Raw genomic sequence first — 126,869 nt, 5'->3', positions numbered from 1 at the left:
AAACCAGACTCCCCCCCCCCCAAACCCACAGTGCAAATTATCAGTAATGTACTGGACTAATCAGAAATCAGGGATGGAGGGCAAGGTTGACAAAGTAATATATTTGGGGCTGGAGAAAGATGGTTTAGTGGTTAAGAGCAGCTCTTTCAGAGGACTTGGCTAGATTCCCAGTGCCCCCATGGTGGCTCACAAATACCTGTAACTTCAGTTCCAGGGCATCCAGTTTTCTTTCCTAGCTTCTTCAGGCACTGGGCATGCATGCATTGCCCTCACACACATGCAAACAAAACACTAATACACATAAAATAAGAATATAAAAATACTGTATTTAAATATCAGTAAAGAATGAGCATGGCCTGCACTTGTCATAACTTTAAGATATTTAATACTCAGCATACTAAACCTGAGTGTTCAAGGATACAGAAAGAAGTTGAGATAAAGTTAAAAGTATAGAAATTCTATCAATAAAAAATACAAATAAATTTCCCAATGTTTCAAAAAATCAGAAACATTTGCAATTCCAACAGACATGTTGGAGAAGAAACTGTCTACAACATACTATGGTTAAGATGTCAAAAGTACAAAACAACAACAAAAAACAATATTAAAAATTGTAAGGATGAAACTCCAGTTGACCTACAAAGGTGAATACATCAGAATGTAATAACTCCAGCTTTCTCATGAACAGCCTTAAAATCCAGGAGGCATGAAATGAAAGCAAATAACTGCCCAATTGGATTTTTATACCCATCAATACTGTCACTTAAAATTAGGGAGAACTAAAGACACATGAAAACAAATGCCAAGTCAGCATTACAGAAGATATTTAAAGGAATATCTCACATGGATAAGGAAGAAAACTTCAACCATAAGAGCCAGGACAGAATACATTTCATGAGAGGATAGATGAACAAAGCAAGCCATTATGTTCAACATGGTACTGATAAGGAAGTGAAACTAACAAAATTACAAAAATCAGCAAATGCCTCTCAATAATAATCTTAAATATAAGTTACCTCCCATTTCTTTCTGTCACCCTCAACATATCCATCAACTTGAATGAAGAAAAATTATAATAATTAGAAAAAGAAAGAAAGAAAAAGAAGGCGCATTGGCAGAGGAGGTACTGCAGTGGAATTTGAAGCAAAATGGTCTCAAATCACCAACAAAAAGATAATGTTTTTCTGATGGGATTAAAAGGAACATACAACACACCTACATTTGCTTCCAAATAGCCAAGATATGAGGTCAGCCACCAGCAGATGAATGTATAAAGAAAAAGGGGTACACTCACACCGCAGAATATTATTTAAGAGTAAACAAAAAAATAAAATTATGACATTCACAGGATGTAAAGAGAACTGAGATCATTATGTTAAAGAAAGTAACGAAAAATCAAGTTTTCTGTTATTGTTATGTGTTCAATCTGGATTTAAATGTGTGTGTGTGTGTCTGGGAAAGGGACTGTGGGAGAGGAGAAAGATCCAAAGGAAGTGGGGAGTTTGAGAAAGAAGCAATAGATTTTGTGTGAGAGTAGGAGGGAGAACAGTCTGGAATACGTATGTGTGTGAAGGTCATGAAGCTAGGAGAGGGGGAGCCATGACAGAGGAGGGAGACAGCAGAAGGCGCTCCATCTAGCCCATCAGTGAAAGTTCATGAGATGCACACTAGCATACCACTCTCCTACACAGCTCATGTCCTTTGTCACGCCCTAGCTGTCGGACCTCAGGGGTATCTGAAGGCCTCCTCTATTCCCGTGGGCTACACAGACTAATCTGGGGCTTTGTAGGGTTGAGTGATTCATGAGTGTGTTGGCTGATTTTCTTCACAACTTGACCCAAGCTCGAGGCACTAGAGAGGAGAGAGTCTCAACTGAGAAAATGCCTCCATAAGATCAGTCTGTAGGCAGGCCTGTGGAGCATTTTCTTAATTAGCGATTGATGGGGGAGGGCCCAGCCCCAGCCCATGGTGGGTGGGGCCATTGCTGGGCTGGTGGTCCTGGGGTCTATAAGAAAGCAGGCTGAGCAAGCCATGGGGAGGGAGTCAGTGAGCAGCATCCCTCCATTGTCTCGGTATCAGCTCCTGCCTCCAGGCTCCTGCCCTGTTTGAGTTCCTGTCCTGTCTTCCTTTGATGGTGAACTGTGGTGTGGAAATGTGAGCCAAATCAACCCTTTCTTCCTCAAGTTGCTTTGGTTGTGGTGTTTCTTATAGTAATAGTTCCCCTAACTAAGACGATGAGTACTAGCTGTTACTGGCCTAGCTCCTCAGTGGAGGAGCTGTTTGGAAATAGGATATAGTTAAAAAGAGAGCAGTCTGGAGTAGGATGTGTGTTCTTATGAGAAAGTGCACTTGAGGGGGCTAAGGAGCTGGCTCAGTGGATACAGCATTTGCTCTGTAAGCAGGTGGACCCAGGGTCACATCTCCAGCACCCACATCAAAGTCAGGTTGGCCCAGTGGCGGAGACAGAGGATCTCCTGGGCAGTATGGCCAGCTAGACTGTGAGCTTTGGGGTCAGCAGGAGATACTGCCTCACTAAGCAAAGTGGAGAGTGACCAAGGAAGACATCCGGTGTCAACCTCTGGCTTCCACACACATGAACATGCATGTGCAGAAGTGCCCACATTTAACACATGAACACATGTATGCACATATAAGACAACAATAGAGTGCGCATATGAAGACACACAAATGCTGAGAATGTCATGTCATCATTAGGCAGAAGAAGCTGGGGCGATGGCCAGGTACTGTGGACATCACAGTCATTAAAAATGGGGAAGAGGAGAGGCAAGGAAGGGTTCCCACATGTGTTCCAGATGTTAGGGTTCTGCTGAGCCTTGATTCTGAACTTCCAGCTTCCAGAACTAAGTCAAGTGTCCTCTGCTCCGCCCACTCTAGGGAAGGACTACATGGGAAGAAGGCAGTGGCTGGTACACACAAGATATTCCACCTCCTCTTGCCTGGGCTTAGTCTGGAAAGAACGAGTGTGTGTGCGCGCGCGCGTGTGTGTGTATCTGTGGTATGTGTGTATGTGTAGTATGTGTGCATGTGTATGTATGTGTACACATGTGTATTTGTAGTATGTATGTATATGTGCATATGTATATTTGTGTATGTGTTTATGACTTATGTGTGTATGAACACATGTGTATGTGGATCTGTATGTTTGTATGTATATGTATGTGTGTATGTGTGTGCACTCACACGTGATCTTGTTTTAGGGAGCGCTGACTGGAAGACGAGGCTGGTGAGTATGTAACTCCCTGGAGCATCGCCTGTACCCCTTCTCCCCACTGAGGTGAGGTCACCTCGTTCTCGAGCATTCCTGCACCATGCTATGATCCAGTGTCACTTTCCTCCCACAGGGAAGAACGGAAATGAGGAGTGAGGTAGCAAAGAGGCTCAGGAAGGCCCCAGACATGGCAGTAAGCTGGTGCAGTACTGCGGTGCTCCCGTCAGAGCCGAGTCTCCTGTCTGCACAAGGTTGGACTAGGTACTGGGGCTTGTGATGTTATCTCTCATCAGCTCTGGGGGCATCTTAATGGAGTTACCTGTCTCTAAGGGACTTATCGTGGCGATAGTCGTCAGTCACGTTGAAGCAGGTCTCACTGTGCAGAGCAGGCTGGCCTGGAACTCACAGATCTCCACTTGCCTTTGCCCCGAGTGCTGGTCTTACAGGCCTGCACCACCACGTTGCTTGTATTATCGTGTATAATTTCTATGTGCAGATGTGTCTGGGAGGGGTATGTGCAAGTGACTGTGTGCAGGAGCTTAAGGACACCGGAGGACACTGGTCCTCAGAGCTGGAGCTGCATGCGGTTGTGGGCTGCCCACCGGAGGACACTGGTCCTCAGAGCTGGAGCTGCATGCGGTTGTGGGCTGCCCACCGGAGGACACTGGTCCTCAGAGCTGGAGCTGCATGCGGTTGTGGGCTGCCCACCAGAGGACACTGGTCCTCAGAGCTGGAGCTGCATGCGGTTGTGGGCTGCCCACCGGAGGACACTGGTCCTCAGAGCTGGAGCTGCATGCGGTTGTGGGCTGCCCACCGGAGGACACTGGTCCTCAGAGCTGGAGCTGCATGCGGTTGTGGGCTGCCCACCTTAGGTGCTGGCAACTGAACGGGTCCTCCGTAAGATCAACCCACGCTCTTAACCTGTGTGTTAGCTCGTCAGTCCCACTTTCCCCATTTCTAGAGGAAGTTTTGAGGAACGATTTTTTTGCCCTCTTCCTCTCCATCTTAGAAGATAAAGGCTCTACCCCACCCCACCCCACCCCAATCCTGGCCTCAGGCCTCTCCAGTTTCTCCTTTGACCATTGAGTGTACAGTGTTCTGGTACTCTTGGAAATGGAGGTACGCCCACCTGTGGTCTTTAAGACTACGCTAGCCGTCTTCACCTGACCACATCCCGCCACCATTGGGGCTGCCACCCCGCAGTTTCTTTAGGCCCAGCTGGGCTATTGTACCCCCTTTTGCCCTCTTCTCCCACCTTCATTTTGGAGCTTCCTGTAAATTCCAAAACTCCTTTAGGTCCTCTTGTCTTTTGTGACTCCATTCCTCAACCCTTTCCTGTGGATGAGACCCTGCTTCTAGAGCTCAGTTTTTGTCCCCACCTTCTGGCCTCTTCAAAAGCCCTGGCTTAGCCAGGCTAAGCTCCTGACCCTCATTAGGTGTGGTGATGAACCACTGAACAGGTTGGACCTTGTTCAGTCCTCCCTGAATCCTGAGGATTCCCATGACTACCAGCTGCAGGAACTTTTTCCTTCCTCTTTCTCATCCACAGGAACGACATCTTTCACACCCCTGTTCTATCTCCAGATGCCTCTTAGAAAACCTCCATCCTCCACAGCTGGCATCTGATCAGAAGCACCCTAGAGCCATTTGCCTTTGCAATCAAATTTGGCCTCAATATCCCTTAGATAATCAATCCAAATGGCCATGCAAAGGCACGCTAGACCCCGCTATTATTGGGGACCCTTACAACTACTGTGAACAATTAGGGAAATGGAAAGTGATTTTTTACTCTTGTTTTCTCTCCTCTGCTCTGAGGTTTCTCTCTGTACTTCCTGTTCCTCCGCTCAGCTCCTTCCAGCTATGAAGGTGGAATAAGATGATCTTCACACTACTTCGCATTCCGTTAGTGAGCCCCCTTCCCTACCAACCGAAACCCCCAGCTTCGTCTTTTCCTGGGCCTCTGTGTTTTCCCTTCCTCCCTCTTCAGCAACAGGTCCCGTGACTCAACTCTCACTTTTAGCTCCCAGCCTAATGTTCTTGCTACTTGTTCTTGCTCCGCTATGGGAGCCTCCCCCTATCTGGCTTAAACCAGTCACAGTTCTGTGGGAGGTTGCCAGGGTGGATGGCTTAGTCAGGGTACATGTCCGCTTCTCATTAACTAAAAACTCTTAAAGAGAAAAGAGATTGGAGACCTACACAGCCAATTCTTCCACCTTTATAGGAGAATTCCGGTATATTACCCAGTCTTACAGTCTTACCTTCCATGATGTTTACACGACTCTCCTGGAGATGTGCAGGCAGGCTGGGGCTTGTGTGATGAAGACCACCAGACTGAAGACACCTACCTGGATGGAAATAAGGAAGTCTCCAACCAGGACCCCAAATGGGATTACAACATCTCAGGGGGCATCTTGTAGGGAACAATTTATAATTTGCCTCCTGGCTGGTCTCCGTAAGGCTGACCTCAAAGAGGTAAACTATGAAAAAAATCCAAGAGGTCATCCAGGATAAACACAAAACCTGTCTCAATTCCTAGACTACCTTACAAAGGCCCTCCTACCATACAGCAGTCTGAATCCTGAGACCCCAGACAGAAAACAGCTCTTCGTGACCTGCTTCTTCTCCCTGCCTTTTCCTGATATTAGGGCCAAACTTAAACATCTAGAGAAACAAGCCCTGACTCCACAGGCAGGAGTCTTAGCCACGGCCTTCAAGGTGTACCATGGGAATGATGAAAAAGCCCCCCAAAAAATTATATGATGATGGCTAAGCCCTTTCAGCATGCCAAAATAAAAGCCCAGGCTCCCTGGCCTCCCCAAGCCCCCAAACCTTCACACTCCGCTTTCAATTATGGTCAGGAAGGTAACTGGGCCTGGCACTGTATAATTTTTGCAAACCATCCAAGGTGCTATTAAGAAGGGCATTGGGGTGTTGACTATCCCCATGCCACAGTGTGAGGACATCAAGCCCAGATCACATTTCAGCTGACCTCCTGGGTCTGGCCAAGGCTAACTGAGGGGGCTCAGGCTCTCTTGACCTGACCACAGTCACCTCTGACAGGGAGCCCTGGGTGGTCATCACAGCGTTAGGGTGACCTATCTCCTTCCTTCTAGATACTGTGTCTACTTTTTATTTATTTATTTATTTTTTTGGTTCTGACGAAGTTTTGGAGACCCACCTCTCCTTCTCATGCTTCTTTTGTTGGAGTAGGGGGACAGCTTTACCAGGACCACCCCACCCCATCACTTAGCTGCATCTTTAGGGATATCCCCTTTACCCATTCATTCCTAGTGGTACCAATGGGTCCCATCACATTCCTGGAAGGGAGCCTCATAGACAAAGTGGGAGCCTCTATTTCTTTTGCTCCCCACATCTGCCTGACCCCAGGCTCACCAGCCATTCCCCTCATTGTTGAAGGTGGTGATTAATACTACTGGTTTATCTCTTGGTAATGTTTTGTTAATCCTAAGCAGCTGTATAACCAAATCACCACACAGAGACTGGGTTTATTTAATTAACCTAGAACACAATGTTGGGCAAGAGTTACTCCCTCCTAAATCTCCAAGCCTTCCTAGTTTCCTAACATTTAGATTTCACCCATTATACTTGCTTTTAGTGATATATTAGGTCCAGTCTATCTCTCCACATTGTTCCTAGATCTCTCCTCCAGCTTTGCTCTCCAAGCTCTCCTCCCCCTTTCTCCTCCCACTCATTTCCTGCCCTCTAGCTCCTTCCATCTTTCCTGTCCTCTGGCTCCTCCCAGCTCAACATTGTGTCTAGTTGCTTTATTTTAGCCTGTTTACACAAGAGTTGAGACAGGATGCTTAGAATGAGTATCACAATGCAATATCCAGATTGAAACCAGAGGGCGGGGGGAGAATCAGCATTTGAATGAACAAGGGTAAGGTGCATGCATTTCAAAAGAACATTATACAAACAGCTCATCCTTCCCTAAATCACACAATCTGACACACTTTTCCCTTACAGCCTCTAAGGTAGATCCCCAGGTATGGGACACCCCAAACCCCTCTACAGCCAAACATCAGCCTCCTCTCATCATTCAGTTACAAAATATCACCCATGCTCAGTACCCACTTTCTCTCCAAAGCCTCAGGGGACTTAAGCCCCTCACCTCTGACCTCTTAGGGAAGAATCTTCTGTGCCCTACCTTCCCCCCATAGTACCCCCATACTTGAGGTTAAAGACCCAATGGAAATTAGGAGTTTTGTTCAGGATCTCTGACCAATTCAGAGCAGTCATTTCCCTGCTCATAATACCCAACCTCATACTCTCTTCTCCACCGTCCCCTCAGAGACCTCTCATTTCTCTGTCCCAGACCTCAAGGATGCCTTCTTTTCTTTTTTTATTTAATTTTTCTTTCTTATATTAATTACTCTTTATTCACTTTGTATCCCACCTGTAGCTCCTCCCTCATTCCCTCCCAACCCCACCTTTTCTCCCTCATTTCCTCCCATGCCCCTTCTCTAGTCCACTGATAGGGGAGGTCCTCCTCTCCTTCCATCTGACCCTAGTCTATTAGGTCTCATAAGGACTGGCTACATTGTCTTCCTTTGTGGCCTTGTAAGGATGCTCCCCCATCAGGGAGAGGTGATCAAAGAGCCAGCCACTGAGTTCGTGTCAGAGACAGTCCCTGTCCCTCTTGGAGACTAAGCTGCCATGGGCTACATCTGTGCAGAGGTACTAGGTTATCTCCATGCATGGTTCTTGGTTGGAGTATCAGTCTGAGAAAAGATCCCTGGGCCCAGATATTTTGGTTCTGTTGCTCTCCTTGTGGAGCTCCTGTCCCCTCCTGGTCTTTCTATCTCCTTGGATGTCTTCTTTTCTATTCTTCTGGATCACCAGTCACAAAATATCTTTGGCTTTCCTTGGACCAACTGGGATACTCTCATTACTACACAACTTACTTGGACAGTCCTACCCCAGGGGTTTGGGGACAGACTACATTTGTTTGTCCAGGCTCTGGCCTCTGACCTCTTCATTCTGTTCCTTCCTAAATCCAAGCTTATGCAATACATAGATAATGTTCTCCTTTGTAGTCCACCTCTGCAGTTAGCCATGCAGACGCCTCTACCTTATTAAACTTTCTGTCCAGACAGGGATATAGGATCTCACTCGCTAAGGTCCAGCTGTCCACCCCTCAGGTTCCTCATCTGAGATTAGCGATTACTTCAACTTACAAAGCCATTACCCTAGAGAGAAAACACTTAATCTGAGTCACTGCACCAAATATAAGTATTGCCGCTCTGAATTTCTAGGACTCCCCTTTCCTGTTCCAGAGTGTGGGCCTCCCCAGCAAAGGGCCACTAGGGCTCACAGCCTAGGGCAGCTTCTGCTAAAGTAACTATGGAAGTAGTTGGGTCAAGAGTGTTTGACCTGACATTGGAAAGTCGGCTGAGAGACGGACAACCAATGGCAGGCTCACAGATGGCATGGAGGAACCCGATTGGTCGCCCAAAGCTCTAGCCTATGCTCTCTCTTCTGGGATAAATGAGTCTGCAGCTGCTCGCTTTCAGCTTGCATTCACCAGACTCCCAGTATCTGTGTGCTGACTCCTGCCTTTCACCCCCTCAGCCTGGACCCTTGGGAGGAGAGCCAACACCAGAGCAGAGCTCTGGAACGACTTCCTCAGCAGCTGGAGCAGAACTAGGGGAAGCCTTTCAGGAAAGGGGGCTATCCCGGCTTCAGTCCAGTGGTGACATCATCCCCCCAACTCTCGTTGCTAAAGTGCTTATTCCAGAAGGATCTTTTAATAGTTTTGGTCCGGTGCATCCTCTACCCTGTGAGATCCTCATTGGTTACATCCCCCTGCCCCTTGCACCTCATGCCTTTGGTTGAGAGAGGCTATTTCTTAGCCTCTCGGCCTACCAAAGGTCTCTAGAACCTGGAAGTTACTGCCCTTCCAGTGACCAAGGGTTCATGAGATCCAGGACCAAGGTCTCCAAGTGAACAAAGAAGAGACTGGGAGGACATTCAGGCCAGGGAAGGACCCCTGGGGAGAAGAGCTGGTGGGGGCGTGACGACCCCATTAGAGACTGCATCCAAAGCCTCCATGGATACAGAGGTGGTCTCCAAGAAGAAAGACCCTGAAGGGATTCTGAGGCACTGGAATTGGTCTCCTGATAAATAGACAGACTGGGAATTTAAAACGGGAGTGCATAACTTCTGAATGGATATGTGAATGCTTGTAATTGTCTCCTAGTCCAGTGGCTATGGGATCTGACTGGACCCCATTCTGTGTGGTTCACTCACTTCTGGTAATAGGAGGTGACCATTACAGGCAGTGTGTAGTGCTTGTTTTTATACTCATTTATTTGTGGTTCCTTGAAGCCTCTGCCTTCCAACCCTAGGTAGGAGAGAGAAGGTTAGTGGGGAGAGGAGGCCCAGGCTCCTTTACTTCTGGGTGTTTGGGGTCAAGGGGTTCTTTTAGGGCTCTATACCAATCTTTGTCAACAGCAAATGCAGCCAGCAGTCTCCTTCATGCCTGTGCACCCTGAAGCATTTCTCTCTATCTGTCTGCTCCAAACTGTCACACCATCCGTCTCTGGTCTCTTCAAACTGCTCCTTGCCACGCACCACAACAGTCTCTCTGGGCTCTCATATTTATATGCTCAGAGCCCTAGACCACGCCCCTCTCCATGCTGCATGAGGCAGGCCATTACCAGCTGGCAAAGACCACACACAAGACAATTATCAGCTGTGGACAAACTAAAGCCCAAGCTAAAATCTCACTTTTGGGATTAAAACAAAAGCATATTTACATGACATAACTCAGTCTTTAAAGACACCCAAACTTCCTTTACAGCGGTGACTTATCGAGGGGTTTATATATGAGGCTCCGAGGTAAGATCTGTTAAGTTGTCCCAAGGGAGCCGGTCAGGTGGGCAGCTGCTAGAGGAGAAAGCTGCCCATCACCACACCCTATGCACCACACTGGGCTAGATGCACAGAAGCACCCCAGCTCCTTGTTAGAGAACTCTTCTCATTGTGGGGTCTTCATAGGCTGGATGTGGGACCCACACAGTCTTTCACAGACTGTTAAGACTGAAGAAGGAAGCCTCCCTATTAGCTTCTCGCAGATGAAATCTTGTCCAGGCCACTTCTCTCCGGCTCTAGTTGCCAGCCTTATACAGGCAGTTGTAAGACCAGCTGATTTTGTCCCTCCAGAAGCCTCCACCTGCTGCTGAGGGAAACACCAGGCACACCTCTTATCCAAGAAGTGGTGGCTATGTTATCAGGCCACAACTTGGAGAGGAGGGAGGCCCTCTCTGTGGACTCACTGACATTCAGCCTGGTAGAGGGGACCAACACTTGCTGGTTATATCTGCTGTGGCTGCTATCTCCTTGGATGAGGGGTGGGCCTGGCATTTTCCTCAGTGGCAGGTGAGTGCCATTGTAGGGATAAGAGTCAGTGTTCTTACAACTGCCTCCATGCCCTATGGTGCTGGCAAGTGGATCCACAGAGAGGTGTCATGGACAAGATTTCATCTCCTGAGGAAGATGATGGGGACACTTCCTTGCTCTCTTCCAGGCTTAACAGTGCAGGTAGGGAATGGTTCTGACCTGGGTTAAGCATGCATGGCAAGCTCCACATCCTGGAAAGCTACAGTGGTAGCTGGGAAACCAGGGTGGGAACCAGATCTCCCTCTATATACAACCCAACACACACAATTGCTCTCTGTACACATGCATCTCCCACTGTGAAGATCAGAACTCTCGCCTGCACACCTTCCTGGAACCTGTCTGGACATGCAGAGCCCTTGCTCGCGCCACTTTCATTGACCAATATTTCAATATTGTCACTATAATAAAGGGACTAGCAAGAGCCCAGGCAGGCATAGAGGCCATTCCGTGTATGGGCAGAAGATTGGGAGAGGAGGGGTTGTACCTGCTATCACAGTCATAAAATCTCCTCTTCAAATCTTCCATCTTTAAAACCAACAACTGTCTTCACACCTATTCATTCCTAGAATACTGATCTTGCCTCCTTCAACAATTTCAGAGTCCAGAAATCTACAACAACAAGAGACCAGTCTTGAGAGGAATTTTGCCCTCATAAACTACCTGAGTTAGAGGATCAAAGGCTAGGGCAGCCCAAAATGGTCCCACTCTCACAGGTTTCCCAGGAACCCACAGAGTCCTGGCTGGAAACAAGCTGAGGGCAATCTCGGCTCATAACTAATGCTGTGTACAAACCTGTCAAGACCACCCTCAGGCTCCACTGGTGCCATCCTTATGATTTTATGAAAGCAACCACAGTGACCACTGGACACAGTCTCAGAGTCCCTTTGGTACCAGAGGTAGAAAAATAATTATCACTCATCCAATGCCAATTTCTTTCCTACCATGGTGCCCACCTATGTCACTGATTTCCTGGGTCCGTCTGGTATCACAACTGCCAGGCTAATTTCTCTGCCCACTTCTGATGCTGTCCTCAGCACTCATCAGTTGCTAACCTTGGTCCTCATGTATCCCCCAGGGAAGTCAGGGCCAGACAACAGAGGGACCATAATGAGGCTACTGTTGAAAAAGCCCATTTGGCACTAAGACCCAAATGACCAGGCACATATTACCCATATCTTCCCAGAATACACGTTCACCAAAAGGTTGTTTGTCCTTATTGTGACTTCAATAACTTTGGATTTGGTGGAACAGCTCACCAACCCTGATGCTCTGAGTTCGAACCCTGAAGTCCACATGATGGGAGAAGAGAATCGACTGCTACAAGTTGTATTCTGACCTCCACTGTACACTGTGGTACATGCCCATGTAATACACACACACACATATACACACACACACGCACAAATACATGTTGGATTTTTTTTTTGAAAGAAGGTCAATAAGGTAAGATCAGCATGGCCATTCATCCTTCCTTTGCTCATAGCCTCAGTATCCTAGGGTCAGCCTATGCTCTCCACACTGGGGTTAACCTAAATCTCTGCCATTAAACTTTCCTCTGACTGCTAAGAGCAGGCCCTAAGGGAAAAAAAAATCAAGAAATGCCACTTAAAAACATCGAACACACCTTCAAATGGGACTGTCACTTTACAAGCACCACCATGCATGGCCTGCTTGCCAGCTAAGATGCACAGAGAGGGAAAGTGAGAAGACGGAGGCCCAGACTGGCATTCAAGAGTTTGATCTAAAGGTCTTTCACACATGTGCTCATGCCTGCCCTGCGTTCTGTGCCTCATACACAGGTATGTAACCTGAAAAACATACTCATGTCAGAAGCACTCCTTACCCCATTGGGCTTCCCAGGGGGATTCTTTGTAAGTTAGAAACTTTGTGAGGACCAGGGTTTTTCGCCATATTGGTCGTTCTGCCTGCTGTTTGGCAGAGCTTCTGCAATCCCTTCCCACCAGCTGAAATTCTGAGCAATTCTCCTCTGTCCCATGAAAAGAGCACTGAACTGTGGCTGTGGGTTTCTACCCCTTTTCCAAGCCATACACAGACAGGGAGAAGGTTGCCTGTCCTAATCTCAAGGTAAGGCTCCTTTAAGAATTTTGAGCATGAAGACACAGCACAGGACCAATGCCAAACCAAACATGTGGTCTCCTACAGGGAATTCTATCCACTTCTACCAGGAACTCCACACCCACAGAGCCCTCCTGTCAGGTGAACGCCAATCCACAGCTTTGGAATCCTTCCCGAGTTCCTTACTAATGTTTTTCTCCTAATGAAACAGGTGCAAAGATTTAGGACTCAGAGACAGCATAGGGGGCTCTTGCTGCTCTTACAGAAGACGTAGGTTTTATTCCCAGGACACACATGGGGGGGCTCACAACCACGTGTAACTCCATTTCCAAGGGATCTGTCTGTATCTTCTGGCATTCCCGGACACGGTGCACACGCGTCACACAGACAGAAGTGCAAGGAAAACATTCAAATACATAAAATTTTAACAAGATATGATCCTAAAAGAAAGAAAGTAAAATAATTCCCCCCGCAAAGATTCAACATCTGTAGCCATGCCCCCTGTACCATTCCAGTAATAACGGAATGTATCTAAGGAACATCGGAGAATCTGAATTCAATCACAGAGCACAAATATCCACCAGGGCTCTCTTCATGTGTTCAGCCATACAGATATAGGTTTGTAGTTCTGGATTTGATCTGTGCGACCCAGACGTGGGCAGTCTGTGGATAACACCTCTTTAAGTGTTCCGGATTAAGTCTGACAGTCAGTGGTCTCCCCCCTCATCCATGTTGTGGGTGTTGCAACACAGACAACGTCAATGTTAGGAGATAAGATTGGGAGGTAAAAGACTCACCTAGATAAATAGGAGCAAAGGGCACCCTCTCTCCCTGGGAGTATAAAGGCGGGCATCTCAGCCTTGGCCATCAGCCTGTCACCCTCACTGGCCACCATGCTGGTGTTGGGGCTCCTTGTGGTCATACTGGCCTACCTGAGTGTCACGGTCTTGATGTCTGTCTGGCAGAAGAAATCCAGGGAAAAACTCCCTCCAGGACCCACTCCTCTGCCTTTCATTGGGAACTACCTGCAACTGAATACAAAAGACATTTATAGTTCCATCACAGAGGTAAGGATGGATGGGACCCGGGAGTATAGCTGTATGTGTGCTGTTTCATGTTCATTGTGACAGAGAACTCATGGAGTGAGCTAGAGTCTTATGATAGTGGAGTTTAGAAGGCTACGGAGCTATTCCAGGTCTTCGGGTTTTTTTTTTTTCCAGTCGTTTGTTTATTCCAAGCAGAATATCATATTAACTGGCCACTATGTACTGGTTCAGGTGGGCGAATAACTCATTTAACGGTCCCTTGTGCCCCATGCCAGCTCAGTGAGCGTTATGGCCCTGTGTTCACCATCCACCTTGGGCCTCGTCGTGTGGTGGTGCTGTACGGATACGAGGCCGTCAAAGAGGCTCTGGTGGACCAAGCTGAGGAATTCAGCGGACGAGGCGAGCAGGCCACCTATAACACACTCTTCAAAGGCTATGGTGAGGAGGGTACCACGCCGGGGAGTGTGGTCAGGGACAGTTGTTAGCCTCATTTAAGGAGCCTGCTTCCTAACCCACCTCCCCCTTCAAGGCTCTACAGAGTCCTCTTTCCTGCTCTCCACACTCTGCTGCTTGTTGCTTCTCGATGTGTCGCTCCCTGGCCTATTTCAGAATCTGTGGTCATTGCTCCCAGATGCTTCCTACCCCTACTGCTTATTCTGTTTCATTAAGTGTTCTCCTTCCATGCTCTATCTCTTAGAGCCTCTTGACATTCTCCTAGATTGAATCCTCCTTTTAAATTTAGTCGATATTCTCATCTTCTTTAAACATTTTAGGTTTATTTACTTTGTTTTTTTCTATGTATGAGTATTTGTCTGTGTGGATGTATGTGCACTGTGTGTGTGTGTGCCTGGTGCCAGCGGAAGTCAGAGAGATGATCAGACTTTATACAGTGGGGGTCTCAGATGGTTGAGAGATGCTGTGTGGATGCCTGGACCAGAACCCTGCTCATCTGTAGAACGAGTGCTCTTAACCAATGAGCCTTCAGCCCAGCCCTTGATAGTTTTATCTTTTGTTGTCATAAAGAAGGTAAACATCTACATTCTACCATAATTCTTTCTCTTTCTCTCCCTTTCTTTCTCTGATTTGAGACAAAAAACATCTCTCCTTCCTCCCCAACAGCTTCTTCAGACGGCCTCAGCGTCTTTCTCTCCCTGTTTTTATCTGTTTCTAGCCCAACCTGGAATCATCCACAACCTTTGTTTTCAGCTCAGATTTTGGCCTCCTTATTTCTGTCTCTGCCACTTGAGGGCCTCTGTGTTATGCAATTTTGGGGTGGGGGTGGTGCCCAAATCCAGATGGTACTGAGAGTCCAAAGAATGACCCATACAGTTCACGCTGGGGAGTAAAGTGAGGTCATCAGGGGTCAGCTCTGCCGCGTTGGCAACTGTCAACACAAACGCTGAAGTCACAGCACCTTCTAAGCCCCTAGTTCATGTGGCGCTCAGTCCACAGCAGAGCTAGTGGCAGGCCTTGATGAAGGTGCAACTGTGCCTACCTGCCTACAGGCACATCGGCCCTCCCTAGGTTTTTGAAGATTTATTTTATTTTAAATTATGTACATATGGGGGTGTGAGTTGAATCCAAAATAAAATGACAGAATGAAATGAAGAGGATGTGCCCACACACAGAACACTTACTTGTCAGCTGCAGGGCTCAGGCAGGCTCCACAGTGCTCAGATTGGCTCCTAGGATTATATATTCTTACTTCTCTGTGTGTGGGCATTTGGCCTGTATGTGTCCCCCTACAGCGTGTGCATGCCTGGTGCGCATGGAAGCCAAAAGAGGGAGTCAGATCTCCTGGAGTTACAGAGGCCGTGAGCTGCTGTGGGGGTGCCTGGCTTCAAACATGTCTTCTGCGAGGTCAGCCAGAACCAGCTCTTTCCCATGCTGCCTGTTTGTTTAAATGCTGCTTTACACAATTCATGGCTCCTCTAAGCTGAGTATAGTGCTTATGGAACATTATACTCCAGCAAAGGCCGGCCAAGGTTACAAAATGGCCTTGAGCAGCCTGTGGTTACAGTTTAACACAGAGGAGAAATCTGTTTCCCTGAAAAACTGAGGGAGACACTGACGGCTACTACAACCTAGTGTCAAAATATAGACGTGACTATAGCTCAGGTCACATAAACAGAACCAGAGCCAGGGCCACCGGCATGTTTGCATGTAGTCTGTCCTTGCTTTTATGGGTATCTTCTAATTTCAGAAAATAATGTCTGACCGTGACTATATTGGTTGCTTTAGCTACTTCAGGAACCCAGAGCAGCTAGCCAGTATCTTGGGGCATGATGGAACTGGTCCAGCTAAGATACTCTTTGACTGGCTGACTCATCCCAGCTTTCCTATTCTGCATGTGTCTGACGCAGGGTCTGTAGGCCCTGTGTTCTCTCCAACTCTTTACCTCCTTCCTCAGCTCATTTTACCTCTCTCCACCCCCATGATCATACCTTTACAGGGGTGACGTTCAGCAGCGGGGAGCGAGCCAGACAACTCAGGCGCTTCACCCTGGCTACACTGAGAGACTTCGGCGTGGGCAAGCGTGGTGTGGAGGAGCGCATCCAGGAGGAGGCGGGCTGTTTAATCCAGAGGCTGCAGGCCACGTGCGGTGAGCAAGAGAAGCAACAGCCTTGACCCTGAGAACCTGTGGGTTGTGGAGAAGAACGGGGCGGGGGAAGAATGCCCGCCAGACAGTCCCCTGATTCTAGTGCTGTGAGCTTGGTCCCTCACTCAATGCCCATACCATCCGCTTGACTCTTCTCTCCCTCCTAATCCCTGTATCTTCCCAATCATGCCACACCCCACAGGAGCCCCCATTGACCCCACCTTCTACCTGAGCAAAACTGCCTCCAACATCATTAGCTCCATCATCTTCGGGGACCGCTTCGACTACGAGGACAAGGAATTCTTGTCACTGCTGCGGATGATGAATCAGATGAACAGATTCGCAGCTTCCCGCACGGGACAGGTATTGGACTGCAGCTCTGCCTAATGCCCTTCTAGAGCTCCACAGCGGCTGAACTCACACAGGGAAAGGGTCGCCTCAACTCTCCTAAACTCCTCCAAAACCTCACCCTTTGGCAATTGGGCCTTTACATCGGAGTACCGCAGGAGCTCTGCGGTACTCAGAATCTAACAACATCCAGGTATCACAAAAGACAGCCTGAGAGCGAAGCCCTCTGCATGTCTCTCTCTCCTGGACAGGTTTCCCCAGTTTATGCTCTAACAAAGCCTGTATGTGGTCCTTCTGAAAGTCAAGACACCTGCCCATGGGAGACAAGTAACACCTGAGGCCCCTCCTCCATTCCTGAACACCTGGTTCTGCAAACTCAAGGGCAGTGAAACTGTCCTGCCTGTGCACACCACTCTTCCAAAATATCCCACTGGAACAAGTGGGCATGAGTCAGTCATTTGTGCCACATAAATTCAGGAATGGGTAGACAGGCACTTCAACCAAGACAGTCAAACATAAATCTCTGGATAGGATGTTTTCCCAAACTCCCAAATAAGGGTCTTCCAGCTGCACGAAGCTCACGTCAAAACAATGTCTGACAGGCGTACCCCATACCTATAACCTGTACCTTCCCAGGATGAAGACCTGACTATCTAGAAAACCAGTTATAATCTCAAACAAGTATGGAGACAACTAACCTTAGACTTCTGGATGCCCAAACATCTAGATATGTGGTTCTCCATGACACTCTGCTGGAATAATGCTTTGATCCACAGTCACTTAAGTGGCTGAATGTCTGCTAGTGCCCCACTTTGAGCCACCCCAACTAAGCTGTAGGACGATAACCCTCAAGCTTAACTCAGCTATGAACATGCTGTCTCTGGTCAGCAGCGACAGCTGCAGTAGTTAACAGCCTGCACTGCTCTCCCTGAGGACTGGAGCTCAGAACCTGTGGCGGGCATTTCACAACCACCTGCAACTTCAGCTCTAGGGGACCACAGGTCTCAGGTTTAGGGGATCTCAGGTCTAGGGAATCTCAGGTCTAGGGGATCTCAGGTCTAGGGCATCTGACTTCAGGCACTTGTACTCATGCATATGCACATCATTAAAAGTAAAAACAACAAAACGAATATTAGGAGTTTTTTAAAGAATAAAGTAGAGCCCTGTGATTCTGTTGCTGGCCTTTGGATCCCTTTCCCCTAACTGGGTTGCCATGTCTAGCCTCAATAGGAGAAGATGCACCTAATCCTTCTGCAACTTGATATGCCAAGGCGGGTTGATATCCGTGGAAGACATCCCCTTCTCTGAGGAGAAAAAGAGGGGTAATGGAGAGAGGGGAGGTTTGAGGAAGGAACTGAGAGGAGAGGAAGGAAGGAAAGCTCTGATTGGGATGTAAAGTAAATAAATAAATCAATTAATGGAAGGGATAAAGAAAGAATGCATACCTGAAAAGGTGAAAGAAAAAGTAGAGTTGATGTGTGTTGCGATCCAGCCAAGTAACACTCTTTCCCTGAGACAAGTCCCATGCTCATTGGATATTGCCACTGACAGCTCTCTTTCCATCCTTTCTCCCTCACCCACAGCTCTACGACATGTTCCATTCAGTGATGAGGTACATGCCAGGACCACAGCAACAGATCATCAAGTACACTCAGGAACTGGAAGAGTTCATGATAAGGAAAGTGAAGCAGAACCAGAGTACCCTGGACCTCAATTCCCCACGGAACTTCATTGACTCCTTTCTCATCCACATGCAGGAGGTGATCCCAGCACTGGGGGATGGAGGTCTGCAACCAGGTAGCTGGGAATCACTTTAGAAAAGAAGGAAGAGCCCATCCAGCCCTGTGATGAGCCTCACAGTCCAGTCATGGCTAACCACACCAGTTAGCTGTTGAGCCTGGGAGCCCTCTCCATGGGGACTGTTGGCTCCTGACCCCGGAGGACAAAGGGAGCAGATGTGATGAATGGGGAAGGGGAAGAGGGAGAAGAAGGGTTTAGACAGTGAGTACACAGAATAGCTTTCTGAGACCAGTCTCAGCAAGATTCTTCAACTTTATTCCAGGTGAACAAAGGCTACATAGTTCTTGGGAAATGGGTGGAGGGTTCCCAGGGCAGATGTGCACCATTGGTGGGAGTTTGAAGTGCCAGGAGAGCTTTATTTGCATTTGGCAGCACAGTCCTATCATATGAACAGGAACACAGTACCTAATTATCCTGTGGGTAAGCAGGGGGAAACTGTGCCAAAGGCCAGGATCCAGATATGGTTAGAGGCGTCTGTCCCTACAGACACTCCAGATGAGGTCAGGCGGAGACAAAGAAGCCCCTGCTGAGAAAGGGAGTCCTCCACTCTGCACCAAGCTTGGGAGAGGTGTCCAAACAATATGGACTGCAACCTCAACAAGCCAACATTGAGCCTTATCCAAGCCAGGACATGGGCAAGCAAATCATTATGCCAACTGATATTCCAACATTCCCCTGTCAGACACTGTCCTCATTCTGCTAGATGCCTGTTTGGAACCCCTTGAAGCTACTGAAGAAGATTCTGTGGAGACTAAATCTCACAAATGAGGAGACTTTGCCCAGAGTTTCTAAGTGACCAGCCGGACATCATGCAGCCAGGAAACTGTACACACCCCACACATACGGGTTGACTCTAAGGCTTTTGCTATTAGCCACCACATTGTCCAGCATTTCACATCCCAGTTATGAAATGCACATAGACATATATGAGTGCTGCGGGCAACAAGAGTTTATTACATGGCATAAAAGTGCTCCACAGCAGCCGTGCATGTTGGCACACTCCTGTAATTCTAGCAGTTGAGGACGTAGAGGTAGGTGGATCTCTGTGAGTTTGAGGCCAGCCTGGTCTACAAAATGAGTCTAGGGCAGCAGAGCTACACAGAGAGACCCTGTCTCAAAAAAACCAAACTAAAAAACAACAACAGCAACAGAAGAGTGCTTCACATCTGGAAGAAAGGACTTGGAATTCTGTAGAGCTTGAAGATCTATAGACCCCTCACATTCTAACTGTCCAACCATGAAGAGTGAAATCAGAATGATAGCTACAGGACAGACAGTTGACATGACAGAGAAACAAGCAAAACTCATGTAAACCCAAGACTCTGCACATGACCTCGAGATTAGGCTTTCCACCTCTGGTCTGGACCCTTCGAGAGCTGGGTCCAAAGAAAACTCTAGAAGTGGTGCCCATGGGGTCCCCCTCCTCCTTGAGAAACTTAGTCTGCAGTTGACAGCTGAGAGGAAAGAGGAAATCCTATTCCTTGGTGGTGGGGTTACCATGAAATTTCTCTTTCTCAAGTAAACAAACAAACAAAAAAACCAAAACCAAAACCAAAACAAAACTGTATTCACCTGTACTCATGCAGCCAACCCTAATTATAAGCAGTTGGCCACACAAAAGAAGAGGTCATAATCGGAGGGAGGCTCATGAGGAATAAGAAAGGGTTCAATGGAGGACAAAAGGAAAAAGGGAAGTTAACAGGGGAATATGTTCAAAGTACATATCACATATATGTCTAAAAAATGAGGACCCAAGGTTCAGTGGGTGTGGAAAGAGGTTCATCTGGGAGGGTTTGGGGAAGGGTGTGAATGTGCTCACAATACAATAAAGGAAGTCCTCAAAGAATTAATAACATATTTATAAAAGAACAACTAAAGGTTTTTAGAAAGTTAAAACCTTAACATCCCCAAGGGGGTGAGAGCTGATGAATGGATTTGTGTTCCCTCTCTCTGTAGGAGAAGAAGGACCTCAGTTCAGAGTTTCACATGAAGAACCTGGTGATGACATCACTAAGCCTGTTCTTTGCCGGGTCTGAGACCGTCAGCTCCACGCTGCGCTATGGCTTCCTGCTGCTCATGAAGCACCCGGATGTGGAGGGTGAGGCTGGTGTGGGGCAGGGAAAGTTGGGAACCCCAGATGTTCCAACCTCTTCCAAGTTGACCACAATGACTCCTACCTCTCCCAGGTCCCTGAATGCTCAGACATGCCCTGTTATGCAGAGACAGGGGCATCTTAAACGCATAAACAGAGATCTCACTAGCAATTAAAATATGATACATCTCTGCACTGATTTCCCACTGGCTGCCAGATTCCTGCTCTCTGGTCCATGCCCTGATACTCTTCCCTCCCCCACCATGGTTCTGTTGTGAAAAGGATAGAGAGGTATGGAGATATGTTTCAAATGGACTATATGCATGCCATTTACAGAGACATGCAGCAATACAGTTTTACACATTTAAACCATTGCACCTGTTCTGAGGCCCCTGGGATCTTAACCACATCCCCTCTCCCCTTGTACTCCAGCCAAGGTCCACGAGGAGATTGAGCGGGTGATTGGCAGGAACCGACAGCCCCAGTATGAGGACCGCCTGAAGATGCCCTACACCGAGGCTGTGATCAATGAGATCCAGAGATTTTCTAACTTTGCTCCCTTGGGCATTCCTCGAAGGATTACCAAGAACACCACATTCCGTGGCTTCTTCCTCCCCAAGGTGCAGCCGTACCCTCCAGTTCTCTTCCTGGGCCTCAGTGCCCCTTTCCAGCTATTGCTGTACAACCCACTCTGATTCCTCCAATCAAAGATTTCCCCGACTACCACCTCAGTCTTGCCAGGACCCTCTCAGTAGATCACTGTCACCTCTCCTAGACTTGGAGGCCTGGGAGATTCATCCACATATCCCCCACTTCTTGTCTCACTGCTGGAACTCCAAGTTCTACCTGCTCTTCTGCCTTGATAGCCTCCAGTCCCTCAACCCCTGGGCTGGAGGCAAAGATCTTGTGTCACTCTGACAGCCTGCCTCAGGGCATGAACCCCCTTGATCTCAGTATCCTACCACAGGCAACACATATCTCATCCCTTCAAAACTGAAATTCCCTAATGCCCCTCCTTCAGAGGACCCCCAACTCTGCACCTTCCAGTTCTCCTCACCTGGCGCCTTTGCACTCCTGGGAGGTGCTATCTCCATCACTCCACTTCTCGAATCTCCTTCCTTCTCTCTTCCAGGGCACTGAAGTGTTCCCTATACTAGGTTCTCTGATGACAGACCCAGAGTTCTTCCCTGGTCCCAAAGATTTCAACCCCCAGCACTTCCTGGATGACAAGGGGCAGCTGAAGAAGAACGCTGCTTTTTTGCCCTTTTCCACAGGTAAGGAAACACTGGGTCACTAGTGCTCACACCAAAGGGAACTCATGTCAGCTTCCCTCGCTGTGATGCAGCCTAGCCTCATTCTCCTGCACCAAGTCCTTTTGGAACCTAACTTCCAGTCAACCATGTGCAACCCCTGATCCTCCCAAGCACAAGCATCCGGACACAGGTCAAAGTATCAATGGGATCAAGGATAACTTTCAGAGATGAGGAAAAACCAAAGCGCAGACCGAGTCTGCCAGCTTCCCCAGCTCATGCTCATACAAGGAATTCTTCAGACTCTTGGAAAAAGGGGACAACATCCAGGTGGTGGTGGTTCATGCCTTTAATCTCAGCAGAGGCAGGTGGATCTCTCAGTTCAAAGCTACCCTTGTCTACAAAGTGGGACTAGGACAGCCAGGGCTACACAGAGAAACGCTGCCTGGAAAAAATTAGAGTACACAGACAGACAGATAGACACATACAAACGTACATACATACATGAGGCAACAGCTAAGCATCCACATTTGGGAGCATAATTGGTACAAGAAGCACCTGGACTTCCCTTTGCAACAACCCACGTCCTGTATAGGGAAACTGGGAAGGGGGAGGTTTAAATCTTCCCTGTTCATTTTTTATGCTCCAGGGCTGCAGCCCCCTTCTCCCTACGAGAATGCAGCTGTGCACCAGGTACTGAGGTGTGGTGGCAGTGAGAACTACCTTCACTTCTGAGCTCCTTCTTTCTCTCCTCTTCAGGAAAGCGGATCTGTTTGGGAGATGGCCTGGCTAAGATGGAGCTCTTCCTCTTCCTCACCACCATCTTGCAGAACTTCCATTTCAAGTTCCCAAAGAGGCTTGAAGACATCGATGAATCTCCCAAACCCTTGGGATTTACAAGGATCATACCAACTTACACCATGAGCTTCCTCCCCATCTGATTCTGGGTTGAAGCATGGTGGGGCAAGAGGGAGGGGGACACTGGAGTAGAGCCAGAGTGAAGGGAGAAGGGGAAAAACTGCACGTTAAGAAGAGATCACATGCAGAGAAGAGGCAGAAAAGACTACTCACTTTGCTAAAATTGTGACGGTAATAAAAACATGCAGTGGACAGTGGTAACAGCAGCTGCCACTCACTGAGCAAGGATTTGGGTTGTTTGTCAGCTCTTGGAATGTTGCCCCATCACCCAGCATTCAGTACTTTAAACAAGAGCAGTCCCCAAGCCCAGTGTGTAGCTCACAAAGGAGGAGCTTAGAAATCTGAGTCTAAGCTGAGGTTTAAAAGACTCCGGTTAGCTCGGCTCAGGGCACTGGGACTTTATCCTCAGCATTCAGGAGGGAGAGGAAGGTGAGTCTCTAGGAGGCCAGCCATAATTATATACCTTGTCTCAAAAAAGCAATATGCCAACCAGAAGGGACATAGTTTAAACTGAGTTCTCACAGACCATAAGAGTCCAGCAGGTACTTAAACACAGATCTGGAGCCACAGTCTTTTGCTCAGGTTTTTGTTATAGTTGTTTTGTTGTTTATTTTTGTTTTGTACATCTGTCTGTCTGTTTGGGGTATTTTACTTACATTTATTTATGAGTGTGGGTAGTAGAACATGCCAAGGCTCATGTTTGGAGACCAAAGGACACCTTCTTGAAGTGTTTTCTCTTCTTACAATATGTGGGTCTCAGGACTTGAACTCGGATTGTCATTCTTGACAGCGAGCACTTTTACCTACTGAGCCATCTAACTGGCCCCTGTGGGCAATTTCTTAATGTCATCCTTTCCTCAACTGAAACATCAGGGACTTGGGATATTATAGCACATCCTGAATAATCCCGTCTGAGGTGTTTTATTCCCACAGCCCTGGCAGGCAACTGATTAAGCTCCAGCACACACTTTCCAACAGTCTAGCTTTCTCATATACACCTTGATCACTGGGGCACGTGTGCCCTACCCCCTGAGGCAGGTGAGGCTACTGTGTCTGGCTCAGTGACTCTGAGAGATGGGAATAGAAACACCTTGACAGAAATCCAGGAGAACAATGAATTATCACAGATCAGCGAGGACGTGCCCATCCATGGATGAAGTGGCCCATTCTTCTCAGCCACATGCCCATATTCTCTGCATGGGTTTCTGAAGGAGGGGTCTCTGGAGCTCAGCTAAAGGGCTTGGATAAAAAGCCATAGAATCTCTTGCCTGCTCCCTCATGAATCAGTGTAAAACTATAAGAGACAAGATACATGGCACCATCTGAACAGCTGGATACATCTGCCTGGGACCCATTTGCTTCATAAAGCATATGCTGCATACAGGGATGAAGAGATATCTAAGAACATTAGATTGTCAGTTGTGATGCTTACTCTTGGTTGTCAAGTTGACCACATCATCAATTTACTAAAACTCAAGGGCTGGGCATACCTCTGAGGGGTTTTTCTTGATTGAATCATTTGAAGTGGGAAGACCCATTCTAAATCCAGGTCTTTGGAGGTAGAAAGATTCACCTTAAATATGAGCCATGCCTTCTATGGAAGCCTATCTGAGAAACAGGGAATAAGGAAGCTCTTGCTCTTTGCCTTCTTGTCCTCACTCTCTCTGACAAGTCTATCCCTTCACTGGCATGAAAGCCTACTTCTTTGGGATTCCATCACATACTGAAGACCTGCTAGGGACATCCAGACTCTTGAAATAAACAAGTACTGGATTCACCGGCCCTTTGATAGTAGACAGACATTGTTGGATTAGCTGTACCACAGCCTGTAAGCCATACAGGCTTACATATATATACATAAACATGTATTTATTAGATATCTAATTCATATGTATTTATATAATATAGAGGTATAGATAGATAGAGAGAAAGAGAGATTTATTCTATCAGTTCTGTTTCTTTAGAGCAGTGGTTCTCAAACTCCCTAATGCTGAGAAACTTTAATATGATTCCTTGTGTTATGGTGACCATAAGATTACTTTGTTGCGAATTCATAATTGTAATTTTGCACTGTTGTGAAATGTAATGTAAATATCTGATATGCTGGACATCTGATATGTGACTCCTGTAAGGGTTGTGACCTACAGGTTGAAAATAACTGGTCTAGAGACCCCTGACTAATATATAAGAGATTCTGGAGCAAAAGAAGTGTAAGTGTTGGGATCCGTAAATAGGCATCTCTACGGCCATCCCCAAGGGACCTGACAAACCGGATATCAGGCATCTGTGAAGCCACCTACGGACCACCTGAAGTCACCGCATGCTCAGCGTACCCTTCTATGAGAACTCAAAGCCCCTCCTCTCACTCTCTTTCTCTCCTGCCTGCCCAGAGGCAATCTCTGTGACCCCTTGCCCCTTCCCTTCTCTTTTCCCTTCTCCCTGCCCTTTACCCTTCCTTTTGCCCTTTCCTTAATAAATCTAGCACGTGGAACCAGTTACACGCATGATTTGTGAACCCGCCGTGTAACTCTGTTGCACAATCCTAAAGTAAAGATGGATTTCAAAAAAATGTCTGGAACAGGCTTTCAATTTTTCAACACCTATCTATAGTCACTGAAGTCTCTTGGAAACTAAAGAAAGCCCATAGTGAGTGCTATTTAACAAACTCATGAAGACAAATGCACTTAATTACCCTGACTCACTTATTGTGAGAAGAAAGGACTTTAGTTATTCTATTCATAAGACTTTTGAAATTTTGTGGGAAAATAAGAAAATGATGATGTGAGTTGGTTGCTCCTAGTATCTCTAGATAAGTTGACGAAGGGAAAAATGAGCTCTGTGATAAAATTAACCAATTTCTAGCATCTCAGAACAAGCTGATGAAACAGTGAACTAAGCCGTAACATTGACCGGCTCTAGATGCACACAAACTGTTGCAGAAAGCCAAATCAAAGCTCTCATTATAATGTTGGTGTTTTAAAAATTAAATGTGTAAACAGAAAATTTATCAAACCAAGGAAAGACAACTACATTGAATCATGACAAGAGGGAATCCTAGCCTGTGAACCAATAAACAGACTTCAGCCAGTTTTCAGACTCACAACCCCTTGAGTGCAGGGATGGCCAGGTCCCCAGAAGGGACGACCTTGATAAAATACCTAAGTTTTACTGTTTGCTTTCCTCCACTCCTTTCCCAGAAGGCCCTAAGGCCGTTCACAAGAGTTACTGCACACCATGGGAAAAGAAATAATGAGGCTTCTGGAAGTCTATCTGATACTGGCTCAGAACGGACACTGATTCCAGCAGAGCCCACCAAAGACTGTGGCCCTCCAGTTGAAGAGGGACTTATGGAGGTCAGGTAATTAACATAGTTTTTGATGAAGTCTGGCTCACAGTAGGTCCTGTGAGTCCCTGAACTGGGGGAGTCATCTGGGGGTATTTCCTCAGTCCTAGAATGTATGAGTGGGATGGACAGGCTTTCAAGCTGCATAATGCCCACATTGGTTCCCTGACCTGTGAGATGAAGGCTATTCTGGTAGGAAAAGCCTAATGCAAGGCAGCCGCTGGGTTTGTCATCACCTGGGGAAATAGTCAATTGAAGACAAGATCACATCTCAGGAGGAGCTGAATAGGTTAGTGCCACCATCAAGGACGTGAAATATGCAGGGTGGTGGCTCCCAACACGCCTCTCTTTCGCTATCTTTTCTGGCCAGTGCAGCAGACAGATAGAGCCTGGAGAATGACAGTTGAGTACTGAAAACTCAGCCAGGTGGCGACTCCTATGACAGCTGCCATGCCAGATGTCCTTACCTGAGCAGATTAACCAGTCCTGGTACATGGTTTGCTGCTATTGATCTAGCAAATGTCATTTTTCTTGGTCTCTGTCCATGAGGAGCACCAGAAGCAATTGCTTTCAGTTGGCAAGGCCAGCAATATACCTTTCCAGATGCACCTCAAGGGTATATTAACTCCCTAGCCCTGTGTCATAACTTCATTAGAATGGATCTTGATTGTCTGTCTCTTCCTTATCTATAGATTACATATATTAACTGTATAGATGCCATTATGCTACTTGAGCCACGTGAGGAGAAGATAACCACTTTAGACTTGTTAGTAGCACATACACACATCAGAAGATGGGCAAGAAACCCAAAATCGACATTACTGAAAATTTCAAAGTACAGAGGTGTGAGGCATGCAGAGACATTCCTCCTGTGGTGGAGGATAAGCTGGCCCCTCCCACCACCAAGAAAGAAGCACGGTGTTTAGTGGGCCAGTTTGGATTCTGCAGACAGCACATTCCTCACTTGCTTGTATAACTCTGGATAATATACCAAGTAACTCAGAAAACTGTTATTCTTGTGTGGGTCCTAGAACAGGAGAAGGCTCTTTAATATGTCCAGCCTGCCATGCAGGGTGCTCTACCACATGGACAGTATGCTCCAGAAGACCTCGTGATACTTGTGGTTTCAGTGGCAAATGAGAATGCTGTTTGGATCCTTTGGCAGGATGCTCTATGTGAATCACAGAGGGGAACTCTGGGATTTTAGAACAAGGCTCTTCAAGGCTCTACTATTGTCAGCAGACAACTGTTCGTCCCTTGAAAGATAGCTCTTGCTCTGTTATTGGGCCTTAGTGGAAGTTGAACATTTGACAGTGGCATACCAAGTTACCATGTGATGTGAGCTTCCATCATGAAACAGTATCTGACACACCCAGCCATAAAGCAGTATGTGCACAGCAGCAAGCCATTCTAAAATGGAAGCTGTATATATGAGACTGGGCACCAGAAGGTCTTGAAGGTTCAGCAAGTTACATGAAATTCAGGTCATACATGCTGTTTGGAGGGAGAAATGGCCAGATGTGAGATTGTTTCCTGAGTCATGGCTGTAGCCAATGGGTTTTCTAGATGGCCAGGGACTTGGTAAGAACATGGTTGGAAAATTGATGAAGACACCTGGGGAAGAAGTATGGGGCTAGACATCTCCAAATGGACGAAGGATGTGAAAATCCTTATGTCCCACGTAAATACTTACCAAATAGTGAACTCAGCTGAGGAGGAGTTCAACAGTCAAGTAGATAGGATGATGACCCATTCTGTGGACAGTCATTTCTTTCCTCAGCCATTCCTGGGCAAAGCAGCCATGGTGGCAGAGATGGGGGTTATGTATAGGCTCAGCAATATGGACTTCCACTCACCAAGACTGACATGGCTACCGCTGCCACCAAATGCCAGCTTTGTCAACAGCAGAGACCAAGACTGAGCCCCAGATTTGGCACTATATTTATAGTTGATTAGAGCCAAGTAATATGCAGCCAAGTAATATGTGTTTGAGCTATGAAGTTAAACATTATTTAATACAAATATAGAAAAGTAGATGAGGGGTCTGCAGAGACGGCTGAGAGGCTGGGCATGCTCACTGGTCTTGCAAAATATCTGGGTTCAATACCCAGCACCCACAGGGCAGCCTCCTCAAAGTCCAGTTCCAGGTAATTCAATGCTCTGTTCTGGCTTTGTGGGTTCCTGCATACATGTGGTGTTTACATGTATACTAAAAACACACAATGCAACCACACACATACATGAACACACATACCCACGTACACACTTACACATGCACACATGCACTCACAATACAACCACAGGCAAATACATAACATAAAGTAAGTAACAAAAAATTAAAGCAAAATGGTTAAAGTTGAAACTAGAAAAAAAGAAATAGTAAATAAGTGAAGTGTTTATCATTGTAGAGGGCAGGAAAAGGAAAAGTGGGAAAGGAGAAAAGATTTTAAAAAGAAAAGAAAGAGCTGAGAAAATGTTTTGAAGTGGTAGAGAAAAGATAAAATATTAGAAAAAATGTACAAACAAAACTTGATGAATGGAGGAAAGAAAAAAAACAAATACATATAATAAAAAATGAACATAAAAATACAGTTAAAAAGGGAAAAGGGAATGATGAGGAAAAAAGACATAGAATAAAGACTTCCGGGTGACAAGGTATTTTGGAGTCTGTGTCTGTAAGTTGTATTTAAATATAAGAAACAGAACAGTAGGTAGACCTTATACCCATAGGAGAAATAGCTAACGAGAAGCAAGCTCATGTGGGAATTTAGCTACAAAGGTGCAGCCAAGCTACTGTATCCAGCTAAACTAAACAGTGCATGCCGCCACGTGGGGTGATCCATGGGTAAGTGTTTTTACGGGTGGGCCCTACACGATCTGGACAGGGGTGGGCTGAAGAAATGCAACCAGAGGCTGGTGAGACATGCATGGATATCGGTAGAGCAGGGGAGGAAGTGGAGAGAGAAACATAACTGTAGTGTGAGAGCCTGAAGCTGAGACCAGGAGATAATTCATCCTAGACCACCGCCCACTCTCCTCCACCATTGCTTGATCAAGCCGCATTGGATTGTGGGAAGTGAGGCCTGGACTATAGCACAGTATCTTGATGGTGCAGCAGAAGTCAGCCCGGGCAGCACGGCCTTCCACAAGCCCTCAGAGCATCAACCACAGAGGTGCTCTGTGTGGGAAGAGTGATTCCCCAACACCAGAGATGAGGCTGGAGCTTGCATGCAGGAAGCCTCAGAGCAGATAATTCTGGCAGGAAGTGGACTGCAGCCACAGGAATTCATCCCGTCTGGAAGGAAACACTGATTTGTGTGATACTGCCTGCCTGCTCTTGGTCCATTTGTGGAGTCTGCTGAGAGGATGATTTAAGGGGAGGAAGACATGGTACATTTCAATAAGGAAGAAGTTCTAAGGGCACAACTAAAATGGAAGTTTCTTGCTTCTTTGAAAACTCAGTTTTGTCATGTGATGTTTTGCTTCGAGCTGTCTCATGAGAGTGGCGTGACATTGGTCAGCTAAGAACATCCATGAGTGGACTCTGAGGAGAAAAGATATATAGAAGCCCACGGACAGTGAGAGATGGGTTTGGGAGCAACATTGCTGCTCTGATCTTCTTGCTTCAGTACTTGACTTTGCTGAGAGAAATGTTCCAGAGAACTTCTCAGGGCAATCCAATTGAGTCTTGCAGCTTTCGCTGACTTGTCTGAATCTTCTGAATCATGCCAATTCGTTTGGTGCTTGGTGTTAGTCTTGGTGTTAGCAGTGGACTGGACTGCTGGTGTTCTGAGGACTGAGTTTGGTAATCCTCTAAGGACCCATCGACCCTAATCAGCAGGAAGTAAATAAAAGAGAACTAAAGCCCTTTTCCCTACTAATCTCCTACCTAAGGTTGGAGGTTGGAAGGGTGGTAAAGGTGTCTGAGTAAAGTAGGTTTGGTGAAAAATCTAAGCCTACACACAACCCTTTTGGTATCATGTTACACCTATTTATCATTTACATTTTGTACTTTACTTGCAAGGCTGTTGTATCTCACCTTTTCTTTCCCCCTAAGAAGTCATTTATGACTATTCTTCCTTCATCTTCACCTGTCACATTGTCTAATCCTACAACAAGGTAACCTGGCCTTAGCAGATGACAGTAGAATGAGCAAAGGCTCCAGGCAGGCTGGCCTCTGGGGTGACCAGAGCCTCTGTGAAGTGAGTGTGCTGACCTCTGGAGTAATAGTGGGAGTAGCCGAAGTCTCTGTGGTATAGTTCACTGACGGCAGGGATAACAAATAGGTGACCAAAGCCAGTTTTATCTAATAGACGGATTATATACATTCTTCTCAGGAGCTCTTGGAACCTTCTGTAAAATCAATCATATTATTGGCCACAAAAAAGCTGTAACAGGAACAAAAAAAACCCAAACAATTTTTGAAACCTATCAGATCATAATGTTATAAGACAGGAAAGCAACAGCAAGAGAAACTACAGAATTACATAAATGCTTGGAGACAGAACAATGTACACTTTGCATCCTTTCTTACACAGACAAAAAGTGGGGATCATTGCAACAGGTCGGGATGAAGTCTGGAAGGTTACTAGGGAATGCTTCAAAAACTCACATTACAAAAGTTGGAAAATCTAAAAGGTATGGATGAATTCCTAATCCGTAAAACCTACCAAAATTGAATAAAGATTCATATAAGCAATCAAAAGAGACCTTCTGAATGAAGTTTTAGCATCTTCCCTAGGGTCCTCCTTGTAGTTTAGCTTCTTTAAGACTTTAGATTTTATGTTTATCCTATATTATATGGCTAATATTCACTTATAAGTGAGTATATACCATATGTATCTTTCTGCTTTTGGGTTACCTCATGTAGGATGATTTTTTTCTAGTTCTCACCATTTGCCTATAAATCACATGATTTCCTTATGTTTAATTGCTGAGTAGTATTCCATTATGTAAATATTCCACAATTTCTGTATCCATTCCTCAGTTGAGTGACATCTGGGTTGTTCCCAGATGCTGGCTTTTACAAATAAAGCTGCTATGAACATGGTTGAGCAAATGTCCTTGTTGTATACTTGAGCATCTTTCGGATGTATGCCCAGGAGTGGTATAGCTGGATCTTGAGGTAGCAGTATTCCTAATTGTCTGAGAAACAGTCAGATCGATTTCCAAGGTAGTTGTACAAGTTTGCATTCCCACCAGTAGTAGAGGAGGGTTCCCCTTTCTCCACATCCTCTCTAGCATGTGTTGTCACTTGAGTTTTTGATCTTAGTCATTCTGCTGGATCTAAAGTGAAATCTCAGGGTCATTTTGATTTGCATTACCCTGATGACTAAGGATGTTGAACATTTCTTTCAGTGTTTCTCTGCCATTCAATATTCCTCTTCTGAGAATTCTCTGTTTAGCTCTCTACCTCATTTTTTAATTGGATTACTTGTTTGTTGGTGTTTACCTTTTTGAGTTCTTTATATATTCAGGATATCAGCCCTCTGTCAGATAGAGGGTTGGTGAAGATCCTTTCCCAGTCTGTAGGCTGTCGTTTTGTTCTGACGACAGTGTCCTTTGCTTTACAGAAGCTTTTCAGTTCCATGAGGTTCGATTTATTGATTGTTTTTCTTAGAGCCTGAGCTGTTGGTGTTCTAGAACTCCAGCTGCATGGAATCCAACATCCTCTTCTGGAATCTGCCGACACCTACACACATGCTGTGTACACAAACACAGATGCACATGCACACACATTTAAAAAATAATTAAGTCTTTGTAAAATATCAGGTGCCATGAGAATTTCACTCCACCAGTAGCCGCCATCTTCTGTCTCCTTCTGAGGATGTGCACTGAGCCTGCTCGCTCCTCAGGTCTCCCTTGACAACGACCACCAAATAAAGAGCAGTCAATGAAAATTAGTCCATTTGCACAATGGAATTCTATTAGCACTACAAGAAAGTAAAATTGTGGCATCTGCAGAAAAATAAATGGAACTGGAGAATAGACTGAGGTTCAGAATGACAAACACTATATGGTCTCTCTGATGTATGGATCACAGATTTGAAGTCTGGAATTTCTGTGTTTAAACCGGTGTACACAACTGTGACATTTAAGAAGAAAGAAAAGAAAAATCACTGAGGGAGTTGCTGTCTCGGTAGGGAACAGTGTATGGATTTAGAGACAGATGTAACACCTTTCACAATAGCCACAAGTAACTTAAAGTACCTTGGTGTGACTCTAACCAAGCAAGCGAAAGACCTGAAAAAAAAATCTCTAAAGAAAGGAATTGAAGAAGATATCAGAAGATGGAAAGATTCCCATGCTCGTTGATCAGTAGGATTAACATACTGAAAAAAATGGCCATCTTGCCAAAAGCAGTTTTACAGATTCAATGCAATTCCCATCAAAATACCAACATAATTCTTTACAGAACTTGAAAGAACAATTCTCAATATCATATGGAAAAACAAAACAAAACAAAACAAAACAAAAACCCAGAATCACTGAAACAATCATGTGCAATAAGAGATCTTCTGGAGGCATGTCCATCCCTGATCTCAAGCTTTACTATAGAGCAACAGTAATAAAAACTTCATGGTCCTGGCATAGAAACAGAATGGTGGATCAATGGAATCGAATCGAGGACCCAGAAATAAACCCACACACCTATGAAACTTTATTTTTGACAAAAAGCCAAACACGAAAAATGGAAAAAAAAAAAAAGACAGCATCTTCAACAAATGGTGCTGGTCTGACTGGATGTCTACATGCAGAAAAATGCAAATACATCCATATCTATCACCCTGCACAAAACTAAAATTCAAGTGGATCAAAGACCTCAACATAAAACCAGACACACTAAACCTATTAGAGAAAAAAGGGGGGAAGAGCCTGGAACTCATTGGCAAGGGAGACAACTTCCTGAACTTCTCCACATGGGTCTTTTGGAGAGCAGTAAGTGCTCTAACCTGTGAACCATCTTCAGAGCCCAAGCATCTGATTTTTTTTTTTTGTTTTTTAATACAGACATTTAGGACTATAAACTTCCCTCTTAGTTTTTCCTTTATCATGCACAACCAATAGCTTTTGGTGTGTTCTCTTTTCATTTCATTTAATTACAGAAATCAAAAAATTTCCTTCTTGGTCTCTTCAGTGGACTCCTACGTGCACCCCTCACCACTATTCAATGCCGTGTTGTTAAACATCTGTGAGTTTTTGTATTTTCCGTTGTTCCTTTTGTTTTTTATTACTGTATTTACTTTCCTGTGGTCAGATAGTTATGTTATCCCCACTTTCCTGTATTTGTTGAGACCTGCTTTCTGCCCCAAGATGTGGTCTAGCAGTTCTGTGAGTGCTAGGAGGAGTACACAATCTGCAGTGTTTGAGCAGAGTATCCTGGGATGTGGTGGTCTATGAGGCTGTTTAACTCTGATATGTCTATTTCATTTTTCTCTGGATGTTTTGTCCATTACTGGCAATGGGCTATGGAAGTCACCTACCATTACTATGTTGGGGTTCATATCTGTAACTATGTTCGTATATGTGGCTATCTGAAGTACCCTACTTTCACTTACACATGTTTAGAATTTCAGTGCCTTCTTGTTTTCTTGGTCAGCACGAGGGCCTTCTGATTAGTTTGGTTTGGTCTAGTTTGTCTGTGAAGTCTATCAGCCATGACTGATTATTTCCCAGTTGCATTTGCTTGGACTACCTTTTCCCCAGCTTTCACTCTGAGATACTCCTGTTTTTGATAGTGCTTTGTTTCTTATAGACAGCAAAATTACAGGTCCTTTTGCGTTATGCAGGCTTCTTGTCTATTACTTTAGATTGGGGTATCAAGACCATTATATGGACAGTTATTATTAAAAAACATGTACCAATTCTTGTCATTTTGTTGCTTTTGTGTGTTGCTTTCTGTTGAGGGCGAGGATGACCCGAGGCTTTTCATGAGGCCGTGAGGTATGGAGAAGAAACAGTTCCTTCTTGAAACCAGAACTTGTTTGGCAGAGCCAGTGATGGCCTGGGGGCCAGGTCTTTGAGGGGAGCTGTGGCTTTGCATCCTGGCAACCCAGTTCTTCTTCCCTAAGGAGTGATGGTTGTCAGTCCCAAGGCCACCATCTGCTCAGTCTATTAAGCCTTGAGATAATGTGTGTTCCCCTTGTTCAGCAGGGCCTGGTTAGCTTCCAATGACTCTGTCTCATTTTATGAGAGCTTTTTGTTGACTCTGCCCCATTTTATCAGGAAAGACTGCATTTAAGACTGCACTCTTCTTCTTTAAAAAGATTTGTTTATTTATTACATATAACAGTGTTCTGCCTGAATGCCAGAAGAGGGCATCAGATTCCATTATAGATAGTCATAAGCCACCATGAGGTTGCTGGGAATTGAACTCAGGACCCGTGGGAGATCAGCCAGTGCTCTTAACCTCTGAGCCATCTCTCCAGCCCACAATGCTTTTCTTCTTAATAAGACATCAGACATAGTTTGGCATAAGACATAGTTTGTACAAGATCTCCTGACCCCAGCTTTGTAAACATTTTTAATCTTCTTTATCTTCTTATTTCCTGCCTCCTCCCTCTTAGGTCCCTGTCATTGAAGAATGAATGATCTTATAGTCCAGGTCATTTTCATAAAACCTTTTTATTAACCCTCATGATTTTGTTTCTTTCCCCCTGTGGACTCGGGTGTGTTTAATCTTCTTTTTAGTGCAAAGTATTTCCTCTATTATCTTCTGTAAAGCTGGGTTAGTGGCCATAAATCCCTTTAGTCTGTTTTGATTTCAGAAAATTTTTATTTGTCCCTCAGTTATGATAGATAGTTTATTGAGTGTAAAAGTCTGGGTAGCAGCTGTGACCTTTCAGAACTTGGAATGCATCTTTCCCAGCCCTTCTGGCCTTAGAAGTTTCTATTGAATAATCATCTGTTATCTTGATCGGCCTGTTTCCGTGTCAGACTTGGCCCTTCTCTCCTGCAGTTGCCAATGCCCTTCTACCCTAGGACTTTGCGTTCTGATCTACAATAAGGAAGGTCCTGTCCATCTGCTGCTCTAGCTGCCTCTTATAGCCTGGTGAACATGTCCTTCTCCACATGTGGAGACTTTTCTTGTATGATTTTATCAGACACACCTTCTGTGCCTTTGGCATGAAATTCTTCTTGCATGCCAACAATGTCTAGATTCGTTCTTTTCATTTGGTTCCAAAGCTCTCCCAGGTTCCATTCACTGGCCTTGACAGAATGATTCGATTCCTTCACATCTTCTCTAACCCTTGATATCCAGCCCTCCACACTCTTAGGATATATTTAAAAATGCCAGGCACACAGATATCTGATATGAAAGAGATTTATTTGGGGGTAATAAAGGGTAAAAGTGTTAGAGGAGAAGAGAAAGAGGTGCATGTTTGTGGGAAGTGAGAGAGAAAAGTCAGAGAGGAGGGAAGGGGAAAGAAACCAAAGCGCATGCATGCACACACAGGCAGACAGAGAGAGAGAGAGAGAGAGAGAGAGAGAGAGAGAGAGAGAGAGAGTACAAGAGTGAGCAAGAACCACAGAGAGAGGGAGAGAGAGAGCGGGTAGGAGGAGCAGATGGATTGTATCTGGGGCACCTGGCCCAGGTGATGGCATAGGATGCAGGTGGTGACAAGAATGTTGTCAGGACCCTAAGCCTCCCCACCCCAGGGCCAGTTGAATTGCCTGCATAACGTAACACACACATTCATTCCGTTGGTGAGGCTTTCCGCTGAGTTTTCATCTCTCACATCAGCGCAGTTTTTTCTTTTTCTCCAGTAGCTCTGACTGAATTCTCTTTTCCTGCCTCACACTGGCTTCTTTACTTTCTTTGGTTTCTTACTGTTTTTTTTGGAGTACGTTCAATTCTTCTCTGAGCTGCTTGAACATACTTGTAATTGTTCTTTTGCATTCTCGGGAATTTCTTCTTAGTCACTCTCATTGGAGACCATTATGACGGGATTGGACTTTTGGAGGAAACAAAACATTGTTTTGAGGGCTTGGGTTTTCATGCTGTTTTTGTTTCTGTAGCGGGATTTAGCATTTGGAATTAATTTGCTGTTTGGGTCCCTTTATTTCTGCCTTCCTTCCCATCCCCCTCCACCTTTCCATGGAGGTGTTTGCAATGTTCACGAGAGGCCAGTCAGTCAGTCTGTCTGTCTTACACACACACACACACACACACACACACACACACACACACCATTGAGCTACCCTAGGGACTGAAGAAAAGGACTAGCCACAAGTCACGGAGCTTCAGTTGAACTGTGTAGCCCCTGGTAAAAGGAGGCTCTTAACCACTGAGCCGTGTCTCCAGGCCAAAGAAAAACTTGTATGTTATTTTAAAATTTGTTTTCAAATATTTATCTAATTTTAATTTTATTATTAATGGAAGTCTGGTTTTTTTTTTCCTTTTTACTGATTTCTAATTTTCTGACTTATCGTCTTCCTCTCTAAAGCATTCTTTTTCACTATTTTTGCTTTATTTATTTAATGTTGCTTTCTATGTCTCTATTTCCCCAGCCCCACGTATCCTGAGTAATTTGTAGCTCCACAGTACCTTCTATGGTGGTCTTTCGGTTTTCAGGTTTGTCCTCATTGGTGATGTGCAATGAACCTTGCATGGCTCTGGATGTTGCTGCTGTACTGAGGACTGAGTCTTCAGAGCGCTTGTTCCACAAGAATATCTTCAAATGCGGAGCAGGGTGAAGCAGCAGCCACGAGCGATGCCACCCATGGACCAAACCCACGTACTGCTGTATCCTGGCGTTTCCCGCCTATGTCCCCACTGCTGCCATGCCTCAAAGAGAGGCAAAAGGGGTTGCTGATGGAGATAAAGCCAACGTGAAGGACCAGCCACAGAGATCCGCAAGGTTGTCTGTTGGCTCCTCCAAAGCGAGAGCCCAAGCCTAAAAAGGCCCCTATGAAGAAGGGAGAGAAGGTAGCCAACAGGAAGAAAGGGACGGCTGAAATCCTGAGGAAATCGGAGCTGCCCAAACCAGACAGAAAGCTGAAGTTGTGGAGATGGCAAGTGACGTGTGTGCGTTTTCGATAACTGTGTGCTTCTGGGGACTGTACAGTTTGAAATACTATTTTTTTCTTTTTTTATTTTTAATTATACTTTATTTACTTTGTATCCCCTCTCTAGTTCCCTCCCTCTCTCCTCCCCTCCCAACCCCTTTCTTCCTCCCTCTTCTCCACTCACTCCTCTCCCCAAGTCCACTGGTAGGGAAGGGTTTCTTTTTCCTCCTTCTGATCCTAGTCTGTTAGGTCTCACCAGGACTGGCTGCATTGTCTTCCTCTGTAGCCTGGTAATGCTGCTCCCCCCTCAGGGGGAGGTGATCAAACAGCAGGCCAATCAGTTCATGTCAGAAGCAATCCCTGTTCTCATTACTATGGAACCCACTGGGACACTGAACTGCCATGGGCTACATCTGTGCAGGGGTTCTAGGTTATCTCCATGCATGGTCCTTGGTTGGAGTATGAGTCTCAGGAAAGACCCCTGTGCTCAAATTTTTTGGTTCTGTTGCTCTCCTTGTGGATCTCCTGTCCTCTCTAGCTCTTACTATCATTTTCTACTTCTTTCATAAGATTCCCTGCATTCTGCCCAAAGTTTGGCCATAAGTCTCAACATCTGCCTTTCAGAGGCCCTTTGTGGGAGGCTCCTAACTTGTTTCCTGTTTTCTTCTTCTTCTGGTGTCCCATCCTCTTTGCCTTTCCCAGTGGGGATTGAGCATTTTAGCCAGAGTCCTCCCTCTTGATTAGTTTCTTTAGGTGTACAGATTTTAGTAGGTTTATCCTATAGTATATGTCTATATGAGTGAGTATATGCCATGTGCTGCTTCTGGGATAGCTCACTCAGGATGATCCTTTCCAGATCCCACTATTTACCTGCAAATTTCATGATTTCCTTATTTTTAATTGCTGAGTAGTATTCCATTGTGTAGATGTACCACAATTTCTGTATCCATTCTTCAGTTGAGGGGCATCTGGGTTGTTTCCAGCTTCTGGCTATTACAAATAAAGCTGCTACAAACATGGTTGAGCAAATGTCCTTATTGTGTACTTGAACCTCTTTTGGATATATGCCTAGGAGTGGTATAGCTGGATCTTGAGGAAGTGCTATTCCTTGTTGTCTGAGAAAGCACCAGATTGACTTCCAAAGTGGTTGTACCAGTTTACATTCCCACCAGCAGTGGAGGAGGGTTCCCCTTTCTCCACAACCTCTCCAGCATGTGTTGTCACTTGAGTTTTTCATCTTGGCCATTCTGATGGGTGTAAGGTAAAATCTCAGGGTCGTTTTGACTTGCATTTCCCTGATAACTAATGATGTTGAGCATTTCTTTAAGTGTTTTTCTGTCATTTAATATTCCTCTATCCAAAATTCTCTGTTTATCTCTGTTCACCATTTTTTAATTGGATTACTTGATTTGTTGCTTTTCAACTTCTTTAGTTCTTTATATATACTGGATATTAGCCCTCTGTCAGATAGAGGGTTGGTGAAGATTCTTTCCCAATCTGTAGGCAGTCGTTTTGTTCTGTGGATGGTGTCCTTTGCTTTGCACAAGCTTTTCAGTTTCATGAAGTTCCATTTATTAATTGTTGCTCTTAGAGCCTGTGCTGTTGGTGTTCTGTTCAGGAAGTTGTCTCCTGTACCAATGAGTTCTAGGGTCTTCCCCACTTTTTCTTCTAACCGATTTAATGGGTCTTGTTTTATGTTGAGGTCTTTGATCCACTTGGACTTTAGTTTTGTGCAGGGTGATAAGTATGGATCTATTTTCATTTTTCTACATCTAGACATCCAGTTAGACCAGCACCATTTGTTGAAGATGTTATCTTTTTTCCATTGTATGGTTTTGGCATCTTTGTCAAAGATCAGGTGTCCATAAGTGTGTGGGTTTATTTCTGGGTCTTCTATTTGGTTCCATTGATCCACCATTCTGTTTCTATGCCAGATCCTCACACATTAGTAGTGCGAGACTTCAAGACCCCACTCTCAACAAAGGACAGGTCAACAAAGCAGAAGTTAAGCAAAGAAACAATGACTCTAACAGAGGTCATGAATCAAATGGACTTAACAGGTCTACAGAACCAAACACAAAAGAATTCACCTTCTTCTCAGCACCTCATGGAACCTTATCCAAAATAGAACATATGGATGTTCACAAAACAAGTCTTAATAGATAAAAAAGAGATAGAAATAATCCCATGTATCCTATCTGACCACCATGGACTAAAAGTGGATCTCAACGACAACAGAAATAACAAAAAGCCTACACACACATGGAAACTAAACAACTTGCTACTCAATGACAGTCAAGTCAGGGAAGAAATAAAGAAAGAAATCAAAGTATTCCTAGAATTCAAATGAAAATGAAGGCACAACATACCCAAACTTGTGGGACACAATGAAAGCAGTGCTAAGAGGATAGTTTATAGCACTAAGTGCCTACAAGAAGAAATTCGAAACCTCTCATGCCAGTGACTTAATGACTCACCTAAAAGCCCTAGAAAAAAAAGAAGCAGACACACCAGAGAGGAGTAGATGGCTGGAAATAATCAAACTCAGGGCTGAAATCAATAAATTAGAAACAAATAAAACAATTCAAAGAATCAATGAAACCAAGAGCTGGTTCTTTAAGAAAATCAACAAGATAGACAAACCCTTGGCCAAACTAACTAAACAGCAAAAAGACACTATCCAAATCAACAAAATCAGAAATGAAAAGGGGGACATAACAACAGACACTGAGGAAATCCAAACAATCATTAGGACTTACTTCAAAAGTCTATATGCCACAAAATTTGAAAATCTAAATGAAATGGACAATTTTCTTGATCAATTCCACTTACCAAAGTGGAATCAAGAACAGGTAAATCAATTAAATAGTCCTATATCCCTTAAGGAAATAGAAACGGTCATCAAAAGTCTCCCATCCAAGACCAGATGGTTTCAAATTCTACCGGACTTTCAAAGAAGAGCTAACTCTAATTCTCTTCAAACTATTCCACAAAATAGAAATGGAAGGAACATTACCAAACTTCTATGAAGCCACCTTGGTACCTAAACCTCACAAAGACCCAACAAAGAAAGAGAATTTCAGGCCAATCTCCCTTATGAACATTGATGTGTAAGACCTGGGGTTCAAGATCGCGCCCTTCCCAGAAACTCCCACAGACCATGACTCATTGCAAAAGCAAGAGGTTTATTTACCATTGCGCAATGCGGTCACCCCTGCCAGTCAGCAAAGAGTGGTACCGGGAGACAAAGGCCTTAGGTTTTTTTAATAAAAATTGCAGGAAATTTGAAATTGCAGTTTTGGCAATTTAGGATTGGACGAGGAAGCTATGAAGTAAGATAATTGGTTAGTCTTAGGTGCTCAAGCTTGGCCAGTCCTGCCAAGTGTGGATGTAGCTGCAATTGAAGGTGGGGGTGGTTAGCTCATCCTTGAAGATTAGGGCTGGCTTTTGGCTAGAGGTCAGGAGCTACTCAGAAGGATTGAGGCTGTCTGGGTTCATTGCTAGGAAACACTATCTTGAAGACAAGGGTCTGGTCGTTCTTTTTGCTGAGTGAAGGTCATTGCTTGCTTGCTTTTTTTATATCTGTCATCACAGATAGGGTCACATTCCTCCATTTTCTGGAAAGGTACTAAGAGGCTTTAGCTTAACCTGGACCTAAAACTCCAAACTATAGGCTTTAGAAGACATATAGGTTACAAAGTTAGTCTAACCCTTTCAGATGCAAAAATACTCAACAAAATACTTGCAAACTGAATACAAGAACACATTAAAAGGGCTGGAGAGATGGCTCAGAGGTTAAGAGCACTTGGCTGTTCTTTCAAAGGTCCTGAGTTCAATTCCCAGCAGCCACATGGTGGCTCACAACCATCTATTATGAGATCTTGTGTCCTCTTCTGTTTAAAAAAAAATTAAAAAAAAATAAAAAAAAAATAAAAAATAATAAAAAAAAGATAAAAAAAAAGAACACATTAAAGATATCATCCGTTATGACCAAGTAGGCTTCATCCCAGGTATGCAGGGGTGGTTCAATATATGGAAATTCATCAATGTAATCCACCATACTAACAAACTGAAAGAAAAAAACCATATGATAATCTCCTTAGATACTGAAAAAGCATTTGACAATATCCAACAACCATTCATGTTTAAAGTCTTGGAGAGATCAGGGATACAAAGCACATATCTAAACATAGTAAAGGCAATATACAGCAAGCCTATAGCCAACATCAAATTAAATGGAGAGAAACTTAAAGCAATCCCACTGAAGTCAGGGACAAGGCAAGGCTTCCCACTTTTTCCATATCACCTCAACACAGTTCTGGAAGTCCTTGCTAGAGCAAGACTTATAGAAGACAATAGAAGGAGATCAAGGGGATACAAATCAGAAAGGAAGAAGTCAAAGTATCACTATTTGCAGATGATATGATAGTATAACTGAGTGACCCCAAAAATTCTACCAGGGAATTCCTGCAGCTGATAAACACCTTCAGCAAAGTGGCCGGATACAAAATTAACTCAAAAAAATCAGTAGCCCTCCTGTATACAAAAGACAAAAGGGCTGAGAAAGAAATTGAGGAAACAACACCCTTAACAATAGCCAGAAAAGACATAAAGTACCTTGGTGTAACCCTAACCAAGCAAGTCAAAGACTTGTATGAAAAAAATTTCAAGTCTTTAGGAGACAATATCGGAAGATGGAAAGATCTCCCATGCTCATGGCTTGGCAGGACTGACATAGTAAAAATGGCCATCTTACCAAAAGCAATCTACAGATTCAATGCAATTCCCATCAAATTACCAACACAATTATTTACAGACCTTGAAAGAAAAATTCTCAGCTTCATATGAAATAACAAGAAATCCAGAATTGCCAAAACAATCCTCTACAATAAAAGATCTTCTGGAGGTATCTCCATCCCTGATCTCAAGCTATAATATAGAGCAACAGTAATAAAAACTGCATGGTACTGGCATGAAATACTATTTTTTTAATAAAGTTTTACAAAAATGCAGAATTTTGTTTTACTTTTTTTTTTAAGCTATGATAGCATTCAGAATGCTTCATTGCTTTGGGTTGAAAGGAATGTGTGTCATTAACAAAATATCTCCCAAGCTGTACTGATTTTGAAAACATTTTTCCTTGATAATTTTGAAAGACTCCTGTTGGGTCCCAGAAAGGATGCCACAGTGTTGACATATGTGGCCACCATGGTACAAAATGCCTTGTGGTGTGGGAAAACTCTAAATTCATTTTTATATCCACCTGCCTCTGTACCATCATCGACTTAACTCCCTTAAAAACAGAGACCTGTGTTGTTGGTAATTAATATTTAAAATTGACTTATCTTTTAGTTAAACAGTGATTATTCCTAAATCAGTTGTATACCCAAATCACCACACAGAGACTAGGCTTTATTTAATTAACCTAGAGCACAATGCTGGGCAATAGTCACTCCATCCTAAACCTCCAGGCCCTCATGGTTTCTTCCCATTCAGATTTTCCACATTATACCTGCTTTTAGTCGTATCCTAGGTCCAGTTTATATCTCCTGGTAGTTCCAAGTCCTCTCCTCCCTGATCTCTCTCCTCTGATTCCCCTCCCACTTGCTTCTTTCTCTTCCCCTCCAGACCAGGATGTCCCACCCTATGCTCTCCATTGCTCAGCATTGGCTAGTTGTTTTATTGACAAATGTGCAGATCTCAATGCAGAAACACAAGAACTATGGAAAAGCAAGGTTGCATGGCTCCTCCAGAGAAATTACAAGCTTTCAACTTCAGAGTTCCAAGACTCTGGAATGGACCCCAGAAGTAAATGCAGGGTTCAGTTGTTGTGACCTGCTAGGCTTTTAGTGAGTCAGGGATGGACACTATGGAACAGAGAACCCCCATGGCTCTTGTGGAGTCCTGGGAAGGGTGGAAGACTAGAGTGGTGGCTCAGTAGGACTTTTGATGTACTGGACATTGTAACTCAGGATCACACCTGTCAGAACGAAGGGACTTTCAAATATACTAAACAGCCACTAATATGGCTTAAAGAGCACAGCTAGCCAAGACTTCTGACTTGCAGATAATGGATAGACTAATGCCCAGACCCTTAGCGAAGCTTGCAAGGTCGGTAAGTTGGTTGTATCCTACCTCTCATTCTCATTCTTGATGGATGCTTCGTGTGTGTGTGTGTGTGTGTGTGTGTGTGTGTGTGTGTGTGTCTGTATAGTAAGGACACAGCACAGCTCAGATTTTATGAGAAGGATAAATTATTATGATTATTATTCACAACATGGTATAATTTTCCCAACTTCTCTTGCTCTACCTGTGAAATATCTACCTTTAGCAAGGCAGTCTATCTTCAGTAAGTCTATTTTGTGTCCTCTGTCTTTCCTGTCCATCTGGCCCTTTCTAAGACACCTGCCCCCACCAATAGTCTGGTCTCAATCCTTCTCTTTACCCTCATCTATCCCTGGATCAGCAGGGCAAGAAACTCATTGTGTAGTTTGGTGGGATCATAACTAAGCCCATGAGTCTAGGAGACACGTCAATGTCCTGCAGTGCCTGTGGGGATCTGAAGCAGAAGTTTTGCATGATGTTGGTAAGGAAGAGAAAGCTCCATTCTAGCCAGTCCTTCTCCAAAACAGTACTGTTTTCCTAGAGAGGAGAAAGGGGAAGGTAAAGTCTGTTCTTGCTGTCACCCCAATAGCAAATCCCTGGCTGCATTCTTCATGGGGGGGCTGAGACACTTAAAAAAAGCACTACTATCTTTGCCTCAGTTTCCCCCTTATTAATGTGGGTTGATTTATGTCAGGCTATAACAATGAGAAGTGTGGATTCCTTTCCGTACAGAGATGGAGAATGGTACATTGCCATGCAGCCTCAACCTTTCTAAGAACTGATTGTGTGATCCAAGAAAGACCTCTGCCTTAGTTTGAGCTTTCACTTCCCCTTCATCTGTCACTAAAGTTTGACCATCACATCTCCAGGGTTCAGATACATTGTGCTTGGGAATTCTGGCAGCTGCAGCTGGTTGGCTGAGGGTTAGATCCAAGAGAATATTCTAAGATGGGCAGAGATGCTTGGTTGCACCAGAGGGCAGTTATGGATGAGCTATCTTTGTTGGTTTGGGCAGTAGCCTGGCATAAACAGTGGCTTCTTACCAATGGAAAAGGGCACAAATACATCACTCTTCTTAAACTGCCCCTTGTCATCCAGGAAGTGATTTGGGTTGAAGTCTCTGGGGTTGGAGAAAAACTTGGGGTCTTTAAGCACTGAGCCCAGCATGGGAAACACTTCAGTTCCCTGTCAATGAGGAAAAAGATTTGGTATGTTATATTTGAATGAGTGTCCTCCTGGCCTACAGGGGACAGAAGGGTATTAGGGTATCTCAGGTGAAGATAAAGGTAACATGTGAGTTGGGGTGCCTCTGAGAGAGGAGCTTTGAGGTATGTGAGGTTATCTTGGAGACAGGAGATACAGGGGATGTGGGGCTCATGTTCTAGGAGTCAGGATGAATGAGTAACATAGGGTCAATGTTCTGGGGTGGAAGGTTCAGAGTTATGTACTTCATGTCTCTCAAGTCAGGATTTGGGTGGTACCGAATTTATGCTTATGGGTAGACTTGTGACTCCTGTCCCTTACAGAGGAGATCTCTGTAAATTAAGTTTGTATTCCTTGAGACTTAATGATTGAGAGGTGTGGAGTTGAAAGGCTTGAGTCAGAAACTCTGGGGGAAAAGCCAAGATATAAGAGTCTCTACGTAGGAGACAGAGGGGTGTGGTGGCAGCCAAAGCCAGTCACTGAGAAAGGGAGAGAGGGGCTAGGAGGAGGTTCCAGAGGTCCAAGAAGAGCACTGGGTGAATCAGCACCTTGGGGAGGAGGAAATCCCGAAACTTGGTGTCCTTTGTGACCCTGCAAGCCAGGCCCATGGGGATCATGTCTCCAAATCTCTGGAACTCATGAATCACAGCCTCAGTGTAGGGCATCTTCAGGCGGTCTTCATACTTGGGCTGCCTGTTCCTGTCAATCACTCGATCAATCTCCTCATGGACCATGGCTGAGAAGAGGGATGTATTTAGAGGTGTACAAGAACCTCATAGTAGGGGTGAGATTTCAAAAATGTGAAGGCAGGTGGAGGCTATGAAACAGTGTGTGACATTGTCAATCATTTTCACTACATACAAGTCATAGGCTTTTTTGGAGGAGCTTCCTGTTAACAGGGTCATACCAGAATTACATGGAAGTTGCAAGCAAGTAGATTTAAGCAAGCAACAGGGGGGCCAGGGAAGTGGGTTCTATGAAGGTCAGCTAGCAACACAACAGTTGGTTCATCAACTAGAGACTGGTGCCCACCAGCCATGTCTCTGCCTCTGTAGAGCGAGTATCTAAGAGTCTGGTGTCTTGAGAGAAGTAGGAAACACGGTGGCAGATCAGAGTTGAGAATCTACCCCACTGGCCATTTCCTGTCCATTGCAGCCTTACCCTCAACATCCGGGTGTTTCATGAGCAACAGAAGGCCGTATCACAGGATGATGTTGACTGTCTCTGTGCTCGTGAAGAAGATGTTCAGTGTGGTCATTACCAAGTTTTTCATGTGGAACTCTATATTGGGGTTCTTCTTCTCCTGCAGGGGAGGAAATATTCAAGGCTAATCCACTCCTTACACTCTTGGTGCCCTTGTAGCTCTGCACCCACCTTGAGTTCACTTCTCATTGGCCCAGAGCTAAGATAGGAAGGTGAATCCCGGTTTTTCAAGTTCTGTCCAGTTCCAGACCTTTGGATGAGCTAAATACCCTCTGCCATTCATGATTCAGTTGACCGATCTTCAATGACCAGCTTAGCTGCTAGTTTTTAAAAGGTAGAAACACTTAGGAAAGGAAGGCTGGAGAAAAGCTCTAGAAACAATGACAGAGACGTCATGCTAGAGGAAGTCAGTGAAAACTAGACAGAGGTTTTTTAGACAGTCACAGCTTTTTAAGAATTATTTTTATGTGTGTAAGTGTTTTCTCTGCATGTATGTCAGAGCACTATGCGTGTTCAGTAGCTACAGAGGCCAGAAGAGGGAGTCACATCTACTGAGACTAGAATTGCATGGTTGTGAGATGCTGTGTGGGTGTTTGGATTGAACCCCTATACTCTCCCTATACAGGGAGTGCATCCCTGTACTATTAACTAGTGAGCCATCTCTCCAGCCTGTAGACTATGAATTTTAGACAACAGGATTCTATTTCTTAATTATAAACCTTAATATTTCTTAGAGGAATCTCATCCCGCAATTCTTTGTATGTCAGAATATGTAAAGTTCTGTCTCAGCCTCCAGAAGCAGACTCAGGAGGACCACCAGAAGCTTCAGACCAGCCTGGCTTACACAGCAAGTTTCAGGTCAGCACAGAGTGCAAGGAATCTTATGAAAGAAGGGGGAGATAGGAAGACCTGGAGGTCATAGGAGCTCCACAAGGAGAACAACAGAACCGAAATATCTGGGGACAGGGTTCTTTTCTGAGACTGATACTCCAACCAAGGACCATTCATAGAGATAACCTAGAATCCCTGCAGAGATGTAGCCCATGGCAGCTCAGTCTCTATGTGGGTTTCTTAGTAATGGGAACAGGGACTATCTGTGACATGAACTCAGTGGCCTGATCTTTGATTACCTCCCCTTTGGTGGGGCAGCCTTATCGGGCCACAGAGGAAGCAATGCAGCCAGTTCTGATGAGGCCTGATAGGCTGAGGAAGAGGACCTCCCCTGTCAGTGGACTGGGGGAGGGACATAGGAGGAGAAGAGGGAGGGAGAGTAAGATTGGGAGGTGATGAAGGATGGGGCTACAGCTGGGTTGCTTGTTTTGTAAAAGCTCCTTGTTTGTAAAACGGAAGCCATAATGGGTATCACTGAGCTGTTAACACAGTGCCTGGCACACAGCAGCCCCATATACTTCCTAGTACCCCAGTTTGTCTATGCATCTTGAGAATGAGGGCGGAGCAGCTGGAACAGTGAGGCTGAATGGTATGTGAGCATTGTAATGGAGGGGGCTGGGTGGTACTCTGTACCCCCCCCATGCCTGAGTCCATACTACCTGGCTTTGCACCTCTCCCTGTGCTCCCTAGCTCCTGGGTTCACCTCTAGCATGTGGATAAGGAAGGAGTTGGTCAATGAAGTTCCGGGGTGGGGGGAACTGAGATCCAGGGTGTGCTGGTTCTGCTCCACCTTCTTGGTAATGAAGTCCTCCAGCCTCTGCAGTTCCTTGAAGGCCTGCTGCTGTGACCCTGGCAGGTGCTTCATCACAGAAGAAAACATCTCATAGAGCTGAGGGTGGGAAGGGAAAAAAGAACCCAAGACGGCTCTCACTGGATAAAACAGAATAGATGTGGTGTCTGTCTTAAGGCAAGGGGCATTTGTGTCAGCTGTCCAGGCGCTTAGACATAGCTCTCTTATAGATTAAGTGTGAGGGCTTGCTCTTGAAGACTTGAAGTGACATGAACTTGGGGACACATGCAGGTTTGGGGTCTCTGATTGACATCTAGGTTGGAGTTACATCTGTAGATGTTTCAGCTTTTGGGTGATGTCAGCTGGAAGCAGCTGTTCATTATTAATGGACTTTGGACTGGTGAGTTGTAAGAGGCTTTCCTACATTAAGACAGTGCTGGGTAGTCACAATAGCTAAATTATGCAATCCAACTAGGTGTCCAAAACTGGGTGTCATATATATATATATGTCATCTATATAGATAGATAGATATATAGATATAGATATATAGATATAGATATACTGAATTGTTTTTTATCACTTAAAAACCCAGTTATGGCATTTTCAGAAAAATGGGTACAACTGGAGAGCACCATATTTAGCGAATTTAACCAGTTCAGAAAGAACTCACACATGTGTTCTTTCAACTGCGGTGCTGATGTGGTAAACCACGTGTGTACGTATGAATATATATATATATATATATATATATATATATATATATATATATGTGTGTGTGTGTGTGTGTGTGTCGATTGGAAGTAGAAGTAAAACTGTCTTGGGGACGAACAGGACTAACAGGCAGAGGAGGCAAGAGAAAAGGGAAGGTAGGAGGAATGGGGTTCATAGGCTCAATACTGCACACTATATGCTTGTCCGAGACATTAAAATAAATGCTGTTTTAAGTAGTGCTGATATTCGCAGGGTTGGCTGCCTTGTTATTCAAACGGCTTCACAGATGGACATACTTAGGTGTGTGAATGAGCTGTGTAGGAAGACCCTTACTTGAGTGTTTGGGGGGGGCATTCTATGTAAACAGTTTGGTTAGAGGTGCAGGTGTTTGGGTATTTCTGTGGCTGAGTTTCATTCATTTGCATTCTCCAGTGGGTCGTGAGAGCTGAGTGGAGAGAGAGAGAGAGAGAGAGAGAGAGAGAGAGAGAGAGAGATGGATAGAGACAGAGAGAGAAGGAGACAGAGAAACAGACAGATATACACAGAGAGAGACACTCACAGAGATAGAGAGAGAGACACAGAGAGAAGCAGACAAACAGGCATACAGGTAGACAAACAGACTGCTGCCAGCTGATTTCAGGCACAGCTGTTGACTGTGCATTCACATCTGTTCTGTCGTTAACTGCCAGGCCAGCTTGAAGGTACCGCTGAAAGCACGCTGGGAGTTTGGGAGTGAGCTGGCAGCAGTGCTAAGGGGCGAGGTGGGGCATGGCTGAGGCAGGGTACCTGCCCCATGGAGGTGGCCGGGAACTGGAAGATCCTCAGCATCATCCGCAGCAGTGACAAGAACACTTTGTCCTCATAGTCGAATCAGTCCCCGAAGATAACGGAGCTAATGACATTGGAGACTGTTCGGCTTAGACAGAAGGTGGGGTTAATGGTAGCACCTGCAGGTGAGGGCAAGGAAGGAGAGGGAGACATTGGAAATGGGGGAAATGGGCAAAACCATCACTGTGTGATAGCATCAGATGCTCTGAATCACAGAATTCAAAAAGGGCACTGACTGCAGTGCTGAGCCAAATCCCAGACCCCACGAAACAGCGGGGGTCCAGGATGCTTGTTCCCCAGCTGGTTCCCATCCTGGGACATAATGCTGCTTTCCCGAGGCTGTCTTCCCCTTGGTGAGTGTTGGGAGCCGCGTGATCGTCTCGCCGGCAGAAACCCACGCGGACACAGAATCCTCCTGCAATGATATCTTTATTACAGTCACGCGATGGAAAACGGAGAGGAGAGGGCCGCCCGCCCCGGGCGGGGAGAGAGGGAGGAGGAGGAGAGGAGAGGAGAGGAGAGGGGAGGGGAGGAGAGGAGGAGAGCACGGGGCCCGAAGTGGCACTGTTTATATAAGCCTGGGTCGCACATGAGTGACGTGTGAATACCCTGATTGGCTGCTCACGTTTACCCCGCCTGATGACTCAGGCCCAGCATGCTTAGCGTGCTTACGCATCCGCGCATGCGCACTGGAGGTTTACAGTTTTGAGGGCGGGATGTCAGCGCCACCTAGTGGCGTCTGCGTCTCGGCTCTCCACAGGTGAGAACTTGTAGTGTTCAGCTTAGCGTTTGTCTCCCGGAATGCCTCGAGGAGAAAGCCTGCCTCCTCTTGGATGCGTTCCTCGATGCCACGCTTGCCCATGCTGTAGTCGCGAGGGGTAGCAATGGAGAAGCGCCTCAGCTGCTTGGCTCGCTCCCCACTGCTGTAGGCTTCTTCTGGGCAAGTGAGAAGGGAGCCAGGAGACATCAGAGAAGAAAAGCATGGCTGTTCACTGACCACCCTAGCACTGGCTCGCAACAGGAGAGCCAGAGGGAGCAAGATGCACAGGGATGGCTGGAAATGCACATGCAGAATACAAGAAGGCGCCATGAAACTATGTTATGGGACATTAAGAAGTGGGAAGACAGATGCAAGAGAGAGACAGAGAAACAGGGCAGACCTGGAGAATGTGGAGACCTGGGGGTGGAAGATGTGAAAGTTGTGAAAGATGCATGCCTGAGCTAGAAGAGAGTGGGAAATAAGGAGAGTCTGGGGAGAGGAGTGGATGTTGCCGGGAGACAGGACATGGGAACACATGTTCTATGATGTCTGGTAGTGGAAGTGGGAAGCAGCTGAGAGGACAGAAAGCATCCTGCCTGTTCACAGTAGCTGAGAATGACCAGGCTTGGTTCAGGGGAAGTTTCGGCTCAGGTTACAGGAGCAGGATTCAGACAGAGGAATCCCAAGGAGCAAGAGGAGGCCTGGGGGGTGCTGTGGGAATCAGGAAACAGGCAGAGAGACAAGTCTGAGACCTGACCCAGCAGGAGGCAGTGATGACCTGGAGATGATAGCCTGGAGGAGGTGGAAGAGAGAAGGCTTGGATATGGATGCCCTCAAATGTCCCTGGCTACAGTTCCCGTCTGAGTCCCCTCACCATAGCCTTTGAAGAGACAGTGGAAGGTGGCCTGCTTGCCCTGCCCACTGAATTCCTTAACTTGGTCCAACAGAGCCTCCTTGACTGCCTCCTGCCCACAGAGCACCATGATTCTGCAAGGCCCCAGGTGGATGGTGAACACAGGACCATAGCGTTTGCTGATCTGATGGAGGTAGGTGAGAGGGTTAGAGGGGGTAGCCAAAACCTTGATGCTGCCTGGGATTCATTCCTCTAGAGTTCAAACAACTATCAGACCCAGTGTCCCAAGATGTGATGCTACATGTCTGGGATCTGGTTGATTCTTTACAATTCCCCTGGCCTAAAATTACACTCCCTCCTCGTCAATACCCTACCACAAAGCCGCAATGAAAATTGGGTGTCACTCCAAAGACTGCATGCGTTCTACCCCTCTGCATGCCCAGCATAGTACCTTCATGAGGGAGTCGCACATCTGCTCTGTGTTCAGCTGAAGGTAGTTTCCGATTTCGGGCAATGGTGTGGGTCCCGGAGGCAGTTTCCCTGCCAGCTTTCTCTGCTTCCAGACAGACATTAAAATCATGACAATGAGGAAGGCTACCACAGTCACGAGGAGCATTTGGTTGGCCAGCATGGTTGCAATGAGGGTGACAGACAGGCAGTGGTGGCTGAACTAGCTTGCTTTTATTCATCCTGAGTTAGAAGGCTGGCCTTTGGTGCTGTTTATGCAATTGTCTCATTTCATCTTCAGACTGGCCCCCTTACCCCCATCATGAACCTAGGTTGGGATGTAGCCAACAATAAAAGAAGAGGAGGGCCTGTAAGAGATTAACAGGGAGTAGATTGAATTTGAGACCTTTAAGGAGGAACTGCTCCAGGGCTATTTGTTACAGAGGACAGTAGAAAGAAGTCAGATCTGAATCTCCATAACATTTATATTGCGGACCCATCTGAGCCTTGGGTGTGTGTTGTAAGTGGTGATTAATATTTACTATTGATTTATCTTCTGGTAAAGCTTGTTGTTAATCTTAAACAGCTATAAACCCAAATCACCACACAGAGACTGGGTTTATTTAGTTAACCTAGGACACAATGCTGGGCAATAGTTACTCCATCCTAAACCTCCAAGCCCTAATAGTTTCCTAACATTTAGATTTCTCACATTATACTTGCTTTTTTGTGAAATCTTAAGTCTGGTTCATGCTCTACACCCTCCAAGATCTCTCCTCCAGCTCAGTCTCCAAGCACTCCTCTTGTCCCTTCTCCCACTCATTTCCTGCCCTCTACCTCTTCCCCTCTTTCCTATCCTTTGGCTCCTCCCAGCTCAACTTTGTGTCTAGTTGCTTTATTTGGAAGTTTACACCAAGTTGAGACAGGATGCTTAGAATGAGTATCACAATGCAATATCCAGATTGAAACCAGAGAGTGGGGGGTAGAAATCAGCATTTGAATGAACAAGGACAAGGTGTATACATTTTAAAAGAACATTATACCAACATTTCCCCCTTTAAGTCCAATAAAAGGCTTTTTTTCTTTCAATACAATAATAATTATGAAACTATGAAAACAGGTAAAATCTACATGTGCAATGTCTAGTCCATGTGTATTTAGCAACTTAGTAGAAAGTATCTGATCATCCTATATATCTTGACAAGTTAAAAGTCGTATACCTAAATTAACTTTTATCTTTATTGTTAGTACCTATATGAAAGGATTTCTTAACTTCTAAACAACTCAAGTTTAAATGTGGCACTATGACTATTTGGTTTTCAACCCCATTGAAGACGTGAGAAGGAATAATATTACTTGAGTAAATAGGAAGTGCATGTTAGCAGTTTCCAAAAAAAATAAAAAATTGACAGAAACAGTTTTCTGCCTGAATAGTCACCCATAAGTCTCTATAATGTTGGAGCATCATCTTCAGCCTTCTGGCTCAGAATATTGGACAGACATATATGTCAAGCAGGAGCTATTTAGGACTTGCTTTCTCTGTCTTGGCAGAGTTCGGCAGTGGACTTGTTCTGCATTTAAGTTTGCCCATTTTTGGCAGAATTTGTCTGTTGTGAAGCAAGGGTATTTTTTTTTTTTTACCCAAGTGGCTTGTTGGCCACATTCAAAGCCATCTCCATATGGAGGTTCTTCAATGCTCATTATCTTCTTTCAGGTAGGCGGGGTGCTGCCAGGAAATGACTTGTCTCATTGTCAAAGAATCTTTAAAATAATAATAATAAAAAACATTTTAAGTGCCATATTCTGTATTTCTCTGAAGTTTTTGAAGACTACCTATCTTTATGTAATCGATTTGTATACAAAATCATATCTATCTGTTAACCTAGGATGTATCCTCCTGTGATAAATTAGACTAGTGTCTGTCATGACTATGAATTGAATAACTAGCAATTAACTTACATTACCTAATACCTTAACCCATTTTTAATAGCTGTTTAAAAGTATTGGAGGCAACCTTGACTTTCTATCAATATACTAAAGCTTATACAAATGTATAAAAAAATACTTATTTTTGCATCAATATGAAAATCCTATACCAGAGTTAAAATTAACCTTATTTGGGAATAACAAATAAAACCCTAAGTTGAGTAGATTCAATAATCTATTTTTTTCTATTCCGATAAGATATCCCTGTATATTCTTTGTTTCACTTTGCATAAGACCATTAATAATAAAGATCTTCCAATGACAGTAAAATTTCATAGCCATAAAAAAACAACCAAAAACATACTCAACCCCCTTTAAAGAAAATTGGACACTGTTCTCTTGGATTTCTTCTAGCTGACATTTTGGACATGTAGAAATCCTGTAGGGGGGGGGCCAAATAAAAATGGTTAATTAAGCAAGCAATAATATTTGTGGTTCAGTCTTTGAATGTTGAGAAATTTCAGGCTTAACAAAAGTCCTCTTTGGAACAGTCTAAATTGCTGGACCAATTAAAATTAGTAGCTTTTTTCATAGTTCTTTTGGGAGCAAGCTTTCATGAGAAACAGCTGTTGAAGCATTTGAGGCAGGACTAAGCAGAATGTTGGAACATGCAAGATGCTGGAACAGATGTGTCAATGTCTCAGCATGCTGAAGAATGATTCTCTTAGGTTTGATCCAGTATCTCTGGTGTCCAGTTCTTTTGTTCTGCAAACATGTAATTTCTCACAAGCATTATAGAGTTCTAAAATTAAAAATGTATGAGATGTGCAGGATGAAACTAAACTGTAAGCCAATTTTATCTATATCAATTAAAAGGTTAGCATGATACAATTTGAGGATATGATAGCCAAGGATTTACTAGCCAAGTATTGTTGAAGTTTTGGCTGAAGACATATTTTTATGTTTCAGTCAGTTTCAGAGTTGTTCCCATGAAAAAGGATTAAGTTACCATTATTATTGAACATACAATCATTATCATCAAAACAAGGTTGGATAGATTAAAATATCTTGTTGGGTCTAATTCTGTTTTCATGTCTTGCACCATTTCCTTCATCTGTTTGAATGTGGAGTCCTGCTTTTCAATGACGGCTTCTATTTTATTTTGTCTGTTTCCTCTCTCTATATAGCTAATTGTGCCTCTACTTGTTTGGCTGTATTTGCCTGTATTTCTATGAGAGCTTTGTTTATTTCTTCTTTATTTGCCTCCATTTGCATGGATATTTCTTTGAGAGCTTTATTTATTTCCTCTTTGTTCGTTTTGATTTCTGTGGCTATTTCTCTGAGGGCTTTGTTCATTTTGTCGTTATGGGCCTCTAATAGCTGGAAAAACATAGTTTTGAAGTCATTTTCTTGTGTATCTAGTGAATTGAAGTGTCCATTGATTTGTGGGGTGACACAATTAAAGGAGATCAAGGGAATACAAATTGGAAAGGAAGAGGTCAAAGTGTTACTATTCGCAGATGATATGATAGTATACATGAGCGACCCCAAAAATTCAACCAGAGAACTCCTTCAGCAAAGTGGCAGGATACAAAATTAACTCAAAAAATATCAGAAGCCCTCCTGTACACCAAAGACAAAAGGGCTGAGAAAGAAATTAGGGAAACAACACCTTTCACAATAGTCACTAATAACATAAAGTACTTTGGGGTGACACTAACCAAACAAGTGAAAGACCTGTTTGAGAAAAACTTCAAGTCTCTGAAGAAAGAAATTGAAGAAGATATCAGAAGATGGAAAGATCTCCGTGTGGGTTAGTAGGATTAGCATTGTGAAAATGGCCATCCTGCCAAAAGCAATCTTACAGATTCAACGCAATTCCCATCAAAATACCAACTCAATTCTTTACAGACCTTGAAAAAAAGATTCTCAGCTTCATATAAAGAAATAAAAAACCCAGAATCTCCAAAATGATTCTGTACAACAACAAATCATCTGGAGGTATCTCCATCCCTGATCTCAAGCTGTACTACAGAGCAATAGTAATAAAAACTGCATGGCATTGGCATAGAAACAGAAAGGAGGATCAATGAAACCAAATAAAAGACCCAGAAATAAACCCACACACCTATGAATACTCAATTTTTGACAAAGAAGCCAAAACTATTCAATGGAAAAAAGACAGCATCTTCAACAAATGGTGCTGGCCCAACTGGATGTCTACATGCAGAAAAATGAAAATAGATCCATATTCATCACCCTGCACAAAACTAAAGTCCAAGTGGATCAAAGACCTCAACATAAAACTAGATACTCTAAATCAGTTAGAAGAAAAAGTGGGGAACAGCCTGGAACTCATTGGCACAGGAGACAACTTCCTGAACAGAACACCAACAGCACAGGCTCTAAGAGCAACAATCAATAAATGGGTCCTCATGAAACTGAAATGCTTTTGTAAAGCAAAGGACACCATCATCAAAACAAAATGACTGCCTACAGATTGGGAAAGAATCTTCACCAACCCTCTATCTGACAGAGGGCTAATATCCAGTATATATAAAGAACTAAAGAAGTTGAAAAGCAACAAATCAAGTAATCCAATTAAAAAATGGGGAACAGAGCTAAACAGAGAATTCTCGATAAAGGAATATTGAATGGCAGAAAAACACTTAAAGAAATGCTCAACGTCATTAGCCATCAGGGAAATGCAAATCAAAACGACCTTGAGATTTTACCCTACACCCATCAGAATGGCCAAGATGAAAAACTCAAGTGACAACACATGCTGGAGAGGTTGTGGAGAAAGGGGAACCCTCCTCCACTGCTGGTGGGAATGTAAACTGGTACAACCACTTTGGAAGTCAATCTGGTGCTTTCTCAGACAACAAGGAATAGCACTTCCTCAAGATCCAGCTATACCACTCCTAGGCATATATCCAAAAGAGGTTCAAGTACACAATAAGGACATTTGCTCAACCATGTTTGTAGCAGCTTTATTTGTAATAGCCAGAAGCTGGAAACAACCCAGATGCCCCTCAACTGAAGAATGGATACAGAAATTGTGGTACATCTACACAATGGAATACTACTCAGCAATTAAAAATAAGGAAATCATGAAATTTGCAGGTAAATAGTGGGATCTGGAAAGGATCATCCTGAGTGAGCTATCCCAGAAGCAGCAAGACACACATGGTATATACTCACTCATATAGACATATACTATAGGATAAACCTACTAAAATCTGTACACCTAAAGAAACTAATCAAGAAAGTGGACACGGGGTAAGATGATCAATCTCTCACTTAGAAAGACAAATGGGGTGTGCATTGAACGTATGACCAGAGTCTACCACAAAAGGCATCTGAAAGACTCTACCTAGCAGTGTTTCAAAGCAGATACTAAGACTCATAGCCAACCCTTCGGCAGAGTGCAGGGAACCATATGAAAGAAAGGGAAGTTTGTATGATGTGGAAAGGATAGGAGCTCCACAAGGACCAAATATATCTGGGCACGGGGTCTTTTCTGAGACTGACACTCAACCAAGGACCATGTATGGATATAACCTAGAGCCTCTGCTCGGATGTAGCCTGTGGTAGCTCAGTAACCAATTAGTTTCCCATAATAAGGGGAACAGGGACTATTTCTGACAGGAACTCAATGGCAGGCTTTTTGGCCTCCCCAACCCCCAAGGGAGGAATAGTCCTGTTAGGCCACAGAGGACGACTTTGAAGCCAGTCCTGAAGATACCTGATAAAACAGGGTCAGATGAAAGGGGAGGAGGTCCTCCCCAATCAGTGGACTTGGAAAGGGGCAGGGAGGAGAGGAGGGAGGGAGGGATTGGGAGGGAATGAGGGAGTGGGATGCAGCTGGGATACAGAGTTAACAAAATGTAACTAATAATAAAAAGAAAAAAAAAAACAAGGAAATCATGAAATTTGCAGGTAAATAGTGGGAACTGGAAAAAGGTTTTGTTTTTTTACAAGTTTTTATCTTTTGTATTAATTACAGTTTATTCACTTTGTATCTCAGATGTAGCCCTCTCCCTCACTCCCTGCCAATCCCATTCTCCCTCCTTCATCTTCTCCCATGCCCCTCTCCAAGTCCACTGAGAGGGGAGGTCCTCCTCCCCTTCCATCAGACCCTAGCCTATCAGGTATCATCAGGACTGGCTGCATTGTCTTCCTCTTTGGCCTAGTAAAGCTGCTCCTACATCAAGGGGAGGTGATCAAAGAGCCAGCCACTGAGTTCAGGTCAGAGATAGTCCCTGTTCTCCAGACTAGGGAACCCTCTTGAACCCTGAGTTGCCATGGACTACATATGTGCAGGGGTTCTAGGTTATCTCCATGCATGGTCCTTGGTTGGAGTATCAGTCTCAAAAAATACCCCTGTGCCCAGATTTTTTGGTTCTGTTGCTCTCCTTGTGGAGCTCTTGTTCTCTCCAGGTCTATCTATCTCCCCATTCTTTCATAGGATTCCCTGTACTCTGCCCAAAGTTTGGCTATGAGTCTCAGCACCTACTTTGATACCCTATTGGTTGGAGTCTTTCAGAGGTCCTGTTTCCTGTTTTCAGCCTCTTCTGATGTCCATACTCTTTGCCTTTCTGAGTGAGGATTGATCATCTTACTCAGGGTCCTCCTTCTAGCTTAGTTTCTTTGGCTGTACAGATTTTAGTATGATTATCCTATATTACATGTTTTTTTTTTTTTGTATATTAGTGAAGATTACATGATTTGCTAGGTAGTTTTTTTTTTTCTTTTCAAGTGACACAAACTAGAGCCACTTGGGTAAAAGGAATATCAATTAAGGAATTGTCTTTATCAGAATTGTCTTTATTGGTCTTTAGGCAAGACTTTGGAGGGGCATTTTCTTAATGATTGATGTGAAAGGGCTCAGCTGATGGTGGGTGATGCCACACCTGGGCAGGTGGCCCTGTATTATATATGAAAGCAGTGAGTGTGAGCATGCCATAAAGACCAAGCCCGTACAAACCACCCCTGTGTGACCGCAGCTACAGTTCTTTTCTGCCCTTGCTTTCCCTCAGTGGTGGAATGGCCTGTGAGTTGAATAAACCCTTTCATCTTCTAATATATATATATCTTTTCGGGCTCTTGCGTGTCTGTTGTATTAGGCCAAGCTGCTACCTATTTCCCTAGAGAAGCCTCCCATTAGAGAGACAAGCTAGTTGCTTTGAGCAATAGAAAACACGTTTTAAGTAAACTTTATATTAACTCCTTTTTAATTTAGAATATAAGCATACAGTAGGTATCTTGTACCTGTTTAGAGGTTTAGCCCTAGATTTTCATATATGTTGTAGCTATTTGACCTATTCTCTTGTTTATATAGAACGGGCAGTTATGCCTTTATAGCCAAACTTTATCTAAACTCCCTCTTACTTTTAGCATTTATTTAAACTCTCTTAGCATTAGCATATAAACTGTCTTACCCTTAGCATTTAAGTTTATCCTAGGCATCTTGTACCTGGGTTTTTACATTGGTTTTGGCTATTCTTTGGCTTGCCCTCTTTTTGATATGGGATGGACAGTTTTGTTATTTTTTTAAACATATGAATATAATTTTTTAATTTTTAGGACTAAACTAGGTTGGCATGTACTTTGCCATCTGTAAACCTTTTGTGTCTTTTTTACATAGGCATAACCAACATTTTTCCCCGTGAAAATGTCTCACATTTAAAAGGATAAGGCAGTTTTCAGAGCAGTGTGACATTATCTCTCTTTACATAAACCTAAAATATATATGAATCCAACCTTTAGAGCAGTAAGGATATAATATTTATTATTAAGAAAAAATAATTTACATGGTAACCTTAAGGAAATTTTTGTCATTTTGAATCTTAGAGTATCTCTGCAAGTGACTAAACAGCAGGAGTTGCCATCCTGGCTTTTATTATGTAAATAAGCTTGATCCAGAACTCAGAGATTTGCCTGTTTTTTTTTTTTTTTTTTTTTTTTTTTTTTTTTTTTTTTTTTTTTTTTTTTACTTTGTGCAGGGGTGGGGGGGAAGGCATGTGCCTTCACCAACTTTTTAAAATATTTTTTTTCTCAAATTAACATCGATATAACTCAAAGCCTATAAATGAAAAGACAAGAAAATTTTAAGTTTGGGGTCAGTTGTGCCTGTTTACACCGTAACAAACAAAGCCCAGTCAGTTATTTTAGTTGATGTTTCAGTAAATTGGCGGACCCTTACCAGAAAGAGCTGACAAATACCTTGCAGCCAAAGAGCTGTGAATTTTAGCTGTTATTAACCTAATTATTTGGATGAGTGCTAAGGTCTGTAACTTCGTACCCCAATCCTTGCCTTTTATACCATTTTCTCCTTGAATTTTCTTGGAGAAGGCATGGAGAAGAACCAACACCATTAAACATATTGCAACCAGATCCATGAATATGACAGCCAAAACGAAGCCAAAGGGATTAAAATACCCTCTGCCATGGCAATTTTTTATTTTAGATGCAGTTTAGGCCAAACTCTGTCTAGAGGTCTGTCTGCCTCCAGTTTCTTTCTTTCCCACCATGGAAAGTAGCCATGCTTGTTTACTCCTCAGTTAAACTGCAGCAGCAGCCAGTTTTGTTATGGAAGTCTCAGGTCTGCCCACAGGAGGCTGTCTTTGCTCCTGGGCATGTTTAGGAGTCTCTCTTGACAGTAATTGACCTGGGAGTTTTTAGGTTTTAAGTTTGGGTTTATCACTGGGAGCTTATTCACCCCTCCAAATTTTGATAAAGTATGATTAAAAGGGTGTGGATTCTTAGATTAGTTGGGTGCCATTTGTTGTAAGCAGCGATTAATATTTACTATTGATATATCTTCTGGTAAAGCTTGTTGTTAATCTTAAACAGCTATAAACCCAAATCACCACACAGAGACTGGGTTTATTTAGTTAACCTAGAACACAATGCTGGGCAGTAGTTACTCCATCCTAAACCTCCAAGCCCTAATAGTTTCCTAACATTTAGATTTCCCACATTATACTTGCTTTTTTGTGAAATCTTAAGTCTGGTTCATGCTCCACACCCTCCAAGATCTCTTCTCCAGCTCTGTCTCCAAGCTTTCCTCTTGCCCCTTCTCGCATTAATTTCCTGCCCTCTAGCTCCACCCATCTTTCCTGTCCTTGGCTCCTCCCAGATCAACATTGTGTCTAGATTGCTTTATTTGGAAGTTTACACCAAGTTGAGACAGGATGCTTAGAATGAATATCACAATGCAATATCCAGATTGAAACCAGAAAGTGGGGGGTAGAAATCAGCATTGGAATGAACAACACTAAGAACATTATACCAACAGGTGTGGGTTGCATTGAGAGAAGAATCCTGTGACTCATTGGCTTGAAGCAGGATGAACTGCTATGAAGTTGAAGGTCCATTTTTCTTTCTTGTTTAAGATAAGCTCTCACTATGTAGTCCTGGCTGGCCTGGATCTTAGAATGTAGACCATGGAGATCCAGCTGTCTCTGGCTCCTGAGTCCTGCACCACTACCCTGGACCCTGGAGGTCTTGCAATGAGAAGGGTCCTGAACCTAAGGAACTGGGAAGGAGAGACGCCAGAGGCAATGGGTGGTGGCTTTTGGGGCGAGAATGACTGGGGAGTACCCGGGAGAAGCACACTGAAATCCCATGAGGGTCTTGGAGTCAGCACCTGTCCCCAGGTGTGGATATGCCTTGGGTTTGGCCCATGCTATCTCCTGATGCTCAGAACCCATAGAGAAGTCTAGGATGGAGGGCATGTCTAGGTCTTGAGAAATGATGACAACTGCAATAGGTAGAAAAGTTCTAATTTACCCAAGTCCCACTGTATTCCTTTCCAGATCTGTAGAAAGGCCCACAGGATCACTGGCTTCATTGCTGTTGTTACTGACAAATGTCTCCTATTTACATATGAACTCCCTGAGAATGGCACACAGAGAGTGGCGTGGGGCCACATATGTGAAAATCCTGCAAGCCAGAAGCTATCACATTCTACCCTTTCAGCTTTCCCTCTCTAGACTTCTTTCCCCACCAGAGGAAAGAAAGCACTGAGGAAAATAAAGGTCATATTTGGGGGCATGGTAAGTGAGCTGATGCCTGGATTGCAGGATTAGCAAATCAAGGTGAAGAGATTTAGGTACACTTTCAGCACATGTAACCTTGGGATGCTACGGGTGGGCATGGAGAAGCGAAGAGGAAGCCTAGTGTTCTCTCACACTGAAATTCTTCTTTAACAACCAGGACAGGTGCCTTTTGATGAAGCTGTGTTCCAGGAAGGTTACCTTTATATCATCTGTGTAATTTCAGTAATTATGAAGTTGGTGCATCATTGCCCTCACTGAGCTTACCACAGTTATAAAGGAGCCAGGATTTGACTCTCTTTCCTCTTCATGGCCTGGCCCAGATTATTGTGAGAGTCACCTGGGTGTTGAGATTGGGATCAGTATCAAGTAGACTCAGGAGGGAGGAAGAAGAAGTTAGCACTGAGATTGCCTCTAGGCAAGCACTAAGGTGAGAAAGAAGTTAGCATGGAACTTGACACCGGGAGGATATTAATAGACTCATTACTCACAATAAGAGGGACCTTGAGAGTGGAAACAGATGATTCTTAGATTTGCCTGTGGATTTGGTTCCAGCAGATTCTGACATGAACACTAGGTACTCACTGAGGTTGGACTCAGCTAGACCCTCAGAGGTGCGGGAGGTGGACACTGGCAAGCTTTGATGGATGGAGATTTCATGATGGTGCCCTAGCTTTAGACAGGTGGTGATGGGTGAGCTTGGAACAGCCATGACTGGCATTTTGCTCATCTCTTTCTATGCTGGATTTGGAGACCTGCTGGGGCAGGAACAAAGGGCAGAGAAAGAAGCAGAAAGACAAGTTGTTTGTTGATTTTGGAGGAGGAAGAGGCAGGGAATGAGATTAGCCTGGGCTTGGCAGGTAGCAACTCTTCTAATTTCCAACCTGCACCTGTGCTAGCCCTGGTCCTCCACTTCTCCTCTCCTCTTGTTTCTATGGGAAAAAGACTAATTTGGAGACTCTGTTTCTCAGTGAAGTTGGCACTAAGGAGGACCCTGAGTACTCAGGCAGGCTCTCATGATCTGTACAGGGGGTGAGAGTGGGAGTGTCAGAAGGAGAACAGAGCTTGGAGAGGTCAAAAGAGATCAAATATATTTGTCCTTATTGATTTCTGCAGGTACATGAATGACGGGGCAGAAACTGGAGTCACGTGTAAGAGACACAGGAACAGGAATGAGGGACCAGTGCTCACAGTCACCTGGAAGAGACATGTGCAAGGGCAGTGTCTCAGGACAGGCTTCCAGAGTGAGTTAGTGGGGGACTCAGAAACTTTGTTTGATAGCTTCTGTTTCCCCTTCTGGTTGCGTGACTAAGAGCAAGGTCAAGGCATAGAATGTAACCATAACTTGGTCAGACTCCAATCCTGGGGACAATTCTACCAGGCTCCCTGAGAGCCTCTCTGTTGGCTGCCCTCAAGGAGCTGACCTCATCAATAAACTGAGTGTCAAGGACCCAAGGATTGACTGCATCTACCTCTTGGTTGTGATGTATGAGTTAATGCATAAAGCCAATAAATATCAAGTATTTTTTCATTTCTTGTTATCACATCTTATTCTTCTATAAGAAAAAAGGAGATGGGTTGATGGTACCTAAACATCAATCTGCCTTTTGCATCCTCTGGTTTTCATTGTAGCAAAGAGGGTCCAGCACGGGGTAAGACCAGAGATGTGTGTTCTCCCAGAAACCTTCCAACACTACAAAGGTAGTCGGTAAGGAGACAACTTCCTGGTTGGTTCAAGATTGGTCTCTCTATGTCCTGCAGCCGAAGTATGTGATGTCTTCAACAGTAGGGTCCTAACCATCTAGTTATTGTACAGAGCAATGGCAATTGCAATGGCTGTCTCATTGGGAGTACCTCTAGGACAGCCCCAAAGAAGAAGGTATCTGAGAAAGTTCTCTCCCCCATGCTTCTTTAGCAGAGCTAAGCATTAGTGCTCTTGCACCCTCATAGCTGTGAATAGGGAGTTTAGCCTAGGGGCCTGGTGCTCTCTTGGGCAATCCTTGAGGAAGCATGGATTTGCATTAGATGTTCAGATTGCTCTGGATGGAGCTGAAGTCTGCATAGGACTTTGCCTTGCTGTCTATAGTCCCTCGTCTTAGACTACCTACTCTAGTTTTCTGTAGTTGCCCAAAACCACCAATAGTAACTGCCTGCACAAGGGGCTGGAAATTTATAAAGACAGAGAACACGAAGAGGGACACCAAGACAGTGCTCTGATCAAGCCTTGGGGGTACTGTGGGAATCAGTAAACAGGCAGAGAGACAAGCCTGAGTCCTGACCCAGCAGGAGGCAGTGATACCCTGGAGAAGACAGCTTGGAGGAGGTGGAAGAGACAAGGTTGGGAAATAGATGCCCTCAAATGTCCCCTGCTTCATTCCCATCTGGGTCCCCTCACCAAAGCCTTTGAAGAGCCTGTTGAAGGTGGCCTGCTTGCCCCAACCACTGAATTCCTCAGCTTGGTCCACCAGAGCTTCCTTGACTACCTCCTGCCCACAGAGTACTACGATTTTGTGAGGCCCCAGGTGGATGTTGAACACAGGACCATAGCGTTCACTGATCTGATGGAGGTAGGTGAGAGGGTTAGAGGGGGTGGCCAAAACCTTGATGCTGCCTGGGATTCATTCCTCTAGAGTTCAAACAACTAAAGACAAACAATTAAAGGCATGGTAGCACATGCCTTTAATCCCAATATTCTGAGAGGCAGAGGCAATTAGATCTCTGTGAGGCCTGGACTACAAAGTGAGTCTAGAACACACAAAGCTATAGAGAGAAACCATATCATAAAAAAGAGAGAGAGAGAAAGAGAGAGAGAAAGGAAGGAAGGAAGGAAGGAAGGAAGAAAGAAAGAAACAAGGAAACAAAGAAAGAAAGACGGAAGAGAGTAAGGAAGGAAGCAGGGAAAGAAAGAAAGAAAATGTTGACTGGCTTAAAGATGTTGGAGGCAATATCCTAGGAAAGAATCTTTGAGAAAAATATTTGAATATATGCAGTGAAAGTAAAGAGTCTTGGAATGTTCTAGGACAGACCTGTCCCATGGAAGCATTTCAACTATTGACAATCAAAGAAGGTAAACACAATAAAAATTTGTAAGTACTATTTGTTTATTAAAGAACAGAAATGAAATGGATCCAAGGTCATGTTTAAGTCTAAACACAGGCAAGCATGTGTAAGTAACAACTCTTCACTTACATGATATGGCTTCATGTGCCTGCAAACATACACCATAATAGATACAAAAATAACCACCTAGTTGTAAGCAGTCACCTACTTGAACATATATCAACACTGAACACAACATTCAAATGGTGGCCATGCCACAGTGGGCGCATGTGAAAGTGTGAGTGTACTTAAGATGTTTACATGCAGAGACCAATGGGCATGGACACACACAGATGTGAGGATGTAGACACAAACTGATTATCCCCCCAGAAAATTACAACTAAGACTTGTAGAGACCCAAGTTAGTCAATCAGCACGGCATTGTAGTAGTTGGAATGAGAGCTGTCCTCCATAGTCTCAGGCAGGTGAATGCTTAGCCTATGCTTGGTGGCACTGTTTGAAGAGGTTTATGTGGTCCAGCCTCGCTAGAGGAAGTACGTGAGATTAAAAGACCTCACACCTCTCAAACTTTGTTCTCTCTGCTTTGTGCCCATTCTAGAGCAAGAGCCCAGCTTCCCGATTACCATGTCCTCCACCACAACAGAGTATTATTCCCGGAACAGTCAACCTGATAAAGTCTTCTCTATGCTGTCTTGGCCTTGGTGCTTTATCAAAGTAAAAGAAAAGTAAATAACACAGACATGTGGCAACATGCATTTCCACAGAGAAATCAAACGTGTACCCAGAGTGACCCATGCAGAAGGATGTCCAAACAAAGCTAAGATAGACAGAGGTAGCTGTCATAACTGGCTAACCAAAATGAAGCAACATGAAGACACCCATAAATACAAAGGACTCTTGGGGACAACAGTGACTCTCTGGGAAGGAAAAAGAAAACTATGAGTAGAGAGTCTAAGATGAGGGACTATAGACAGCAAGGCAAAGTCCTGTGCAGACTTCAGTTCCATCCAGAGCAATCTGAACATCTAATGCAAATCCATGCTTCCTCAGGAATTGCCTAAGAGAGCACCAGGCCCCTAGGCTAAACTCCCTATTCACAGCTATGAGGGTGCAAGAGCACTAATGCTCATTTCTGCTAAAGAAGTATGGGGGAGAGATGTTTCTCAGATGCCTTCTTCTTTGGGGCTGTCCTAGAGGCGCTGCCAACGATACAGGCCATTGCATTTGCCATTACTCTCCAGCATAAATAGATGGTTAGGATCCTACTGCTGAATACACCACCTGCTAAGGCTTCAGGACATAGAGAGACCAATCTTGAACTGACCAGGAAGTTGTCTCCTTACCGACTACCTTTGTAGTGTTGGAAGGTTTCTGGGAGAACACACATCTCTGGTCTTAACCCTGTGCTCCAACCTCTTTGCTACAATGAAAACAAGAGGATGCAAAAGGCAGATTGAAGTTTAGGTACCATCAACCCGTCTCCTTTTTTCTTATAGAAGAATAGATGTGATAACAACAAATGAACAAAATACTTGATATTTATTGGCTTTATGCATTAACTCACACATCACAACCAAGAGGTAGATGAAGTCAGTACTTGGATCCTTGACACTCAGTTTGTTGATGAGGTCAGCTCCTTGAGGGCAGCCAACAGAGAGGCTCTCAGGGAGCCTGGTAGAATTGCCCCCAGGATTGAAGTCTGCCAATGTTAGGGTTACATTCTATGCCTTGACCTTGCTCTTAGTCATGCAATCACAAGGAAAAACAAAGCTATCAAACAGAGATTCTGAGTCCACCACTAACTCACTCTGAAAGCCTGTCCTGAGACACTGCCCTTACACATGTGTCTTCCAGGTGACTGTGAGCACTGGTCCCTGTGTCTCTCCCACGTGACTTCAGTTTCTGCCCTGGCATTCATGTAGCTGCAGAAATCAATAAGGACAAGCACATTTGATCTCTCTTGAGCTCTCCAAGCTCTGTTCTCCTTCTGACACTCCCACTCTCACCCATTGTACAGATCATGAGGGCCTGCGTGAGCATTCAGGGTCCTCCTTAGTGCCAACTTCACTGAGACACAGCATCTCCAAAATACTCTTGTTTCCATGGAAACAAGGGGAGAGGAGAAGTGGGGTCCAGGGCTAGCACAGGTGCAGGTTGGAAATTAGAAGAGTTGCTAGATGCCAAGCCCAGGCTAATCCCATTCCCTGCCTCTTCCTCCTCCAAAATCAACTTGTCGTTTTGCTTCTTTTTCTGCTCTTTGTTTCCTCCCCAGTAGGTCTCCAAATCCAGCACAGAAAGAGATGAGCAAAATGCCAGTCATGGCTGTTCCAAGCTCACCCATCGCCACCTGTCTAAAGCTAGGGCACCACCATGAACGGTCCATCCATCAAAGCTTGCCAGTGTCTAGCTGCCACCCCTCTGAGGGTCTAGCTGAGTCCAGCCTCAGCGAGCACCTAGTGTTCATGTCAGAATTTGCTAGAACCAAATTCACAGGCAAATCCAAGAACCATCTGTTTCCACTCAAGGAATCTATTAATATCCTCCCAGTGTCAAGTTCCATGCTAACCTCTTTCTCACCTTAGTGCTTGTCTAGGGGCAATTCAGTGCTAACTTCTTCCTCCTCCCTCCTAAGTCTACTTGACACTGATCCCAATCTCAATACCCATGCGGCTCCCACAATTACCTGAGCCAGGCCATGAAGAGGAAAGTGTGTCAAATCCCGGCTCATTTATAATTGTGGTAAGGTCAGTGAGGGCAATGATGCAACAACTCCATAAATACTGAAATGACACAGATGATATAAAGGTAACCTTCCTGGAACACAGCTTCATCAAAAGGCACCTGTCCTGGTTGTTAAGGAAGAATTTCAGTGTGGGAGAACACTAGGCTCACTCTTCCCTTCTCCGTGCCCACCTTTAGCATCCCAAGCTTACCGGTGCTGAAAGCATACCTAAATCTCTTCACCTTGATTTTCTAATCCTGCAATCCAGGCATTAGCTAACTTACCACGCCCCTAAATATGACCTTTATTTTCCTCAGTGCTTTCTTTCCTCTGGTGGGGACAGAAGTGTAGAGAGGGTAGGTGAAAGGGTCGAATGTGATAGCTTCTGGCTTGCAGGATTTTCACATATGTGGCCCCACGCCACTCTCTGTGTGCCATTCTCAGGGAGTTCATATGTAAATAGGAGACATTTGTCAGTAACAACAGCCATGAAGCCAGAGATCCTGTGGGCCTTTCTACAGATCTGGAAAGGAATACAGTGGGACTTTGGAAAATTAGAACTTTTTTGCCCATTGCAGTTGTCATCATTTCTCAAGACCTAGACAGGCCCTCCATCCTAGACTTCTCCACGGGTTCTCCACGGGCCAAACCCAAGGCATATCCACACCTGGGGACAGGTGCTGACTCCAAGACCCTCCTGGGATTTCAGTGTGCTTCTCCCGGGTACTCCCCAGTCATTCTTGCCCCAGAGCCACCACCCATTACCCCTGGGGTCTCTCCTTCCCAGTTCCTTAGGTTCATGACCCTTTTCATTGGAAGACTCCCAGGGTCTGGGGTAGTGGTGCAGGCCTCAGGAGGCAGAGACAGGTGGACATCCATGGTCTACATCCCGAGCTCCAGTCTAGCCAGGACTCATAGTGAGAGCTTATCTCAAACAAGAAAGAAAAATGGACCTTCAACTTCACAGCCCTTCATCCTGCTTCAAGCCAATGAATCCCAGAATTCTTCTCTCAAAGGATCCCACACCCAAGGCTCAGATGGGTAGGGAATAGAAATGTTATGGAGGATTCAAATCTGGCTTCTTTCTATTGTCCTCTGTAACAAATAGCCCAGGGGCACTTCCTCCTTAAAGGTCTCAAGTTCAGTCTACTCCCTCTTAATCTCTCTCGGGCCCTCCTCCTCTTTATTGTTGGCTACATCCCAATCTAGGTGCATGATGGGGGTAAGAGGGCCAGTCTGGAGATGAAATGAGACAATTGCATAATCAGCACCAAAGTCCAGCCTTCTAACTCAGGATCAATAAAAGCAAGCTAGTTCAGCCACCACTGCCTGTCTGTCGCCCTCATCGCAACCATGCTGGACTCCGGATTGCTCCTGGTGACTGTGGTGGCCTTCCTCAGCATCATGGTCTTGATGTCTGTCTGGAATCAGAGGAAGCTGACAGGGAAGCTGCCTCCAGGACCCACACCACTGCCCTTCACTGGAAACTACCTTCAGCTGAACACTGAGCAGATGTACGACTCCCTCATGAAGGTGCTGTGCTGGGCATGCAGAGGGGTAGAACACACGCCGGCTGGGAGGGACACCCAATTTTGATTGCAGCTTTGTGGTAGGGTGTTGACCAGGAGGGAGTGTAATTTTAGGTGAGGGGAATTGTAAAGAATCAACCAGTTTCCAGACATGTGCCATCACATCTTGGGACACCCGGTCTGATAGTTGTTTGCACTCTAGAGGAATGAATCCCAGGCAGTATCATGGTTTTGCCCACCCCCTCTAACCCTCTTACTTACCTCCATCAGATCAGTGAATGCTATGGTCCTGTGTTCACCATCCACCTCGGGCCTGGCAGGGTCGTGGTGCTTTGTGGGCAGGAGGCAGTCAAGGAGGCTCTGGTGGACCAAGCTGAGGAATTCAGTGGGCGGGGCGAGAATGCCACCTTCAATAGGCTCTTCAAAGGCTATGGTGAGGGGACCCAGATGGGAACTGCAGCAGGGGACACTTGAGGGCATCCTTTTCCCAGCCTTCTCTCTTCCACTTCCTCCAGGCTGTCTTTTCCAGGGCATCACTGCCTCCTTCTTGGTCAGGTCTGAGGCTTGTCTCTCTGCCTGTTTTCCAATTCCCACAGCAAACCTCAGTCTTCCTCTTGCACCTTTGGGATTCCTCTGTCTGAATCCTGGTCCTGCAACCTGAGCCAAAGCTTCCCCCCAACCCAGCCTGGTCATTCTCAGCTACTGTGAACAGACTGGATGCTTTCTGTCCTCTCTGTGCTTTCGGCTTCCACTGCCAGAAATCACAGAACATGTGTTCTCTAGTCATGTCTCCTGGCAACATCCTCTCCTCTTCCCAGACTCTGTTTGGGTCTCTCTTCTTATTTCCCTCTCTTTTCTAGCTCGGTGATACATCTTTCACATCTTTCAACCTCCAGGTCTCCACAGTCTCCATCCTGTGCCCTGTTTCTCTATGTCTGTCCCTTGCATCTGCCTCCCTCTTCTTGCTGTCCCATAAAGTAGTTTCGTGGTGCCTTCTTGTGTTCTTCATGAGCATTTCCATCGATCCCTGTGCATATTGGTCCATCTGGCTCTCCTCTTGGGAGCCAGTGCTAGGGTGGTCAGTGGACAGCCACGCCTCTCTTCTCTGATGTCTCCTGGTTCCCTTCTCAATGGCCCAGGAGTAGCCTTTTAGTAGTGGGGAGCGAGCCAAGCAGCCGAGGCGCTTCTCCATCACTACCCTGCGGGACTTCGGCATGGGCAAGCATGGCATCGAGGAGCGCATCCAAGAGGAGGCGGGCTTTCTCCTCGAGGCATTCCGGAAGACAAATGGTAAGCTTAGCATCTCAAGTTCTAACCAATGGGTAGACACCCTCGGGATATTGGCATCATGTTCCAGGAAGGGAACCAGGAGGGGGAATAAATGTCCTGGACCCTCGCTGTCGTGGGGTCTGTGTTTTGACTGTGCACTGCAGTCAGTGCCTTTTTGAATCCTGTGATTCAGAGCATCTGATGCTATCACACTGTGATACTTTTGCCCTCCCCACCCCAATTTCCAATGTCTCCCTCTCCTTTATTGCCCTTGCCTGCAGGTGATACCATTGACCCCACATTTTATCTGAGCCGAAGTGTCTCCAATGTCATTAGCTCCATTATCTTCGGGGACCGATTCGACTATGAGGACAAAGAGTTCTTGTCACTGCTGCGGATGATGCTGGGGATCTTCCAGTTCCCGGCCACCTCCATGGGGCAGGTACCCTGCCTCAGCCATGCCCTACCTCGCCCCTTAGCACTGCTGCCAGCTCACTCCCAAACTCCCAGCCTGCTTAAGTGGTATCTTCAAGCTGGCCTGGCAGTTAATGCCAGAACAGATGTGAATGCAGAGTCTACAGCTGTGCCTGAAATCAGCTGGCAGCAGTCTGTTTACCTGCATCCCTGTCTGTCTGCTTCTCTCTGTGTCTCTCTAAGTGGGTGTCTCTCTCTGTCCCTCTGTCTCTCTCTGTGTATATTTGTTTGTCTCTCTGTCTCTGTCTCTCTCTGTGTGTCTGTTTCTCTGTCCTTTTGTCTCTCTCTCTCACACACATGCCACTCAGCTCTCTCCATCCACTGGACTATGTAAATGAGTGACACCCAGTCATTGAAATACCCAAACACCTGGACCTCTAACCAAACTGTTTACATAGAATGCACCTCTTTCCCCCAACCAAAGTAAAGGTCCTCCTACACAGCTCATTCACACACCTAAGTATGGCCATCTGCAAAGCAGTTTGAATAACAAAGCAGACAACCCTGCGAATATCAGCACTACTTAAAACAGCATTTATTTTAATGTCTCGGACAAGCATATACTGTACCGTATTGAGCCTCTTCACCGCATACCTCCTACCTTGACTTTTCTCTTGCCCCCTCTGCCTGTTTGTCTGGTTTGTCCCTGAGGCCGATTTAATTCTACTTCCAATTGATACATATATGCATACATACATACACACATGATTTAACACATCAGCACCACAGATGAAAAAAATGCATGTGTGACTTATATCTCTGAGCTGGTTAAATTCACTAAATATGGTGCTCTCCAGTTGTACCCACTTTTCTGAAAATGCCGTAACTTTTTTTAAGGGTTGAAATATATATATCTCCAAAAACATATATGACACCCTGTTTTTGGACACCTAGTTGGATTGCATAATTTAGCTATTATAGCTCTTATGACTACCCAGCACTGTCTTAATGTAGGAAAGCCTCTTAGAACTCACCAGTCCAAAGTCCATTAATAATGAACAGCTGCCTCCAGCTGACATCACCCAAAAGCTGAAACATCTACAAATGTAACTCCAACCTATATGTCAATCAGAGACCCCAAACCTGCATGTGTCCCCAAGTCCACGGCACTTCAAATCTTCAAGAGCAAGCCCTCACACTTAATCTGTAAGAGAGCTATGTCTAAGCCCCTGGACAGCTGACACAAATGCCCCTTGCCTTAAGACAGACACCACATCTGCTGGGTTTTGTCCAATGATAGCCTTCTTGGGTTCTGTTTTCCCTTCCCACCCTTAGCTCTACGAGATGTTTTCTTCTGTGATGAAGCACCTGCCGGGGCCACAGCAGCAGGCCTTTCAGGAGCTGCAGAGGCTGGAGGACTTCATAACCAAGAAGGTGGAGCAGAACCAGCTCACCCTGGATCCCAATTCCCCCCGGAACTTCATCGACTCCTTCCTCATCCGCATGCTAGAGGTAAACCCAGGAGCTAGGGAGCATGGGGAGAGGTGCAAAGCTAGGCAGGTTGGAATTGGGCTTGGGGGGGGGTTTGGTACAGTGGACCACCCCGCCACATCCATTGCAATACTAACATACCATTCAGCCTCAGTGTTCCAGCTGCTCTGCCCTCATTCTCAAGAGGATAGACAAACTGGGGATTTAGGCAGTAGATGGGGTTGCTGTGTGCCAGGCACTGTGTTAATAGCTCAGTGATATCCACTCATAGCTGTTGTTTTACAACAAGGAGGCTGCAGCCCAGCTGTAGCCCCCTCCTTCATCATCTCCCAGTCCTACTCTTCCTCCCTCTTCTCCTCCTATGCCCTTCCCCCAGTCCACTGATAGGGGAGGTCCTCTGACCTAGTCTATCAGGCTTCATCAGAACAGGCTGCATTCCTTCCTCTGTGGCATGGTAAGGCTGCCCTCCCCCCAGGGGGATGCGGTAATTAAAGAGCAGGCCACTGAGTTCACGTCACAGACAGTCCCTGTTCCCATTACTAGGACACCCACTTAGAGACTGAGCTGCCATGGGCTGTATCTGTGCAGCGATTCTAGGTTATCTCTATGAATGGTCCCTGGTTGGAGTATCAAGTCTCAGAAAAGAACCCTGTCCCCAGATATTTTGGTCCTGTTGCTCTCCTTGTGGAGCTCCTGTGACCTCCAGGTCTTCCTATCTCCCCTTCTTTCATAAGATTCCCTGCACTCTGTGCTGACCTGAAACTTGCTGTGTAAGCCAGGCTAGTCTCATGCATGTGCTGGTCCTCCTGAGTCTGCTTTTTAAAGGCTGAGACAGAACTTTACGTAGTCTAACGTGCAAAGAATCAAGGAATGTGATTCCTCTAGGAAATATTAAGGTTTATAATTAAGGAATAGAATCCTGTTACCTAAAATTCATAGTTTATGGGCTGGAGAGGTGGCTCAGTAGTTAATAGTACAGGGATGCACTCCATGTATAGGGAGAGTATAGGGGTTCAATCCAAGCACCCACACAGCAGCTCACAACCATGCAATTCTAGTCTCAGTAGATGTGACTCCCTCTTCTGGCCTCTGTAGCTACTGAACACGCATAGCGCTCTGACATACTGCAGACAAAACAGTTATACTTGTAAAAATAATTCTTAAAAAGCTGTGACTGTCTAAAAAAACTCTGTCTAGTTTTCACTGACTTCCTCTAGCATGATGTCTCTGTCATTGTTTCTAAAGTCTTTCTCCAGCATTCCTTTCCTAAATGTTTCTACCTTTTAAAAAGTAGCAGCTAAGCTGGTCATTGAAGATGAGTCAACTGAATCATGAAAGGCAGAGGGTGTTTAGCTCATCCAAAGGTCTGGAACTGGACAGAACTTGACATAGCCTGGATTCACCTTCCTATCTTAGCTCAGTGCCAAGGAAAAGTGAACCCAAGGTGGGGGCAGAGCTACAAGGGCACCAAGGTGTAAGGAGTGGATCGGCCTTGAATACTCCCCCCATCCGCAGAAGAAGAAGAACCCCAATACAGAGTTCCACATGAAAAACTTGGTGATGACCACACTGAACATCTTTTTTGGGGGCACAGAGACAGTCAGCGCCACTCTGCGCTATGGCCTTCTGTTGCTCATGAAACACCCGGATGTTGAGGGTAAGGCTGCAATGGACAGGAAGTGGCCAGTGGGGTAGATTCTCAAGTCTAATCTGCCACAATGTTCCCTACTGCTCTCAAGAAACCAGACTCTTAGATACTCGCTCTGCAGAGGCAGAGACATGGCTGGTGGGCACCAGTCTCTTGTTGATGAACCAACTGTTGTGTTGCTAGCTGACCTTCAAAGATGCTACTTTCCTGTCCCCTCTGTTGCTTGCTTAAATCTACTTTCTTGCAAATTCCATGTAATTTTGGTATGACCCTGTTAACAGGAAGCTCCTCCAACAAAGCCAATGGCTTGTATGTAGTGAAAATGATTGACAATGTCACACACTGTTTCATGGCCTCCATCTGCTTTCATGTTTTTGAACCCTCTCCCCTACTATGAGGTTTTTGTACACCTCTAAATACATCCCTCTTCTTCTCAGCCAAGGTCCATGAGGAGATTGACCGAGTGATTGGCAGGAATAGGCAGCCCAAGTATGAGGACCGCCTGAAGATGCCCTACACTGAGGCTGTGATCCATGAGATCCAGAGATTCAGAGACACCACCCCCATAGCCATGACTCGCAGGGTCACCAAGGACACCAAGTTTCGGGATTTCCTCCTGCCCAAGGTGCTGACTCACCCAGCCCTCTTCTTGTGTCTCACAAACCTCCTCCTAACCCCTCTCTCCCTTTCAATGACTGGCTTTCACTGCCACCACACCCCTCTCTCCTCCTACTTAGAGACTCTTATATCTTGGCTTTCCCCCCAGAGTTTCTGACTCAAGCCTTTCAACTCCATACCTCTCAATCATTAAATCTCAAGAAATACAAACTTAATTTGAGATCTCCTTTGTTAGGGACAGGTGTCGCATGTCTACCCATATGCATAAATTCAGTACCACCCAAAACCTGACTTGAGAGACATGAAGTACACAATTCTGATCCTTCCACCCCAGAACATTGACCCTATGTTACTCATTCATCCTGACTCCTAGAACACAAGCCCCACATCCCCGGCATCTCCTGTCTCACATATTTCAAAGCTCCTCTCTCCGAGGCACCCCAACTCACATGTTACCATTATCTTTACCTGAGATACCCTAACTTTTCCCTTCTAACCCTTTTGGGCCAAGAGGACACTCATCCAAACCTAACATACCAAATCTCCTTCCTCATTGACAGGGAACTGAAGTGGTACCCATGCTGGGCTCTGTGCTGAAAGACCCCAAGTTTTTCTCCAACCCTAGAGACTTCAACCCAAATCACTTCCTGGATGACAAGGGGCAGTTTAAGAAGAGTGATGCATTTGTGCCCTTTTCCATTGGTAAGAAGCCACTGTTTATGCCAGGCTACTGCCCACAGCAACAAAGATAGCTCATCCATAGCTGCCTTTGGTGCAACCATGTACTCTCTTCATCTTGGAATATTCTCTTGGATCTAACCCTCAGCCAACCAGCTGCAGCTGCCAGAATTCCCAAGCACAATGTACCTGAACCCTGGAGATGTGATGGTCAAACTTTAGTGACAGATGAAGGAGAAGTGAAAGCTCAAACTAAGGCAGAAGTCTTTCTGGTTTCAGACAACCAGTTCTTAGAAAGGATGAGGCTGCATGGTAGCATACTGTTCCCCATCTCTGTAGGTGAGGTAAAGATTGTAGCTCTTTCCTTAAGGGTCTCAGCCCCCCCCCGTGAAGAATGCAGCCAGGTATTTACTACTGGGGTGACAACAAGAACCAACCTCACCTTCCCGTGTCTCCTCTCTAGGAAAACGGGACTGTTTTGGAGAAGGACTGGCTAGAATGGAGCTCTTTCTCTTCCTTACCAACATCATGCAGAACTTCCACTTAAGATTCTCACAGGGGCCCCAGGATATTGATGTGTCTCCTAAACTCGTGGGTTCAGCTAGACTCCCACTAAAATACACAATGAGTTTCTTGCCCCGCTGAGCAAGGGATGGATGAGGTCAAAGACAAGGATTGTGCCCCGGACCAAGAGCCCCAGGCATCTAGTTCTGGTAACTGGAAAATTACTGACACCTGGGTATATAATCAACTTCAACCACCTGGAGGGGACTTCCTGAGAAGTTGCTAAACCACCCCTGCCCTGACTGATTTGATCCATCCCAGAAAGAGCCATGGAATGTGCCACTTATACAAGACATAATTTGCCCCTTTTCCTGCTTGGGAGAGTAGTCACTTCCTTATTTCAAAAATATAAAAGTATAGTTCTAGCGAGCAATAAACAGATCTTTACAACTCATTGCTTGGTCTCATTCCTTGTCTCTCGCCCGTTTTTCTTTCAGGCTTGGTTCTTCTCAGACCCCACGAATTACTAGGTCCCGTGGGTCGGGGCAGGATTGACCAGGCTATTGGCTGGGTGGTCTTAGAAGGGGCCAGATGACAGGAATGGCAGAGGACACAGAATAGAATTACCAAAGATAGACTGCCTTGCTGAAGATAGATATTTCACAGGTAGATCAAGAGAAGGGGGAAAATTATACTATCTGGTTAATAATAATAATAATAATAATAATAATAATAATAATTCATCCTTCTCTTATTTTCTGAGCTGTGCTGTATCCTCACTTTACACACACACACACACACACACACACACAAGCATCCATCAAGAATGAGAATGAGAGGTAGGAAACAACCAACTTACCAAACTTGTAAGCTTCCCTGCAGGTCTGGGCAGTAGTCCATACATTATCTGAAAGTCAGATATCTTGGCTAGCTGTGCTCTTTAAGCCATATTAGTGGCTGTTTAGTATATTTGAAAGTCCCTTCGTTCTGACAGGTGTGATCCTGAGTTACAATGTCCAATGCCTCAAAAGTCCTACTGAGGCACCACTCTAGTCTTCCTCCCTTCCCAGGACTCCACAAGAGCCGTGGGGGTTCTCTGTTCCATCGTGTCCATCCCTGACTCACTAAAAGCCTAGCAGGTCACAACAACTGAACCCTGCATTTACTTCTGGGGTCCCTTCCAGAGTCTTAGAACTCTGAAGTTGAAAGCTTGTAATTTCTCTGGAGGAGCCATGCAGCAGTGCTTTTCCATAGTTCTTGTGTTTCTGCATTGAGATCTGCACATTTGGTGGTTAGCAACTGTCTTCTAGTTCCAGGTGGGGATATTCTTTTTTTTTCCAACTGTATCTAGCAGTATGAAAGAAACTTTTCATAAAAATCATGGTATTTCAGGCAAGATATGGGCAGACAATCATTAACAGGATACAAGAGCTCCCATACTCCCTTCTTGCATAGACTACCAAAATCCAAAAGCTATTATAAAACCCAAGGAAATCTTCATCCAATGCTTTGAAAATGAGGAAGTAGCTTAGAGTGTGACATTTCACATTAAGGATGTTGTTTAACAAGTTTTAACAAGCAGATGCTGATCAGGAACCAGACCTAAGATTTCATAAAAAACTAGTATAATGTGTGAAATCTAAATGTTAGGAAACTATGAGGGCTTGGAGGTGTAGGAGGGAGTCACTATTGCCCATCATTGCATTCTAGGTTAACTAAAGAAATCCCAGTGTCTGTGCAGTGATTTGGGTAAGCAGCTGTTTAGTTCTAACAGCAGCATTACCAGAAGATATAGCAATAGTAAATATTAATCGCCACCTGAAACGTATGGTGCCCAACTAATCTAAGCATCTTCACCCTTTGTGGGGGGAATAAGCTTCCAGTGATACAACCCAAACTTAAAACCTAAAAGCTCCCAGGTCAATTACTGTCTCTTTAAGAGAGACTCTTAAACTGGCCCAGGAGCAAAAGACTGCCTCCTTTGGGCAAACCCAAGACTTCCATAAAAAAAAAAAAAATAACTGGCTGCTGCTGCCTTTTAACTGATTCTATATATGATAAATTCTCATATGTGATAAACAAGCATGGCTCCTTTATACTGTGGCTGGCACAACTGGCTCAGCTCCACAGCCATGGCAGGAAAGAAAGGAACTGGAGGCAGACAAACCTCTAGACAGAGTTTGCCCTAAACTTCATCTAAAATAAAAAATTGCCATGACAGAGGGTGTTTTAATCAATTTTGGCTTCATTTTGGCAGTCATAGTCATGGAATTGGTTGCAATACGTTTAATGGTGTTGGTTCTTCTCCATGCCTTCTCCAAGAAAATTGAAAGAGAAAATTGAAGGAAAACGCCAAGGATTGCAATACTAAGTTACAGACAAGAAAAAGTGCACTCTTCCTAAGAATTAGGTTAATAAAGGCTAAAATCCAAAGCTCTCTGGCTGCAAGATACTTGTCAGCTCTTTGTGGTAAGGGTCTGCCAATTCACTGAAACATCAACAAAAAATAACCAACTGGGCTTTGTTTGTTACAGCATAAATTGGCACAACTGACTGGAAACTTAAAATTTTCTTGTCTCTTTGTTTGATTTTCATTTAAAGGCTTTGAGTTACATTGATACGGATTTGAAAAGTACATACATAAATATCTGAACAAGTTGGTGAAGGCACATGCCTTTTTTCCCAACACAAAGTAAAAAGAAACAGGCAGATCTCTGAGTTCTGGATCCAGCTTTTTTACATAATAAAAGCCAGGATGGCAACTTCTGCTCTTTAGCCATTTGCAGAGATACTCTAAGATTCAAAATGACAAAAATTTCCTTAAGGTTACCGTGTAAATTCTTTTTTCTTAATAATAGATGTTATGTGCTTACTGGTCTAAAAGTTGGATTCACATCATTTTTAGGTTTATGTAAAGAGAGAGAATGTCACACTGCTCTGGAAACTGCCTTATCCTTTTAAACGTGAGATAGTTTCACAGGGGAAAATGTTGGTTATACCTATGTAAAAAAGACACAAGAGGCTTAAAGATGGCACAGTACATGCCAACCCAGTTTAGTCCTAAAAACTCAAAAATTATATTCATATGTTTAAAAAACAAAACTGTCCATCCTATATCAAAAAGGAGGTAAGCCAAAGATAGCCAAAATCAATGTAAAAAATCCAGATACAAGACGCCTAGGATATACTTAATGCTAAGGGTAAGAGATTTTATATGCTAATGCTAAGAACCTTTCCAAGCCCCTTCTTTTCTCTGACTCTGAGATGAAGAGGACACACTAAGTAGGGTTGGTAATAACATCTCAGCCCAAATCCCAGTGCTGCTCAGTCCTTTTGGCCAAGGACCTTTTTTGGAAGGGACCATGAGTGTGCCAAAAGGCAGACACATTAGGCTCTGTCTGCCAAGTTTCATAGCTCTGGTGCAATTTACCAGGACAGGGAACTTTCAGTTTTTTACTATTGTTCTCAGAATTGTTTACTAAACCCAACAGGGCAAATGTCACACAGTTGCATATGAACATACAGAGCTGAATTCCAGTCTAAAAGAAGCTGAAGTCCTTCAGTGAGGCCCTGCCCAGTGCCCACTGATTACCTCCATATGCCCAGCACAGAACTGGCACAGTTCAGTGAAAACTAGTTGAATGACTCTGTTGAATATATTGACTGGCAGTCAGGCATGGTGGCATATGCTTTAATTCCCAATATTCTGAGAGGCAGAGGCAATCAGATCTCTGTGAGTTTGAGGCTAGCCTGGGCTACAAAGTGAGTATAGAACAGACAAGGCTACACAGAGAAAGCATATCATGAGAAAGAAAGAAAGAAAGAAAGAAAGAAAGAAAGAAAGAAAGAAAGAAGCAAAGAAAAAAGGGAGGAAGGAAGGAAGGAGGGAAAGAAAGAAAGAAAATGTTGACTGGCTTAAAGATGTTGGAGGCAATATCCTAGGAAAGAATCTTTGAGAAAAATATTTGAATATATCCAGTGGAAGTAAGAATCTTGGAATGTTCTGGGACAGACCTGTCCCATGGAAGCATTTCAACTACTGACAATCAAAGAAGGTAAACACAATAACAATTTGTAGGTGTCATTTGTTTATTAAAGAATAGAAATGAAATGGATCCAAGGGCATGTTTAAGTCTAAACACAGGCAAGCATGTGTAAGTACCAAATCTTCATCTTTACATGATATGGCTTCATGTGCCTGCAAACATACACCATAATAGATACAAAAATACCCACCTAGGTGTAAGCAGTCACCTACTTGAACATATATCAACACTGAACACAACATTCAAATGGTGGCCATGCCACAGTGGGCGCATGTGAAAGTGTGAGTGTACTTAAGATGTTTACATGCAGAGACCAATGGGCATGGACACACACAGATGTGAGGATGTAGACACAAGCTGATTATCCCCCCAGATGAATCCAACTAAGACTTGTAGAGACCCAAGTTAATCATTGAGCACGGACATTGCAGTAGTTGGAATGAGAGCTGTTCTCCATAGTCCCGGGCAGGTGAATGCTTAGCCTATGCTTGGTGGCACTGTTTGAAGAGGTTTATGTGGTCCAGCCTCGCTAGAGGAAGTACGTGAGATTAAAAGACCTCACACCTCTCAAACTTTGTTCTCTCTGCTTTGTGCCCGTTCCAGAGCAAGAGCCCAGCTTCCCGATTACCATGTCCTCCACCACAACAGAGTATTATTCCCGGGACAGTAAACCACATAAACTCTTCTCTATGCTGTCTTGGCCTTGGTGCTTTATCAAAGTTAAAGAAAAGTAAATAACACAGACATGTGGCAACATGCATTTCCACAGAGAAATCAAACGTGTACCCAGAGTGACCCATGCAGAAGGATGTCCAAACAAAGCTAAGATAGACAGAGGTAGCTGTCATAACTGGCTAACCAAAATGAAGCAACATGAAGACACCCATAAATACAAAGGACTCTTGGGGACAACAGTGACTCTCTGGGAAGGAAAAAGAAAACTGAGTAGAGAATCTAAGATGAGGGACTATAGACAGCAAGGCAAAGTCCTGTGCAGACTTCAGTTCCATCCAGAGCAATCTGAACATCTAATGCAAATCCATGCTTCCTCAGGAATTGCCTAAGAGAGCACCAGGCCCCTAGGCTAAACTCCCTATTCACAGCTATGAGGGTGCAAGAGCACTAATGCTCATTTCTGCTAAAGAAGTATGGGGGAGAGATGTTTCTCAGATGCCTTCTTCTTTGGGGCTGTCCTAGAGGCGCTGCCAACGATACAGGCCATTGCATTTGCCATTACTCTCCAGCATAAATAGATGGTTAGGATCCTACTGCTGAATACACCACCTGCTAAGGCTTCAGGACATAGAGAGACCAATCTTGAACTGACCAGGAAGTTGTCTCCTTACCGACTACCTTTGTAGTGTTGGAAGGTTTCTGGGAGAACACACATCTCTGGTCTTAACCCTGTGCTCCAACCTCTTTGCTACAATGAAAACCAGAGGATGCAAAAGGCAGATTGATATTTAGGTACTATCAACCCGTCTCCTTTTTTCTTATAGAAGAATAGATGTGATAACAACAAATGAACAAAATACTTGATATTTATTGGCTTTATGCATTAACTCACACATCACAACCAAGAGGTAGATGAAGTCAGTACTTGGATCCTTGACACTCAGTTTGTTGATGAGGTCAGCTCCTTGAGGGCAGCCAACAGAGAGGCTCTCAGGGAGCCTGGTAGAATTGCCCCCAGGATTGAAGTCTGCCAAAGTTAGGGTTACATTCTATGCCTTGACCTTGCTCTTAGTCATGCAATCACAAGGAAAAAACAAAGCTATCAAACAGAGATTCTGAGTCCACCACTAACTCACTCTGAAAGCCTGTCCTGAGACACTGCCCTTACACATGTGTCTTCCAGGTGACTGTGAGCACTGGTCCCTGTGTCTCTCCCACGTGATTTCAGTTTCTGCCCTGGCATTCATGTAGCTGCAGAAATCAATAAGGACAAGCACATTTGATCTCTCTTGAGCTCTCCAAGCTCTGTTCTCCTTCTGACACTCCCACTCTCACCCATTGTACAGATCATGAGGGCCTGCGTGAGCATTCAGGGTCCTCCTTAGTGCCAACTTCACTGAGACACAGCATCTCCAAAATACTCTTGTTTCCATGGAAACAAGGGGAGAGGAGAAGTGGGGTCCAGGGCTAGCACAGGTGCAGGTTGGAAATTAGAAGAGTTGCTATGTGCCAAGCCCAGGCTAATCCCATTTCCTGCCCCTTCCTCCTCCAAAATCAACAAACACTTGTCTTTTTGCTTCTTTTTCTGCCCTTTGTTTCCTTCCCAGTAGGTTTCCAAATCCCGCATAGAAAGAGATGAGCAAAATGCCAGTTATGGCTGTTCCAAGCTCACCCATCGCCACCTGTCTAAAGCTAGGGCACCACCATGAACGGTCCATCCATCAAAGCTTGCCAGTGTCTACCTGCCACCCCTCTGAGGGTCTAGCTGAGTCCAGCCTCAGCGAGCACCTAGTGTTCATGTCAGAATCTGCTAGAACCAAATTCACAGGCAAATCCAAGAACCATCTGTTTCCACTCAAGGAATCTATTAATATCCTCCCGGTGTCAAGTTCCATGCTAACCTCTTTCTCACCTTAGTGCTTGTCTAGGGGCAATTCAGTGCTAACTTCTTCCTCCTCCCTCCTGAGTCTACTTGACACTGATCCAAATCTCAATACCCATGCGGCTCCCACAATTACCTGGGCCAGGCCATGAAGAGGAAAGTGTGTCAAATCCTGGCTCATTTACAATTGTGGTAAGCTCAATGAGGGCAATGATGCGACAACTCCATAAATACTGAAATGACACAGATGATATAAAGGTAACCTTCCTGGAACACAGCTTCATCAAAAGGCACCTGTCCTGGTTGTTAAGGAAGAATTTCAGTGTGGGAGAACACTAGGCTCACTCTTCCCTTCTCCGTGCCCACCTTTAGCATCCCAAGCTTACCGGTGCTGAAAGCATACCTAAATCTCTTCACCTTGATTTTCTAATCCTGCAATCCAGGCATTACCTAACTTACCACGCCCCTAAATATGACCTTTATTTTCCTCAGTGTTTTCTTTCCTCTGGTGGGGACAGAAGTGTAGAGAGGGTAGGTGAAAGGGTAGAATGTGATAGCTTCTGGCTTGCAGGATTTTCACATATGTGGCCCCACGCCACTCTCTGTGTGCCATTCTCAGGGAGTTCATATGTAAATAGGAGACATTTGTCAGTAACAACAGCCATGAAGCCAGTGATCCTGTGGGCCTTTCTACAGATCTGGAAAGGAATACAGTGGGACTTTGGAAAATTAGAACTTTTCTACCTATTGTAGTTGTCATCATTTCTCAAGACCTAGACAGGCCCTCCATCCTAGACTTCTCCACGGGTTCTCCACGGGCCAAACCCAAGGCATATCCACACCTGGGGACAGGTGCTGACTCCAAGACCCTCCTGGGATTTCAGTGTGCTTCTCCCGGGTACTCCCCAGTCATTCTTGCCCCAGAGCCACCACCCATTGCCCCTGGGGTCTCTCCTTCCCAGTTCCTTAGGTTCAGGACCCATTTTATTGGAAGACTCCCAGGGTCAGTGGTAGTGGTGCAGGCCTCAGGAGGCAGAGACAGGTAGATCTCCCTGGTCTATATCCCGAGCTCCAGTCTAGCCAGGACTCATAGTGAGAGCTTATCTCAAACAAGAAAGAAAAATGGACCTTCAACTTCACAGCCCTTCATCCGGCTTCAAGCCAATGAATCCCAGGATTCTTCTCTCAAAGGATCCCACACCCAAGGCTCACATGGGTAGGAAATAGAAATGTTATAGAGGATTCAGATCTGGCTTCTTTCTACTGTCCTCTGTACCAAACAGTCCTGGAGTGCTTCCTTCTTAAAGGTCTCAAATTCAGTCTACTCCCTCTTAATCTCTCTCGGGCCCTCCTCCTCTTTATTGTTGGCTACATCCCAACCTAGGTGCATGATGGGGGTTGAGGAGTCCAGTCTGGAGATGAAATGAGGCAATTGCATAATCAGCACCAAAGTCCACCCTTCTAACTCAGGATGAATAAAAGCAAGCTAGTTCAGCCACCACTGCCTGTCTGTCGCCCTCTTTCCACCATGTTGGACTCCGGATTGCTCCTGGTGACTGTGGTGGCCTTTCTCAGCATCATGGTCTTGATGTCTGTCTGGAATCAGAGGAAGCTGACAGGGAAGCTGCCTCCGGGACCCACACCACTGCCCTTCATCGGAAACTACCTTCAGCTGAACACTGAGCAGATGTACGACTCCCTCATGAAGGTGCTGTGCTGGGCATGCAGAGGGGTAGAACACACGCCGGCTGGGAGGGACACCCAATTTTGATTGCAGCTTTGTGGTAGGGTGTTGACCAGGAGGGAATGTAATTTTAGGCCAGGGGAATTGTAAAGAATCAACCAGTTTCCAGACATGTGCCATCACATCTTGGGACACCCGGTCTGATAGTTGTTTGAACTCTAGAGGAATGAATCCCAGGCAGTATCATGGTTTTGCCCACCCCCTCTAACCCTCTTACTTACCTCCATCAGATCAGTGAACGCTATGGTCCTGTGTTCACCATCCACCTCGGGCCTCGCAGGGTCGTGGTGCTCTGTGGGCAGGAGGCAGTCAAGGAGGCTCTGGTGGACCAAGCTGAGGAATTCAGTGGGCGGGGCGAGAATGCCACCTTCAATAGGCTCTTCAAAGGCTATGGTGAGGGGACCCAGATGGGAACTGCAGCAGGGGACACTTGAGGGCATCCTTTTCCCAGCCTTCTCTCTTCCACCTCCTCCAGGCTGTCTTCTCCAGGGCATCACTGCCTCCTTCTTGGTCAGGTCTGAGGCTTGTCTCTCTGCCTGTTTCCCAATTCCCACAGCAAACCTCAGTCTTCCTCTTGCACCTTTGGGATTCCTCTGTCTGAATCCTGGTCCTGTAACCTGAGCCAAAGCTTCCCCCCAACCCAGCCTGGTCATTCTCAGCTACTGTGAACAGACTGGATGCTTTCTGTCCTCTCTGTGCTTTCGGCTTCTACTACCAGAAATCACAGAACATGTGTTCTCTAGTCATGTCTCCTGGCAACATCCTCTCCTCTTCCCAGACTCTGTTTGGGTCTCTCTTCTTATTTCCCTCTCTTTTCTAGCTCGGTGATACATCTTTCACATCTTTCAACCCCCAGGTCTCCACAGTCTCCATCCTGTGCCCTTTTTCTCTGTCTGTCCCTTGCATCTGCCTCCCTCTTCTTGCTGTCCCATAAAGTAGTTTCGTGGTGTCTTCTTGTGTTCTTCATGAGCATTTCCATCGATCCCTGTGCATATTGGTCCATCTGGCTCTCCTCTTGGGAGCCAGTGCTAGGGTGGTCAGTGGACAGCCAGGCCTCTCTTCTCTGATGTCTCCTGGCTCCCTTCTCACCTGCCCAGGAGTAGTCTTCAGCAGTGGGGAGCGAGCTAAGCAGCTGAGGCGCTTCTGCATCACTATCCTGAGGGACTTCGGCGTGGGCAAGCGTGGCATCGAGGAGCGCATCCAAGAGGAGGCGGGCTTTCTCCTCGAGGCATTCCGGAAGACAAATGGTAAGCTTAGCATCTCAAGTTCTAACCAATGGGTAGACACCCTTGGGATATTGGCATCATGTTCCAGGAAGGGAACCAGGCTGGGGAACAAATGTCCTGGACCCTCGCTGTCGTGGGGTCTGTGTTTTGACTGTGCACTGCAGTCAGTGCCTTTTTGAATCCTGTGATTCAGAGCATCTGATGCTATCACACTGTGATACTTTTGCCCTCCCCACCCCAATTTCCAATGTCTCCCTCTCCTTTATTGCCCTTGCCTGCAGGTGATACCATTGACCCCACATTTTATCTGAGCCGAAGTGTCTCCAATGTCATTAGCTCCATTATCTTCGGGGACCGATTCGACTATGAGGACAAAGAGTTCTTGTCACTGCTGCGGATGATGCTGGGGATCTTCCAGTTCCCGGCCACCTCCATGGGGCAGGTACCCTGCCTCAGCCATGCCCTACCTCGCCCCTTAGCACTGCTGCCAGCTCACTCCCAAACTCCCAGCCTGCTTAAGTGGTATCTTCAAGCTGGCCTGGCAGTTAATGCCAGAACAGATGTGAATGCAGAGTCTACAGCTGTGCCTGAAATCAGCTGGCAGCAGTCTGTTTACCTGCATCCCTGTCTGTCTGCTTCTCTCTGTGTCTCTCTAAGTGGGTGTCTCTCTCTGTCCCTCTGTCTCTCTCTGTGTATATTTGTTTGTCTCTCTGTCTCTGTCTCTCTCTGTGTGTCTGTTTCTCTGTCCTTTTGTCTCTCTCTCTCACACACATGCCACTCAGCTCTCTCCATCCACTGGACTATGTAAATGAGTGACACCCAGTCATTGAAATACCCAAACACCTGGACCTCTAACCAAACTGTTTACATAGAATGCACCTCTTTCCCCCAACCAAAGTAAAGGTCCTCCTACACAGCTCATTCACACACCTAAGTATGGCCATCTGCAAAGCAGTTTGAATAACAAAGCAGACAACCCTGCGAATATCAGCACTACTTAAAACAGCATTTATTTTAATGTCTCGGACAAGCATATACTGTACCGTATTGAGCCTCTTCACCGCATACCTCCTACCTTGACTTTTCTCTTGCCCCCTCTGCCTGTTTGTCTGGTTTGTCCCTGAGGCCGATTTAATTCTACTTCCAATTGATACATATATGCATACATACATACACACATGATTTAACACATCAGCACCACAGATGAAAAAAATGCATGTGTGACTTATATCTCTGAGCTGGTTAAATTCACTAAATATGGTGCTCTCCAGTTGTATCCATTTTTCTGAAAATGCCGTAACTTTTTTTAAGGGTTGAAATATATATATCTCCAAAAACATATATGACACCCTGTTTTTGGACACCTAGTTGGATTGCATAATTTAGCTATTATAGCTCTTATGACTACCCAGCACTGTCTTAATGTAGGAAAGCCTCTTAGAACTCACCAGTCCAAAGTCCATTAATAATGAACAGCTGCCTCCAGCTGACATCACCCAAAAGCTGAAACATCTACAAATGTAACTCCAACCTATATGTCAATCAGAGACCCCAAACCTGCATGTGTCCCCAAGTCCACGGCACTTCAAATCTTCAAGAGCAAGCCCTCACACTTAATCTGTAAGAGAGCTATGTCTAAGCCCCTGGACAGCTGACACAAATGCCCCTTGCCTTAAGACAGACACCACATCTGCTGGGTTTTGTCCAATGATAGCCTTCTTGGGTTCTGTTTTCCCTTCCCACCCTTAGCTCTACGAGATGTTTTCTTCTGTGATGAAGCACCTGCCGGGGCCACAGCAGCAGGCCTTTCAGGAGCTGCAGAGGCTGGAGGACTTCATAACCAAGAAGGTGGAGCAGAACCAGCTCACCCTGGATCCCAATTCCCCCCGGAACTTCATCGACTCCTTCCTCATCCGCATGCTAGAGGTAAACCCAGGAGCTAGGGAGCATGGGGAGAGGTGCAAAGCTAGGCAGGTTGGAATTGGGCTTGGGGGGGGGTTTGGTACAGTGGACCACCCCGCCACATCCATTGCAATACTAACATACCATTCAGCCTCAGTGTTCCAGCTGCTCTGCCCTCATTCTCAAGAGGATAGACAAACTGGGGATTTAGGCAGTAGATGGGGTTGCTGTGTGCCAGGCACTGTGTTAATAGCTCAGTGATATCCACTCATAGCTGTTGTTTTACAACAAGGAGGCTGCAGCCCAGCTGTAGCCCCCTCCTTCATCATCTCCCAGTCCTACTCTTCCTCCCTCTTCTCCTCCTATGCCCTTCCCCCAGTCCACTGATAGGGGAGGTCCTCTGACCTAGTCTATCAGGCTTCATCAGAACAGGCTGCATTCCTTCCTCTGTGGCATGGTAAGGCTGCCCTCCCCCCAGGGGGATGCGGTAATTAAAGAGCAGGCCACTGAGTTCACGTCACAGACAGTCCCTGTTCCCATTACTAGGACACCCACTTAGAGACTGAGCTGCCATGGGCTGTATCTGTGCAGCGATTCTAGGTTATCTCTATGAATGGTCCCTGGTTGGAGTATCAAGTCTCAGAAAAGAACCCTGTCCCCAGATATTTTGGTCCTGTTGCTCTCCTTGTGGAGCTCCTGTGACCTCCAGGTCTTCCTATCTCCCCTTCTTTCATAAGATTCCCTGCACTCTGTGCTGACCTGAAACTTGCTGTGTAAGCCAGGCTAGTCTCATGCATGTGCTGGTCCTCCTGAGTCTGCTTTTTAAAGGCTGAGACAGAACTTTACGTAGTCTAACGTGCAAAGAATCAAGGAATGTGATTCCTCTAGGAAATATTAAGGTTTATAATTAAGGAATAGAATCCTGTTACCTAAAATTCATAGTTTATGGGCTGGAGAGGTGGCTCAGTAGTTAATAGTACAGGGATGCACGCCATGTATAGGGAGAGTATAGGGGTTCAATCCAAGCACCCACACAGCAGCTCACAACCATGCAATTCTAGTCTCAGTAGATGTGACTCCCTCTTCTGGCCTCTGTAGCTACTGAACACGCATAGCGCTCTGACATACTGCAGACAAAACAGTTATACTTGTAAAAATAATTCTTAAAAAGCTGTGACTGTCTAAAAAAACTCTGTCTAGTTTTCACTGACTTCCTCAAGCATGATGTCTCTGTCATTGTTTCTAAAGTCTTTCTCCAGCATTCCTTTCCTAAATGTTTCTACCTTTTAAAAAGTAGCAGCTAAGCTGGTCATTGAAGATGAGTCAACTGAATCATGAAAGGCAGAGGGTGTTTAGCTCATCCAAAGGTCTGGAACTGGACAGAACTTGACATAGCCTGGATTCACCTTCCTATCTTAGCTCAGTGCCAAGGAAAAGTGAACCCAAGGTGGGGGCAGAGCTACAAGGGCACCAAGGTGTAAGGAGTGGATCGGCCTTGAATACTCCCCCCATCCGCAGGAGAAGAAGAACCCCAATACAGAGTTCCACATGAAAAACTTGGTGATGACCACACTGAACATCTTTTTTGCGGGCACAGAGACAGTCAGCGCCACCCTGCGCTATGGCCTTCTGTTGCTCATGAAACACCCGGATGTTGAGGGTAAGGCTGCAATGGACAGGAAGTGGCCAGTGGGGTAGATTCTCAAGTCTAATCTGCCACAATGTTCCCTACTGCTCTCAAGAAACCAGACTCTTAGATACTCGCTCTGCAGAGGCAGAGACATGGCTGGTGGGCACCAGTCTCTTGTTGATGAACCAACTGTTGTGTTGCTAGCTGACCTTCAAAGATGCTACTTTCCTGTCCCCTCTGTTGCTTGCTTAAATCTACTTTCTTGCAAATTCCATGTAATTTTGGTATGACCCTGTTAACAGGAAGCTCCTCCAACAAAGCCAATGGCTTGTATGTAGTGAAAATGATTGACAATGTCACACACTGTTTCATGGCCTCCATCTGCTTTCATGTTTTTGAACCCTCTCCCCTACTATGAGGTTTTTGTACACCTCTAAATACATCCCTCTTCTTCTCAGCCAAGGTCCATGAGGAGATTGACCGAGTGATTGGCAGGAATAGGCAGCCCAAGTATGAGGACCGCCTGAAGATGCCCTACACTGAGGCTGTGATCCATGAGATCCAGAGATTCAGAGACACCATCCCCATAGCCATGACTCGCAGGGTCACCAAGGACACCAAGTTTCGGGATTTCCTCCTGCCCAAGGTGCTGACTCACCCAGCCCTCTTCTTGTGTCTCACAAACCTCCTCCTAACCCCTCTCTCCCTTTCAATGACTGGCTTTCACTGCCACCACACCCCTCTCTCCTCCTACTTAGAGACTCTTATATCTTGGCTTTCCCCCCAGAGTTTCTGACTCAAGCCTTTCAACTCCATACCTCTCAATCATTAAATCTCAAGAAATACAAACTTAATTTGAGATCTCCTTTGTTAGGGACAGGTGTCGCATGTCTACCCATATGCATAAATTCAGTACCACCCAAAACCTGACTTGAGAGACATGAAGTACACAATTCTGATCCTTCCACCCCAGAACATTGACCCTATGTTACTCATTCATCCTGACTCCTAGAACACAAGCCCCACATCCCCGGCATCTCCTGTCTCACATATTTCAAAGCTCCTCTCTCCGAGGCACCCCAACTCACATGTTACCATTATCTTTACCTGAGATACCCTAACTTTTCCCTTCTAACCCTTTTGGGCCAAGAGGACACTCATCCAAACCTAACATACCAAATCTCCTTCCTCATTGACAGGGAACTGAAGTGGTACCCATGCTGGGCTCTGTGCTGAAAGACCCCAAGTTTTTCTCCAACCCTAGAGACTTCAACCCAAATCACTTCCTGGATGACAAGGGGCAGTTTAAGAAGAGTGATGCATTTGTGCCCTTTTCCATTGGTAAGAAGCCACTGTTTATGCCAGGCTACTGCCCACAGCAACAAAGATAGCTCATCCATAGCTGCCTTTGGTGCAACCATGTACTCTCTTCATCATGGAATATTTTCTTGGATCTAACCCTCAGCCAACCAGCTCCAGCTGCCAGAATTCCCAGGCACAATGTATCTGAACCCTGGAGATGTGATGGTCAAACTTTAGTGACAGATGAAGGAAAAGTGAAAGCTCAAACTAAGGCAGAGGTCTTTCTGGTTTCAGACAACCAGTTCTTAGAAAGGATGAGGCTGCATGGTAGCATACTGTTCCCCATCTCTGTAGGTGAGGCAAAGATTGTAGCTCTTTCCTTAAGGGTCTCAGCCCCCCCCCGTGAAGAATGCAGCCAGGTATTTACTATTGGGGTGACAACAGGAACCAACCTCACCTTCCCGTGTCTCCTCTCTAGGAAAACGGGACTGTTTTGGAGAAGGACTGGCTAGAATGGAGCTCTTTCTCTTCCTTACCAACATCATGCAGAACTTCCACTTAAGATTCTCACAGGGGCCCCAGGATATTGATGTGCCTCCTAAACTCGTGGGTTCAGCTAGACTCCCACTAAAATACACAATGAGTTTCTTGCCCCGCTGAGCTAGGGATGGATGAGGTCAAAGACAAGGATTGTGCCCCGGACCAAGAGCCCCAGGCATCTAGTTCTGGTAACTGGAAAATTACTGACACCTGGGTATATAATCAACTTCAACCACCTGGAGGGGACTTCCTGAGAAGTTGCTAAACCACCCCTGCCCTGACTGATTTTATCCATCCCAGAATGTGCCACGGAATGTGCCACTTATGCAAGAGATAATTTGCCCCTTTTCCTGCTTGGGAGAGTAATCGCTTCCTTATTTCAAATATATAAAAGTATAGTTCTAGCAAGCAATAAACAGACCTGGACAACTCATTGCCTGGTCTCATTCCTTGTCTCTCGCCCGTTTTTCTTTCAGGATTGGTTCTTCTCAAACCCCACGAATTACTAGGTCCCGTGGGTCGGGGCAGGATTGACCAGGCTATTGGCTGGGTGGTCTTAGAAGGGGCCAGATGACAGGAATGGCAGAGGACACAGAATAGAATTACCAAAGATAGAATGCCTTGCTGAAGATAGATATTTCACAGGTAGATCAAGAAAAGGGGGAAAATTATATTATCTGGTTAATAATAATAATAATAATAATAATAATAATAATAATAATTTATCCTTCTCTTATTTTCTGAGCTGTGCTGTATCCTCACTTTACACACACACACACACACACACACACACACACACACACACATACAAGCATCCATCAAGAATGAGAATGAGAGGTAGGAAACAACCAACTTACCAAACTTGTAAGCTTCCCTGCAGGTCTGGGCAGTACTCCATACATTATCTGAAAGTCAGACATCTTGGCTAGCTGTGCTCTTTAAGACATATTAGTGGCTGTTTAGTATATTTGAAAGTCCCTTCGTTCTGACAGGTGTGATCCTGAGTTACAATGTCCAATGCCTCAAAGTCCTACTGAGGCACCACTCTAGTCTTCTACCCTTCCCAGGACTCCACAAGAGCTGTGGGGATTCTCTGTTCCATCGTGTCCATCCCTGACTCACTAAAAGCCTAGCAGGTCACAACAACTAAACCCTGCATTTACTTCTGGGGTCCATTCCAGAGTCTTGGAACTCTGAAGTTGAAAGCTTGTAATTTCTCTGGAGGAGCCATGCAAACTTGCTTTTCCATAGTTCTTGTGTTTCTGCATTGAGATCTGCACATTTGGTGGTTAGCAACTGTCTTCTAGTTCCAGGTGGGGATATTCTTATTTTTTCCAACTGTATCTAGCAGTATGAAAGAAACTTTTCATAAAAATCATGGTATTTCAGGCAAGATATGGGCAGACAATCATTAACAGGATACAAGAGCTCCCATACTCCCTTCTTGCATCGACTACCAAAATCCAAAAGCTATTATAAAACCCAAGGAAATCTTCATCCAATGCTTTGAAAATGAGGAAGTAGCTTAGAGTGTGACATTTCACATTAAGGATGTTGTTTAACAAGTTTTCACAAGCAGATGCTGATCAGGAACCAGACCTAAGATTTCATAAAAAACTAGTATAATGTGTGAAATCTAAATGTTAGGAAACTATGAGGGCTTGGAGGTGTAGGAGGGAGTCACTATTGCCCATCATTGCATTCTAGGTTAACTAAAGAAATCCCAGTGTCTGTGCGGTGATTTGGGTAAGCAGCTGTTTAGTTCTAACAGCAGCATTACCAGAAGATATAGCAATAGTAAATATTAATCGCCACCTGAAACGTATAGTGCCCAACTAATCTAAGCATCTTCACCCTTTGTGGGGGGAATAAGCTTCCAGTGATACAACCCAAACTTAAAACCTAAAAGCTCCCAGGTCAATTACTGTCTCTTTAAGAGAGACTCTTAAACTGGCCCAGGAGCAAAAGACAGCCTCCTCTGGGCAGACCTGAGACTTCCATAAAAAAAAAAAAAAAACTGGCTGCTGCTGCCTTTTAAGTGATTCTATATGTGATAAATACTCATATGTGATAAACAAGCATGGCTCCTTTATACTGTGGCTGGCTCAACTGGCTCAGCTCCACAGCCATGGCAGGAAAGAAAGGAACTGGAGGCAGACAAACCTCTAGACAGAGTTTGGCCTAAACTTCATCTAAAATAAAAAATTGCCATGACAGAGGGTGTTTTAATCAATTTTGGCTTCATTTTGGCGGTCATAGTCATGGAATTGGTTGCAATACGTTTAATGGTGTTGGTTCTTCTCCATGCCTTCTCCAAGAAAATTGAATGAGAAAATTGAAGGAAAACGCCAAGGATTGCAATACTAAGTTACAGACAAGAAAAAGTACACTCTTCCTAAGAATTAGGTTAATAAAGGCTAAAATCCAAAGCTCTCTGGCTGCAAGATACTTGTCAGCTCTTTGTGGTAAGGGTCTGCCAATTCACTGAAACATCAACAAAAAATAACCAACTGGGCTTTGTTTGTTACAGCATAAATTGGCACAACTGACTGGAAACTTAAAATTTTCTTGTCTCTTTGTTTGATTTTCATTTAAAGGCTTTGAGTTACATTGATACGGATTTGAAAAATACATACATAAATATCTGAACAAGTTGGTGAAGGCACATGCCTTTTTTCCCAACACAAAGTAAAAAGAAACAGGCAGATCTCTGAGTTCTGGATCCAGCTTTTTTACATAATAAAAGCCAGGATGGCAACTTCTGCTCTTTAGCCATTTGCAGAGATACTCTAAGATTCAAAATGACAAAAATTTCCTTAAGGTTACCGTGTAAATTCTTTTTTCTTAATAATAGATGTTATGTGCTTACTGGTCTAAAAGTTGGATTCACATCATTTTTAGGTTTATGTAAAGAGAGAGAATGTCACACTGCTCTGGAAACTGCCTTATCCTTTTAAACGTGAGATAGTTTCACAGGGGAAAATGTTGGTTATACCTATGTAAAAAAGACACAAGAGGCTTAAAGATGGCACAGTACATGCCAACCCAGTTTAGTCCTAAAAACTCAAAAATTATATTCATATGTTTAAAAAACAAAACTGTCCATCCTATATCAAAAAGAAGGTAAGCCAAAGATAGTAAAAATCAATGTAAAAATCCAGGTACAAGACGCCTAGGATATACTTAATGCGAAGGGTAAGAGATTTTATATGCTAATGCTAAGAACCTTTCCAAGCCCCTTCTTTTCTCTGACTCTGAGATGAAGAGGACACACTAAGTAGGGTTGGTAATAACATCTCAGCCCAAATCCCAGTGCTGCTCAGTCCTTTTGGCCAAGGACCTTTTTTGGAAGGGACCATGAGTGTGCCAAAAGGCAGACACATTAGGCTCTGTCTGCCAAGTTTCATAGCTCTGGTGCAATTTACCAGGACAGGGAACTTTCAGTTTTTTACTATTGTTCTCAGAATTGTTTACTAAACCCAACAGGGCAAATGTCACACAGTTGCATATGAACATACAGAGCTGAATTCCAGTCTAAAAGAAGCTGAAGTCCTTCAGTGAGGCCCTGCCCAGTGCCCACTGATTACCTCCATATGCCCAGCACAGAACTGGCACAGTTCAGTGAAAACTAGTTGAATGACTCTGTTGAATATATTGACTGGCAGTCAGGCATGGTGGCATATGCTTTAATTCCCAATATTCTGAGAGGCAGAGGCAATCAGATCTCTGTGAGTTTGAGGCTAGCCTGGGCTACAAAGTGAGTATAGAACAGACAAGGCTACACAGAGAAACCATATCATGAGAAAGAAAGAAAGAAAGAAAGAAAGAAAGAAAGAAAGAAAGAAAGAAAGAGGCAAAGAAAAAAGGGAGGAAGGAAGGAAGGAGGGAAAGAAAGAAAGAAAATGTTGACTGGCTTAAAGATGTTGGAGGCAATATCCTAGGAAAGAATCTTTGAGAAAAATATTTGAATATATGCAGTGGAAGTAAAGAGTCTTGGAATGTTTTGGGACAGACCTGTCCCGTGGAATCATTTCAAATATTGACAATCAAAAAGGTAAACACAATAACAATTTGTAGGTGTCATTTGTTTATTAAAGAATAGAAATGAAATGGATCCAAGGGCATGTTCAAGTCTAAACACAGGCAAGCATGTGTAAGTACCAACTCTTCATCTTTACATGATATGGCTTCATGTGCCTGCAAACATGCATCATAACAGATACAAAAATACGCACCTAGGTGTAAGCAGTCACCTACTTGAACATATATCAACACTGAACACAACATTCAAATGGTGGCCATGCCACAGTGGGCGCATGTGAAAGTGTGAGTGTACTTAAGATGTTTACATGCAGAGACCAATGGGCATGGACACACACAGATGTGAGGATGTAGACACAAACTGATTATCCCCCCAGATGAATCCGACTAAGACTTGTAGAGACACAAGTTAATCATTGAGCACGGGCATTGTAGTAGTTGGAATGAGAGCTGTCCTCCATAGTCTCAGGCAGGTGAATGCTTAGCCTATGCTTGGTGGCACTGTTTGAAGAGGTTTATGTGGTCCAGCCTCGCTAGAGGAAGTACGTGAGATTAAAAGACCTCACACCTCTCAAACTTTGTTCTCTCTGCTTTGTGCCCGTTCCAGAGCAAGAGCCCAGCTTCCCGCTTACCATGTTCCCCAACACAACAGAGTATTATTCCCGGGACAGTAAACCACATAAACTCTTCTCTATGCTGTCTTGGCCTTGGTGCTTTATCAAAGTAAAAGAAAAGTAAATAACACAGACATGTGGCAACATGCATTTCCACAGAGACCTCAAACGTGTACCCAGAGTGACCCATGCAGAAGGATGTCCAAACAAAGCTAAGATAGACAGAGGTAGCTGTCATAACTGGCTAACCAAAATGAAGCAACATGAAGACACCCATGAATACAAAGGACTCTTGGGGACAACAGTGACTCTCTGGGAAGGAAAAAGAAAACTGAGTAGAGAATCTAAGATGAGGGACTATAGACAGCAAGGCAAAGTCCTGTGCAGACTTCAGTTCCATCCAGAGCAATCTGAACATCTAATGCAAATCCATGCTTCCTCAGGAATTGCCTAAGAGAGCACCAGGCCCCTATGCTAAACTCCCTATTCACAGCTATGAGGGTGCAAGAGCACTAATGCTTATTTCTGCTAAAGAAGTATGAGGGAGAGATGTTTCTCAGATATCTTCTTCTTTGGGGCTGTCCTAGAGGCGCTGCCAACGATACAGGCCATTGCATTTGCCATTACTCTCCAGCATAAATAGATGGTTAGGATCCTACTGCTGAAGACACCACCTGCTAAGGCTTCAGGACATAGAGAGACCAATCTTGAACTGACCAGGAAGTTGTCTCCTTACCGACTACCTTTGTAGTGTTGGAAGGTTTCTGGGAGAACACACATCTCTGGTCTTAACCCTGTGCTCCAACCTCTTTGCTACAATGAAAACCAGAGGATGCAAAAGGCAGATTGAAGTTTAGGTACCATCAACCCGTCTCCTTTTTTCTTATAGAAGAATAGATGTGATAACAACAAATGAACAAAATACTTGATATTTATTGGCTTTATGCATTAACTCACACATCACAACCAAGAGGTAGATGAAGTCAGTACTTGGATCCTTGACACTCAGTTTGTTGATGAGGTCAGCTCCTTGAGGGCAGCCAACAGAGAGGCTCTCAGGGAGCCTGGTAGAATTGCCCCCAGGATTGAAGTCTGCCAATGTTAGGGTTACATTCTATGCCTTGACCTTGCTCTTAGTCATACAATCACAAGAAAAACAAAGCTATCAAACAGAGATTCTGAGTCCACCACTAACTCACTCTGAAAGCCTGTCCTGAGACACTGCCCTTACACATGTGTCTTCCAGGTGACTGTGAGCACTGGTCCCTGTGTCTCTCCCACGTGACTTCAGTTTCTGCCCTGGCATTCATGTAGCTGCAGAAATCAATAAGGACAAGCACATTTGATCTCTCTTGAGCTCTCCAAGCTCTGTTCTCCTTCTGACACTCCCACTCTCACCCATTGTACAGATCATGAGGGCCTGCCTGAGCATTCAGGGTCCTCCTTAGTGCCAACTTCACTGAGACACAGCATCTCCAAAATACCCTTGTTTCCATGGAAACAAGGGGAGAGGAGAAGTGGGGTCCAGGGCTAGCACAGGTGCAGTTTGGAAATTAGAAGAGTTGATATGTGCCAAGCCCAGGCTAATCCCATTTCCTGCCCCTTCCTCCTCCAAAATCAACAAACAACTTGTCTTTTTTGCTTCTTTTTCTGCCCTTTGTTTCCTCCCCAGTAGGTTTCCAAATCCCACATAGAAAGGGATGAGCAAAATGCCAGTTATGGCTGTTCCAAGCTCACCCATCGCCACCTGTCTAAAGCTAGGGCACCACCATGAACGGTCCATCCATCAAAGCTTGCCAGTGTCTACCTGCCACCCCTCTGAGGGTCTAGCTGAGTCCAGCCTCAGCGAGCACCTAGTGTTCATGTCAGAATCTGCTAGAACCAAATTCACAGGCAAATCCAAGAACCATCTGTTTCCACTCAAGGAATCTATTAATATCCTCCCGGTGTCAAGTTCCATGCTAACCTCTTTCTCACCTTAGTGCTTGTCTAGGGGCAATTCAGTGCTAACTTCTTCCTCCTCCCTCCTGAGTCTACTTGACACTGATCCAAATCTCAATACCCATGCGGCTCCCACAATTACCTGGGCCAGGCCATGAAGAGGAAAGTGTGTCAAATCCTGGCTCATTTACAATTGTGGTAAGCTCAATGAGGGCAATGATGCGACAACTCCATAAATACTGAAATGACACAGATGATATAAAGGTAACCTTCCTGGAACACAGCTTCATCAAAAGGCACCTGTCCTGGTTGTTAAGGAAGAATTTCAGTGTGGGAGAACACTAGGCTCACTCTTCCCTTCTCCGTGCCCACCTTTAGCATCCCAAGCTTACCGGTGCTGAAAGCATACCTAAATCTCTTCACCTTGATTTTCTAATCCTGCAATCCAGGCATTAGCTAACTTACCACGCCCCTAAATATGACCTTTATTTTCCTCAGTGCTTTCTTTCCTCTGGTGGGGACAGAAGTATAGAGAGGGTAGGTGAAAGGGTAGAATGTGATAGCTTCTGGCTTGCAGGATTTTCACATATGTGGCCCCACGCCACTCTCTGTGTGCCATTCTCAGGGAGTTCATATGTAAATAGGAGACACTTGTCAGTAACAACAGCCATGAAGCCAGTGATCCTGTGGGCCTTTCTACAGATCTGGAAAGGAATACAGTGGGACTTTGGAAAATTAGAACTTTTCTACCTATTGTAGTTGTCATCATTTCTCAAGACCTAGACAGGCCCTCCATCCTAGACTTCTCCACGGGTTCTCCACGGGCCAAACCCAAGGCATATCCACACCTGGGGACAGGTGCTGACTCCAAGACCCTGCTGGGATTTCAGTGTGCTTCTCCCGGGTACTCCCCAGTCATTCTTGCCCCAGAGCCACCACCCATTGCCCCTGGGGTCTCTCCTTCCCAGTTCCTTAGGTTCAGGACCCATTTTATTGGAAGACTCCCAGGGTCAGTGGTAGTGGTGCAGGCCTCAGGAGGCAGAGACAGGTAGATCTCCCTGGTCTATATCCCCAGCTCCAGTCTAGCCAGGACCTATAGTGAGAGCTTATCTCAAACAAGAAAGAAAAATGGACCTTCAACTTCACAGCCCTTCATCCGGCTTCAAGCCAATGAATCCCAGGATTCTTCTCTCAAAGGATCCCACACCCAAGGCTCACATGGGTAGGAAATAGAAATGTTATAGAGGATTCAGATCTGGCTTCTTTCTACTGTCCTCTGTACCAAACAGTCCTGGAGTGCTTCCTTCTTAAAGGTCTCAAATTCAGTCTACTCCCTCTTAATCTCTCTCGGGCCCTCCTCCTCTTTATTGTTGGCTACATCCCAACCTAGGTGCATGATGGGGGTTGAGGAGTCCAGTCTGGAGATGAAATGAGGCAATTGCATAATCAGCACCAAAGTCCACCCTTCTAACTCAGGATGAATAAAAGCAAGCTAGTTCAGCCACCACTGCCTGTCTGTCGCCCTCTTTCCACCATGTTGGACTCCGGATTGCTCCTGGTGACTGTGGTGGCCTTTCTCAGCATCATGGTCTTGATGTCTGTCTGGAATCAGAGGAAGCTGACAGGGAAGCTGCCTCCAGGACCCACACCACTGCCCTTCATCGGAAACTACCTTCAGCTGAACACTGAGCAGATGTACGACTCCCTCATGAAGGTGCTGTGCTGGGCATGCAGAGGGGTAGAACACACGCCGGCTGGGAGGGACACCCAATTTTGATTGCAGCTTTGTGGTAGGGTGTTGACCAGGAGGGAATGTAATTTTAGGCCAGGGGAATTGTAAAGAATCAACCAGTTTCCAGACATGTGCCATCACATCTTGGGACACCCGGTCTGATAGTTGTTTGAACTCTAGAGGAATGAATCCCAGGCAGTATCATGGTTTTGCCCACCCCCTCTAACCCTCTTACTTACCTCCATCAGATCAGTGAACGCTATGGTCCTGTGTTCACCATCCACCTCGGGCCTCGCAGGGTCGTGGTGCTCTGTGGGCAGGAGGCAGTCAAGGAGGCTCTGGTGGACCAAGCTGAGGAATTCAGTGGGCGGGGCGAGAATGCCACCTTCAATAGGCTCTTCAAAGGCTATGGTGAGGGGACCCAGATGGGAACTGCAGCAGGGGACACTTGAGGGCATCCTTTTCCCAGCCTTCTCTCTTCCACCTCCTCCAGGCTGTCTTCTCCAGGGCATCACTGCCTCCTGCTGGGTCAGGTCTGAGGCTTGTTTCTCTGCCTGTTTCCCAATTCCCACAGCAAACCTCAGTCTTCCTCTTGCACCTTTGGGATTCCTCTGTCTGAATCCTGGTCCTGCAACCTGAGCCAAAGCTTCCCCCCAACCCAGCCTGGTCATTCACAGCTACTGTGAACAGACTGGATGCTTTCTGTCCTCTCTGTGCTTTCGGCTTCCACTGCCAGAAATCACAGAACATGTGTTCTCTAGTCATGTCTCCTGGCAACATCCTCTCCTCTTCCCAGACTCTGTTTGGGTCTCTCTTCTTATTTCCCTCTCTTTTCTAGCTCGGTGATACATCTTTCACATCTTTCAACCTCCAGGTCTCCACAGTCTCCATCCTGTGCCCTGTTTCTCTATGTCTGTCCCTTGCATCTGTCCTCCCTCTTCTTGCTGTCTCATAAAGTAGTTTCGTGGTGCCTTCTTGTGTTCTTCATGAGCATTTCCATCGATCCCTGTGCATATTGGTCCATCTGGCTCTCCTCTTGGGAGCCAGTGCTAGTGTGGTCAGTGGACAGCCAAGCCTCTCTTCTCTGATATCTCCTGGCTCCTTCTCAATGGTCCAGGAGTTTCCTTTAGTAGTGGGGAGCGAGCCAAGCAGCTGAGGCGCTTCTGCATCACTACCCTGCGGGACTTCGGCGTGGGCAAGCGTGGCATCGAGGAGCGCATCCAAGAGGAGTCGGGCTTTCTCCTTGAGGCTTTCCTGAAGACAAATGGTAAGCTTAGCATCTCAAGTTCTAACCAATGGGTAGACACCCTCGGGATATTGGCATCATGTTCCAGGAAGGGAACCAGGCTGGGGAACAAGCGTCCTGGACCCTCGCTGTCGTGGGGTCTGTGTTTTGACTGTGCACTGCAGTCAGTGCCTTTTTGAATCCTGTGATTCAGAGCATCTGATGCTATCACACGGTGATGCTATTGCCCTCCCCACCCCAATTTCCAATGTCTCCCTTTCCTTTCTTGCCCTCACCTGCAGGTGATACCATTGACCCCACATTTTATCTGAGCCGAACAGTCTCCAATGTCATTAGCTCCATTGTCTTTGGGGACCGATTCGACTATGAGGACAAAGAGTTCTTGTCACTGCTGCGGATGATGCTGGGGATCTTCCAGTTCACAGCCACATACAAGGGGCAGGTACCCTGCCTCAGCCATGCCCTACCTCGCCCCTTAGCACTTCTGCCAGCTCACTCCCAAACTCCCAGCCTGCTTAAGTGGTATCTTCAAGCTGGCCTGGCAGTTAGTGCCAGAACAGATGTGAATGCAGAGTCTACAGCTGTGCCTGAAATCAGCTGGCAGCAGTCTGTTTACCTGCATCCCTGTCTGTCTGCTTCTCTCTGTGCCTATCTAAGTGGGTGTCTCTCTCTGTCCCTCTGTCTCTCTCTGTGTATATCTGTCTATCTCTCTGTCTCTGTCTCTCTCTGTGTGTTTGTCTCTCTGTCCTTTTGTCTCTCTCTATCACACACATGCCACTCAGGTCTCTCCATCCACTGGACTATGCAGATGAGTGACACTCAGCCACAGAAATTTCCAAACACCTGGACCTCTAACCAAACTGTCTACATAGAATGCACCTCTTCCCCCAACCAAAGTAAAGGTCCTCCTACACAGCTCATTCACACACCTAAGTATGGCCATCTGCAAAGCAGTTTGAATAACAAAGCAGACAACCCTGCGAATATCAGCACTACTTAAAACAGCATTTATTTTAATGTCTCGGACAAGCATATACTGTACCGTATTGAGCCTCTTCACCGCATACCTCCTACCTTGACATTTCTCTTGCCCCCTCTGCCTGTTTGTCTGGTTTGTCCCTTAGGCCGATTTAATTCTACTTCCAATTGATACATATATGCATACATACATACACACATGATTTAACACATCAGCACCACAGATGAAAAAAATGCATGTGTGACTTATATCTCTGAGCTGGTTAAATTCACTAAATATGGTGCTCTCCAGTTGTATCCATTTTTCTGAAAATGCCATAACTTTTTTTAAGGGTTGAAATATATATATCTCCAAAAACATATATGACACCCTGTTTTTGGACACCTAGTTGGATTGCATAATTTAGCTATTATAGCTCTTATGACTACCCAGCACTGTCTTAATGTAGGAAAGCCTCTTAGAACTCACCAGTCCAAAGTCCATTAATAATGAACAGCTGCCTCCAGCTGACGTCACCCAAAAGCTGAAACATCTACAAATGTAACTCCAACCTATATGTCAATCAGAGACCCCAATCCTGCATGTGTCCCCAAGTCCACCGCACTTCAAATCTTCAAGAGCAAGCCCTCACACTTAATCTGTAAGAGAGCTATGTCTAAGCCCCTGGACAGCTGACACAAATGCCCCTTGCCTTAAGACAGACACCACATCTGCTGGGTTTTGTCCAATGATAGCCTTCTTGGGTTCTGTTTTCCCTTCCCACCCTTAGCTCTATGAGATGTTTTCTTCTGTGATGAAGCACCTGCCGGGGCCACAGCAGCAGGCCTTTCAGGAGCTGCAGAGGCTGGAGGACTTCATAACCAAGAAGGTGGAGCAGAACCAGCTCACCCTGGATCCCAATTCCCCCCGGAACTTCATCGACTCCTTCCTCATCCGCATGCTAGAGGTAAACCCAGGAGCTAGGGAGCATGGGGAGAGGTGCAAAGCTAGGCAGGTTGGAATTGGGCTTGGAGGGGGGGTTTGGTACAGTGGACCACCCCGCCACCTCCATTGCAATACTAACATACCATTCAGCCTCAGTGTTCCCGCTGCTCTGCCCTCATTCTCAAGAGGATAGACAAAAGGGGGATTTAGGCAGTAGATGGGGTTGCTGTGTGCCAGGCACTGTGTTAATAGCTCAGTGATATCCACTCATAGCTGTTGTTTTACAACAAGGAGGCTGCAGCCCAGCTGTAGCCCCCTCCTTCATCATCTCCCAGTCCTACTCTTCCTCCCTCTTCTCCTCCTATGCCCTTCCCCCAGTCCACTGATAGGGGAGGTCCTCTGACCTAGTCTATCAGGCTTCATCAGAACAGGCTGCATTCCTTCCTCTGTGGCATGGTAAGGCTGCCCTCCCCCCAGGGGGATGCGGTAATTAAAGAGCAGGCCACTGAGTTCACGTCACAGACAGTCCCTGTTCCCATTACTAGGACACCCACTTAGAGACTGAGCTGCCATGGGCTGTATCTGTGCAGCGATTCTAGGTTATCTCTATGAATGGTCCCTGGTTGGAGTATCAAGTCTCAGAAAAGAACCCTGTCCCCAGATATTTTGGTCCTGTTGCTCTCCTTGTGGAGCTCCTGTGACCTCCAGGTCTTCCTATCTCCCCTTCTTTCATAAGATTCCCTGCACTCTGTGCTGACCTGAAACTTGCTGTGTAAGCCAGGCTAGTCTCATGCATGTGCTGGTCCTCCTGAGTCTGCTTTTTAAAGGCTGAGACAGAACTTTACGTAGTCTAACGTGCAAAGAATCAAGGAATGTGATTCCTCTAGGAAATATTAAGGTTTATAATTAAGGAATAGAATCCTGTTACCTAAAATTCATAGTTTATGGGCTGGAGAGGTGGCTCAGTAGTTAATAGTACAGGGATGCACTCCATGTATAGGGAGAGTATAGGGGTTCAATCCAAGCACCCACACAGCAGCTCACAACCATGCAATTCTAGTCTCAGTAGATGTGACTCCCTCTTCTGGCCTCTGTAGCTACTGAACACGCATAGCGCTCTGACATACTGCAGACAAAACACGTACACACACAAAAATAATTCTTAAAAAGCTGAGTCTGTCTCATAAAAACTGTCTCTAGTTTTCACTGACTTCCTCTAGCATGATGTCTCTGTCATTGTTTCTCCAGCCTCCCTTTCCTAAATGTTTCTACCTTTTAAAAAGTAGCAGCTAAGCTGGTTATTGAAGATGAATCAACTGAATCATGAATGGCAGAAGGGTGTTTAGCTCATCCAAAGGTCTGGAAATGGACAGAACTTGACATAGCCAGGATTCACCTTCCTATCTTAGCTCTCTGTCAAGGAGAAGTGAACCCAAGGTGGGGGCAGAGCTACAAGGGCACCAAGGTGTAAGGAGTGGATCGGCCTTGAATACTCACCCCCCCGTAGGAGAAGAAGAACCCCAATACAGAGTTCCACATGAAAAACTTGGTGATGACCACACTGAACATCTTCTTTGGGGGCACAGTGACAGTCAGCCACACCCTGTGCTACGGCCTTCTGTTGCTCATGAAACACCCGGATGTTGAGGGTAAGGCTGCAATGGACAGGAAGTGGCCAGTGGGGTAGATTCTCAAGTCTAATCTGCCACAATGTTCCCTACTGCTCTCAAGAAACCAGACTCTTAGATACTCGCTCTGCAGAGGCAGAGACATGGCTGGTGGGCACCAGTCTCTTGTTGATGAACCAACTGTTGTGTTGCTAGCTGACCTTCAAAGATGCTACTTTCCTGTCCCCTCTGTTGCTTGCTTAAATCTACTTTCTTGCAAATTCCATGTAATTTTGGTATGACCCTGTTAACAGGAAGCTCCTCCAACAAAGCCAATGGCTTGTATGTAGTGAAAATGATTGACAATGTCACACACTGTTTCATGGCCTCCATCTGCTTTCATGTTTTTGAACCCTCTCCCCTACTATGAGGTTTTTGTACACCTCTAAATACATCCCTCTTCTTCTCAGCCAAGGTCCATGAGGAGATTGACCGAGTGATTGGCAGGAATAGGCAGCCCAAGTATGAGGACCGCCTGAAGATGCCCTACACTGAGGCTGTGATCCATGAGATCCAGAGATTCAGAGACACCACCCCCATAGCCATGACTCGCAGGGTCACCAAGGACACCAAGTTTCGGGATTTCCTCCTGCCCAAGGTGCTGACTCACCCAGCCCTCTTCTTGTGTCTCACAAACCTCCTCCTAACCCCTCTCTCCCTTTCAATGACTGGCTTTCACTGCCACCACACCCCTCTCTCCTCCTACTTAGAGACTCTTATATCTTGGCTTTCCCCCCAGAGTTTCTGACTCAAGCCTTTCAACTCCATACCTCTCAATCATTAAATCTCAAGAAATACAAACTTAATTTGAGATCTCCTTTGTTAGGGACAGGTGTCGCATGTCTACCCATATGCATAAATTCAGTACCACCCAAAACCTGACTTGAGAGACATGAAGTACACAATTCTGATCCTTCCACCCCAGAACATTGACCCTATGTTACTCATTCATCCTGACTCCTAGAACACAAGCCCCACATCCCCGGCATCTCCTGTCTCACATATTTCAAAGCTCCTCTCTCCGAGGCACCCCAACTCACATGTTACCATTATCTTTACCTGAGATACCCTAACTTTTCCCTTCTAACCCTTTTGGGCCAAGAGGACACTCATCCAAACCTAACATACCAAATCTCCTTCCTCATTGACAGGGAACTGAAGTGGTACCCATGCTGGGCTCTGTGCTGAAAGACCCCAAGTTTTTCTCCAACCCTAGAGACTTCAACCCAAATCACTTCCTGGATGACAAGGGGCAGTTTAAGAAGAGTGATGCATTTGTGCCCTTTTCCATTGGTAAGAAGCCACTGTTTATGCCAGGCTACTGCCCACAGCAACAAAGATAGCTCATCCATAGCTGCCTTTGGTGCAACCATGTACTCTCTTCATCTTGGAATATTCTTTGGATCTAACCCTCAGCCAACCAGCTGCAGCTGCCAGAATTCCCAAGCACAATGTATCTGAACCCTGGAGATGTGATGGTCAAACTTTAGTGACAGATGAAGAAGAAGTGAAAGCTCAAACTAAGGCAGAAGTCTTTCTGGTTTCAGACAACCAGTTCTTAGAAAGGATGAGGCTGCATGGTAGCATACTGTTCCCCATCTCTGTAGGTGAGGTAAAGATTGTAGCTCTTTCCTTAAGGGTCTCAGCCCACCCCCGTGAAGAATGCAGCCAGGTATTTACTATTGGGGTGACAACAAGAACCAACCTCACCTTCCCGTGTCTCCTCTCTAGGAAAACGGGACTGTTTTGGAGAAGGACTGGCTAGAATGGAGCTCTTTCTCTTCCTTACCAACATCATGCAGAACTTCCACTTAAGATTCTCACAGGGGCCCCAGGATATTGATGTGTCTCCTAAACTCGTGGGTTCAGCTAGACTCCCACTAAAATACACAATGAGTTTCTTGCCCCGCTGAGCTAGGGATGGATGAGGTCAAAGACAAGGATTGTGCCCCGGACCAAGAGCCCCAGGCATCTAGTTCTGGTAACTGGAAAATTACTGACACCTGGGTATATAATCAACTTCAACCACCTGGAGGGGACTTCCTGAGAAGTTGCTAAACCACCCCTGCCCTGACTGATTTTATCCATCCCAGAAAGAGCCACGGAATGTGCCACTTATACAAGACATAATTTGCCCCTTTTCCTGCTTGGGAGAGTAGTCGTTTCCTTATTTCAAAAATATAAAAGTATAGTTCTAGCGAGCAATAAACAGATCTTTACAACTCATTGCTTGGTCTCATTCCTTGTCTCTCGCCCGTTTTTCTTTCAGGCTTGGTTCTTCTCAAACCCCACGAATTACTAGGTCCCGTGGGTCGGGGCAGGATTGACCAGGCTATTGGCTGGGTGGTCTTAGAAGGGGCCAGATGACAGGAATGGCAGAGGACACAGAATAGAATTACCAAAGATAGACTGCCTTGCTGAAGATAGATATTTCACAGGTAGATCAAGAGAAGGGGGAAAATTATACTATCTGGTTAATAATAATAATGATAATAATAATAATTTATCCTTCTCTTATTTTCTGAGGTGGGCTGTATCCTCACTTTACACACACACACACACACACACACACACACACACACACACACACACACACAAGCATCCATCAAGAATGAGAATGAGAGGTAGAAAACAACCAACTTACCAAACTTGTAAGCTTCCCTGCAGGTCTGGGCAGTACTCCATACATTATCTGAAAGTCAGATATCTTGGCTAGCTGTGCTCTTTAAGCCATATTAGTGGCTGTTTAGTATATTTGAAAGTCCCTTCGTTCTGACAGGTGTGATCCTGAGTTACAATGTCCAATGCCTCAAAAGTCCTACTGAGGCACCACTCTAGTTTTCCTCCTTTCCCAGGACTCCACAAGAGCCGTGGGGGTTCTCTGTTCCATAGTGTCCATCCCTGACTCACTAATAGCCTAGCAGGTCACAACAACTAAACCCCACAGTTACTTCTGGGTTCCATTCCAGAGTCTTGGAACTCTGATGTTGAAAGCTTGTAATTTCTCTGGAGGAGCCATGCAAACTTGCTTTTCCATAGTTCTTGTGTTTCTGCATTGAGATCTGCACATTTGGTGGTTAGCAACTGTCTTCTAGTTCCAGGTGGGGATATTCTTTTTTTTTCCCAACTGTATCTAGCAGTATGAAAGAAACTTTTCATAAAAATCATGGTATTTCAGGCAAGATATGGGCAGACAATCATTAACAGGATATAAGAGCTCCCATACTCCCTTCTTGCATCGACTACCAAAATTCAAAAGCTATTATAAAACCCAAGGAAATCTTCATCCAATGCTTTGAAAATGAGGAAGTAGCTTAGAGTGTGACATTTCACATTAAGGATGTTGTTTAACAAGTTTTCACAAGCCGATGCTGATCAGGAACCAGACCTAAGATTTCATAAAAAACTAGTATAATGTGTGAAATCTAAATGTTAGGAAACTATGAGGGCTTGGAGGTATAGGAGGGAGTCACTATTGCCCATCATTGCATTCTAGGTTAACTAAAGAAATCCCAGTGTCTGTGCAGTGATTTGGGTAAGCAGCTGTTTAGTTCTAACAGCAGCATTACCAGAAGATATAGCAATAGTAAATATTAATCGCCACCTGAAACGTATGGTGCCCAACTAATCTAAGCATCTTCACCCTTTGTGGGGGGAATAAGCTTCCAGTGATACAACCCAAACTTAAAACCTAAAAGCTCCCAGGTCAATTACTGTCTCTTTAAGAGAGACTCTTAAACTGGCCCAGGAGCAAAAGACAGCCTCCTGTGGGCAGACCCGAGACTTCCATAAAAAAAAAAAAAAAAAAAAATCTGGCTGCTGCTGCCTTTTAACTGATTCTATATGTGATAAATTCTCATATGTGATAAACAAGCATGGCTCCTTTATACTGTGGCTGGCTCAACTGGCTCAGCTCCACAGCCATGGCAGGAAAGAAAGGAACTGGAGGCAGACAAACCTCTAGACAGAGTTTGGCCTAAACTTCATCTAAAATAAAAAATTGCCATGACAGAGGGTGTTTTAATCAATTTTGGCTTCATTTTGGCGGTCATAGTCATGGAATTGGTTGCAATACGTTTAATGGTGTTGGTTCTTCTCCATGCCTTCTCCAAGAAAATTGAATGAGAAAATTGAATGAAAACGCCAAGGATTGCAATACTAAGTTACAGACAAGAAAAAGTACACTCTTCCTAAGAATTAGGTTAATAAAGGCTAAAATCCAAAGCTCTCTGGCTGCAAGATACTTGTCAGCTCTTTGTGGTAAGGGTCTGCCAATTCACTGAAACATCAACAAAAAATAACCAACTGGGCTTTGTTTGTTACAGCATAAATTGGCACAACTGACTGGAAACTTAAAATTTTCTTGTCTCTTTGTTTGATTTTCATTTAAAGGCTTTGAGTTACATTGATACGGATTTGAAAAATACATACATAAATATCTGAACAAGTTGGTGAAGGCACATGCCTTTTTTCCCAACACAAAGTAAAAAGAAACAGGCAGATCTCTGAGTTCTGGATCCAGCTTTTTTACATAATAAAAGCCAGGATGGCAACTTCTGCTCTTTAGCCATTTGCAGAGATACTCTAAGATTCAAAATGACAAAAATTTCCTTAAGGTTACCATGTAAATTCTTTTTTCTTAATAATAGATGTTATGTGCTTACTGGTCTAAAAGTTGGATTCACATCATTTTTAGGTTTATGTAAAGAGAGAGAATGTCACACTGCTCTGGAAACTGCCTTATCCTTTTAAACGTGAGATAGTTTCACAGGGGAAAATGTTGGTTATACCTATGTAAAAAAGACACAAGAGAAAAAAAAAGACACAAGAGGCTTAAAGATGGCAAAGTACATGCCAACCTAGTTTTGTCCTAAAAACTCAAAAAGTATATTCATATGTTTAAAAAACAAAACTGTCCATCCTATATCAAAAAGGAGGTAAGCCAAAGATAGTAAAAATCAATCTAAAAATCCAGGTACAAGATGCTTAGGATATACTTCAATGGTAAGGGTAAGAGAGTTTATATGATAATGCTAATAGAGATTATATAAAGTTCAGCTATAACGGCATAACTCCTCATCCTATATAAAAAAGGGGCAAGCCAAAAAATAGCCACTTTCACTGTAAAGCCCAGGTACAAGATGGCTAGTGTATGCTTAAATGCTAAAGGTAAGAGGTAGTTTATATAAAATTTGGCTATAAAGGCATAACTCCCCATTCTATATAAACAAGGGGATAGGACAAATAACTACAACATATATAAAAATCTAGGGCTAAACTTCTAAACAGGTACAAGATACCTATGGTATGCTTATATTCTAAATTAAAAAAGTATTTTATATAAAGTTTACTTAAAACATGCATTTTCTATTGCTCAAGGCAACCAGCTTGTCTTTCTAATGGGAGGCTTCTCTAGGGAAATTGGTAGCAACTCGGCCTAATACAACAGGAATACAAGAGCCCCAAAAGATATTTTAATCTATCCAACCTTGTTTTGATGATAATGATTGTATGTTCAATAGTAATGGTAACTTATATTGCTAATCCTTTTACATGGGAACAACTCCAAAACTGACTGAGACATAAAAATGTGTCTTTAACCAAAACTTCAACAATACTTGGCCAATAAATCCTTGGCTATAATATCCTCAAAATGTATTATGCTAACCTTCTAATTGATATAGATTAAATTGGCTTACAGTTTAGTTTCATCCTGCACATCTCATACATTTATAATTTTAGAACTCTATAATGCTTGTGAGAAATTATATGTTTGTAGAACAAAAGAACTGGACACCATAGTTGCTGGATCAAACCTAACAGAATCATTCTTCAGCATGCTGGGACATTGACACATCTGTTCCAGCATCTTGCATGTTCCAGCATTCTGCTTGTTCCTGCCTCAACTGCTTCAATTGCCGTTTCTCATCAAAGCCTGCTCCCAAAAGTACTTTGAAGAAAGTGACTAATCTTAATTGGTCCAGCATTTTAGACTGTTCCAAAGAGGACTTTTATTAAGCCTGAAATTTCTCAGCATTCAAAGACTGACCCACAGATATTATTGCTTGCTTAATTAACCATTTTTTTTCCCAATTTTATTTGGGTTTCATACAGGATTTCTACATGTCCAAAATGTCAAAAGAAATGCATGAGAACGGCATCCAATTTTCCTTAAAGGGGGTTGGGTATGTTTTGGTTGTTTTTTTTTTATAGCTATTAAACTTTATTGTCATTGGGAGATGTTTATTATTAATGGTCTTGTTCAATGTGAAACAAGGGATATACAGGGATAACTTGTAGGAACAAAAAAAATAGATTATTGACTCTACTCAACTTAGGGTTTTATTTGTTATTCCCAAATAAGGTTAATTTTAACTCTGGTATAGGAATTTGCATATTGATACAAAAATAAGTCTATTTTTGATACATAGGTATAAGCTTTAGTTTACTGATTGAAACTCAAGGTTACTTCCAGTAATTTTAAACAGCTATTAAAAATGGGTTAAGGTAGTAGGTAATGCAAGTTAATTGCTAGTTATTCAACTCATAGACATGTCAGACACTAGTCTACTTTATCACAGGAGTGTACATCCTAGGTTAACAGATAGATATGATTTTGTAGACAGATCGATTACATAAAGATATGTAGTCTTCAAAAACTTCAGAGACCTACAGAATATGTCATTTAAAAATGTTTTTATTATTTTAAAGATTCTTTGACAATGACACAAGTCATTTCCTGGAAGCACCCCGCCTACCTGAAAGAAGATAATGAGCATCGAAGAACCTCCATGTGGAGATGGCTTCGAATGTGGCAAACAAGCCACTTGGGTAAAGAAAATACCCGCGATTCACAACAGACAAATTCTGCCTGAAATGGGCAAGCTTAAATGCAGGATAAGTCGACTGCTGAACTCTGTCAAGACAGGGTAAGCAAGTCCTAAATAGCTCCTGTTTCACATATCTGTCTGTCAAATATTCTGATCCAGAAAGGCTGATGATGCTCCAACGTTACAGAGAGTTATACTTGACTGTTCAGGCAGCAAACTGTTTCTGTCAATTTTTTATTTTTTGGAAGCTGCTACGATGCACTTCCTATTTACTTAAGTAACTAATTTTATTCCTTCTCAAGTCTCTTATGGGGTTGAAGACCAAATAGTTATGGTGCCACAATGAAGCTTGAGTTGTTTAGAAGTTAAGAAATTCTTTCATATAGTTAATGCCAATATGGATAAAAGTTAACTTAGGTATAGAACTTTAAACTTGTCAAGATAGATAGGATAATCAGAAACTTTCTCCTAATTTGCTAAATACACATGGACTGGACATTGCACATGTAGATTTTGCCTAACAGTTTTTACGATTTCATAATTATTAATGTATTGAAAGAAAAGGAGCCTTTTATTGGACCTAAAGGGGCAAGTGTTGCTATAATGTTGTTTTGGAATATATACACCTTACCCTTGTTCATTCAAATGCTGATTTCCCTCCCCCACTCTCTGGTTTCAATCCAGACATTGCATTGCGTTGTGATACTTATTGTAAGCATCCTGACTCAACTGTGTGTAAACAGACCAAAATAAAAAAAGCTAGCCACAATGTTGTGTAAACGGAGCAGCCAGAGGGCAGGGAATGAGTGGGAGGAGAAGGGGCAAGAGAGAGCTAGGAGAACAGAGCTAGAGGAGAGATCTTGGAAATAGGTGGAAATGGACTGGACATAATGTTTCACAAAAGGCAAGTATAATGTGGGATATCTAAATGCTAGGAAACTATGAGGGCTTGGAGGTCTAGGATGGAGTAAATATTGCCCAGCATTGTGTTCTAGGTTAATTAAATAAATCATGGCCTCGGTGTAGTAATTTGGTTATACAGCAGTTTAAGACTAACAGCAACATTACTAAAAGATAATTATTAGTAAATATTAATCTAATTATAACAGTTTTATAAAAATGCAGAATTTTATTTTATTTTTTTTAAGCTATGATGTTAGCATTCAGAACGCTTCTTTGCTTTGGGTTGAAAGGAACGTGTGTCGCTAACAAAATGTCTCCCAAGCTGGACTGATTTTGGAAAACATTTTTCCTTGATAATTTTGAAAGACTCCATTTGGCTCCCAGAAAAGATGCCACAGTGTTGACATATGTGGCCACCATGGCACAAAATGCCTTGAGGTGTGGGAAAACTCTAAATTCATTTTTATATCCACCTCCCCCTGTACCATCATCGACTTAACTCCCTTAAAAACAGAGACCTGTGTTGTTGATTAGTAATATTTAATATTGACTTATCTTTTAGTTAAACACTGGTTATTCCTAAATCAGTTGTATACCCAAATCACCACACAGAGACTAGGCTTTATTTAATTAACCTAGAGCACAATGCTGGGCAATAGTTACTCCATCCTAAACCTCCAGGCCCTCATGGTTTCTTCCCATTCAGATTTTCCACATTATACCTGCTTTTAGTCATATCCTAGGTCCAGTTTATATCTCCTGGTAGTTCCAAGTCCTCTCCTCCCTGATCTCTCTCCTCTGACTCCCCTCTCACTTGCTTCTTTCTCTTCCCCTCCAGACCAGGATGTACCACCCTATTCTCTCCATTGCTCGGCATTGGCTAGTTGTTTTATTGACAATACAAAAAATAAGTGGTGGCATGTTTACACCAACTTGAGACAAAAGCATTACAATGCAATGTCTGGATTGAAACCAGATAGTGGGGTAGAGAAATCAGAATTTGAATGAACAAGAGTACACTGTATACATTGCATAAGAACATTATACCAACAGACCTATTGGAGCCTGACCTTCCAAATTGGTTTTCCAGTCTATTGGGCAATCTTGACTTTGCAGTTACATCATTGAATGTCCTCAGGAGAGTGGTGTCTCCTTTTATAAGACATTGTATATCTTCAGATCAATAATTCTGCCATTTTCATTTCATTTCCTGATCAGCATCAGCTTGTGAAAACTTGTTAAACAACATCCTTAATGTGAAATGTCAATCCACACTCTAAGCTACTTCCTCATTTTCAAAGCATTGGATGAAGATTTCATTGGGTTTTATAGTGGATTTTGGATTTTGGTAGTCTATGCAAGAAGGGAGTATGGGAGCTCTTGTATCCTGTTAATGATTGTCTGCCCATGTCTTGCCTGAAATACCATGATTTTTATGAAAAGTATCTTTAATAACGCTAGATAGAGTTGGAAAAAGAAGAATATTCCCAACTGGAACCAGAAGACAGATGCTAACCACCAAATGTGCAGATCTCAATGCAGAAACACAAGAACTATGGAAAAGCACGGCTGCATGGCTCCTCCAGAGAAATTACAAGCTTTCAACTTCAGAGTTCCAAGACTCTGGAATGGACCCCAGAAGTAAATGCAGGGTTTAGTTCCTGCGACCTGTTAGTGTTTTAATGAGTCCAGAATGGACACTATGGAACAGAGAACCCCCACAGCTCTTGTGGAGTCCTGGGAGGGGTGGAAAACTAGAGTGGTGCCTCAGTAGGACTTTTGAGGCATTGGACATTGTAACTCAGGATCACACCTGTCAGAACGAAGGGACTTTCAAATATACTAAACAGCCACTAATATGGCTTAAAGAGCACTGCTAGCCAAGATTTCTGACTTGCAGAAAATGTATGGACTACTGCCCAGACCCTTAGGGAAGATTGCAAGGTTGGTAAGTTGGTTGTATCCTACCTCTCATTCTCATTCTTGATGGATGCTTCGTGTGTGTGTGTGTGTGTGTGTGTGTGTGTGTGTGTGTGTGAGTGTGTGTGTGTGTAGTGAGGACACAGCACAGCTCAGAAAACATGAGAAGGATAAATTTATACTTATGTCATCCTTGTCAAGCATAACTAATAGAGGCTCTATTTCATAGTCTAGGAATTCCTTTTGGAGAATATTCTGGCCAGACCCAACTGATTGACAGGCATTGGTACCGAAGTTGAAACCTCTTTACTTAGCACCTGTTTTTAGACAGAAGAGCATTGTGACATGTAGCAAAAATCCAAGCTTTCCGGGCAATCTATTTATCACCCTTTCTTCACTGCTGTTGGAGTATTTGCCTCAAGACAGGGACGACAGCAGGACAACACACCAAGCCATATGCCAAGAAGAGTCATTAGGTTAAGATGAGCCCAGTACCTTTCTCCTCCAGCATTCTCTGTGGTCATCGATGTAATAAGACAGGGACTGGATAAGCTGTGTGAATAGCTAATGATCATTACACAAGAGGATGAGGCACCTAGAAAATCTCCTTAGTCATGGGAGTTTCTTCCTCCTCATCCTCTGTTCCATGCTGTAGTCTCTCCATTATTTCTATTGCTTTGTCTTAACTGTTTCTTCCCAATTGAGCTCTTTCTGCTTCTGACACTGGCTTCAGCTACTCAGACTTCATCGCTGAACAAGCATAGCCCATGCCAAATATGCCTTCAGCCTCTGACAGAATTCTACAGAGTGAAGTAGACAGCAGGCACACAGCTTTGCAGAGTCCAGAAGGCTCTTGTGGAAAATACATCCTTCTTCACAGGGAATGATTTGTGCCTCATATTTGAGGGCAATATTTGATCATTCAGCTGGACAAAAGCCCCAGGGAAGACTTTGGATATCTGCTGCCATCTTTTTAATGAGCTCCGCCTCTTTCATTCTCAGCAGCCATCAACTGCCAATATCTCCTCAGTCTTAGCATTATATTTTAGTGGGTGTATGTTAATTGTCCATAGTTTATAGTTTCAAGTATATCATGCATTTGACTGTAGTTACCCTTCATTAATTTTCTGTTTCTCTTTTTTCCCTTCCCATACTTACTAATCTCCTCTCCTCTTCTGTGTCTCCCTCTTTGTGTATATAATGTACAAGCTTCCTTTCTTAATTATTGTCTAACCATCAAGAAGAAGAGCTGCCTGCACTCAGCTGCAGTGAGTCAGGAAGATAAAGAGGGAGAACCTCCATACAACCCTTGGAAAAAAAGTCTCTCTTTTCTCTACTTCCCAAAGGAGAGGCCTTGACAATAAAAACTAATGAGACTATGACATATTCCAGAATAGCTCAGAGTGGAGGGCAGAAACAGACTGCTGAGTTTGGTGCTGTGTGGGTCACATGAACTGAACAATCCCTGGCCATGTCCAGACATGCCTCATGCTTGGTCTTAGGAGACAAGTATTGCTCCTTATCACAGAAATGGAAGCCATTGAACACAATGCCTCCCACAGCCAATGGTCACACTGAGCAGGTTTGTGTCCACTCTTCCTTCCCATAACTGTCCTCTGTGACCATCTGGAGCTATGTGTTCCCAGGATGCAGAATTGTGACTTGTCACTGAGCCTCTCTCCACTTTGTTTTTTGAGACAGGTTCTCTATGGGCCTAAGTGAAGTGCAAGGTCCTTCAACTCCCTCCCAGCATTAGGGGGACAAGCATGTGCCATCAGGCCTGCCTTTTGATGAGTGCTGGGATCTAAACTCAGGTCCTCATGATTGCTTGGCATGCACCTTCCCAACTGGGCCATTGCCTTCCCTACCCCACCTCATTCCCATCTTTCTCTCATCATTCTCCCAGGAAGAAGCTGCAGCTTGTAGAGATGAAGTTTTCCACCGGGAAGGGCTTGCAATGCAGTTCCCAAAGATGCTGTCTCCATGCTTTCACATATCTCCCTTCCTTCTGGGTCTGTCTGATATGTCCTAAAAATAAGAACCTGAAAAGATGCGGGGCTGAAGTATCCATTGCCGCTGACACTGTGCCTCACTCAGGCATCTGCTTGCAGGTTTATACCAGTACACGGGGGCATATGCTTTTCAGCCTCTTAACTGGCTCTGATCCTAGATTTGTGAGCAAACATTAGGCCTTTGGAAACCAACTCGTATCCTAAGGAAACCCTGCCACACACTTACACACACCTCCATGAGTCAGCACACACTCATGTCAATATGCTGACCCTGAGTTTTCTCTGTAAGTAGATTGGAGTGTGGGCAGGCAATCAATGAAGCCTGCTCAGCTGTCCACCCAAACCTCTGGAAATAGCTCTAGGATGTGGCAGTAGACCAAGCTGTTGTTGTTTTAGCTGAGCTGTGGTGATGTTTGAAAATATGCCCAAGGCCAGTTCACACAGATCTTCATCCAAGCCTTCCTGAGCTCTTGGATTCTGTGAGACTTCAGTAAACTTAGACGAAGGAAACATTATAAGGGCAGGAGTGGGACTCACTGATAAAATGTTCTTGAACTCTCTACCCCTGCCCGTGCATTTCTGAGTCCTAAGTGAGATCACAAGACTCGTTAGCATAAACTTGACAGAGGTACTTATTCCATAAATAATCCCTGCTTATATTTTTATTATTCACAACATAGTATAATTTTCCCCCTTCTCTTGCTCTACCTTCAGCAAGGCAGTCTGTTTTCAGTAAGTCTATTCTGTGTCCACTGACTTTCCTGTCCATCTGGCCCCTTCTAAGACATCCTCCCACCCCAGCTAGCCTCGTCTCAGTCCTTCTCTTTACCCTCATCCATCCCTAGCTCAGCAGGGCAAGAAAGTCATTGTGTAGTTTGGTGGGATCCTAGCTGAGCCCACAAGTCTAGGAGACACGTCAATTCCTGGGGCGCCTGTGGGGATCTGAAGCAGAGGTTCTGCATGATGTTGGTAAGGAAGAGAAAGAGCTCCATTCTAGCCAGTCCTTCTCCAAAACAGTCCCGTTTTCCTAGAGAGGAGACAGGGGAAGGTAAAGTCTGTTCTTGCTGTCACCCCAATAGCAAATCTCTGGCTGCATTCTTCATGGGTGGTGGGACTGAGACCCTTAAGGAAAGAGCTACTATCTTTACCTCAGTTTCCCCCTTATTGATGTGGGTTGATTTATGTCAGGCTGTAACAATGAGAAGTGTGGATTCCTTTCCCTACAGAGATGGGGAAAGGTGCTCTGCCATGCAGCCTCATCCTTTCTAAGAACTGGTTGTGTGACCTGAGAAAGACCTCTGCCTTAGTTTGAGCTTTCACTTCCCCTTCATCTGTCACTAAAGTTTGACCATCACATCTCCAGGGTTCAGATACATTGTGCTTGGGAATTCTGGCAGCTGCAGCTGGTTGGCTGAGGGTTAGATCCAAGAGAATATTCCAAGATGAAGAGAGTACATGGTTGCACCAAAGGCAGCTATGGATGAGCTATCTTTGTTGCTGTGGGCAGTAGCCTGGCATAAACAGTGGCTTCTTACCAATTGTAAAGGGCACAAATGCATCACTCTTGTTAAACTGCCTCGCCATCCAGGAAGTGATTTGGGTTGAAATCTCTGGGGTTGGAGAAAAACTTGGGGTCTTTCAGTACAGAGCCCAGCATGGGTATCACTTCAGTTCCCTGTCAATGAGGAAGGAGATTTGGTATGTTAGGTTTGGATGAGTGTCCTGGCCTATAGGGGATAGAAGGGTATTAGGGTAGCCCAGTTAAAGATAATGGTAACATGTGAGTTGTGGTGCCTCTTAGAGAGGAACTCTGAGGTATGTGAGGTTATCCTTGAGACAGGAGATACAGGGGATGTGGGACTTGTGTTCTAGGAGTCAGGATGAGTGAGTAACATAGGGTCAATGTTCTGGGGTGGAAGGATCAGAGTTGAGTACTTCATGTCTCTCAAGTCAGGTTTTGGGTGGTACTGAATTTATGCATATGGGTATACATGCGACACCTGTCCCTAACAAAGGAGATCTAGGTAAATTAAGTTTGTATTTCTTGAGATTTAATGATTGAGAGGTATGGAGTTGAAAGGCTTGAGTCAGAAACTCTGGGAAAAGCCAATATATAAGAGTCTCTAAGTAGGAGGAGAGAGGGGTGTGGTGGCAGTGAAAGCCAGTCACTGAGAAAGGGAGAGAGGGGCTAGGAGGAGGTTTGTGAGACACAAGAAGAGGGCTGGGTGAGTCAGCACCTTGGGCAGGAGAAAATCCCGAAACTTGGTATCCTTTGTGACCCTGCGAGTCATGGCTATGGGGGTGGTGTCTCTGAATCTCTGGATCTCATGGATCACAGCTTCGGTGTAGGGCATCTTCAGGCGGTCCTCATACTAGGGCTGCTTATTCCTGCCAATCACTCGGTCAATCTCCTCATGGACCTTGGCTGAGAAGAAGAGGGATGTATTTAGAGGTGTACAAAAACCTCATAGTAGGGGAGAGGGTTCAAAAACATGAAAGCAGATGGAGGCCATGAAACAGTGTGTGACATTGTCAATCATTTTCACTACATACAAGCCATTGGCTTTGTTGGAGGAGCTTCCTGTTAACAGGGTCATACCAAAATTACATGGAATTTGCAAGAAAGTAGATTTAAGCAAGCAACAGAGGGGACAGGAAAGTAGCATCTTTGAAGGTCAGCTAGCAACACAACAATTGGTTCATCAACTAGAGACTGGTGCCCACCAGCCATGTCTCTGCCTCTGCAGAGCGAGTATCTAAGAGTCTGGTTTCTTGAGAGCAGTAGGGAACATTGTGGCAGATTAGACTTGAGAATCTACCCCACTGGCCACTTCCTGTCCATTGCAGCCTTACCCTCAACATCCGGGTGTTTCATGAGCAACAGAAAGTGGTAGCACAGGGTGGTGCTTGTTATACCCAGTTCTCGAGCCCCCAAAAGATCTATAGGAATCGACTCCATTGCAAAACACATGAGGGTCTTTTTATTGTAAATTACAAGCTGCAACTTGGGCCTACACAGCCCCACCGCCAAGGCGGTGGGAGCTGAGCGTGCCACCCCCAGGTTAGTTGTGTGATATATAGATTGTGGTCCATCCCAGCATGCCCAAGGCAGGGGCAATTTCTGCCTGGCAGGCATCTATTGGTCAAAATGCTACACTTTGAATCGCTGGGCTATAGGAAGGTTCCCAGACCATTGACCATGACTAGGTGTCCTTCCCTAGGGGGAGGGTCCAGTTTCCTAGCAACCGTATCTCTAGTGAGTGGGGAAAGAACGTAGCGAGGTAGCTCTCCCCTCAGGGCATTTACTAACTTCTATACCGCACCTCCTCTAGGTCTTAATGATTGCTGCTACTTTGTCTTTTGGTCTCTCATTTCCCCCTTTCCCATGATCATTTGAAGACCCAATCTTGGGTCTTCCAGATATGACCCCTTGTATCTTATAGATTTATCTTTTTATAATGGGATCTGAATACCTTTAGTGTAATGCTCTTAAGCATTTTTTTTTAATGAAAGCCATTAAGTAATTGAAAATACAAGGCCCAAAGATAAAAATTAAAATGAGTAGTGGTCCCTTTAGGGTGGATATAGGGGTAGTAAGCCAAGGAGAACTATTATTCTTTTTCTCTCGGGTCTCTCTAGGCTTTTAGCCCAGTTGCTGCAATATTAGTTTTCATTTCAGCTAAGGAGATGCCAAAGATAATAGCTAATGCCAGGGAGCCCATTTTGACTTAGCATTTCAGCCTGCTAGGGGGAATTTGGGCAAAGATCCATCTTCTGGAGCTTCTTTGATGCTGACCGTTGGACCGTAGGCATCAGGGGCTACAGAGGCTGAAATGCCAGTCAAAGGCTGGGCAATAGGGCAGTCCCAAGCATCTGGTTAGTTGATCCACCCGAAGAGGCAGGGAGCAATCATGTCAGTTTTCAGAAAGTCCAGATCTCAGCTTGCAGTCCACAGCTGATGCCAGAACAGAGTTAAACAGGTGAAAATCTGCTGAGACAAATTCAGACTGGAGACAGAAGTTAAAAATTGTCTATTAAATGGGAAAGATCAGGGAAAATCTCATCTGCCATCCTTTTGAGCTATGCCAGATCCAGGTCACATCCTGAAACTCATATGAAATTTTTTAGTACACAAAAGGAAATACATAATTTTAAATACTCAGAAATGTAACATATCAGCAAATCAAGTATTTTGAGAGTAACAGGTAAAACTGCATCCCACTGAATGAGTATCAGTTAGCTGTTTGTTTTATAACCTTTATACACAACTTAAGTGTGTCTACAGTAACATTTTTTTTTGTGGGTATAGCTGTTGGTAATTAGCCACGAATGGAGCTTGGCCATTTTTTATACATTTAGCATCTACTTTTAGCTCCCATTTTTATGTTTACACTGAAAAGTTAGGCAGAAATATATCAGTGGCTTTAGTATTAAACCCTGGATGCGTGGACTTTTCTTTAACAAAGCAACTAGAAGGAATAGATTTAAGATATTTCTGTGTCAAAATCTACTCCAGAAATGGCAGATATTAAGAATAGTAAAAGCTATGACTTTTGGGTCAGATATATATATTAAACAGATGTTTTTAACTTAACGAGAAGCACCTTTAATTCTATCTCCAGAAGCCAACAAAGGAAATTAAAATCTCAACCTGGTGACTGAATAATAAGCAGTCAGTGTTCTATTAACTTATCAGAACTCTATTGATCAATGCCAAAACTCTGAACTTTTGAAATCTTATAACATAAGCACAACAGTAGCAAAGGGGGGGGGGGGAGAAATATAAAGTATCTCTTATTTTTAATCTGCTTTAAAATATTTTTTATCTCTTTATAACTTATAATTATATACCTTAAAAAACCTACTTAGACTCTCCAATCTTTTGCATTTATCAACCCTGAAAAATTTTCTCAGACCAAATAACACTCTCTAGATTTTATGATCTAAACTCCTGTATCCTCAGACCCTACATAGGCTCCATTTATTTATCTTAAGACACAGGCAACTAACGTGAGTCCTGTGAGCAAGGCGAACCTGTTTTCCATTCTAAATAAGAGATCTAGTATCCAGTAGTTCTAGCTAATGAACTGATCAATGAGTCGATCTAATTGTCTTCTCTCTAGCTGCAAAGCTACCATAAGCTTAGTATAGCCATCAAGGTGTTCAGAGACCTGAGAAGGATAAATTATAAGCTAAATAAATATACCACTCCATGTGCCAATCAAAATGACAGGGATGACTAGTTAGTCCATTACCTAGGCAGTGTCCCTGGCTCCTGTGTCTCACGGCATCCTGAACAGAGGCATTTTTGCCAGGCACATAAGATGAGATACTGTTTCTGTGGAGAAAGAAACGAGAGAATGGCCTCACCTCGCCCTTAGCAACGTGAAACATTGACTCCAGGTGCCCACAGTTTTGGCTGGGCCCTAGCAGTGGGCCAGTTGAGGCAGTATTGCCCAGTGGTTAGCATACCACACTCCAGAGTCGCAGTCATCTGTCATTCATTGTGCCCAAATCTTCTCGGAGACCTTGGGGGAGCTACTGCCAGGATTTCGGGACTTTCTGTCACAATAAGCTTACACAGTTAAAACGCCATGTTCATGAGATCTCTGACAAACTTGAGGGTTAGCATGTCTGAGTTACTCTTTGTTTTTATCATCTGCTCTACACTGTGTCCTATAAAACAGAATGCTATTATCTCTAATTCTAGCATATTTCTGAGATGCATGTGCTAGAAGTATATATTTTAAGACAAATAGGCAAACTTTATAGTTATCCATCCTCGGCTTAACCTTAAAAAAAAACCTGAACAAAGAGACTAGGTAAGGCTCAACTGCAGTAGCATGACTTTAAATCTGCTCTTTCTGAACTAAAATCAAAGCAAACCTTTTAATCTGATAGAGTTCATAGAGAGGCTAGCAAATCTTGCTGCTCCTACCACTTGCATTAAAATTGAACAGTAAAAAGCTTTGCATTTAGCACTAATCAGATGACTGAACATAACTGAGATACCTAAACAAAATAGTGGCAAATACATAGCTCCACCCTCTTTATTGCTGAACCATCATGGCATCTAGCCACGTGTTAGCACAGGCTGCAACTGACAATACCAAACATAGCCATTAGGTGTTGCTGATGATACAGCAACCATTGTGGAGCATTTACAATCCCCCACAACCAAAAGTTCTTAGTGATCAAATAAGTTTTAGAACCAACTGTATAACAGAACAGTACAGAACCATTTTAAACTATATTAATTATTCTGGCCACACCAAACCTATCAGCCAGAATTCTTTCCCCTTAAAAGAGCATAAGAAAACATTTTTCAATGAGGAATCACCAGCCTTTAAATGATTATAACATTTAAATACAGTTCTTTTTTAAATTATATTAACTCTCTGGCTTTTTATAACACATTTACTAACCTTCTGAAACATCCTATATACCTTCAGGTTCCTAGCTTCCTTTTTTTTGCTTAATCAGACATTTTTACTTTTTTGCTTTCTCTCTTGCTTTTCAGACAACACAAAAACTCTCATTAAAATTTTTTCCATTCTGACATGATCCTGTTGGAGCCCAGCGTTTATAATTTTTTTTTATAGGCAAAGCAAAAACAAGTTACATTATTACAAAGAGGAGTTCTGAAACTGCCAAATTTTTTTTTTTCTAAAATTACTTCCCTGTAGCAGATAAGATGGTCCAAGGTCACATAAACTCTAAGGAACTTAGAACAAGTTTTAAGGAACTTGGTGAAACTTTCTCTTTTCTTTGTCTCAAGGTAAAGAACAGGGTAGAAACATGTTTTTCCATAAACAAGCAGCTTAACCAACAAAAAACTCTCCACAAGATACATTTTAAAAGACTGCAGTTTTCTCAATTAGCACAAACAATACGGCAGGGTTTCATTTAGTAAAATTGATAAAATAAATACCCAAGATTATTGTCATACCCAAATGCCTGATAAACTTTAAACATTTTATAGCCTTAAACATTTAAACAATTTTAAAACCCGTTTTTGTAATATCAAAATAAAGTACCCCTTTTGTAGGAGAGAAGTCACAAGGCATAACCATTATCTTTAAAATCAAAACCAGATTTTAAAACCAGAATTTACCAGTACAAACAATTTAATTTCTAAAACCAATATCAATTTAAAATAACTCATCCTTTTAACCTAGAAGAAAATGAAAATTGCTGTAAAGGCCTGAATGATCATGGTTGCATCACACTGTTGTGAGACTCTAATCTTGCATATATACCACAGGCAAACCAAGGAGACCAACACCAGAAGGCCTGTTAACACTCCCATGCCCGCCCATTCCTTCAGATGATTCATGGCTGCAGCAATCCATGTTGATAATCCTGTGGCTAGTCCTGCGTCCACTCTGGTAGAATTTACTGTGACAATGGCCACTCTCAGCTGCTCCATCGTAGTATCGAATTCTCCAGTCCAATTACCTAAAATTGACAATTGTTTAGACAGATTTGCAGCACAGGAAAAATTCTCATGGTCTCCCCAAGCATGGTTGGATACCATAAAAAGCTAAAATGATACGCTCAGGATGCGAGGCTAAGCACTGCACTCAGGGTCAGCAGCTTTCGACCCAGAGAAGAACATGTCTGATTGCATGCGGGTTGATGCCCCAGGTCCCACTTCTGAGAAAAAGGTATCAGACGGGTCTGATGCTCTTTGGGTGGATGACACCTAAATGAACATTGGTCCCAATTTATTTCTAATATCAGAGATCAGACCTCTACTCTTGCCTGATGCGTCTAAAACAAAAAGGGGGAACTGTAGAGAGCTGCGGAATGCTATGCCTTAAAGATGGAGCTGGTTTCCGCCTTCCACCTTCCCGATGGTGAGTGCTCTCTGTCACGAACAACTCCACATTTGGCTAAGGCTGAGGATCTGGCTTGCTTCCATGTATGTGGACCTATCTGCATTGCCCCCGTGGCACGCCTGGGTTGGCTACCCAGAGGCTATTTAAGCTGTGGGCTGGCTTTCCCCAGGGTCCGAGGATTGTTCAAGGTTCCTGAATAAACTGCATTGAAAAAAAAAAAAAAAAGGAAATGAAAATTATTTGACCAAGGTTTTATTTTTTTTTCCCCATACCAAGATGGCCGTCACATAAATCACATGGTAAAGTCAAGATGGCAGCGAGACAGGCACTTCATACCACGTGGTAACCTATACATATGCGTTTACAGATCTAATAAACACATAGGCACACATTTTAAACAAGTTTCGTGAGGCCTTTCAGAACAGAAAACAGAAGGTGGACACAAACAAATACTGCACAGAGACATTGAGACAAAAAAACACCCACCAGCTGGCCAAATTTCCCAGGACCAAAACTGACTCTTCTCAGGCAGGCCGAACATAGGCCTTACAGAAATTCCTCCAGGATGGGCCCAAGTCCCTTCCTGGGTAAGGTACTGTAAAAACAGACCTTCAGATTCCCGCTCTGGCTCCTCTGCCACAGAAGCCTGAGTGGTGGGTGGTTCTAGACCACCTCCAGAGACTGATGAAGTTGGGGGACGTCTCTCCCAACTTCAGTGACTGTGATTGTTTGACACGTCTGTCCAAATCACATTTAGTCACTCATACAGATGCCTCGAGGCAGAACAGAATTCAGAAGATAGGCGCCAACGGGAACACTGCACACCACACAAAGTGACAATGACGGCGACTGAGACACAGACACGACACTTATCAGCTGTTATGAGACCCTCAGGATCAGTCCTGAGGTCTTTGGGGGCCCTGGATTCTCGGTGGAACCTCCAAATGTTATACCCAGTTCGCAAGCCCCCAGAAGATCTACAGGAATTGACTCCGTTGCAAAACACATGAGGGTCTTTTTATTGTAAATTACAAGCTGCAGCTTGGGCCTACACAGCCCCACCGCCAAAGCCGTGGGAGCTGAGCGTGCCGCCCCCAGGTTAGTTGTGTGATATATAGATTCTGGTCCATCCCAGCATGCCCAAGGCAGGGGCAATTTCTGCCTGGCAGGCATCTATTGGTCAAAATGCTACACTTTGAATCGCTGGGCTATAGGAAGGTTCCCAGACCATTGACCATGACTAGGTGTCCCTCCCTAGGGGGAGGGTCCAGTTTCCTAGCAACCGTATCTCTAGTGGGTGGGGAAAGAACACAGCGAGGTAGCTCTCCCCTCAGGGCATTGCTAACTTCTATACCGCACCTCCTCTAGGTCTTAATGATTGCTGCTACTTTGTCTTTTGGTCTCTCAGTGCTGACTGTCTCTGTGCCTGCAAAGAAGATGTTCAGTGTGGTCAGGACCACTTTTTTCATGGAAAACTCTGTATTGGGGTTTTTCTTCTCCTGAAGGGAGGGAAGTATTCAAGGCCAATCCATTCCTTACACTCTTGGTGTCCTTGTATCTCTGCTCCCCACCTTGAGTTCACTTCCCCTTGGCCCAGAGCTAAGATAAGAAGGTGAATCCTGGCTATGTCAAGTTCTGAAAAGTTCCAGACCTGTTGGTATAATGTTTTTTTAAAATGTATATGCCTTACCCTTGGTAATTCAAATGCTGATTTCCCCACCCCCAACGCTCTGGTTTCAATCTGGATATTGCATTGTGATACTCATTATAAGCTTCCTTTCTCAACTCTTGTGCAAAAAGGACAAAATAAAGCAACTAGATACAATGTTGTGCAATGGGAGGAGCCAGAGAACAGGAAAGGGTGGGAGGAGAAGGGGTTAGGGAAGAGGGAGAAGAGCAGAGCTGGAGGAGAGAGCTCGGAGGACATGGAGCATGAACCAGACCTAAGATTTCACAAAAAGCAAGTATAATGTGGGAAATCTAAATGTTAAGAAACTGAGGGCTTGGAGGTTTAGGAGGGAGTAAATATTACCCAGCATTGTGTTCTAGGTTAATTAAAAACCACACAGAGACTGTGTGGTGATTTGGTTATACAGCTGTTTAAGACTAACAGCAAGCATTACCAGAAGATAAATCAATAGTAAATATTAATAACCACCTATGACACAGACCTTTGGATGGCCTCCAGTGCAATATTAATAACCACCTACGACACAGACCTTTGGATGGCCCTAAACACACTTCTGCCAATCATGATTCAATTGACTCATCTTCAATGACCAGCTTAGCTGCTAGTTTTTAAAAGGTAGAAACACTTAGGAAAGGAAGGCTGGAGAAAGACTTTAGAAACATCAACAGAGACGTCATACTAGAAGAAGTCAGTGAAAACTAGAGACAGTTTTTGTAAGACAGTCACAGTTTTTTAAGAATTATTTTTATGTCTTAAGTGTTTTGTCTGCAGTATGTCAGAGTGCTATGTGTGTTCAGTAGCTACAGAGGCCAGAAAAGGGAGTCAGATCTACTGAGACTAGAATTGCATGGTTGTGAGATGCTGTGTGGGTGCTTGGATTGAGCCCCTATACTTTTCCTATATGGGGAGAGCAGTCCTGTACTCTTAACTACTGAGCCATCTCTCCAGCCCATAGACTATGAATTTTAGACAACAGGATTCTATTTCTTAATTATAGACCTTAATATTTTCTAGAGGAATCTCATCCCTCAAGTCTTTGCATGTCAGACTATGTAAAGTTCTGTCTCAGCCTTCAAAAAGCAGACTCAGGAGGACCAACACAGGCTTGAGACTAGCTTGGCCTACACAGCAAGTTTCAGGTCAGCACAGAGTGCAGAGAATCTTAAGAAAGAAGGGGGAGATAGGAAGACCTGGAGGTCACAGGAGCTTTACAAGGAGGCAACAGAACCAAAAAATCTGGGGACAGGGTTCTTTTCTGAGACTCATACTCCAACCAAGGACCATGCATGGAGATGACCTAGAATCACTGCACAGATGTAGCCCATGGCAGCTCAGTCTCCAAGTGGGTTTCCTAGTAATGGCAACAGGGACTGTCTGTGACATGAACTCAGTGGCCTGATCTTTGATTACCTCCCCTTTGGTGGGGCAGCCTTATCGGGCCACAGAGGAAGGAATGCAGCCTGTTCTGATGAAGCCTGATAGGCTAGGGAAGAGGACCTCCCCTGTCAGTGGACTGGAGAAGGGACATAGGAGGAGTAGAGGGAGGGATAGTAGGATTGGGAGGTGATGAAGGAGGGGGCTACAGCTGGGCTGCTTGTTTTGTAAAAGCTTCTTGTTTGTAAAACAGCAGCCATAAGTGGATATCACTGAGCTGTTAACACAGTGCCTGGCACACAGCAGCCCCATCTACTGCCTAGTTCCCCAGTTTGTCTATCCTCCTGAGAATGAGGGCGGAGCAGCTGGAACAGTGAGGCTGAATGGTATGTGAGCATTGTAATTGAGGGGGTTGTGTGGTCCTCTGTACACCCCTCCCCCTCCAGCCTGAGTCCAGCCTGCCTGGCTTTGCACCTCTCCTCGTGTTCCCTAGCTCCTGGGTTCACCTCCAGCATGCGGATAAGGAAGGAGTCAATGAAGTTCCGAGGGGAATTGGGATCCAGGGTGCACTGGTTCTGCTCCACCTTCTTGGTTATGAAGTCCTCCAGCCCCTGCAGCTCCTTGAAGGCCTGATGCTGTGGCCCCGGCACAGTATTTTTCTACTTCATCACAGTAGAAAACATCTTGTAAAGCTGAGGGTGGGAAGGGAAAAAAGAACCCAGAAAGGCTGACACTGGACATAACCCAGCAGATGTGGTGTCTGTCTTAAGGCAAGGGGCATTTGTGTCAGCTGTCCAGGGGCTTAGACATAGCTCTCTTACAGATTAAGTGTGGGGGCTTGTTGTGTGGGGCTTGTTGAAGACTTGAAGTGACGTGGACTTGGGGACACATGCAGGTTTGGGGTCTCTGATTGACATCTAGGTTGGAGTTACATCTGTAGATATTTAAGCTTTTGGGTGATGTCAGCTGGAGGCAGCTGTTCATTATTAATGGACTTTGGACACTTAAGTTCTAAGAGGCTTTCCGACATTAAGACAGTGCTGGGTAGTCACCATAGCTAAATTATGCAATTCAACTAGGTGTACAGAAACAGTGGGGTGCCATATATTTGAGACAGAGGGACAGAGAGAGACACTCACTTAGATAGAGACACAGAATCAGACAGACAGGCAGGCAGGTAGACAGACTGCCGCCAGCTGGTTTCATGCACAGCTGTTGACTGCGCATTGACATCTGTTCTGGCACTAACTGCCAGGCCAGCTTTAAGATACCACTTGAGATACAGCTGGGATACAGAGTTAATAAAATGTAACTGATAAGAAAAAAAAACATAGGGTAAAATATATGAACAAAGTAGGAGT

The 126,869-nt window shown here is 44.6% G+C and overlaps 4 protein-coding genes and 2 pseudogenes across 6 annotated transcripts; 4 read left to right on the top strand and 2 right to left on the bottom strand.

Annotated features, from left to right (window-relative positions):
- Positions 1 to 13,578: 13,578 nt before the first annotated feature.
- Positions 13,579 to 23,008, top strand: LOC110543408 (cytochrome P450 2A1). The gene is made up of 9 exons (XM_060366496.1): positions 13,579 to 13,794; positions 14,049 to 14,211; positions 16,226 to 16,375; positions 16,575 to 16,735; positions 18,304 to 18,480; positions 20,477 to 20,618; positions 21,045 to 21,232; positions 21,745 to 21,886; positions 22,622 to 23,008. The coding sequence occupies exons 1-9, from the start codon at positions 13,621 to 13,623 to the stop codon at positions 22,801 to 22,803; spliced, it is 1,479 nt and encodes a 492-aa protein (XP_060222479.1). The 5' UTR covers positions 13,579 to 13,620; the 3' UTR covers positions 22,804 to 23,008.
- Positions 23,009 to 43,595: 20,587 nt separating this feature from the next.
- Positions 43,596 to 52,718, bottom strand: LOC110542149 (cytochrome P450 2A3-like; annotated as a pseudogene).
- A 15,291-nt stretch (positions 52,719 to 68,009) lies between these two features.
- Positions 68,010 to 75,301, top strand: LOC132647102 (cytochrome P450 2A5-like). Its single transcript, XM_060366486.1, has 9 exons — positions 68,010 to 68,229; positions 68,496 to 68,664; positions 69,372 to 69,515; positions 69,776 to 69,936; positions 71,244 to 71,420; positions 72,915 to 73,056; positions 73,485 to 73,672; positions 74,226 to 74,367; positions 74,807 to 75,301. The coding sequence occupies exons 1-9, from the start codon at positions 68,050 to 68,052 to the stop codon at positions 74,986 to 74,988; spliced, it is 1,485 nt and encodes a 494-aa protein (XP_060222469.1). The 5' UTR covers positions 68,010 to 68,049; the 3' UTR covers positions 74,989 to 75,301.
- Positions 75,302 to 82,940: 7,639 nt separating this feature from the next.
- Positions 82,941 to 90,227, top strand: LOC110544788 (cytochrome P450 2A5-like). Its single transcript, XM_060366485.1, has 9 exons — positions 82,941 to 83,158; positions 83,425 to 83,587; positions 84,292 to 84,441; positions 84,702 to 84,862; positions 86,170 to 86,346; positions 87,841 to 87,982; positions 88,411 to 88,598; positions 89,152 to 89,293; positions 89,733 to 90,227. Exons 1-9 carry the CDS (start codon positions 82,979 to 82,981, stop codon positions 89,912 to 89,914), a joined length of 1,485 nt encoding a protein of 494 aa, XP_060222468.1. The 5' UTR covers positions 82,941 to 82,978; the 3' UTR covers positions 89,915 to 90,227.
- A 7,650-nt stretch (positions 90,228 to 97,877) lies between these two features.
- Positions 97,878 to 105,164, top strand: LOC110542150 (cytochrome P450 2A5-like). 3 transcript variants are annotated; one of them, XM_060366475.1, is made up of 9 exons: positions 97,884 to 98,104; positions 98,371 to 98,533; positions 99,240 to 99,389; positions 99,650 to 99,810; positions 101,117 to 101,293; positions 102,779 to 102,920; positions 103,349 to 103,536; positions 104,090 to 104,231; positions 104,670 to 105,164. In XM_060366475.1, exons 1-9 carry the CDS (start codon positions 97,925 to 97,927, stop codon positions 104,849 to 104,851), a joined length of 1,485 nt encoding a protein of 494 aa, XP_060222458.1. In that variant the 5' UTR covers positions 97,884 to 97,924; the 3' UTR covers positions 104,852 to 105,164. The 3 variants fall into 3 exon arrangements, with proteins under 3 accessions (XP_060222459.1, XP_060222460.1, XP_060222458.1); XM_060366476.1 differs by lacking the exons at positions 102,779 to 102,920; positions 104,090 to 104,231; positions 104,670 to 105,164 and having other exon boundaries at positions 97,878 to 98,104; positions 103,349 to 103,535; XM_060366477.1 differs by lacking the exons at positions 103,349 to 103,536; positions 104,090 to 104,231; positions 104,670 to 105,164 and having other exon boundaries at positions 97,878 to 98,104; positions 102,681 to 102,817.
- A 10,738-nt stretch (positions 105,165 to 115,902) lies between these two features.
- The window catches only part of LOC110542621 (cytochrome P450 2A5-like), a 12,003-nt pseudogene continuing 1,036 nt past the window's right edge, over positions 115,903 to 126,869 (bottom strand).

The sequence above is a fragment of the Meriones unguiculatus genome, chromosome 14 (genome assembly GCF_030254825.1).
Source record: "Meriones unguiculatus strain TT.TT164.6M chromosome 14, Bangor_MerUng_6.1, whole genome shotgun sequence".
Taxonomy (NCBI): domain Eukaryota; kingdom Metazoa; phylum Chordata; class Mammalia; order Rodentia; family Muridae; genus Meriones; species Meriones unguiculatus.
This window is presented reverse-complemented; position numbering and strand designations above follow the sequence as displayed.

Coding starts and splice junctions, on each gene's coding strand:
- LOC110543408 (XM_060366496.1), top strand. CDS start 13,621: ATGCTGGTGTTGGGGCTCCTTGTGGTCATACTGGCCTACCTGAGTGTC. Junction 16,376..16,574: donor GAGGCTGCAGGCCACGTGCG/GTGAGCAAGAGA, acceptor CACACCCCACAG/GAGCCCCCATTGACCCCACC. Junction 20,619..21,044: donor GAAGCACCCGGATGTGGAGG/GTGAGGCTGGTG, acceptor CTTGTACTCCAG/CCAAGGTCCACGAGGAGATT.
- LOC132647102 (XM_060366486.1), top strand. CDS start 68,050: ATGCTGGACTCCGGATTGCTCCTGGTGACTGTGGTGGCCTTCCTCAGC. Junction 69,937..71,243: donor CGGCCACCTCCATGGGGCAG/GTACCCTGCCTC, acceptor TCCCACCCTTAG/CTCTACGAGATGTTTTCTTC. Junction 74,368..74,806: donor ATTTGTGCCCTTTTCCATTG/GTAAGAAGCCAC, acceptor TCTCCTCTCTAG/GAAAACGGGACTGTTTTGGA.
- LOC110544788 (XM_060366485.1), top strand. CDS start 82,979: ATGTTGGACTCCGGATTGCTCCTGGTGACTGTGGTGGCCTTTCTCAGC. Junction 84,442..84,701: donor GGCATTCCGGAAGACAAATG/GTAAGCTTAGCA, acceptor CCTTGCCTGCAG/GTGATACCATTGACCCCACA. Junction 84,863..86,169: donor CGGCCACCTCCATGGGGCAG/GTACCCTGCCTC, acceptor TCCCACCCTTAG/CTCTACGAGATGTTTTCTTC.
- LOC110542150 (XM_060366475.1), top strand. CDS start 97,925: ATGTTGGACTCCGGATTGCTCCTGGTGACTGTGGTGGCCTTTCTCAGC. Junction 98,105..98,370: donor TGTACGACTCCCTCATGAAG/GTGCTGTGCTGG, acceptor TACCTCCATCAG/ATCAGTGAACGCTATGGTCC. Junction 104,232..104,669: donor ATTTGTGCCCTTTTCCATTG/GTAAGAAGCCAC, acceptor TCTCCTCTCTAG/GAAAACGGGACTGTTTTGGA.